Below are 144,179 nucleotides of genomic sequence, written 5' to 3'. Positions count from 1 at the left end.
TAATTACTTTAAATGTAAATGGCCTAAATGCTCCAATCAAAAGACATAGGATGGCAGAATGCATTAAAAAACAAGACCCATCTATATGCTGCCTACAGGAGACTCACCTCAGACCTAATGGCACATACAGACTGAAAGTGGAGGTGAATGCAAAAACATTCACCATGCAAATGGAAGCCAAAAAAAAAAAAAAGTGACAATATTTATATCAGACAAAACAGACTTTAAAACAAAGACTATAACAAGAGACAAAAAAAGGACATTACATAATGATAAAGGGATTCAATTCAATAAGAGGACATTGTAAATTATAAATACTGTACAATTTACAATTGTGAATATCTATGCACCCAACACTGGGACACCGAAATGCATAAAAAAAATATTAACAAACAAAAAGAGAGAAATTGACAGTAATACAATAATAGGAGAGGACTTTAAGATCCCACTTACATCAATGGATAGATCATCCAGACAGAAAATCAACAAGGAAATCAGATCTTTGAATGACACTTTGGACCAGACGGACATAACAGATATATACAGAACATTTCATCTGAAAACAACAGAATACACATTATTTTCAAGTGTACATGGAAAATCCTCCAGAAGAGATCACATATTAGGCCACAAGACAAGCCTCAATAAATTTAAGAAGACTGAAATCATATCATACATCTTTTCCAATCATAATGGTATAAAACCACAAATAAATCACAAGAAAAAAGTGGAAAAAAATACAAACACATGGAGACTAAGCAACATGACACTAAACAACCAAAGGGTCAATGAAGCAATCAAAGAAGAAATTAAAAAATACACACAAATGAAAATGGAAACACAATGGCCAAAATCTTTGGAACACAATAAAAGCAGTTCTGAGAGGGTGCCTGGGTGGCTCAGTTGGTTAGGCAACTGCCTTCGACTCGGGTCATGATCCTGGAGTCCCAGGATCGAGTCCCGCATCGGGCTCCCTGCTCAGCGGGGAGTCTGCTTCTCCCTCTGACCCTCCTCCCTCTCATGCTCTCTGTCTCTCATTCTCTCTCTCTCTCAAATAAATAAATAAAATCTTTAAAAAAAAAAAAGTGGTTCTGAGAAGGAAGTATATAGTGATACAGGCTTGCCTCAAAAAACAAGAAAAAGCTCAAATAAATAATCTAACCTTACACATAAATGAACTAGAAAAAGGACAAACAAGGTCCAAGATGAGTAGAAGAAAGGAAATAATAAAGATCAGAGCAGAAATAAATGACATTGAAGGGGTGCCTGAGTGGCTCAGTTGGTTAAGCATCCAGGTCTTGATCTCAGGGTTGTGAGTGCAAGCCCTGCACTGGGCTCCACACTGGGTGCAGAGCCTACTTAAAAAGAAAAAGAAACAAACAAACAAACAAATAAATGACACTGACACTAAAACAAAAATTAGGGGTGCCTGGGTGGCTCAGTCATTAAGTGTCTGCCTTTGGCTCAGGTAGTGATCTCAGGGTCCTGGGATCAAGCCCCGAATCTGACTTCCTACTCCGCGGGGAGCCTGCTTCTCCCTCTCTCACTCCCCCTACTGGTGTTCCCTCTCTCGCTGTGTCTCTCTCTGTCAAATAAATAAAATCTTTTAAAAAAATAAAATAAATAAAAATTAAAAATTAATGAAAACTTGGTTGAAAAGATAAACAAAACTGACAAACCCTTAACAAGACTTATCAAGAAAAAAAAGAGAAAAGACCCTAATAAATAAAATCAGAAATGAGAGAGGAAGTAACAACTGACATCACAGAAATACAAAGAATTATAAGAGAATAGTATGAAAAATTATATATCAAAAAATTGGACAACCTAGAAGAAATAGATAAATTCCTAGAAACATACAATCTTCTTTTTTTTTTTAAGATTTTATTTATTTATTTGACAGAGAGAGACACAGCGAGAGAGGGAACACAAGCGGGGGAGTGGGAGAGGGAGAAGCAGACTTCCCGTGGAGCAGGGAGCCCGATGCGGGGCTTGATTGCAGGACCCTGGGATCATGACCTGAGCCGAAGGCAGACGTTTAATGACTGAGCCACGCAGGTGCCCCGAAACATACAATCTTCTAAAAGTGAATCAGAAAGAAATAGAAAATCTGAAAGACTGATTGCAACTAACAAAACTGAATTGGTAATCAAAAAACTACCAAAAAATAAATGTATGGGACCAGATGGATTCACAGGTGAATTCTACCAAATATTTAAAGAAGAGTTAACACCTATTCTCTTTAAACTATTCCAAAAAATAGAAAAGGAAAGCTTCTAAGTACATTCTACAAGGCCAGCATAACCCTGATACCAAAACCAGACAAAGACACCACAAAAAAATATCAGCAAACCGCATATACAATATATTAGAAAGATCATTCACCACGATCAGGTGGGATTTATTCTGGGGATGCAAAAATGGTTCAATATTCACAAATTAATCAACATGATACATCACATCAACAAAACAAAGGATAAAAATCATATGATCATCTCAATAGATGCAGAAAAGGCATTTGACAAAATTCAACATCTATTCATGATAAAAACTTTCGACAAAGTAGAGTTGGAGGGAACATACCTCAACATAATAAAGGCTATATATGAAAAACCCACAGCTAACATCATACTCCATGGTAAAAACAAAACAAAACAAAACAAAAAACTGAGACCTTTCTCTTTAAGCTCAGAAGCAAGACAAGGATGTTCACTCTTGCGACCTTTATTCAACAGAGTACTGGAAGTCTTACCCACAGCAATCAGACAAGAAAAAGAAATAAGGGGCGCCTGGGTGGCTCAGTCGTTGAGCGTCTGCCTTCGGCTCGGGTCGTGATCCCGTGGTCCTGGGATCAAGCCCGGTGTTGGGCTCTCTGCTCAGTGGGAGGCCTGCTTCTCCCTCTCCCACTCCCCCTGCTTGTATTCCCTCTCTCACTGTGTCTCTCTCTGTCAAATAAATAAAATCTTTAAAAAAAAAAAAAAGAAAGAAGAGGCATCTGTAATTGTATTTTTTTTCTTTTCTTTTTTTTTTTTTTTTAGACACAGCGAGAGAGGAAACACAAGCAGGGGGAGTGGGAGAGGGAGAAGCAGGCTCCCCGCAGAGGAGGCATCTGTAATTGTAAAGAAGAAGTTAAACTGTCACTATTTGCAGATGATGTGATACTATACATAGAAAATCCTAGACTCCACCAAAAAAACTACTAGAACTAATAAATGATTTTGGTAAAGTTGTAGGATACAAAATCAATACTCAGAAATTGGTAGCATTTCTACAAACTAATAACAAAGTAGCAGAAAGAGAAATTAAGAAAACAATTCCAGGGATGCCTGGCTGGCTCAGTTGGAGGAGCATGCAGCTCTTGATCTTGGGTGTTTGAGCTCCACATAGTAGAGATTACTAAAAATAAATAAATAAATAAGCTTAAAAAAGAGAAAGAAAGAAAGGAAGGAAGGAAAAAAGAAAGAAAGAAAAACAAGTCCATCTACAATTGCACCGAAAAGAATAAAGTACCTAGGAATAAAAACCAAAGAGATGAAAGACCTGTACTCCAAAAACTATAATACATGATGAAAGAAATGGAAGATGACACAAACAGATAGAAAGATATTCCATACTCATGGATTGGAAGAATTTATATTGTTAAATGTGCATATTACCCAAAGCAATCTACCTATTCAATGCAATCCCTATCAAAATACCAACAGCATTTTTTAAAGAACTGGAACAAATAATACTAACATTTGTATGGAACCACAGAAGATCCCAAATAGCCAAAGCAATCTTAAGAAAGAAGAACTAAGCTGGAGGTATCACAATTCCAGATTTCAATATATACTACATAGGGCACCTGGGTGGCTCAGTCTGTTAAGCAACCAACTCTTCATTTTGGCTCAGGTTATGATCTCGGGGTTGTGGGATCAAGCTCCACATGGGGCTCCATGCTCAATGGGGAGTCTGCTTGAGATTCTCTCCCTTTCCTTCTGCCCCTTCCCCTGCTTGTGCTTTCTCTCTCTCTCTCTCTCTCTTCCTCTCTCTAAAATAAATAAATAGGGGCACCTGGGTGGCTCAGTCGGTTGAGTGTCTGACTCTTGATTTTGGCTCAGGTCATGATCTCAGGGTGGTGAGATCAAGCCCCACCTCAGGCTCCACACTCAGCTCGGAGTCTGCTTGAGATTCTCTCTCTGTCCCTCCCACTCTTGCTCTAAGTAAATATAAAAAAATAAGTAAATATTTTATTTTTTTAAAGATTTTATTTATTTGAGAGACGGAATGAGAGAGAGAGAGAGAGCACATGAGAGGGGGGAGGGTCAGAGGGAGAAGCAGGCTCCCTGCCAAGCAGGGAGCCCGATGCGGGACTTGATCCAGGGACTCCAGGATCATGACCCGAGCCGAAGGCAGTTGTTCAACCAACTGAGCCACCCAGGCGCCCCAAATAAGTAAATAGTTTAAAAAGATATACTACAAAGCTATAGTAATCAAAACAGTATGGTGCTGGCATAAAAATAGACATATAGATCAATGGAACAGAATAGAAAGCCCAGAAAGAAACCCATGCTTACATGGTCAATTAATCTATGACGAAGGAGTCAAGGATATACAATGGGGAAAAGACAGTCTCTTCAATAAATGGTGCTGGGAAAACTGGACAGCTACATGCAAAAGAATGAAACTGGACCAGTTTTTAACACTACCCATAAATAAACTCAAAATGGATTAATAACCTAAACATAAGACCTGAAATCATAAAAATCCTAGAACACAAACAGTAATTTCTCTGATATTGGCTATGGCAATATTTTTCTAGATATGTCTGCTAAGGCAAGGGAAATAAAAGCAAACATAAACTATTAAGACTATATCAAAATAAAAAGTGCTTGCCCAGTAAAGGAAACCATCAATAAAACAAAGACAACCTACTAAATGGGAGAAGATATTTTCTTTTTTTTTTTAATAGATTTTATTTATTTATTTGACACAGAGAGAGAGAGATAGTGAGAGAGAGAGCACAAGCAGGGGGAGCAGCAGGCAGAGGGAGAGGGAGATGCAGGCTCCCCACTGAGCAGGGAGCCCGATGCAGGGCTCAATCCCAGGACCTTGGGATCATGACCTGAGCCGAAGGCAGATGCTTCACTGACTGAGCCACCCAGGCGCCCCTGGGAGAAGATATTTTCAAATGATATTTGTGACAAGGGGTTAATATCCAAAATATATAAAGTACTTATACAATCCAACACCAAAAAAAAAAAAAAAAAAATCTGATTAAAAAGTGGGCAGAGGACCTGAACAGACATTTCTCCAAAGAAGACATACAGATGGCCAACAGACACATGAAAAGACGCTCAGTCTCATTAATCATCAGGTAAATGCAAATCAAAACCACAACGAGATACCACCTTAAACCTATTAGAATAGCTACAACAAAAAAGACAAGAAATAATAAGTGTTGGCAAAGATGTGGAGAAAAAGGAACCCTTGTGCACTGTTGGAGGGAATGTAAGTTGGTACAGCCACTGTGGAAAACAGCATGGAGGTTCCTCAAAAAAATAAAAATAGAAATACCATATAATCCAGTAATTCCACTGGTGGGTACTTACCCACCCCACAAAACAAAAATGCTAATTCAAAAAGATATATGTACCCCTATGTTTATTGCACCATTATTTACAATAGGCAACATATGAAAGTAACCTAAATGTCCAATAGATGAATGGATAAGGAAGATGTGGTGTGTGTGTGTGTGTGTATGGATATACACACATACCTTTATACATACATAATGGAATATTACATAGCCATTAAAAGGATGAGATCATGCCATTTGAGATGACATGGATGGAACTAGAGGATATTATGCTAGGTAAAATAAGTCAGACTGAGAAAGACAAATACTGTATGATTCTACTCATAAGTAGAATCTAAAAAAATGAATAAACAAAAAAAAAGCAGAATCAGACCAATAAATACAGAAAACAAACTGATGGTTGCTGGGCAGGGAAGTAAGGTTGGACAAAACAGGTGAAGGGGAGTGGGAGATACAGGCTTCCAGTTATGGAATGAATAAATCATGGGAATAAAAAGCATAGCATAAGAAATATAGTTGATATTGTAATTGAAATGTATCAGGACAGAGGGTAGCTACACTTGTGGTGAATATAGCATGATGTATAAACTTGTCAAATCGCTAAGCTGTACACCTCAAACTAATACAACATTGTGTGTCCACTATACTCAAATAAAAAATGAATAAATAAAGCTAGAATGTAAGACACAAAACAGGAGCTGTCCCCACTGTCTGGAGAGGTCAAGGAAGGCTTCTCCGAAGATGCATGCCTGACCCTTCTCCTGAAATCCTGCTTTAGTAAGAACATCTCCACCCACATCAGAAGCCCAAGGAATTGTCTACAAATCCCCCTTTTCCATCTCCCCACATGTGATTCACCCACAAGATTTATCACTATCCCTCTCTCCTTTACTTCCAGACTTTCAGCCTTAGTTCATAATCTCATCCCCCTTTTCCCTTTCTGATTGCTGGACCCTCACCTTAATCCATCTTCCACAATATCACCATAGTTATCTTTCCAAAATTTAGGTATGACCATGTCAAAATCTTTTGCTGGCTCCTTTTTTTTTTTTTTAACATTTTTATTTTTATTTATTTATTTTTAAAGATTTTATTTATTCATTTGACAGAGAGAGAGAGATAGCGAGAGCAGGAACAGAAGCAGGGGAGTGGGAGAGAGAGAAGCAGCCTTCCTGCTGAGCAGGGAACCCGATGCGGGGCTCGATCCTGGGACCCTGGGATCATGACCCGAGCTAAAGGCAGACGCTTAACGACTGAGCCACCCAGGTGCCCCTTAACATTTTTTAAAAAGATTTTATTTATTTATTTGAGAGAGAGAGAGGGAGAAAAAGCACAAGTGGGAGGGGGAGGGGCAGAGGGAGAGGGAGAAGCAGGCTCCCCGCTGAGCAGGGAGCCCGACCAGGGGCTCCATCCCAGGACCCTGAGATCACGACCTAAACCAAAGGCAGACACTTAACCGACTGAGCCACCCAGGCGCCCCCTTATATTTTTTTTTATAAAATAAAATCTGGCCTCCTTAGTGTGGCATGCAAGGCACACTACATAGTCTTTCTTCACCTGCCTTCCTGGCTTCACCTTCTGCATTCCCTTTTTCAACAGACAAGTTGGGCAATTTGCCATCACCCAGATGTGGCACAGAATTTCATGCCTCCATGCCTTTACACAGCTTGAATACCCTACCTCCCCATCCACTTCCCTTCTTTACTTGTTACAATTTATCACTTTAGGTCCAACTTAAATGTCACCATTTCCATGAAACTTTCAATCTCTGTGTCAGAATTAATTTGCTGCCTCTTCTGGGAGTTCAGAATGTTTTATTGAACCTCTATTGAGGAATTACCCCCCTGTTCCTATTGTATACTTCCTATGGGCCAGATATTTATAAAAGAATTAAATATGATAAGCTCATTTAATCCTCACAGCAGCCCTCTTATAAGTATCATCCCCATTTTACAGACAGGGAAGCTGAGGCACAGTGATCTCAAGGAACTCTTCTTGGATTCAAACCCAGTTAGTCTGAGTCTGGAGATGAGTTCATGATTTCTATACCAGTGCTGTCCAATGGAACTTGTGATAATGGATATGTTGTATAGCTCTGCTCTCCAATATGGTAGCCACTAAACACATGTGGCTATTAAGCACTTGTAATGTGGCCATTGTGACTAAAAAACTGGATTCTTAATTTCATTTCATTTTAATTAATTTCACTGAAATGTAAACAGCCAGATGTGACTCTTGGCTACCATATTGGACAACACAGTTTTGTACCATATTCGTCTCCAAATGAGGGCAGGGACTATAGCTTATTCATTATCAGATGCCCCCAGAATCCACTTTCAATGTGTGTTAGATTGAAATAGGCCTATTTCCTTTTGGGCCATAAAAATGTAGGGCAGCTTTTCTACCCCTACAACTGAGAGACAAGACTATTTTCCTGAGTTCCCATTTTGCAGCATATGCTGAACAATCCCTGTAATTACAAAATTTGGTTAACCACTCTAATTGAAAATGCTTCTCAAAAAACTGTTTTATTACTTTTGATATTATAAACTCCAAAGTAATCTCATGAAGCTTAGAGAAGAATCTGACCTCTGTGTTCAGAAATGCAATTCCACTTATTGACAATTCCTCGTTATATTTACAGGTCAACACCTAATAACATTTATGAGGTCAGCACATTGTGCCAAGGAATAGGAAATAAAAGTCAACTACAGTAAAGACAAGCAAATCCTCAAAGCTATTTGTGTTGTGTTGCTACAAAGCTCTTTTTTTCTTTTATCCCTAAAAATACATACATCCTATGGAGATTTATGCTTAGAAACTTTAGCAGGTATCTGTATCAAGAAGTTACCTTAATATAAATTTCTGAACACTATTCACAACTCAATGTGAAAATATCTAAGTGACAAAGGCAATATATGGTTTGTCTACACCGTGTTATTTAACGTATATATTTAAAAAGTTCATTTTTCTCCCCCATTTGGCACAGTGTGTAGAGAATAATAATAACCGCAGAAATAATTTTCCCATATGTTTAGCCACCAGCTGCTACAATTTAAAGAACACACAGGGTTGTTTGTGTGTTTTGAGTTTTGTTTTCTTTCCCAGGGAGAGAAGAGAGCCTGGCAACAAAATGGTATATTAAAAGTTGTAAAGAATTTTCAAATGATTCGAGGGATTACAGTCTTAAATCTATACAGTATAAGCCTGCAACAGGATACTAATTGATTTTGTTTGGATCAGGGGTTGCAAAGTGGTGGCCCTTGAATGTGTTTTGTTCCACTTACACAATGTTTTTTTAGAAATGTATATTTGAATGCTTTCAGATAGGACTTGCATGCTCAAATATTTCCTTGTTCCTATCATCCCTTCTTGTTTTACATCTGCTCTGTCCTCCTATCTACTGTACCTGCCTGGCCCCCTGTAGACATTGGAGTTTGCAACCCCTGGTTAGGCAGTATTCCACTACAGAAACTCAGAGCACTCAAATGCTTTCCAAAAAAGTCATATTCTTACCTAGTTATTATTCAAATGGCATCATAATTGAAGGACACTGTGCAGTGTGCTGTTTAGATGCAGTACAATATCAGTTTACCATTGTAGATGGATTAATCCTTTCAACAAAAAGGACAAATTCCCTTTCTCCATCTATGAACTTTCTATAAACCTGGAGGAATTAGTTCATCCAGGAAATATTTATGGAATACAGGGTTGTATTTATGGGATACAGAGTTGTAGACCTGTGTTCTTCAAAACACTGAATTCTAGCAGAACTAGAATTCTTGATGTATTGGCAGCTCTCACTATCTACTGCAGTTAAAATGATTATAATTACTGCATCTAAAAATGCTGTCATTCTCTTTCCTCCATATCTGTTTCCTCCAGAGTTTGCTGAGCATTCCAATGAAACAGGAAACTTGACCTGGGTTCACATCCTGCCTCTGCTCACTTATTCTATCTACCATCTTCAGTTTTTGTCCTTCTTTTCCCATTCTATTTCATAGCTTTGAGAACATTCTTGATCTTCATTCTACAGGAAGTGTTGAAAAAAATCAGATTTTACTTGCAAATACTGTATTTCTCCTTATTTGCCAAAGGGAAGATGATATTTAAAATTTTAATTCCAGAAAGCAACCATATATAAGATACTTAGAAGTTTTACTGAACAATGAACAATGCATCCAATATCAATTAGTTTTCCTCTAAGACCCAGTTATCGGGAAGAGATCTCGAAGGTAGAGTTCGTGTATTAGGGTTCTACAGAGAAACAGAACCAATAGGATGGATATACCTATATCTATATCTATCTATCTAACTATCTATCTATCTACCTACCTACCTACCTACCTACCTACCTATGAGGAAATTTATAATAGGAATTGGCTTATGTAGTTATAGAGGTCAAGAATTTGCCCTTCTTCTGCCTTTTTGTTCCATTTGGACCTTCAGTGGATTAGATGATGCTCACCTACATTGATGAATGCAGATCTTCTTTACTCAGTCTACTGATTCAATGCAGATCTCTTCCAGAAACACCCTCACAGACGCAATCCGAAATAATGTTTCATCAGCTACCTGAGCATCCCTTAGCTTAGTCAAGTTGACACATAAAATTAACCATCATAGTCTAATGCCTTGTGGAGGAGGAAGGACTGTCAGTGATCATGAAATTACTCAGGGATGAAAGTGAGACTAGAAATAGCTAGACCAGAGATTTACAACCCTCGCTATCCATCAGAATGACCATTTTCCAGAGGGGGTAGAACTTTACTTTTACATACTGGTGCCTGGGCCCACGCTCCAGAGAGTCTGGGGTGAGGTGGCAAGCATGGGTACTTTGTAAACTTCCCAGCTGATCAATGTGCAGCCAGCATGGAGAACCTCAGGTCCAGACCAGCACTCCTCCAAGTATTGTGTCAGTCAGCATTACAAACATAGGGAATGCCTGGAAAATGAAAATTTCTGACTGTACCCCACAAAAAGCAACAGAATGAGGATCTCTGGGGCCAGGGTTCAGGAATCTACATATTCCCAGCTCTCTTTGAAATATGTAGGCCCAATAAAGACTGTGAGCCACAGGCTAGACAGAAATATAGAACTATAAGGACCACTGGCTTTGGAGGCAGATATGGATATTAAGACCAACTTGGCCACTTTTTTTTTTTTTTTAAAGATTTTATTTATTTATTTGATAGAGAGAGACACAGCGAGAGAGGGAACACAAGCAGGGGGAGTGGGAGAGGGAGAAGCAGGCTTCCCGCGGAGCAGGGAGCCCGATGCGGGGCTCGATCCCGGGACCCCGGGATCATGACCTGAGCCGAAGGCAGACGCTTAACGACTGAGCCACCCAGGTGCCCCCCAACTTGGCCACTTAAAAGCTATCCCTGTAAGGGTCAGTTTCTTTTCTTTTTTTTTTCTTTTTCTTTTTCATAAGGGTCAGTTTCTTATCCTTTAGCATCAGTTTCTTTATCTCTAAATGGGATAATGGTAATGACCTCAGAAATAAATAATATGAAGTAATAAAAGTATAGCACCCAGACCCATGTCTGGGGCAGAATTGGTGGTCCATAAATTCCCTTCCCCATTTTGCTATTGTCTAGAAGAAGCCTCTTTTTTAAGTAACCTTTACCCTCAACATGGGGCTCAAATTCATGACCCCAAGATCACAAGTCACATGCTCTACCAACTGAGCCACCCAGGTGCCCCAGAAGCTTCTTTTTTTTCTTTTTCTTTTTTTTTTTTTTGTAATCTCATTTATTTTGCTATATCAGAAAATAAACAATTTGTTGTCATGTCCTACAATTATGATTGGATAACAGAGTGCTTCCACATACTAAAATATTATAAGAATTGATGGAACATATTTTTTAAAAAGATTTACTTATTTATTTTGGAGAGAGAGAGAGAGAGATCGCATGTGTGAGTCAGGGGAGGGTTAGATAGCAAATGACTTGTTGGGATAATAACACATAACATTCTAAGGCTGAACTACATAAAAATGCTTGTGTTCCTGCTCTCGCTATCTCTCTCTCTGTCAAATAAATAAATAAAATATTTTTTAAAAAAATGTCTGCCAGCTAGAATCCATCCCAGATATCTACCTGTCTTCCTTTCTTACTCTTGCTAACCTGACCTCCATCCCCTGTCCACTGAGCCTCCAGAAGCAGCCTCCCTACTGCCAGCACCTGTCAGGCCCCACCAAAATATACCAGAGTCTCCCTACGGATGCTCTCCAAGGTGCCAGAATGGAATTGGAGTCCACTTAGAAGGACAGAATTCTTTGCCAGTCTTTTGACAGTCGGCACCACAATGCTTCTGTACCTGTGGTCGGGGTCTCCTGAAGTACTTGGATGATTTTGTTAACCTTGGCATCTACACTGCTTTCACTGTAGGGAATTCAAAACCAGCCCAAATTGCCATCCCAACCTCTTTCACCCTTCTATCCTTTCTACCAGTCACCCTCCCTGAACAGGATATCTTCTTACCTCTCCCAGTTACCAAATATATGTACACAGATAAACAAATGCGGTGTTTGAATTGAGGGAGGAGAAAGCAGAGATTATTATCTCTAGCAGGGGTTGGCAAACTATGGCCCAACAGGCCAAATCAGGCCCACCACCTGTTTCTGTAAACAAAATTTTATTGGAACACAGCTATGCTTATTCCTCCACGTATTGTCTATGGTTGCTTTTTCACTACAACTGCAGAGTTGACTAGTTGAGATAGACCATAAAGCCTATTCACTAGTTGTCCCTTCACAGAAAATGTCTGCTGACCCTTGTGCTAGACTAACAACAAACCAAAGCCAAAAACATGCTGTTACAGCACTTAGCAGAATAGACAGTCCCTCTACAGGGGTTCTTGGCAGATTTTATTTGAGGGCTACATTTTTACTTCTTTGTAACAGCAAAAATAGCTACTTCCTTTAAAAATAATGATGAAAACAGTTGACTCTGAAAGTCTATTATGGATATTTAATATTAATTCACAAAAGACAAATGCTTAAGTCCTACCAGGCATCACCCTGTGCCTTCACATGATGCATACCTTTGAAGAAGGCTTGATGCTTTGGTAGGAATATCATATTACAAATGCAAAGTCATGTGTTCTATTACTATATTATTAAATTTTTATGTTTATGTTTATGCAATGTTGCATGGTGGGTTTTTTTTTTTTAAGATTTTATTTATTTATTTATTTATTTGAGAAAGTGAGGATGAGAGAGAGAGAGAGAGCACATGAGAGGGGGAAGGGTCAGAGGGAGAAGCAGGCTCCCTGCTGAGCAGGGAGCCCAATGCGGGACTCGATCCCGGGACTCCAGGATCATGACCTGAGCTGAAGGCAGTCGCTTAACCAACTGAGCCACCCAGGCGCCCCGCAAGGTGGGTTTTAATGAGATAGTATATTTACATAGTAGTACATGGTTTACAATGCTTCTTCCTACATTGTCCATTTCTGTGAAATACAACAATCCTCTAAGGTGGGAAGAGAGTATTAGCATTTTAACCATGAAGAAACGGAGTCCCATGGACTTAAGGGGTTTGTTTACAATGATGTAATGAGTGAGTGAAGATTTCTTGAAATGGACATATGGAAAATTACAGTTTAAAGTTTCAAAATTTTTTTCTCAGGAGTTAAACAGGTAAGCAGAAAATCAGTAGTGATGTAAAAGACTTGACAAACATTATCAACCAACTTGATAGCATGGTCATTTATAGAATATTCCATCCAACAACAAAAGAATACACATACTTTTAAATTATGTATAGAATATTCACCAAAACAGACCATATTCTGGGACACAAGTCTCAATACATTTCAGATGACTGATTATAAGGATGTTCTCTATGACAAAATTAAACTAGAAATCAATAAGAGAAAGACACTAGGAAAATTTCTCACATATTTAATTAGGTAACACAGTCCCAAATAAGTCATAGGTTGAAGAAAAATCACAATGGATATTAGAAAATAATTTTAGGGACGCCTGGGTGGCTCAGTCGGTTAAGCATCTGCCTTTGGTTCAGGTCATGATCCCAGGGTCCTGGGATTGAGCCCCGCATCGGGCTCCCTGTTCAGCGGGGAGTCTGCTTCTCCCTCTGCCTGCCGCTCCCCCTGCTTGTGCTCTCTCTCTCTCCCTGTCTAACAAATAAATAAAATCTTTAAAAATATATATATTTTAAATAGAATTTTGAAAGTGAAGACACAACATGTCAAAATTTGTAGGATAAAGCTAAATCAGTGAATTACAGCATTGAGTGAATACATTATAAAAGAAGAAAGATCTCAAATCAGTATTCTAAGCTTTCAATCAAGGAAACCTGGGGGGAAAAAAGCAAATAAAACCCAAAGTAAGCAAAAGGAAATAATAAATTTAAAAAGAGCAGAAATCAATTAAACAGAAAACAGAAAGACAATAAAGAAATTTAAATGAAACCATTTTTGAGAAAATAAAATTGAAAAAAATTTAGCCAGACTGATCAAAATAACAAGGGAATACAAATATTAACCATATCAGGAATGAAAAAGGGGATATCACCATAGATCCTATGGACATTAAAGGATATTACAGGAATATCATGACCAATGTTATGGCAATATATTTTAAAACTTGGGTAAAATGGAAAAATTCCTTGAAAGACCCAAACTACCAAAGCTCATTTAAGAAGAAATAGAATAACAATTTGTTTTTAAAAACCTTTCCCAAAAAGAAAGCTTCAGAGGAGGGAACTGTATGGGCTCAGGGCAGGCTGAGCATTTTGGCATAAAGATTATTTCAAGTTAAAAGTAATCAAAACCCAGAAGATGCAGGAAAAGCTCTCTGCCTCCCTGTCAACTGCCTACATTTACATTGGAAAGGAGAGCCTATGCCAGGAAGAGAGTTATTAACAGACCCCCTCCTTTACCTAAGGGACTTATCTGCATAATACGGCGACCTTTGTTTTTCAAAACATCTCTCACCTTCCTGCCAATTTCCTTCTCCCCTTTGTATCCTCAGACCCTACAACTATCCTTAGCTCATATAAGCCTCATGTTGCCTCATTTTCTTTGGAATTTCATGTCTGTGTGATTCCCCGCACATATATCTATTTCCAATTCTATTTTCTCTTGTTTTTATTTTTATTTACTTATTTGTTTATTTATTTTTAAAGATTTTATTTTTTGACTGAAAGAGAGACAACGAGAGAGGGAACACAAGCAGGGGGAATGGGAGAGGGAGAAGCAGGCCTCCCACTGAGCAGGGAGCCACCTGGGTGGCTCAGTCATTAAGCATCTGCCTTCGGCTCAGGTCATGATCCCCGGGTGCTGGGATCGAGCCCTGCATCAGGCTCCCTGCTTGGCGAGAGGCCTGCTTCTCCCTCCCCCACTCTCCCTGCTTGTGTTCCCTCTCTCAGGGTGTCTCTCTCGGTCAAATAAATAAATAAAAATCTTTAAATTAAAAAAAAAAACTGGACAATTGCCAAAAACAACCATTTCAAAGCTCTCAAAATCAACCAAAGGCAGAAAAAAATTTTGAGACATATTTATTAATGAAAAACTGGTAAACTTTGAGTAAAATAATGGGACTCTATGGCACTCTTGCCTGGAACGGATCACACACACCCCAGCCTACTTGATGTGGGAAACAAAGGCGGAAGAAAAATTATTAAATTTCCTTACTACCTACAGCCCATTGACAAGTCCTTGAAACAGGCAGAGTGACATTCTTCTAGGGACTCAACTGCCTCGATGTTAATACTTTGCTAAGGGCAAAAGGCAATCCTAACCTGACCTCCCACCCCCAGGATTCTATAAGTCTACTTTCATGTATAAAAATTCCTTTGGAAACTTCCTTTATCTCTAAACCCCCCAAGATACATGTTGGCAATCATCCCCCAAGTATATGGCCCACCGATATACATCTGAAGGGTTGCATGAGTAAGGTTTTATTAGACAGTAATAAAGGACCTTTTCCCAACAATAGCTAGACCCTCAAGGTCCTGCAAACCTTGCTTCCAAAATTCCTTAGAGACTTACGCTCTCCCTTACCCCCTCCCAACTTGAAAGTATATAATGGGCCACTCCTTCATGACCCCATTGCAGCTCTTTCTGCCCATGGGTCCTGTCCCCGTGCTTTAATAAAACCACCTTTTGCACCAAAGACGTCTCAAGAATTCTTTCTTGGCCACTGGCTTCGAACCCTAACGTCTTTCCTACATCATACTCACTCAGATTATTAAGCCAAATAGTAATACTTCGTAGTAGTGTCAGGTGGGGCTGGTTCCGTAAAACAAAACATTTACCGCTAGACGGTGCTGCCCTGATTTGAGGCACAAGGTGGAAAACCCATGACCAGTGGTATTGTCAGTAAAAATTCCAAGTTCAGTAGGAAACAAAAAAGGAAAGTCCACAGCTGTATTAGCCTAAGGCGTAATCCCACTGGGGGCGAGTGGCAGACCAGCTAGAAAGTGAGAAATTTAACAGGAGATCCTAAAAATTAAGATGCATAGGGGGGCTAGAAATTCTCTATATACATCCCTGGCTAATTGGGAGGCTGTGTGCAGGCATAGGCCAATGTGAGTGGGTCTAAGCTTTCCACACATTCCTAGATAACTGGGAGGCTGCTTGCACATGCAGAGAAGACCCAAGAGGACCCAGCAAAAAATTAAAGAAGATTGAAAACTGCCTAAATTTTGAAAGTACTTGCATGTGCACACACGCATCCATCAGCAGAAAGTAGAATCCTTACTGACATAAGTTGTTCTTGCACAATTTCTCTCTAATCACTGACTGAAAATGAAGCTACAGAGACAAAAGAGTGACCAATAGGAAGCCAGGTTAAAAACAAATGGGTGCCTGGGGTGTCAGTGGAGCATGTGACTCTCGATCTCCGGGTTGTGAGTTCAAGCCTCCCACTGAGCATAGAGCTTACTTTAAAAAAATCAAATCACATCACATCAGTCAATCAATCAAACTAAGACAAGTGTTAGTGGGGATGTGGAGAAAGGGGAACCCCCCTACACTGTTGGTGGGAATGCAAGCTGGTGCAGCCACTGTGGAAGACAGTATGGAGGTTCCTCAAAAAGTGAAAAATAGGGCGCCTGGGTGGCTCAGATGGTTAAGCGTCTGCCTTCGGCTCAGGTCATGATCTCAGGGTCCTGGGATCGAGTCCCACATCGGGCTTCCTGCTCCTTGGGAGCCTGCTTCTCCCTCTGCCTCTCTCTCTCTCTCTCTCTGTCTCTCATGAATAAATAAATAAAATCTTTAAAAAAAAAAAAGTGAAAAATAGAACTACCCTAGGATCCAGTAATCATGCTACTGGGTATTTACCAAAAAAATACAAAAACACCAATTCAAAGAGATACATGCACCCCTATGTTTATAGCAGCATTATTTACAATGGCCAAATTAGGGAAGCACCCCAAGTATCCATCAATAGATGAATGGATAAAAAGGTGGTATATACAATGGAATATTAATTAGCCACAAAAAGAATGAAATCTTGCCATTTGCAATGATATGGATGGAGCCAGAGAATATAATGCTAAGCGAAATACGTCAGTCAGAGAAAAACAAATTCCATATGATCATATGATTTCACTCATGTAGAATTTAAGAACCAAAACAAACGAGCAAAGGAAAAAGAGGGAAAGAGAAGCCATGAAACAGACTCTTACCTACAGAGAACAAACTGATGGTTACCAGAGAGGAGGTGCGGGTGGGGGGAATGGATGAAATAGGTGACAGGGATGAAGGAGCACACTTGTGGCGATGAGCACTGGGTGATGTATGGCATTGTTGAATCACTATACTGTACACCTGAAACTAATATAACACTATATGGTGTTTTTTTTAAAAGATTTTATTTATATATTTGACAGAGAGAGAGCGCACATAAGCAGGGGGAGCACCAGAGGGAGAGGGAGAAGCAGGCTCTCCCCTGAGCAGAGAGCCTGATGTGCGGCTCCATCCCAGGACCCTGAGATCATGACCTGAGCCCAAGGTAGATACTTAACCAACTGAGCCACCCAGGTGCCTCATATAACACTATATGTTAATGATACTGGAATTAAGATTTTTAAAATGTAAAGTAAAATAACAATAAAAATAAAACTTAGAAGTGAAAAAAACAAAACAACAGAGTCATTGCAGCCACAAACATGGGGAATGAAGGAGGGATGGAAAAGATTCCATAGATCAAAGCAAAGCAAGTTACTAAACAAAATAAAACCGAAAAAAGAAAAATCGGCAAAAACAGCGATCCTAAGAGGAAAAAATGCAGAACTCACAGTTTCAACAATATATTATCTAAAACATCTAGTTTTAATCCCAGGTTTCAACAACAAAATGAGACATACAAAGAAATAAGAAAGTATAATCCATACACAGAAAAACAAAAGGAGGGGCACCTGGGTGGCTCAGTCATTAAGCATCTGCCTTTGGCTCGGGTCATGGTCCCAGGGTCCTGGGATCAAGCCCTGCATCAGGCTCCCTGCTCGGCGGGAAGCCTGCTTCTCCCTCTCCCACTCCCCTGCTTGTGTTCCCTCTCTCGCTGTGTCTCTCTCTGTCAAACAAATAAATAAAATCTTAAAAAAAAAAAAAGAAATGATATTAAAAATAACCAAATGGAAACTCTGGAGTTGGAAAGTACAATAACGGGAATGATAAATTCGCTAGATGGCCTTAGCAGCAGACTTCAGATGGCAGAAGAAAGCATTAGTAAACTTAAAATAGATCCACAGAATTATCCAATCTGAACAATAGAGAGAGAAAAAATAGAAGAAAAAAATAACAGAGAAGCAAAGACTTGTAGGACAATATCAAGTGTACCAATGTACATGTAATGGGAGTACCAGAAGGAGAAGAGAGAAATAGAAAGAATATTTGAAGAAATAATTGTTGCAACCTTCCCAAATTTGATAATACATATTAATCTATAGACCCAAGAAGCTGAACAAATCCCAAATAGGATACACACAAAGAGATCTGTACTTAGACACACCATAGTCAAACTGTTAAAGGCCATAAAGAAGAAAAATCTTACAAGCAGGAAGAGAAAAACAACTCACTATAGACAGTAGAAAAAAATAATTAAAAGCTCACTTCTTACAAATAACAAAGAGTAGAAGGCAGTGAGATGATATATTTAAAGTACAAAAAGGAAAAGAAAACTGTCAACTAAGAATTCAAATTCAGCAAAATTAACCTTCAAAATGAGAGGGAGCTAAACACATTGATTTCACATTCCAGAAAAGGCAACACTATGGGGACAAAAATGAAAGCCAATGTTTGCCAGGATTAGAGGATTTGGGGAGAGTATTAACTGAAAAGGAAATTTTTAGAGGGATGTAAATACCCTGTATCTTGATTTTGATGGCTGTTCCATGACTGTACATAAAATTTAAAATTGGTGAATTTTATTGTTTGTAAATTATACCTCAATAAAACTTATTTAAAAAGAAAAATAATCTTCTACTCAGAAGCTTTCTCTGTGCCTTACAAAATGGAGTCCATAACCCCAGGTTTTGCTTTAATAACTTTTAGTTAATACTTCTGCTATTAGGGGCACCTGGGTGGCTCAGTTGGTTAAGCAACTGCCTTCGGCTCAGGTCATGATCCTGGAGTTCCGGGATTGAGTCCCACATCGGGCTCCCTGCTCAGCGGGGAGTCTGCTTCTCCCTCTGATCCTCCCCTTCTCATGCTCTCTGTCTCCCCTTCTCTCTCTCAGATAAATAAATAAAATCTTAAAAAAATACTTCTGTTATTATACTTGACACAGTATATCAAAATTATCTATTTAAAGCCAAAATCTCCTACTTGTTTTGTTTTTTTTTTTTAAGCTTTTATTTACTTGAAAGAGAGAGAGAGCACACACAGAAGAAGAGCGAGAAGGAGAAGCAGACTCCCCACTGAGCAGGGAGCCAGATGCGGGGCTTGATCCCAGGACCCTGATATCATGACCTGAGCCAAAGGCAGACAGTTACAACTGAGCCACCCAGGTGCCCCAATATCTCCTACTTGTTTCTAAGATCTTTTGGGGTTAAGAGCACATATTATCAATCTTAATATCCCCAATATGTAGCACAGAATCTGATGAATAGTAGGCATTCAAATATAAGAGTTCTAAGACTAGAGCCCAAGTCTGGGCTAATTCAAGACTCTTTTTAGTACGCAAAACTTGCTTCTACGAAGTGGAGTGTGTGGATGATTTGCCTGAAGAATATAATAGAAGCTGAATCAATAATGAATGTTTCTTTTTTAAGGATTTATGTATTTATTTGAGAGAGAGAGAGAGAGGGCACTTGCACACATGAGCAGGGAGAGGGGTAGAGGGAGAGAAGCAGACTCCCCGCTGAGCACAGAGCCCTGACTTAGGACTCCATCTCATGACCCTGAGATCACAACCTAAGCCGAAATCAAGAGTTGGATGCTTAACTGACTGAGCCACCCAAGCACCCCAATAAGGAATGTTTCTTACTGAGGAATAGAATTATTAACAATGTAAAAATAAATATATTTTATTATCTCAAAACAAAAGAAGATAGGGAGTTCCTGGTTCAATGTCTCAGATCAACAAAATCACCAAGGTTTCAGGATCATTTTTATTTTTCCACTTTATAATCTTTAGCATTTTGCCTTAGTTTGTAACCCCATGGTTTCAAGATGGATGTTGTAAATCCAAGCATCACATAACCACATTCAAGGCAGGGAAGAAGGAAGAAAGTGAACTGCTGAGGAGGTGTCCTTCTAAACTTGCTTTTCACAGGCAGTAAAATCTCTCCTGGATATCCTTCTGCAGTCTTACCCTTATGTCTCCTTGACCAAAAGTCACATAACCAGCTAGTTTGCAAGAGGGGATGGGAAAGGGAGTATCAAGGAAAATGGAATGACAGTGTACTTATTTAGACCACCAGTTTAGACCACTGGTTTAGATTCATCTCCGTGGGGGGTGGGGGTGTATACCACCACCTAAATAAAATCGTGTTCTTGGTGGCAAGGAGAAAGGGGAAGTGTTATTATGGATATAACTAACTTTGCCACAGAAAGTAATAGAAAAAAACACAGTCTTGCTATCTGAGGAGCTACTTCCATTATCACCAAAAATAGATTTATTCTCTACATGTCAATATTACTTTTGTATCTTTAAAAATAATCATATTATAAAAGCTCCAGAGCTTATGGGGACAAGGTCAAGACTTCAGAGTTCTAACATTAAAGTGAGAACAGCAATCGAAGGATCAATAATGACTGTCCTAGTATGGTCATTGTTGATACTCCTAAAAGGTGGCTGATGAGTATTGACCTCCCATGGGCCTTGGAAATCAAGGCTGCTGCAGAGTCAATTCCAAGTTGCTTCCTGAGAGGGGTGAAAGTGAGGACCAAGACAGGAAACTCAATATTGACTTCACCTAATCGTGTAAAACCACTTGACTCAATGTTGGTTGGACAAAATTGAATGCTAAATTTAAAACCTAAATCAAGCTCCTGTCTTCCTTGCAGCCAACATTTTAACAGTGCCCCTTGCCCTTCAACTAAAAAGGCCAAGGATCAACAGGATTTGATGAAAGTGACAAATACCCTTCCTTCATCTCAAGCTTAGTGGCAAAGTCTCTCCTTAGTTATTTGAGTTCAGTGAGTAAAGCAGCACTTTATGAAGACTACCTTTTAGGATGGAGGGCTCTGTTTTTTCTTAAAAGACACTGCAAAAAATAAAAATGACAGTGCTTTAAACCAGATGATGACTATTTATAGCCACCTATATGAAAAAGAAAGAGGGGATAAATGCGACCATTTCAAAATAAATTAACATTTCAAAAAAATGTTTCACTTAGTAGTCTCAAAATTGGACTGAAAACAGGATATATTAAAACTGAAATAGCACAGGATTTAAAATAACAGTAATTGTTAAAAAGACAACGTGTAGGGCTACAAAGAGAAATTTCTATGGAATTTTGGCTGGAGAACATAAACTCTAAATTTACAACTATGATTCAAGTATTGGGTTTCTAATATAATTTAACGACTTTTAAATTTGTAACTTCAGGGGCGCCTGGGTGCCTCAGTCGTTAAGCGTCTGCCTTCGGCTCAGGTCATGATCCCAGGGTTCTGGGATCGAGCCCCGCATCAGGGGGCTGCTCGGCGGGAAGCCTGCTTCTCCCTCTCCCACTCCCCCTGCTTGTGTTCCCTCTCTCGCTGTGTCTCTCTCCGTCAAATAAATAAATAAAATCTTAAAAAAAAAAAATTTGTAACTTCAAAATTTCTTGACTTCAAACAAGAAAGCATGGAATTTAAAAGGTGGAACTTGAACAAAATGGAATTGTGATTTGGATTTAAATCAGAGAAGAGGAAGTAGGGCCTTAAAGAATCAAGAGTGGGTTTCCATGTGGTTTATTAATCAGCCTCATTATTTGCTAGCTACACTAAATGTTCTGATGTTCCGGCTCCAGGAATTTAGACTATATATAAGTGTGCTTTGCTTTAATTTGTTCTTCAACCAAAGTTGGATTCAATTTGTCTTCAATAAAAGTATTATATTAGCATAAATATTAAAGTTGAAAATATTATAGCTTAAAAAACTAGGGCAATAGATTCCATTTTGGGGTTGAAGTCTATGCTCAATACTGACATATAAACACACACCATTTAACTTGCCCAGCATGTTTCATTTACTCAAAAGCTTTGGAAAATGTCCAGTGGTAGATCAGATTTGTAATCACGCTCAAAGACTATCGACACCATGAAACCTGGCAGCATTTCCTGCTCAGTGCCACTTCGTGCTTCCACATCCTGCCTTCCTCAGTTTCCTTTCCATAGGCCTTCAAGAACACCCTGTCTTCGACTTCATTATTCCAGTAATTCAGGCCACAAACCTCAGAGATGTCCTTGACCCACACCATATCTTTATCCCATCAGCAAATCCCATTAGCCCTATATTTAAAACATATCCAGAATCTATCCATCTCCTGAGAGCTCCACAGCTAGCCCAGTGATGCCAACCTCCCTCATCCCTCTCCTGGGTGACTGCAACAACCTCCCAACAGGTCTCCTGGCCCCCACCTTTGCCCTTTGCTCAGCCATTCATTTTCCTTCTGGGAATTCTCCCTCACAGTGAGGGTGAAACGGACGTAAGAGGCCACTGCCATTTCCATGCCAATTCCATTCTAGGAGATAATTTCCCATGCCAAGTGTGAGCAGCCACAGAGCAGTTTCCTAGCAATTGCATTTTTCTGAGGTGAGAATTAAATAACAAATCTCACTGAAAGGCAATTTAATAATCTGTCAAATTATTACATCTTTCATACAGTATTGCTTACAACTGGATGAAAAAGCAAAAGAGAGACAGGGAGCTCAGCTCATGACAGACCTGAAAGAAACTGACCTAAAGAAAATCGTTCAGAAACCTGGACTCCTGAATCAATGAGTATTTTTCCAAAGACCACGCATTTGTTTTTTGGTTTTTTTTTTTTTTAAGATTTTATTTATTTATTTATTTATTTGAGGGAGAGCACACGTGCATGCACCTGAGTTGGGGGGAGGGACGGAGGGAGAAGCAGGCTCCCCGCTGAGCAGGGAGACCGATGTGGGGCTCAATCCCAGGACCCTGAGATCATGATCTGAGCCGAAGGCAGACGCTCAACCAACTGAAGCACCCTGGCGCCCCAAAGACCATGTATTTGGATAATTCTTTAATACCCAATACTTTTGTATTATTGTGGGATTGTGGTAATAGCTGAAAAAGATTCAGGGAAATACGATGCTATACTGATAGTGAATAACAAATTGATGCAAAGAAAAGAATACTGTCCATTTATTTATGTATTTTTAAGATTTTATTTATTTGAGGGAGAGCACAAGTGCGCGCACATGAGTTGGGGGGAGGGACAGAGGGAGAAGCAGGTTTCCCGCAGAGCAAGGAGCCCAATGCAGGACTCAATCCCAGGACCCTGGGATCATGACCTGAGCCAAAGGCAGACGCTTAACCGACTGAGCCACCCAGGTGTCCTGAATACTGTCCATTTAGAATTGTGCGCTCTATTGTTAGTACTAATTGACCCAGTGGCCGGCATAAAAATTCTTTCACATAAGAGTCCATTTAAGTGAATGTGTACTTATATTTAAAACTCCTTATAAAAATGAAAGTATTATTGAGCAACTCAATGACCATGGCTAAATAATCAGTATATTATATAATCTCCTTTACACCTTAATCCTTAACTCTCATGAAAAGAAAGAGAACGATGTTGGTGGGGTGACAAAAAGGAAGCAAAAACAAAGAAAGAGAAGGGGAGGTTGGCAGCACTAAGTGTCAGCTGCAAAGTCAACATCACCCCTGAGTCACAGCAATTGAAAATGAGATTAGGATTGACGTCAGGTTTTAGTCTACGATAAACCCTCCAGCCATTTTCTTCTGAACTAACAAATTATTCTGCAACATTCCCCTTGCTACAGTCACCAGCCACATCCTGAAAAGAAGTAAATTCATTCTCAATCACCTGAGTACATTCTAGACATGAGAAATTAGGATGCTACAGAGAGGAATATAGAGCATGTTGCCCTTAGCTGCTAGCATCACATGAAGCGCCCTACAAATTTACAGTTCAGCCCTCCTGCATTCCTCAATAACCTCTTCAAATTTGCTTCGACGGAAGAGCCATTTTGTAGTTTTTATGAAGCTATTGCACAAACATAAGTCTTTAAGGAAGTTAGATGGTATGCTCACTACGGAGTGGGGGGTTTTGTCAAGCAACCTTTAAACCCTTACTTAGACACCCAAAGCATTCTTCCCATCTCAAAGGCAGCTCCATCTTTCTATTTACTCAAGCTCCAACCTCTGCTACATACAGAGGTATAGGATGTTAGACGTAAGTGCTCTTTAGAGTCTGGTCTCCAAACAGCAGTCACGTCCTGCCACTCTCAGCTCAAACTCTCAGGAGGCCACCATTTCAGAGTAACAGGCAGTCATCACAATGGCTCGTCTGGACTTATCACCACCCTGATCTCCTTTCTTGCTGCGCCCTCCCCTCCCACACACACCACTCAGTCACAGGGCCTCTTCCTCTCTGCTTGAGCCTCAGGCTGCTCCTGCCTGAGGCCTTCTCCCTGGTAGTTCTTGGCCTAGAATGTTCTCTCCCATTATCTGCATGGGCTAAATCCCTCACTTCCTTCAGGACTTGATGCAAATGAAACCTTCTCGGGAAGGCCAACCCTGAGCACCTAACTCCTCAATGAGCCCTCACCTGTCCCTCTCATCCTCTCAGCCTTCCGCCACTTGCAATCCCCTTACTCCAGTCTAGTTTTCCAGAGCACTTACGTCTAACATCCTATACGATGTACTTACTTCTTTATCACCGTAACCAGTTCCTGCCTGTCTCCTGCGCCAGAAGGCAAGCAATGTAGTCAGGGCAATTTTTTTCTCAGCCTCATTCACTGATATATTCCCATTACCTAGCACAGCACATGGACCACAGCAGGTGCGCAAAGAATTTATGTTGAATGAACGGAAGTAGTTCTCGGAGATAACATCTCTTACATTTGTAAAAGGCATTCCTCACGAGAGGAAACATCTCAACAGAAAAATCACTTTGTTTTTTTTTTTTTTTAAAGCATTCTGGTCATACACACACGCACAGAAATAGAGAAAAATACAATGAGGGCCGCAGACCCAACACCCAGCTTCAACAATTATCAACACATGACCATTCTTGTTTTCTATATACTTCCACCCATTTCCCCCAGCAGATTATTTTAAAGCTGGTCCCAGGAATCATATCTTTTATTTGTAAATACATTGGTATTACCTCTAAAATATAAGAACCATTATCACCTCCAACAAATGTAGACAAGCCCACCATCGCCACCAACCCCAGCCCCAGGAAACCACTGATCTAGCTGATGTCACACCAGGTTAGTTTCCCCTGTTTCACAATTTCATGTAAATAAAATCATACCGTATGTACTCTTTTGTGTCTAGCTTCTTTTGCTCAGCATCATGTTTTTGCAAGTCATCCACACTTCATACCATATCTTAAAGTAAAAAACTGGAACAGTAATTAGCAAGGTTTTTGAGGAAAGCAAGGTGAGGTGAATGTTAAATAACTTATACCCAGATGAATTCAAACACTGAATTTAGCAGTTTCCAAATCTCCGACCACAAGACTGGTTTAAATCCTCACTACTCAAAGGTTTAAATCCTCACTACCCTGGTCTGTCCCAGGGACCAGTGACATCAGGATCCCCTGGGAACTTGCTAGAAATGCAGAATCCTAGGTCCTGTCCCAGACTTACTGAATTGGCATCTGCATTTTAACAAAATGCCCAGGCGATTAGGGAGCCCCTCCCGGTTTGTGAAGCACCTGCTTAAATACTCTTAGGGGAGGGGCGCCTGGGTGGCTCAGTTGTTAAGCGTCGGCCTTCAGCTCGGGTCATGATCCCAGGGTTCTGGGATCGAGCCCCGCATCGGGCTCCCTGCTCCGCGGGGAGCCTGCTTCTCCCTCTCCCACTCTCCCTGCTTGTGTTCCCTCTCTCGCTGTGTCTCTCTGTCAAATAAATAAATAAAATCTTTAAAAAAAAAAAAAGGATCTTAAGAATTGCACACACAGAATTATCAAGACAGTGATAAGCGTGTTCACTGCCTCTTTCCTTAGAAAATCCTCTCTGGACCGCCTGGGTGGCTCAGCTGTTAAGCGTCTGCCTTCGGCTCAGGTCATGATCCTGGAGTCCCGGGATCGAGTCCCGCATCGGGCTCCCTGCTCGGCGGGAAGCCTGCTTCTCCCTCTGACCCTCCCCCCTCTCGTGTGCTCTCTGTCTCTCTCATTCTCTCTGTCTCAAATAAATAAATAAAATCTTAAAAAAAAAATACATATGCCTTTGAGGTTTGGGAAAGCTAATTGGATTATCTAAACTCCGATAGCCTATAGAGCTCAGGGAGGATGTCTGTGTAATTACACAGGGGAAATCATTCAGAACGCAATGGCTGGAAGTCCCAAATTGAGAAATCACATAGAAGAGCATCAGTTAAGGAATAGTTCCTCTCAAAGAGAGACTCCTTCAGCTCTTACGTATTCATGGAAAGCAGAAGGGTAGCTTGATGAGAGGGGATTACAAAATACTGGGAAAAGGGATTCAGGTGCAAATATAAATAGGAACTTTCAGAAGGGCTATCACATCTCAGGATGCTTAAACAACTCTATCAGAACCATAAACTGACCCAGCTGCAGGAAGGAAACAATGCATGTGAGGGAAGCTCTCCTTACTACATGGCTGAGAGGTTTCTAGAACTACAAAGCAAACAGGCCCTGGGTAGGCACTAATGGAAGACTAAGAGGCAGAAGACGTTCCCCATATTAACATGACGTACAACGAATCTGCGTATTACAACGGTCTAGCTTCCCATCCACTGGTCTCTGCAGGGTTACCACGAGCAGCAGGATACGCCCTGTTTGCTATCCTTAAACTGCTTACATTTGAAGTGCAGAAAAAAATTTTGTTGATTTTAATAAGTTCACGCTTGTTACGCTGGATGAACCCAAGTCCCTTTGTTCTTATTTCCTTCTCCCCCTTAACCGAGTGCTCCCTGTTCTCTAGTCACTACCTGGATCTGCCATTCATTCTTTCTTCCAGAAGTTTTCACTACTGCTCTAAATACTTGATCTTGGAACCTAGTGCAACATCCTGTGCTAATTTTCAGTCTATTCCAGTGGATCTCAACCAACCAGAGGCAATTTTGTCCCGCAGGGCACATTTGGCAATGCCCGGAGACATTTTTGGGGGTTACAACTGGGGGGGCACTGGCACGTAGAGGGCAGAAGCCAGGGCTGCCGCTCAACACCCTATAATGCACAGGACAGCCCCACAATAAAGAATCATCTGGCCCTAAATATCAGTCAGTGCCGCTGTTCGGAAACCATGCTCTACTATAATCTGTTACACGAGCAAGAGCAGGAAGCATTTTGTCCACATCAACCGTTCGGGAATCTTTCCAGTCCTTTGAGTTCATATTTCTGGGAGGAAGCTCTAAGACCTTCTCCCAGTGAACCTCCCTGAGCCCCCAGCGCCCACATCCAGCCTGGGTGCACCCATCAGGCAGGTGACTCCGCTTGCTTGGTCTGTCCCCAGGGCCCTCTCTCACATGCTCCATGTACACTGCTCCATATCCTGTAATTCACAGCCAAGAATACCCTCCTCTTTTCTAGTCTCCCACCTCCTCTCAAATATCCTTCACTTTCAGGCACACTTAAGAGCCTTGCCCCCCAAATGTGGTACCTGCACCAACAATATCATAATCGCCCGGGAGGAGCCTCTTCCAGATGCAGAATCTATGTCCCTACCCAGGCGTACTGAGTTGGAACCTACATTTTAACACCATGCCCAGATGAGTCTCACACACATCAAAGTCTGAGACATACTGCTCTAGTCTAGAGCAGTGATTCTAGAATTTGGCTGTGCACTGGAATCGTGGGGGAGAACTTTAAAAACACCGATGTGTGGGCTTCACCTCCACAGAGCCTGATGTAACTGGTCTGGGGCTCACCTCAGGCATCGGGATTTCTACAGCTTCCCATAAGATTCTAACGTGTGGCCAAGGCTGAGAACCACTCCTCTGGATTAGTAATTCTTGTTACGGTTGATACTGGCTTCTTTCATGTAGACATTCCACAACCTACAGAGGAGTCAGTATAATAGAGCAGTCAAGAGCCTGGCTTTGGGATGAAACTCCCTGGGTTTAAATTCCAACTGTCATTTACTGATTAGGTGATCCTGGACAAGTTATTTAATCTCTCTGTGCTTCGGCTTCTCCAGATGTAAATGGGAATAACTACTGCATATGATAAGGGCTTCCATCAATGAGGGTTCAACCTGAGAAGCAGAGCCAGTAGGACAACGTGTGTGTGTGTGTGTGTGTGTGTATTTTACAAGGAACTGGCTTATGTAGTTGTGAAGGCTGCTTATGAAGCCTGACGTCTTTAGTGCAGTCAGGAAGGCAGGGTCATAAGCACGCTGCAGGCCCACGGGCATAAGCATCAGCTTGTCCATAAGCATCTCTTTTTTTTAAGATTTTTTATTTATTCATTTGAGAGAGAGAGAGAGAGAGAAAGAGAGAGATCATGAGCAAGGGGGAGTGGGAGAGGAAGAAGCAGGCTCCCCGCTGAGCCGGGAGCCCGATGCTGGGCTCTATCCCAGGACCCTGGGATCATGACCCGAGCCAAAGGCAGACGCTTAACCAACTGAGCCCTCCAAGTGCCCCCCATAAACATCTCTTAACTCAGGGAAGCATAAGTTCTCTTTTAAAGACCTTCTAGTTGACTAGGTCAGGCCCACTCAGGATAACTGCCTTTTGATTAACTTAAAATCAACTGATTCTGTGTCTTAATCACACCTGGGAAATCTTTTCATGGCAGCATCTAGACTAGTGTCTGAATAACTGGGATAAGATGTATGTGCTACAAAATAGTCACTGTGTCCCTTTCTTCCTTTGAAACTCTTGAGAATATCCCTTGTTGCCCGCCCTAACCAGAAACAGAATTCCCTAGAAGGGAACCATTGGACTGTCATTGAACCTAGCCAAGTTGACACATCTAAAGCTATCACAGAGTTAAATCCCTTACCATATCTAACTCACTGAAGACACTACCTCATTCACAGTCAGCACTCAGTAAGTGATTATTGTCTTTATCACCACCACAAAAGTTTTTTTAGCCAAAGATTCTTATACCAAAGTGCTTGGGCACATAATGTGTTTTGACATGGCTAAATCTCAATTTCAACTTTACACTGGCTTCTATTATAGCCAAAATATGTTTTCATCCGTAACCAAAAATAGGTTATTTGGCACCAAAATGTCATAGATACTTGACAGGCAGTAAGAAATCTTAATAAAACCTTTAAGAACTCAGGAGAAAAAATATATATACAAAAAAGAAATGCAAGCCCAAGCACCTATACAGGAAGGAGAGACTAACAGAATGAACTTGAAACTTGGAAAAAGTAAATATACCTCTGGCCAGGATTCCTCAAGATGATCAAGGTCATGGAGAAGAAGGAAACACAGGGAAACTGTTACAGACCAAAGACTGTGGAGATGTGACTACTAAATGCAATGTAGTATTCTGGATGGGATCCTTGAACACAAAAAGGAATAGCAGAAAGACTGATGAAATATAAATAAAGTCCGAAGTTTAGTTAATAGTAATGTACCCATACAAGATGGAAGTCTAAGGTGTTAACGATGGGAGGAATTGGGTGAGGGCTGCATGCGAACTACCTGGGATAGCTTCGAAACCCTTTTGTAAATCTGAAATTATTCTAAAATAAAAAGGGTTATTTAATAAAATAACAAATATTCATTGATTCTGAAGCAAACTCCGGGGTTGAGACCCATCCCAAGCTTCATTTCTAAAAGAACATATTCTATTCCAAATTCTTATTATAAAATCATCCCTCCAGGAAACACCCGATACCTGAGGAATATGACAGCAAGCCAGGCCCAGGATCCTTGTTGCACTTTCCCGATCTCTGACCAAACGTTGCAGAGCCTGGGGAAATGCAAGGTCAGCCGTCTTTCATTCTTTGCCCTTTCTTTCACTGTGAAAAGTCCCCTCAGTTTCACCATCTCAGAACTTCATTATTGAACAGAGTAAATCCATTCTCTGCACAGCAGATTTTTATGTACTCATTATTACGCCTTTGGTTGTATCCTACTGCACGTGTGGCTCTTTGCTTATCCTGTCTTCCTTCCTGTACATGTGGGAGTAAGGAGCCGGTGGTAGTCAGAGCCTCATGGCCTTCACAGGCGAAGACTGGGAAACCACTCACACCCCCAAGGAGGACTGCAAAATGAATGCTCTGGCAGTTGAATTACAACGGTTAAAAAGAAAACCACAGGTCCCAAATGGTATGGCTTAGGTTAGACCCCGAGTCAGTAAACCAAGACTTAATACCTAACCTAACTATAGTTTTAACCCCCTGGGATCGTAACCTTTAACCAGTCAACACGGAATATCCTGATCAATACTAGGAAATTTACTGATAGACCCCATCCATTCCCCTTAGGAGGGAAAACTTACCTAAACAATGCATTCCTTGCTAATACATTTCTTTCTTGTTTTTTTAATGGCCTCTCTCTGCCTTTAGAAACCTTTCTTTTGGGGGCGCCTGGGTGGCTCAGTCGTTAAGCGTCTGCCTTCGGCTCAGGTCATGGTCCCAGGGTCCTGGGATCGAGCCCCGCATGGGGCTCCCTGCTCGGCGGGAAGCCTGCTTCTCCCTCTCCCACTCCCCCTGCTTGTGTGCCCTCTCTCACTGTGTGTCTCTCGGTCAAATAAATAAATAAAATCTTAAAAGAAAAAAAAAAAGAAATCTTTCTTTTGTTTGGCTCAGTGGAACACCCCTCTACTTGCTAAATGGGATGCTGACCAATTCATAAATCGTTCAAGAAAGCAATTCAATCTTCAAATTTACTTCTTTGAACTTTGTTTAACACGACAGAAGCAAGTGAGCGCACTGTTGCAAGACCATCATCAGAGCAGAAAGGCTGTACTGTTTCCCCTGGCAAAGACCCTGCGTCTACTGTGAGTATGAAAGCTGTCTCCGTAGGCTCTGAGGCAGGATTTTAACACCAAAGCCAGAATGGAATGGAAAGGAAGAAAGAAAGAGTGCGTGTGAGAGGGAGAACAGGAGTATGCAAGAGTGTGCAGGCACATGAAGGAAGGAGAGAGGGAGACAGCTATTCAGCTAGCTCCAGGAAAAAAAGGCAGTGTCATCTCTGACCAACTGAGCAGCATCTGAAAAATCTCCGTCTATCCCTGTCTATATGCATATATACACCTCCTATGTATACATACACACAAACACAATCACACACTCGACCCTCTAAACCTAAAGCCATCAAGTCCTCTGATAAAGCACAAAAAGAACTGCTAGACTATTATAGAATTTATATATTAATTCATTCATCAAATAATTAACAAGTACCTACCACGTGCCAGAAACTGTTCTGGGAGCTGGGGATATGACAAGACAGTGAACAAGACAGTGAACGAGACAGTTTCTACCCTCACAAAAATTTTAACATTACTCAATAACATTTATCAAATATGTATTAAATGCCAGTTACTGGGCTATGTAATCCTTTTACATTTATTTTCCCATTTACTCCTCACAGCGATCATATGAGGAGGTAAAATTATTGCTCCCAATTTCCAGATGAGAACCTTGAAGCTTATCAAGATCAACTAACTTATCCAAAGAAAGTGATAGCACATAGATTTTATTTTTTATTTTTTTCTTAAGATTTTATTTATTTATTTGAGAGAGAGAGAGTACACAAGCAGGGGGAGGGGCCGAGGGAGAGGGAGAAGCAGGCTCCCCGCCGAGCAGGGAGCCCGATGCGGGGCTCGATCCCAGGACCCTGGGATCATGACCTGAGCCGAAGGCAGATGCTTAACGGGCTGAGCCACCCAGGTGCCCCAGCACGTAGATTTTAATCAAGAGAGGGTAATCACAGTACCTAAGCTAGCTCATGCTGCACATTGAGTGTCAGATGGCAAGTGTTAACCTATCTAGTGGTGGCATAAAGTGCTGACAGGACCAAAGCAGACATAAATATTGCTCTGTTTACTCCAAGATGGAAAGATTCTGGAGCTTTCTTTCTTGGCCCTCTCTTCCCTCAGCTCCTGGGTCTAGGAAGAGGAGTGCCCTTGCTTGCACTTGCTCCTCGTTCCTCATTCCTTCCTCTCTCATTCCTGGAAAGGGAACAGCAAGAAGGAAATTGCCTTTCCATCCCACGCACAGCTGTTGGAAAGAAGCTCTGGCAGGCGCCATGCTCTCCCAGAAGCGGGAATCCAGGAGAAGCCATTCCCTGTTCCCTACTCCTTGCCTTGGCTCACCCACTTTGGGATGAGCTTTGTCCACATACCACCTGTTATGTGCCACTTAAGGTCTGGCCTGGGCTCCCGGTCAGAGCCCAACAGTGTTCTCTGTTCCAGGTGGAGACCTAGAAGCAGAGGGAAGACATACCTAAAAGGGAAAACACTGGACTGCACTCTCTGAGCAATAGCCCTTGGAGACACTTCAAGAGGCAGCTGCCCAACTGGCAAGGCCTATATCAGGCAGCTGTGTGCCCAGGAACAGGGAGTAGGGCACATACGGCCGAGCGGGCCTTGCCATCTGTCACAGGTCTGTGCCAGTCTCTGCATTTTAGGCAAGGTGGGCGTGGGAAGGCATCAGCAGAGAAGAGACCGCTCACCAGGCTGAGCCACATGCCACAGCTCCCCTCAATCTCTTCCTCTAAACATTTAGACTCCTTCACAGCTGCTATGTGGCAGTTGCCAGTGTATATGGTCCCGTAATTAAGGGCATGCAGTTTGGAGTCAGAAAACCCTAGGTTTGAATTCAGCCCCATCATGTACAAGTGTGGGTCTCGAAGCATCAGTCTGCTCTTTTGTAAAATGTAAATTGTAATAATTATAATAATTATTAATAATATAACAATGAAAGTTGTTGTAAGGATTAAATACAGTAATAATTTTAAAGAGCTAAGGGCAGTGCTTCAAAAAATACACAGTAGGTATTAAGAAAACAAAACCTTTTTAATGCTGAGACAAGTCTCTGATGGTAAAACATTCTTATTTCATAGGTGGTAGGTCTTCGGTCTCGGCTTTGGAAGTAAAAGGAGCAATGGAGCTTTTCAGCACACTTTGGTGGGTATTCAGAGCCCCTGGGGATCTTGGGAAAAGGCAGATTCTGGTTCAGCAGATTGGGGTGGAGCCTAAGAGTCTGCATTTCTGGCGAGCTCCCAGTATTGATGCTGCTGGTCCAGGGGCCACACTTGGTGTAACAGAGTTCTGGGAAAACAGCTGTGGGACCTTGGACAAGCCATCTCATTTCTCTAGGCTTCGGCTTTCTAAGATGCAAAATTTTTGAAGTTTATCTAAATCATTTCACGTTCCTACCACACTATCATGTTGTGATAGGTTATCCACAAAAATGGCTGCCAAGGGTTCCTCCCACCCTACCTGTCCTTCTGCAGTGTGACTTTACTGCTCCTCCCATTGAGAGGTGGAGGGCCTCCCCTTAAATCTCCCTTGTCCTGTGACCTGCCTGGACCAGGAGAATGTGGCAGAAGTAAAGCTCTGTGATTTCTAGGTCCAGGCCTGTGGAAGCCTGGCAGCTTCCACTCTTTGCCTGCTTAGAACCCAGCTGCCATGTAAAAACAAGCTTGAACCAGACTGCTGAATGAGAAAGGGGGGAGAGGGCTCACTAGCCCTCAGCTCTAGGCACTGCAGCTGAGGGGCCAGACATGTGAGCACAGCCATGTTGGACATTCCAGCCCCAGCTGACCTCCTAGTTTTCACAAGTGACCCCAGCTGAGAACTCATGCAGCAGATGAACCACCCTTGCTGATCCCAATCCACAGAAATTATGAAAAATAATAAGTCTGTTTTAAGCTATTAGGTTTTGGGTAGTTCATTACACAGCCAGTGATACATATACACATGTTCTGCTTGCATAGGAGATGATAGAAATTTTAAAAGCTGGGGCGCCTGGGTGGCTCAGTCAGTTGGGCGTCTGCCTTCGGCTCAGGTCATGATCCTGGAGTCCCGAGATCGAGCCCCGTGTCAGGCTCCCTGCTCAGCGGGGAGTCTGCTTCTCCCTCTGCCCCTCACCCTGCTTGTGTTCTCTCTCTCTCTCTCTCACTCTCTCTGTCTCTCTCTCTCAAATAAATAAATAAATAAAATCTTTAAAAAAAAAAAAAGAAATTTTAAAAACCAAAACATTTGGAAGAACTATATAAAAACATGCCTACCAACTGGAGGGCAGAATATATGCCAAGATCTGACTTATACATTTAGACTAGATCTTCTTCATAAAGACCTCTTTTCTGTATTCAATTCAATTTCATAAGTATTTATTCAGGGCTGCTGCGTAATGTGAGAAAAGTTGGAAACATAATTCTAAGAAATTTGTAATATATTTGGAAATACTAGTATTTTACAAAGAAAACAATTAGAAAATATGCCTCAATCAATAACAGTACACTAAGCATATATCTGAGAATCAGAATATTTTAACATCAAAAACAAAATTCTATGGACACCTAGAAAAAGTTCAGTTAGTGTATTCTAGAGTTATCAGAGAACAGTCCAGCAGAGGAAGTACAACTTGAATCGGATAAATGAGGAGTAAAAACAAGTATGTAATGATTGAGCAATGGTGTTCAAATCTGGTATAGAAAACTGAAAAAGTCAGCCCTACTGACAAATACATTCTAGAAAGTTCTCAAAGTCCTCTATACAGAGAATGACAATTTTTTTTTAAAGTAGGATCCACGCCCAGCATGGAGCCCAACGTGGGACTTGAACTCACGACCCTGAGATCAAGACCTGAGCTAAGATCAAGAGTTGGACACTTAACTGACTGAGCCACCCAGGTGCCCTGAGAATGACAATTTTAAATACACTCTTAAAATTTTATTTGCTATGGCACATGGCACACATAATTCCATTAAGCTAGTAAATTGTGAGGATACAAGAATATCACAGAATATATGCTCCAGAAATAGAAATAGAATTTCAGAGATGTCATGGAAGTAAACATTATGAAGGTGTAGTGTTAAAGCCAAAAGATGACTATGTAGAACTTTGAAGGCAAAAGGCGTACACAAACTAGCATTGGAAAATAAACATAAAGGATTTGATGCACGCGGTAATCATCTTTAGGCCTCTCACCCACATCTCAGTCATAATGTACTTTTTGGAAAATATGTTGGATTAAATGGTTGCTACTGGCCATGTGAAATATCAGAATTAAGATTTTCCAATAATATTCCAATAAAATGAGTTTCATATTTAAGATGCAAGAAAATCTAAAAATGTACTTATTTTTCTCATTCGTCATAAGCATTTTCTGTAGGGAAATTATGTACTTACAAATCATGTTTTAACTGTACCAGATAATAAATCAATCCACTTTGTTAAAACAGGAAATTAATCTTGTAGGCACCTTCTCAAAACTCCATTTATCTATGTTATCATTTTGCTACCTCTTTCCTCATGAAAGCGCAGGGAGAAAAAACACAATCCTGATATAATGGTAATGTGAAACCTCAGAATAGTACCCATTTTAGATGAAAGTTTCAACCAAAAATCATAGTCAACAACAACAAAAAAATCATAGTCAAGTGTTTGTATACTCACAAAGAGACAAAAGACTGGCTTAGTAATGGTATAATGTTACCCTCCTACTAGCATATAGCTCAGTGCCAGGTACACTGTTAGTAAATAGAGTCATTAAATGAATGGATGTCAATGTGTGCAAGCTTTCTCCGAGGAGGAGACATTTGAGCAGAGAGAGGAGTGATAAAAACATTCCAGATGAAGGGAACAATTTGCACAAAATCATGAGTCAGAAGGGAGGGTTGATATTAAGAAATGATTATCAGATAACAACAACAATAATAGTTAAAAACAGAGAAACAGAATAAGTAAAACAGAAAAAGTATAAACGACAGGGCGCCTGGGTGGCTCAGTTGGTTAAGCGACTGCCTTCGGCTCAGGTCGTGATCCTGGAGTCCTGGGATCGAGTCCCGCATCGGGCTCCCTGCTCAGCAGGGGGTCTGCTTCTCCCTCTGACCCTCCCCCCTCTCATGTGCTCTCTCTCTTTCTCTCTCTCAAATAAATTTAAAAAAAAAAATCTTAAAAAAAAAGAAAAGTATAAACAACAAAAAAATGAAAGATGTGATTAGTGGAGCTGGTTTGTATGTGAGTGTGTGTGCATATTCCCCCACTTTGGGCTTTTGAGTTTTGTATTGGAAAGGGGACATGGTATTCCCCCAGCAAATATATTCAAGACACAGAACTTCCAACCCATTAGGCCCAGGCCCCTGGGAGGATTGTGTTCAACCCCATCAGCAATTATCTGTAATGCAGGATAACTATCTTTACCTGAGAGTGGGCTTTGAAAGGGCAAAGCACAGTCCTTGTCAGAGGAGGGCCCTTCAAGTTCATGTTGAATGGCCTAGGGAAAGACCCGAGTTCTCTGTTTGCTTTTCAAAGCACTGAGTTTGTGCTTCCTAACCAGGAAAAAAAAAAAAGGCAGGGTGGGGGGCGGGTGATGTCTAAATCGATCTCCTCTCTGTAATTCCAACATGTTTCCCAGCTGTTTCTTTCTAGAAATCCACTGTACTGAAACAGAAGACTCCCTAATTATTGTCTTAAAAAACTTGAGAAAATAGAAGTGCATACTGGAGGAAAATTATGAATGGGGAGTACAAATTGGCGGGGTTTGAATCATTGATTACTACTGGACACACTTTCTTGATGTGTGAGAGAAAAGCTGAGAAACTAACAAATATGATTCCTTGAGGACATGTGCATCCTTGCAGAATAAGGTGCCCTCTAAGTGAGCATCTCACAAGGGCACTTTGGTTTTATAAGTATGCGGCCATAAATTCATCCCAGCCACTGAAAGTACAGATGGAATGATCAATTACATAAATGAACCTCAGTAAGGTGTTTTTTTTTTTTTTTTTAAAGTAGCTCCATGCCCAACATGGGGCTCGAACTCACAAACATGAGATTAAGCATCCCATGCTCTATCAACTGAGCCAGCCAGGCTCCCTCAATAAGATTTTGCTTTATTTGAGTATATATTCAACTCAAAGCATTGAAATAATCGTTTTTGTGCATAGTTAATTAAGTTTCCTGAATAGAGATAGTTTGTTGAGCAGCGCTTCTAAGCCTTTTCGGGTGAGGAGGGAGTCACATGCCTCTTTGAGGAACTGAAGGAAGTGATGGGCCCTTTAGCCCAGAAGAATAAGCCAACAGATAAGAATGTGCATCAAGTATGGAGGAATTCATGGGTCCCCTGGGTCTACTGTGGGAGCCCCCTGCCTTCGAGACACTGGAAGACAACAGAAATACCTCAGGTCTGCGTGGCACTGGAAGAAGAATTTTCATTTTGTAGGTGATGTGTACAGCCAGGCAGGCTGTGTTGACATACCGCTGTTTTGTTTTGTTTTTAATATTTAAAAAATCTCCTAATTGTGGTAAAATACACATGACAATAAAGTTTACCATCTTAACCATTTTTTAGTGTACAGTTCAGTTGTGTTAAGTGTATTCACACTGTTGTGCAACCAGTTTCCAGAACTCTTTTCATCTTGGGAAACTGAAGCTCTACCCATTAAACAACAAGTCCGTATTTCCCTCTCCCTGTCCCCCGTGGCAACTACCATTTTACTTTGTTTCTATGAATTTGACTACTCTAGGTGCCTGATATAAGTGGTATATAAGAGAATATTTGGGGGTTTTTGTCTGTCTTATTGCACTTTGCGTAATGTCTTGAAGGTTCTTAGCCTATGATGTAGTATTTGTCCGAATTTCCTTTCCTTTTAAAGGCTAAATAATATTCCTTTGTATGTATATACCACATTTTGCTAACCTATTCATATGTCAATAGACATGTGGGTTGTTTCCACCTCTTGGCTATACTGAATAATTTTGCCATAAACATGCATGAATGGATATTATCTCTTCGAGATCCTGCTTTCAATTCTTTTAGATATATACCCAGAAGTGGAATGACAGGACAGTTTTGACTCAGCCACTCTGATGGGCCCTTTTTATGCAAGGAACACCATGACTCAGCAATTTGGAGTCAGGTCCCTTGTCAAAAGGGTTCCTCCGAAATGTGAAATTGGTGTTTCATTACCAAGTCATGCACGTGACAGACTTCCTGATCCTTAAGCTATACTTATCCCCTCCTCAACTATGTGAATTTTACTTTCAACTTTATTCCTTTCAGTATTTTTTTTGAATTTTTACAAGTATGCATTAAATTTATAATAAAGGCAATAAAGATCTTTTAAAATCTGTTAAAACTAAGTATTTAAGGGTATCAACTATCTCTTAAGACATCAATTAAAAGGAAATTTATAATATATTAGTAAATGAATTCTATATAGAATGTACATATTCTAATATACATTAGATCTGTTAGAAATTTATTTGAAGACTTTCTGTCCAAAATGGAGCCAAGAATAAAGACACATATGTTTTTCCTCCTCTTTACCCTTAGTGTCCAACATAACACTGATGAATAAAACTGAGTATATTCAAGAAGACTTCAAATAACAGAGGTGTCTATCCCTGAATTATCAGATAGAAAAGAAAATAAGTTAAATTTTTAGTTGAGTAAGTATAATTCTTTGTTACATGTAAACAAGTAGAGCCATTGTCATTTTAAAAGTGAAATTAGGGGCGCCTGGGTGGCTCAGTCGTTAAGCGTCTGCCTTCGGCTCGGGTCATGATCCCGTGGTCCTGGGATCGAGCCCCGCATCGGGCTCCCTGCTCAGCGGGAAGCCTGCTTCTTCTCCCTCACCCCCCCTGCTTGTGTTCCTTCTCTCGCTGTGTCTCCCTCTGTCAAAAAATAAATAAAATCTTTAAAAAAAAAAAAAAAAGTGAGGGGCGCCTGGGTGGCTCAGTTGGTTGGGCGACTGCCTTCGGCTCAGGTCATGATCCTGGAGTCCCGGGATCGAGTCCCGCATCAGGTTCCCTGCTCAGCAGGGAGCCTGCTTCTGCCTCTGACCCTCCCCCCTCTCATGTGCTCTCTCTCTCTCTCATTCTCTCTGTCTCAAATAAATTAATTAAAAAAAAAAAATCTAAAAAAAAAAAGTGAAATTAAATAACATGAGATATAGACCATTCAAGATGTCATGGCAGCTCCAAACATGAGTGGTCACTCACCTTAGAATGACCCAAAGTCCTTTATGAGGTGAGGACAATGGTTAGCACATGATTCCCTGTCATGGGTAGTTTGCCTACCAGATGGTGCCTGAACCTTTTACCTTCCCACTTTTGACTCACATCTTGTCCCAGACCTACCACAAGGCGATGAGGATGGAGAAAGGACATCCATTTGTTTATTTCCTTGTTGTCAGAACAGCTAGAATTCTAATGTTTTGGTCGGGGGGTGGGCTCACATCAACAGGAACCTGAGTCGCAATAGCTCTAACAACACAGCTGGGTTAAAACTATTTCATGAAAAGAATCTCTTCAAAATATCAGGTGCCCATTTACGCTGCCCAAAGGCAAACCCAAGAACTTGGCCTATGACATTCCAATTATTGTCAGGTCATCAAAAATTGGCTTCAGAACATAACTCCTTTCGGAAGTGTCCTTGATGATTGCTTTGCAACTCTGCCCGTGCATGTGTACTGCAAGATTCATACCCTTAGCAACCTAGAATTTCTACTTATTTGCTTATGGTTGTTCTCAAGCACCACAAACACAAAGGGGAAAGGAGCTAGCTTTCTTTGTTAGACTCTTAAGTGTTTTCAGAACAGGGACCAGGTCTACTCTTTCTTTTCCATCCCCTTCCCACCTTAGAGCTTAGTATAATGCTCTGCATGTCAGAAACATTTGTTAATTTTAAGACAGTCTCTTCCGGAAAGATTAGAGAACCCTTTACCAGGATGTCAGAAAAAAGGAACCTGGGTGGATGAGCACCCTGAGGTTACAGCATAAGCTAGATGCATCTCTCCTTCTCTCACATAAGAACAAATCCTAATGACAACTCATTGAAAAAGATAGATTTTTTTTCCCAGCTTTACTGAGGTATAAAAAATAGATTATCCAACCAATTTCCAAGGCTCTGATTTCTTTGTACCAGTGACTACCAATTTGTATTTTCAACCCAGACTAGTCTTTATGGGGCCTGTCTACTAGGTATTATTACTTCAGAGTCCCTTTACACTTCCAAACTGTCCAAAGCTGAGCTCATTTAGCCCCTAAAATATCAGGTCCACAAGAGCTGGGACTTGCTTTTGTTCACTGCTGGATCCCCAGGACCTAAAATAGTGCCTATCATGCAGGTGGGTGCTCAGTAAAGATTTGTTGAATGAACTGATGAATGAATGAGTGAAAAGACCTTCCCAGGAGGCCGAGTTTTCCATTAACGTTACACATTGCAAGAGTGTTCTCCAGCACTTGACAGTTAAGATTGAACCCTATACTTCTTCCCTTTATCTCATCCCTCCAGTCTCCTCTTCTTCCATCAAATCGCCCTCTCAGCTGCCTCATCCCTATCCATCTCTAAATATGCTCAGAATCTACTATCAAAAAACCACATGTTCCTTCATTATACAAGGCTATCCAGAAATCTGTTCTGAATCTCAGTTCTCCAGCCGGACCTCACCCTTCATACTCTTGTAATCTTGAAAACCCTAGAGCTCCCAACTTGCATCCCACTCTGTCTCTTCTGTGCCTTTCTCAGGCAAGGTCTGGCTTGCCTGCAATGCCTAGCTATCTCTTTCTTCTCCTTTAATACCCACTGCAGGCATTACCTCCCCTATGGAGCCTTTCCCAGTACCCTCCTCCTCCCAGGCAAGCAGACAAAGTGGTCGTCCTCTGTGCTCTCGTAATACCTTAATCCAGGACTTCCCAAACTTTTTCACATTTTGGTACACACAGAAGAAGGTTAAGGGTAAAGGGGCAAGGCTGTGCGTGGCCATAAGCAACTGGCCTGGGTCTCAGGACACCACAGTCCTTGTGCAGCAACATCTGGGTACACTTGTAACCCAGTCATGGCATACCAGCATGACATGTCACACTAGTTGGTAGCTCTGCTCTCAGCATGTCACAATCACTGCATTCACCCCACTGTATTATAATTATTTGTGTTTGCCCTTCATTGCACCTGTGAACTCCTCAAGGGCAAGAACCCTATAATCTCATTTTTCATGTTTTAAATTATCACACAGTAAAGTTGACTTTTCGATGTACAGTTCTATAAATGTTATCACATGTAGAGATTCCTGTAACCATGACCACAATTAGGATATAGAATAGCTCCATCACATAAGGTACCATCACACCCGTCCCTAACCCCTCACCCCTGGCAACCAAGGATCTGTTCTCTGTCACTATAGTTTTGTCTTTTGGAGAATGTCATATAAATGGAATCACACAGTACATAACCTTTTGAAACTGGCTTCTTTCAGCATACTGCCTTTGACATTTACCCAAAATTGTGTGTATCAACAGTTTGTTCCTTTTTCTTGCTGAGTCGTATTTCATCATGAGGATTTAACACAGCTTGTTTATCCAGGCATCCCTTGAAGGATGTTTGGGTTGTTTCCAGTTTGGGGCAATTGTGAATACAGCTGTTATCAACTTTTGTGAAAGGTTTTTCTGTGAACATGAGTTTTCATTTCTCTAGGGTAAATAGCCAGGAGTGGGACTGTATGGGTTTTATAGCAAACATATATTTAGCTTTATGAGAAGCTACCAAATAGTCTCCAAAGTGGCCATACCATTTTGCTGGTCCACTGTCCTGGCAATCAGTGAGAGTTCCGGTTGTTCCACATCCTGTCTAGCACTTGGCATTGCCAGCATTTTTCCTTTTTGCCATTCTAGTAGGTGTGGTGCACCATCCCACTGTAGCCTTGACTTTTATCTTTGTACCCCAGTGCTTAGCACATTGGTAGGTTATCCATAAATATTCATTAAACTGAAACCAACTCATCCCATTTTTTACTTCTGTTTTTAACCTCACTAATGTTTTCATTATACTTTCTACCAAGCTTTGTGTTTAAAAACCAAAGAAACTGCAGGGAAGTATTACATTCCTTCCTACCTGCCTGTACTCACTCCTTCTACCAAGTTCTAAATGAATCATTCTTCCTACTGGAAGATTAGAATCTTCGTACCAGAAGATACAGCAACACAACCTCTAACTTTCTCTCAAACTTACACTGAACCTGAAGGCTTGCGATCCAGATCGTTTCTGAAAGGCTCTGCTATCACTCCTATCCTACTAGCGAACCGTAAGAATCATCACCAGTAGGTAGATAATTGGATGAGCCAGGCACTGTGAAAGGAGATGTTCCTGTAATAACTAACTTACCCCCCATCCCCACGAGGTCGGTGTGATCCTCGTTTTACAGACATGAGGACTGAGACTTAATGAAACTGACAAAGTTGCCCACAGCCATACAGCCAGTAAATGAAGCACCAGGGTGCACGCCCAGGTCAGACTAGTTCCAGAAACTACAGTCCTAACCATTCTGTGAGGCAGCTCTACTGGGCAAAGGAACCAGGTGCTCTTTAATCAACAACAAAACAACCTCAAGTCCCTTTAATTTTGAAGGTTATAAAACTTCAGGAAAGTGAACCATTCTCAGGGACCTCCCAGTCTAGAGAGCCTGCACTGCCTGACTGGAGGACAGACTAAGGATTTTAGATCTTATTCCTGTGAAAAGTCAGCAGCACGAGTGAGACTCAGTTGAGCGAACTGGACCAGCATCACTTGCTCTGTGAAGACTGTCCCTGCCCGCTGAATCTTGAACCACGATTACACAGTTCTATGTTCTATAACTGATAGCATCCTCCACTGTAGACGAGCTGAAGTTATAATAATGGTTTGCTTTTTGTGTTGAGTCATAAAAATAAAATCATATTTTATGTATAAAAAGAAAACAAATAATATACTAACTTGGATCATCTAATGACTAAGTACATCCAGGGATAACACAGAACTCCAGTCTTCAGAGACTTACCTAGCACTGATTCTAATAAAACAAGACACACTAGACTTTTCACCAGATACATGGCGTTAAAACTATGGCCAACAAACTATCAAACCGGAATTCAGTGGTTTGGCTGTAGCATTTTGATTTACGATATTTCTTATCTCTTTCATTACCTACTTTCTCCCCAACCTGTAAACAATATGCTTCAATGAGCTTGGAGCTGAATCCTTTTCTTTTCATGTTACTGATCAGGCAAGCAAGAGACACAAATCTCAGGATCCTAGGTCTTAAGCAGTCATTCTCCTTAATCCAAATATATTCAATCATTTCATCCTTCAGGTATGAAATCAGGAAGAAAATGTGTGCACTAAAAAGAAAAGTTATCCAATGAAATGACATCACAAGCAAACCGTAGTTTTGGGAGATCATAGTTGCTAGTTCCAAAATGTCACAGTTTTGTGTGTTTTAATCCCATAAAATGACAACATCAGTTTCTAAATTTTCCTTACAATGAACTACATAACAGAAAGGGGTTTCATTTGCACCCGTGCAAGCCGTCAAAACCATTTTAAAACAGTGTACCAAGTGATTACTACTATGGAAAATTATGGCAACTCTAAACACATTTGGCTCAAAGTGTCAAGTGATAAAAGTCAAGGGTAATGAATTTTACCCATTTGGAGAGCTTCTCTTAACCTGTGGCAGTTCCTTTATACGTGGGCCTCCACACAATGTTCTTATTGCAATGCTTAAACCCTCAATAATCACAGAATCTGCTGAAAGAATATCATTTAAACAAATCCCTAAGTGCCAGTGATTAATGAGAAAGCATTAAATAGCAGAATGACTGGAAACATTCCAATTAGCATTCCAAAGTGTATGCATTACTGACAAATTTCTCATACTTGAAACTTCAACAACCTTAAGAACGACTTACATATTTATATAAACCGTAAGTCACTCATCAGGGATCTGAAATTTCTGTAAAAAGTTTTTTTCCAAAGGAGAAAAAACTTATTTATCAAGACCACTGAAGATAAAGAAGCAATTAAATACAAACCAATTTGTATAGCCAACAGAGCATTTTCTGTTTAAAAATCAAAACTTTTCATCCTGACAGATATATTTGTCACTGAGAAGATACCGCTTTTAAAAAGAAAATAAGCACAGCACAATCCAATTTCCCTTGCAAAAAGCACCATCAAAAGTTTACTGTGAATGATAGCCTATTATAATACCATATATAAGGACGAGCAGCTAAAAATCAGTTTCTCTCTTCCCAAAAGTGCCTCTGGACAGTTAGTCTTAAGGAAATAAACAGCCAAAGTAGTATAATGGTTGTTATACTTTTCTTGGACAGGATAGTCCTGCCTCACCTCCGATATTCTTTTTTAAAAATTAGAATTACCGAGACAAAACTCAGAAGGCTCCCATCACTTGTCTATCAAAGGCATCATTTTTGTAGAATTCTGAGACATGGTCTTCAACCCATGTGCAAATAAATTTATCCTACCGAAAAACATAAGCTAATCTCAGAAAACAATGATAAGACCCCGGATATTTGTACTTGAGGACTAGTACTCACTGGCATATATGTTCTCCTTCATCCTCTACTGCCTGGCCGAAGCCCCAGGGAATGGAAAAAGTCTGCCAAGTTTCTCCTTCAAGATCATCGTCCATCGTAGGAAGGCAAAACAGCCCACCTTTTCCTAAGGAGGGAAGGAAAGAACTCCGTTCTTTATTCTTTTAAAAGAAGAATGATTGTATCATAGCAAACAACTGCTAGGCAAGAAGAGTGAGAGAGGAAGGAGAGGAGGAATCGATGCTGAGAGGCCAATCCTATTTCATCCCTCAGCTACTTGGAAACCAGATATGCTTAGACAATCACGTGCTTTGAGAGATTTGAGGATGCAAAAGAGGAGTCGCTCTGTCTTTTGTAAATTATTAACGGACTTTTTTTTCCTGACCAAGACCGAAGCAGCACAGGTTACCCATTTAAGAAAAAAGCAATCAGGGTTGGACTCGAGCATATAAATCGACACGTCAAGAAACAAGATTTCTTCTGATCGAAGTTCTGCCCCCGACCACTATGAATCAAGCCAACCCAGTGCAGTTAGAATCAAAACTGATAGTATACTGGGAATGAACTGGCACCTTCTGAAGGTCTGAGGTCACAACTGCAGTTTCCGCATTTGCCTCTGACGAAAATGAATATTTGCTCTTCCTCATCTGAGAACTCACTACGGGGTATTTTGCGCTGTGAGCTGGAATAAAGCCACCTGCACACAACTCAGACAGCTCTCTTAGATTTCAAAGGGCTGCTAACTGCTCTCATGGCTTTCTTGTGTTTCATCCAAATTTGATATGTAGCACGTCTACCTTAAAGCTATTCAAAAGTTGCCAATTTTAATGCTAGATCCTACCCAGCAATTTAAACCCAGTGGAAAAATGCCAATCCGGGAAGCTTTCAGAAAGTGTTGGTTTCTCACGGCCAAGACAGGGGACATCGGGGGCACACTGTGTTGAGCAGTTTGGAATGTCTCTTTTTCTCTAGACCTGGATTTCTCAACCTCCGCATTATTGACATTTTGGGCCAGATATTTCTTTGTTGTGGAGCTGCCCTGTACACTGGAGGTTGTTGAGCAGCATCCTTGGCCTCTAACCACTAGACGCCAGCAGCATCTCCCCAGCTGGGACAACCAAAATGTTTCCAGACCTTGCCAAGTACCCCCTAGGAGTTAGCATCACTCCCGGCTGAAACCACCGTGCTAGACTCATTGGTTGGGTGAAGTTGCTCAAAAGAGGAGGAATGTTATTTACATTTGAGATAGGCTCCTGCCAAAGACAGGTGGTAGGTAAAGTCAAGGCTGTGGGTGAACCATACAACTCATATGCAGGTGGCCAATTTGATTTGTCAAAATAGAGACGTAGCTGAGGTGGGGAATACCAACTCTCCATGGACATCTGCTAAACTGCTCACTACCTGTGATGATTAATTCTGTGTCACCTTGACTGGGCTATGGGGTGTCCAGATTTTTGGTTAAACATTATTTGGGGTGTACCTGTGAGGGTGCTTCCAAATGGATTAACATTTGAATCAGTAAACTGAATAAAGAAGACTGCCCCCCCCCCCCCCCCACAATGTGAATGGGCCTCATACAGTCCACTGGAGGTCTGAATAGAACAAAAGGTGGAGGATGGGAGAATTTGTTCTCTCTGCCTAGTCTTGAGCTGGGCCATGGGTCTTCTCAGGCACTCCGACTGGAACTGACACCATTGGCTCTCCTGGGTCTCCAGCTTACAGATGGCAGATCATGGGACTTCTCAAACTCCAGAATCATGCGAGCCAATTCCTTAGAATACCTCTCTAGGAACCCTTGTCCAAATATGTGCGTGTGTGTATTCTATTGGTTCTGTTTCTTGGAGAGTCCTAATACACTACTATAGTTTGCAAGTCTCCCAAACCTGCCATTTAAAATATGTTAATTTCTCCTTCGTTACAGATCCTTCATTTTACCTTGGTTTCTGTCATCCCATTGCAAGTAAGTTTTGCTCTGGCAAACTATTCTGAGCTGATCTTTGACAGCCAAACAAATCTAGGCAGAGATAACGAGGACATAGATTCCCTGTCTATTCGTGTAACCTTAACCAACCCCAGTTGAGATGCTTCCTTATGAGCCTCAGATTAGCACACACACACAAAAAGCCTTTTCAATTAAACACAATAACAGCAGTCTATTTAAATTCAACACTGAGAAAATTAGGCAGATGATTTCAAAAGCAAAAGTGCAGTTCGAGTCCACAGGTGATGGCGGACATCTTGTCATTAAGAAGAATGGTAGGTCTAAGGGAGCAGTCTTGCAGAAAGGAAGTTGTCTTGGGAGAAGAACAGCCTTCGGAGCCTCAGAGTTTGCTTTCTGAGTAGCAGTGGGTGTGACCCAAAGGAAGGCAAGGTCCTTACACGGTAAACTGTGTCAGTACGGCTGTCTGTCCACTCCAGGGCTTATTCTGGAAATTAGTGCGGAGGGTCAGTCTCTGAAGTGCTGAGGTTTGTGCTTTCAGGATCCTCTGAAAAAAAGGGTACTGAATAGGCAGGGGAAGAGAGGTGCATGCCCCATTTGCTTTGGGACAGGAAAGAGAAACAGTATTTAAATGAGCACACTGGTGTCCTGAAATGGGTAACCCATGTCCTCCTCTATGGACTGGATTGGAGGAGAAGGAAACGGTCTGCCTTGGGAAATGTCCAGGATGCTCAGTGTGGCCTGGATGGGGGGAAGGACCCTCCAGTTAAGCGCCGGGTCCTCGAAGCAGGAGCTTCAAGAAATAAATCTATTTCTAGCCTATTTCCCAGCTTTATTCCTTGGCTGTGTGCTGTGGATTTTTCTTTTCTTTTCTTAACTTGGCAACACTCATTTCTTAATAATGTCAAGAGCTACCAACTGGATTGCTGCAGCTTTACATCATTGCTGGATAGCAAGGATTTACTAAAAACCAACCAAATGGTCTGCACAGTGGCAAATATGAAAGACTTAGATCACGTGTTGCTACCCTCAAAAAGCTTAAATTCTAGGATTCTATGGAGAGATGGTAAATATCCAAGAGCTGCAGATTTGGAACATTTCATGTCATGTTCTCATTTGTTCTTACATCAAACTGGATTATTTTGCCTACTTCAAAATACTAAGGTATACTTTGAGTGATTTTATTTATTATTTTTTAAGATTTTATTTATTTATTTGACAGAGAGACAGAGAGAGAGAGCACAAGCGGGGAGAGGGGCAGAGGGAGAGGGAGAAGCAGGCCCCCCGCTGAGCAGGGAGCCTGATGTAGGGCTGGATCCCAGGACTCCGGGATCACGACCTGAGCCGAAGACAGACACTTAACCGACTGAGCCACCCAGGCGTCCCATTGAGTGATTTTAAATTACCTATGAACATAATCATCTTTTTTGACTAGCCAATAGAAAAATAAGACTACTATTTTATAGTTGAGAAGATAATTTTACAACGCTCTAAGGAAGCTGTTGAGAATTATTTCAAATTGTTCAGATAAAGTCCTTAATTCTGGGTCTGACATTCAAGGTCTGACATTTCAGTGCCATCATCTTCCACCTCCAAACATTTGTTTTTTCTCTGTCCTCCCATTAGAACGCCAATTGCCTTCTTCCTGACCAAAATCAATCTTTCCTCAAACACCTGATTCACAGCTTACTCTTATGATGCCTTCCTCTTTCTCTAAGAGAATTAATCTCGCCACTTCAGTACTTGGAAAGGACACAGTACCTCTATAAAGCAACTATCACATTCTGCCGTACATGACAGGTACTTGTGTATAATTTTGCGAAGCTCACTTATTGTGCTAGTAGGCTTCTTGTAGCTACTTCAGCATTTTCTACATAGATGATCATGTGATCTACAAATGAAATCAGTTTTGCTTCTTCCTCTTCTTATCCTTCTCTCCCCACTTCTCCCCCCTGCCTTAATGTACTGGTTAGAACCCCCAGTACAATACTGAATAGAAGGGAAATCCTTGCCCTCTTCCTGATCTTATGGGGAAATCATTCTTAAATAGTGGCAAGAGCTGATAAACTGAATTTTATAAAAAAAAAAATTTTTTAATCAAAAATTTTTAAAGTGTGGTGTTCAACAGGGTGGATGCAGAGAAAATATTTTTGTGTTTCTGCAGAGGTGGGGATTTCTGAATAAATTTTGCTGAAAACTTGGGATCCAGAGCGAAGAGCAAGCCTTGGGAAGGTAATTTAGAACAGTATAGATACTGAGAGAACTCCAGAGAGATTCACTTAACTCTGGAGGTTTGTGTTAACATTTCAAGGGAAAATGAGGCTCCAGGGCCTTGGGGAGCCAGCCATTCAGGCTTATCAAGTCATTAAAAAGATACATTCCAAAAGGTTAGAGTGAGAACCCAGGATCCTTTCACCCCATCCCCAAGAAGCAAAAGTTTTATTCCCTCTTTTTGAGAGAAGAGGCGGAGACAATTGCCTTTTTCTCCTGTATATAAGCAGAGAAAATCCATTCTTCTCCATCCCTCACCTATGCATCATCTGGTCCCTCACAGGAGTGATTTTTTCCCTCTGACTTTAATTGTGAGGCCCCAGGCGGTAAAGTCTGGGGCAAGGAGGCCAATGCAATGATTATTATGTAAATAACACTAATGATAGTCTGTCTCTGATTCAGAAACCTCATGAACACAATCAGGATAAAATTAATGAGATGAGTATTAAAAACCCAACGAAAAGACTCTATGCTTTGCTTCCTCTGTCTCTCTTGCTGCAGGAAGCTATAAAGAATAGGTCTTAATTTTCTGAAAATTGGTAAATGCCTTTGGGTCAAGAGCAGCTTCTGTGCTCATTTACCTGCTGGGTTTCTCCTTCATTTTTTTCCTTTTTTTTTCCCCCCTCTGATTAAATATACATAACATTAAATTTGCCATTCTAACCATTTTTAAACGTACAGTTCAGTGACATTAAGTACACTCACAGTGCCATGCAACCATCACCTCTATCCATTTCTAGAACTTTTTCATCATCCCCAAAAGAAACTCTGTACCCCTGAAGCAGTAATTCCCCATAACCCCTTCCCACAGTCCCTGGTAATCTCTATTCTACTTTCTGTCTCCATGAATTTGCCTACTCTAGGTACCTCCTCATATAAGTGAAACCACACAGTATTTGTTCTTTAGTGTTTGGCTTATTTTACTTAACATGATGCTTTCAAAGTTTATCCGTGTTGTTACATGTATGAGAATTTCATTCCTTTTTAATAGATGAGTAATATTCCATGGTAATGGATAGACCACGTTTTTATCCATTTACCTGCTGATGGACACTTGGGTTGTTTCCACCTTTTGCCTATGGTGACAAATGTTGCTATGAATATTGGCGTACAAGTATGTTTGAGTTCCTGCTTTCGATTCTTTTGAATATACACCTAGCAGTGAAATTACTGGATCATATGGTATTTCTATGTTTAACTTTTTGAGAAACTGCCAAACTGTTTTCCAGAACAGCTACACCATTTTTCATGCCCACAGCAATGCACAAGGGTTTCGATTCGCCGCATCCTCGCCAACGCGTGTTATTTTACATTTTCCTTCACTTTTGTGCTTTTGTCAGCTCTTTGGTAATTTTAAGCTTTATAAAAAATATTTTATCCAGAGAACTGGTCTGAATAACTGACCCTGCCACCCTCAGAAACAGGAGACCTCCCTTTACTTCTTCTGCAAACTTCTATGACAGTACCACACAGATTTGGTAATAAACCTCAAAGTAATATCATTGGCTCTATTAAATAACAAAAATTCAACAGAGTAAAACTTCAAGATTTAATTGGCTATGTTGAATGATTCATGAATTGGGCCGCATCCCATCCAGCAAGTAGAAAGGAACCCAAGGAGCTGTACAAAATGGAAGGCTTTTATAGACAGAAGGGAACAGGGATAAAGAAAGAGCAGATTACATCATCTCCCTTTGGGGGATAGAAGAGAGTCTATGTGGCAGATTACCTCATTGGTGCTAACTAGAAAATTCCAGACTGACCCATGAAGACTATATTCCCAGGGAAGTCTGAAACTGCGATTAGGTTAGGTATCAAGCCCTGGTTTGGTGAGGTGGGCCTGGTACAAGTGACTCCATTTGGGGCCTATGGTTCTCTTTTTAACAGCTCTATAGCATCAGAGAAACCTTTTACTTCTGATAGAAAAGTGAGAACAAATACATCTTTAACTTTGCATTAAGATATATATTATTTTGAATTCCTAGGTGCACTTTTGGTATTTCTCCATATACAGATTTCTGCCCTTCTCATGTGGTTGGCACACTGTTAACAAAGAATGAACATGTTAACTCTAAAGATACATCATCCACAGACTGGCCTGCTTTGTGTTTCATACAAAATTTTTTGTCTAGTAACAATAAAAGCTGACTTTAATGAAAACTGAAGACATGTTAGTGCTACTCTTCTGCTATCTATATGCTGTCATTTATTTTTGTATTTCCTTTTATTTTCTCTATAAAAGAGTTAGGAAATTTCACATAGCTTGCTGAGGATAAAACCAATCTTTTTCAACTTTGAACTTATAGTTAGAAATCATAAACATAGGGTGAGATTTTATCCTTCCTGTAGAAAGAAAAGGAAATGTCATTAAAAACATAAATTGATTACAATCTTCTGAAATTGAATGGGGAATTTTCTCATCCCAAATTCCCTCTGTCAATCTAAATGCTCCAGTAATACTGTTCAAGGTTCAGATAAGTTGGCTATTAAATAAATTAGCTTTGAACATAAAAGTGGCATTCAAAAACCTGGCTAGCCATGAAAGATGTAAGTTGAATTGTCCGTGCAATGAAAAATGAGGAAAGGATTAGAAAAGCTCATTACTTAGAATTTGCACAGCAATTCATATTTTCTATGCTTCTATAATCAGATGCAAGTCATTGCTCTAAAAGGCCCTGTGCAGTTTTTAGTGGGCACCATTTTCCATAAAACTCACAAAAGCAGAATTTCCTATTTCCACCGATCTTCCTTCCCTATCATTCATTCAATGTTTACTGAGTACCCAGAGTGAGCCAGGTACTGTGCTAGGCAGCAGGGCTAGAGAAATGAATAAGGTCTGGGCAAGTTCACTGACTTCGGCACCTCCTTCCCCACAATGTTTGAGACTGCTGGTTGCAGTTTTGTTGCAGTTTTTGTCTCCTTGCCCAAACTCTTTGATCATTCATCATCCACCACTTCATACCCATCTCCTATTTGATACTCAACATGTCTTTATCTCTAAAGCACTGCTATTCAGGTCTGCTTCACTCCCTCTATGTTCTACATCTTCTAAACCAGTCCCTGGGGAGTCTGCTTCTTCCTCTAACCCTTCCCCCTCTTGTGCTCTCTCTCTCTCTAATAAATAAATTAAAAAAAAAAAATTTCTAAACCAGTCCCAATCACCCTCCTTTCCTCAGCTCTGGAATTGGTTCGGTGCAATGCCCACTGCCCCCAATGAGAGCTGGGATTAAGGATGACAGGTAATATACAGGACACCCACTATATTTGAATTTCGGATAAACAATGATTTTTTTAGTGTAAGTATATTCCATGTAATAGTTGGGATGGGATATACTTATATTAAAGGGGTATGCTATGGAACTTGTTAATGGGTTGAGTAATATTGTGATTCGTATTATACCGTAGCCTCCTAATTTTAGAAGTACTGCGGCAAGTACTAAGCAATTATTTGACATTATCTGAAATTCAGATATAACTGGGAGTCCTGTATTTTTATTTGTTTACCTAGTCAGGGTAAACAAGATACATTCCTCAAGGAACTGACCACCATGAATTAATGCATGTGCTCCTAGGTGAATTACAGTAGGACTTGCTTAGGGACTAGTCTTAGGTTGGATTTGCCCCACCCCCACCCCCGCCCTAGAAGCAGGCCCTGAGGGAAAGATCTGAGTGCAAGTGGTTTATCTGGGAGGTGACATAAGAGAGGGAAGAGAAGGAAGTCAATGCGGTGTGCATTAACCAACAAGTTACTGCTGTGGATAAGCAAGAACCTGCTTCAGAGCTGTCTCCCCCAAGGAACAAGAACGCTGCAATATCTTTCTTCAGCTCACATTTGGCATTAATTGAGGACCACTGCTGAGGATCTGAATTCCCCTGCATTTCCAGCCAAGCATGTTTCGGCAGCCAGATGAAAGCCTCTGGCAGAGTGGTAGTGAAAGCCTGCAGAAATGAGGAGTGCCAAGGGGAGATGAACAGGCACTACCGTGACAGCATCTGCTACAGTGATATCTCTGGATCATGAGCCCTGTATAAACTGAGTTAATTTGGGAATCAAGTTTAAGTCCAAAAATCATGGGAAGTAAGAATTGGGAAAGACCTCAAAGATAATCGAGTCCAACTCCCTTATTTCACAGATCAGGGTGTTATGGCTCAGGGAATTACTTACCCAAAGGCAAAGAGTTACCTATTGACAGGTCTAAGATGCTATTTCTATTATTATGAGGTCACCATCAAACACTGATGGGTGATGTGCAAAGAATGTTCACATTTCATGGACGCTGGTGTGAGCATTCTACACCCAAGAGAGAAGTAGCTCTTTGAGTTTGGTTAGGAATGGGGTGTTGGGCAAACACCAGAGCTATCTGGTAATTATGTAGGCCCAGAAGGGACGTTCTCACTGTGAGCTGAAAATCCAGCCTCCTGCTTGGGTCTGGGAGACAGAGTAGGATGTAAGTTAGGAATCGCACCTCTTGCATGCAGAGGTTGCCCTGCACCAGTACCATGTCACTGACCTTTTTCTGTTCCCCATCCTCAGGTTATTGAGGTGCCCAGTGTTCCCCAGTTCACACGAAGATCCCATCTTAAAAAACTCACCTGGAGGAGGCCAGAGCAAGCTGGGCTCACCTCTCCACTCTATCACTCCAGTATTCCTCCAGAGGAGTCCCACACAAACCTTAGGAGTGGACGGAATCCTTGTTCTGATTCACTCCCAAAGTTTTGTGTGAAAATCAAGTGGGATCATGGTGTGAAATCTCTAAATTTCCATAGATTTGCGATCTATAAAAGATAACATGTAACTGAAATATTCCAGCTCCTGGTGTAGAACTGCCACATAGTAGATGCTCAATAGAGGTTTAATGAATAAGGGACAGAGTCCCTGAATTGTAATTCATTGCTTATCCTCACATAAAAATTCAATGTATTCCACTTCTTTTGGTTCAGTTTGTTAGAAACTCCTGACTACATGATTTGATTATGTTGTTCATCTGTGATCTCTGATATTGGGTGCAGGCAATAGAAACAGAAGGAGCTAAGGACGAAGATGGTAAGAAGAAACATCCAATGCAAATTCTGTGACCTGAACAAAATTTTTGCAGATCTAATGATCTTTGAAAGGTATCCATGAGGCTTTTATTTACTTAAGCGTTCGTAATTTAAATCCAAACAAGAAAACCAATCAAGATAAAGTAATTGATTCTAACTTAATAGACAATTTTTTCTTCCCAAACCAGAATTTTTCTTCTGCAACATGTAGCAACTAATAATTTTCTTATTTGGCCCATAAATGACCTCACAGTAAGTCAAAGAAATTCAGCTGAGATTTTAATGTTATATTTAACATTATTTTTCACTTTTTTTTTTTTAAGATTTTTATTTATTTATTTGACAGAGATAGCAAGGGAGGGAACACAAGCAGGGGGAGCGGGAGAGGGAGAAGCAGGCTCCCCGCTGAGCAGGGAGCCCAATGGGGGCTAGATCCCAGGACTAGATCCCAGGACCCTGGGATCATGACCTGAGCCGAAGGCAGACACTTAACGACTGAGCCACCCAGCCGCCCCTATTTTTCACTTCTTAACTCAATATACTAGACCCACACCTAAAGCATTATAAATAATAAGCAAACCCACCTTTCAGAATTTCTTTACAAACTCTTGATTTTCACTTTAGCAAAGCCCTTGGTAAAAGCAGTGGGAAGGAACTAAGAAATTAACTCAACCTGGAACGCTCCATACGTCTTTAAGACACATGCGGTAAAACACTTATGTCCATTTAATGAAAGCATAGCTTCTTGAAATCATGTTTTCTAAGAAGACAATGAGGGTAACCTTAAATCCATATCACTCTGAGTTTCCAAACATAGTCTCTTGGATTCCAGGAAATGCAGATGTGAGCTCTGAGAAGGACCTCAGACACCACTGAGTCCATTCAACTCATTTTATGAAGACAAAATCAATGCCCGGAGAAGTTAAGTGACATTCTCCAGCCCAGGGGTCAGCAAACTTTCCCAGTAAACATTTTAGGCTTTGTGGGCTATATGGTCTCATCTGCCACTGTCATGTGAAAGGCAATATTTCAACAAACGAGCATGTCTGTGTTCCAATAAAACTTTATTTATAAAAACTGGTGGGGGCCTGAACTGGGCCTATGAGCCATAGTTTGTCAGACCCTGATCCAGGTTGCACAACTGAATAATGTCAGAGCCAGGCCAGACCCAACTCCCAGGACTACCACTAGCATCCCTACCCAACCCCTGGTCATGAGCATTTCTTCCAGGGAGTTCTCACAGCATTTGGCTTACCCTACAAGTGGGTGGTTGTAGGTTACAAATACAGTGTCTCTGCCAACTGATACCATGAGGAGGAACTGGTTTCAGAGAAAAATGAGAAAACTAGGTCCAAAGGCACTGGCTCAAGTGAGGCAGAGGGACAGGAGAAATGTTAAGTCATTTGTTGAATTTCTCCAGAAATATTTACCAGCCCCCAAAACATCCTGGGGATATTGGGGTATAATGTAGAGATAAGATCTCATTCTAGAGGGGTTTGGAGTGTGGGGGTGGGATTAAACAGAGAGTGATAACTTTTGTGAAAATAAATAAAAGAGAATAATGGAATAGAGAGTAACTGGGGGCTGTGGAAAGAGGAGGGGGCTATATGAAATACAATAATCAGGAAGGTCCTCCTCAAGAAGGTATTTTTGAGCCAAATGCTGCATAATGACAAAATCTAGACTCATAGGGGTCAGGTGGGATAGTGAGAAGCTCTTGTTCCAATGGCCTGAGACAGGAACTTGTTTGGTGTGTTCAGTGTGGTCAGGCTAGAGCAGGTACAATGGTGTGACAGGACGTTAAAACAGAAGGCAGGGGTGGCTGCAACTAGAGAACGTGTCTAGAAAGCAGGGCCCATGCCCCCCCGGGCATGACCCAAAACAGTCCACTGGGGTGCAAGATGATAGTATCAGCACTTGAATTCCAATGTATTTTTTGTCTAAAATAGTAAGAAAGAAATTAAGCTTTGCCAGTAGGTCATATAAAGATTGTCAGGGGTACTCTCTCTCAGTCGGGATAGCTGAAGGTCATGAGCCAAGTATGTTACTGGAAATCTCCTGAGGGAAAAGAGTTATATTCAAAGGGTTTGTCAGGCACCCGGAATACTTCTGTTCTGTTGCAGTTGATACGTACCTGGCTAAGTGAATTTACACATTATACTCTCTACTTGTAACTAAATGAACCCTCACACAACACATGAATGGCTTAAAAAGCTCTGTGTAAAAGAATCAAGGACTAACACTAATGCAAATAATGCAAGCACAAGAGAAAAGCAAGAAAATAGAGTTTACGTTTCTCCTTCTCCTATTATAACCTCTTGAACAACGACAAGTCCTGAGTAAAAACAATAATGATGTAATTCAATACTTTCAAAAGCGTCTGACTGCCATATTTCATGTCATAATTCAGTATTTAGATGTGTATATATAGATGTGTAAATATATACAAATACAGAGATATGGGTATATAACTGAAAGAAGAGTTTCTCAAAACAATACTTAATAATAACATACTCTAACATTTTGTCTTCTATTTTATTAAAAAGTGGTATTAGTTACTATTAATATTATAACCCACCAATAGGTTTTGATATTAATATTATAATCTACCAATCAGTTATGATATGCAGTACTTGAAAAAAAATACTGATATAATCAGATCCAAGGAGAAATCAGGCACACAACACTGAAATTAAGAAGACTCCCTACATACGGTACTGTTAGTCATCAATCTCAGCACAAAAGCCTATTTCCATCTTAGAAATTGGTTAATGGTAGCACGAAGTCATCAAAATTCGCAAAATTTTTTTTTTTTTAAAGATTTTATTTATGTATTCATGAGAGACAGAGAGAAAGACAGAGGCAGAGGGAGAAGCAGGCTCCCCGTGGAGCAGGGAGCCCGATGCGGGACTCGATCCCAGGACCCTGGGATCATGACCTGAGCCGAAGGCAGACGCTTAACCGACTGAGCCACCCAGGCGTCCCTCGCAAAATATTTTAAAACTAAACATCCAGACTATGAAAACAAACCACTGCCATATTTTTCAGTAATATTATGAACCTCACGGTTTTATGAGGAAGCAGACAAGTGTCCATTGACTGATGAATTGATAAAGAAGATGTAGGGGGTGTGTGTGTGTGTATAATAGAGTATTATTCAGCCATAATAAAAGAATGAAGTCTTGCCATTTACATTGATATGACTAGTACTAGAGAGTATTATGCTAAGTGAAATAAGTCAGTCAGAGAAAGACAAATACCGTATGACTTCACTCATATGTGGAATTAAAGAAACAAAACAAAACGAGCAAAGAAAAAAGAGGGGGCAGAGAGAGAGAGGGAGAAAGAGAGAGAGAAACTAAGAAACAGACTCTTAACTACAGAGAACAAACTGATGGTTATCAGAGCGGAGGCGGTTGTGGGGATGGGTGAAACAGGTGATGGAGATTAAGGTGTGCACTCATCGTGATGAGCACAGGGTGATGTATGAAAGTGTTAGATCACTATATTGTACACCTGAAACTAATATAATGTTGTATGTTAAGTATACTGGAATTAAAATTTTTTAAGAAACCATGAGACAACATTCAGTCCATTACTTTGCAAAATTTTACTAAACCCGATGTATGTTTAAAAGTCTCAGGTCTCATTGAGGGGCGCCTGGGTGGCTAAGTTGGTTGAGTGTCTGACTCTTGGTTTCGGCTCAGGTCATGATCTCATGGGTCGCAGGATCAAGCCCCATGTTGGGCTCCATGCTCAGTGGGGAGTCTGCTTAAAGATTCTCTCTCTCCTTCTGCCCCTCCCCCTGCTTGTGCACACTCTCTCTCTCTCTCAAATAAACAAATAAATCTTTAAAAAAAATAAATAAAACTCTCATTGAAGATCTCTTAATATATTAATTCAGTAGTACAGTCATCCTCCCTTATCTGAGGGAAATGCATTCCAAGACCCCCAGTGGATGCCTGAAACGGCGGGTAGTAATGAAACACATCTATGCAATGTTTTGTCCTACACATACATACCTATGACAGAGTTTATAAATTAGGCACAGTAAGAGATGAACAACAATAACTAATAATAAAACAACAATTATAACAATATACTATAATACAGGCCATGTGAATGTGGTCTCTCTCCTCAAAATACCGTATCGTGCTGTCCTCACCTTTCTTGTGATGACGAGATGACACAATGCCTGCGTGATGAGATGACATGAGACTAATGATGTGGGGGGGCGCCTGGGTGGCTCAGTCGGTTGAGCGACTGCCTTCGGCTCAGGTCATGATCCTGGAGTCCCGGGATCGAGTCCCGCATCGGGCTCCCTGCTCGGCGGGGAGTCTGCTTCTCCCTCTGACCCTCCTCCCTCTCATGCTCTCTGTCTCTCATTCTCTCTCTCGCAAATAAATAAAATCTTAAAAAAAAAAAAAAATTAAAAAAAAAAAAAAAAAAAAAAAAGAGACTAATGATGTGGGCACTGTGGGGGAGCCCTGGGCTCCTACTGACCTTCTGATGATATGTCAGAAGAACGATCATCTACTTCTAGACCGCAGTTGACCAAGGAAAACTGAAGCCATGGAAAGCAAAACCATGGCTATGAGAGGACTGCTGTGTGTAATCTATAAACATATATACACATACACAGAAGCATTTTTTGCTGAGGTGATGTGTGAACAAGTAAGTCTGGAGACCACCATTACAGCTCACAGAATTTGTCTGCCCTGGACCTCCAGTAGCTGCCTGTGGATTTCTAAGACCCCAGAACTGAGAGCTGTGCTTTTTCACCCTGTTTCTCCTGCTATTGCCTGATCTCAATGTCCGCAGTCCTTTATTACCTGAACTACTTGCCTGGATACTACCGACTTGGTGAAGTCCTTCTCCTGAAAGCAAGTAGCTGATGGACAGAAGATATCATAAGACCAGGCCACATAGTAGTTATTCCTATGCCAAAGCCTTGTACGAATCAGAGCATTTTGATTCGGCTTACTCTACAATTTGGCTATCCTTTAGGAGAATCAAATGTGTGAAAGGAGCTGGTGTATTCCTATCACCACTCAGTTTACCACTTATGTCATCTGCCCTGGTTAAGAGAATTATCTTTGGAGAGAGATAACAAACCTGGACTAGTCATATTAGATACATGAACATCAGCCAATGTCTTAACCTCTCTATGCCTCCGTTTCCATAGTCATAAAATGCTGAAAATACTTACCTAATGAATCTTATGATAAGGATTCACTGGAAAACCTAGAGAGCACACGTTAGTATAATGTCCCACACAGAATGAGTACTCCCTAAGCTGTGGCTATTGTCGTAGTTGTCCCTCCTGTGGAGACCGAGTTCTGTGTAGCCCATCTTCGTATGTCCTACACAACTCACAGAGGTTGGTTTTTTTTTTTAAGATTTTATTTATTTATTTGACAAAGACAGAGCGAGAGAGGGAACACAAGCAGGGGAAGTGGGAGAGGGAGAAGCAGGCTTCCCGTGGAACAGGGAGCCCGATGTGGGGCTCGATCCCAGGACCGTGGGACCATGACCCGAGCCTAAGGCAGACGCTTAACGACTGAGCCACCCAGGCGCCCCGCACAGAGATGTGCTTTAAAAAAAATCACGTCACACATTTTCACATTCACGAATAAGAAAACATTACCATTCTAATTGTATTTGCAAGAAAACCAAACCAATCTTTGAATCAGATCTGTACTGCTGTCTTGGCCACTTTGCTTTCATAGTCACTAGATCAATTTTCAAAATGATGATGCTCACCTGTATTTTTCAAAAATGAAGATGAAATGGAAGGGCAGGGTTTGGAATCTTGCATTTTATTTTCCATTCTCTGGGTAAAGTTGGGTCATTAAGCCACTTATTTTTTTCTCTTGGTCTCTTTTCCGTCCACCTAGAAGATAAATGATATCTGGTTTTGACTACCTTCTTTGTAGAAAATGTGTTATACATTTTTAAAGAACAGTAAAATCCACTCAGTTTTACTCATTATGAGAATTCGTCTCCTAAAAATGTCACAAATAGCTGTTCTTCCGACTTTTCTATCTCTACCACCCTCAATTTAAATAATGATTAACTTTATGAAACTACTCGTAACAATGAATTATAAAGCCTCGTTCACATTTTTCTGTACAGGAACAAACATTCACTAGAGAAAAATCCATTTTACTACCCAGGGAAACACTCACATTTTACTATAAACAGAAATTAAGAATGCCAACAAAATCAAAGCATGGGATGGTCAATGGAAAATGTCCATTAAACTCTTCAATTTTGGAATGTGTCTTTGTTCTTAGGGGATCAGCAGATGAGTGGAAGTCTTCAGGAGTAAATGTGGCATCGATTCTCTACAATATTCCCAGAGCAACAGAAGAATGATAGGATGGTTTTGCATATAAAGACAATAGGCCTGGTTGCTTTTGCATTTGTTAAATAACCCCTCAGTCACTCAGGAAGAAACGCACGCTTTCCCTAAAGGATACCAAGAGCTCTCAATTGTCCAGTTGTGCATGCAAATCAAAACCGCGGGCCACTTTCCCCTTCCCTTCGACTTACCCTGTTCACAGTCTGGGCTGATTCCTGTGGGCTCGCGCGTCCCCTAGCTGGCTTCCTCTGTCCTCCACCCTCTGCTGTGTCTGACCACCCACTTAGTGCTACCAATCCAGTGCCCTTCAAGGGCCTTCAGTCCTTACCCAGGGTCCTCTCTTTTCCCTCCCTCATTCCTCCATTCCTGTTAACTTTCTGAGCAGTCTTTGTTTATTTATGGCACATACTCTCAGTAGAAGTTATTTTCACAGACTCATGCGATGTGTGCCACTTGCCAAGGCCGCAGGATGTGTGGGAATCCAGTTTTCCCTCCCTCTGCCTCTGCCTGGCAGCCTATTGTCTCCTCCTGTTAGCACCTGCAGCAAAGTCACAGCCCAAACTTGTGACAGCACCGGGAGATCCAAGGCAACCGACGGCAAGGTCCTAAACATAGAATTATTTCAATGCAAGACCAAGCAGAACCCAAAGCTGAGTAACAGGCGAACAAGGCGCAAGTCTTTATTAGTGCTAAATTGACTCAAAGTAATTTCTGGCTGTCATAAAAGTTCTTTCACAAATTACACAAAGAAGGGGCACTGTAAAATAAGACATTGTATGGTCATACAATAATTCCTGATAAAATGTATTGAAAGGTTACCGAGGGAAGAAAATAATGGAGAAAAGAATTTTTTTTTTTTTAAGATTTTATTTATTTATTTGACAGAGAGAGACACAGCGAGAGAGGGAACACAAGCAGGGGGAGTGGGAGAGGGAGAAGCAGGCTTCCCGCAGAGCAGGGAGCCCGACGCGGGGCTCGATCCCAGGACCCTGGGATCATGACCTGAGCCAAAGGCAGATGCTTAACGACTGAGCCACCCAGGCGCCCCGAGAAAAGAACTTCTAAGCTGTCTTTGTCAAACACTTAACACATCAGTTCTAAGTCAGAAGCACTGAACTAGAGGCAAAAATGAGTGTTATTATGTAATAATAATAGTTTACGATTGAACTATGGAACAATCTGTGTCACTATTTTTGTAATAAGTCAAAAATTTTAAGTGACTCCCCACTACCAACATCCAGGGGAACCTAGAGGGGGTCCTATAGACCTCTATAATCGCCACCAGTTCCACCAAAGTCTCTTCAAATATCCACGTGATCTAAAAAAAGCAGTGTGCCTGCCATACAAACACATCTTTGAGACAATCTCCCAAGTCATACACCTCCAACCAGGTTGCTACCCTAAGCACTTCAAGTTAGTCCTTGTGCTTCATCTAAGCAGAAGACAAGATTAAATATATGAGAATTTTGTTAATAGAAATGCCTACGCAAAGGGAAATATCAGATGGGGTGAGGCAAGGTTAAGAGCGATGACAGACCCCCGATTACTCGGTGGAAGCATCCTAGACCCCCTTAACATCTAAGGACGGTTCAGCAAACCTGTCTGGGAGTTCTTGAGCCAAGGTCAACCAACAAAGAGTTTGCCTCCTGAAACAGCATGCTGTAGTATCCCCCCTCGGTCACTGCTGGGGAGCAGCCCATGGGAGGCAAGAGCCACAGTGGATCCCAGAGGGCAGAGGCTGGGGCCCTGGGACAACTGCTCCCCTGGTATAGGAGGCCTATGAGGTGAATTCTCAGGGACAACACACCACTAACTACAGAGAAATTCAAAAGTTTATATCTGCAATAAATCTTGAGCTTGGCATCCAAATTTTCCCTGATCTCCACCTAACCCATGTGTAACCTTAGTTTCTGGCACTTCCTCTTTTGACACTTTTACATTAGTCTAAGTAACCCTTTGGTCCCCATAGGAGCCCCAAAGGGTGACCAAAATGCTTTCCCTCATACTATTCCCTCCTCACTTTCCTCAGCTCAAACCCTCTTTTCAAGCTCCTACCTACTCTGCTGTAAGGTCATTCTGAAACGCCAATCCAACATTAAGACCAAATTCAAAACTCTTGCCCACCCCCATCTGCTCAACCCCTACCCTTGTAGAAAGCTTCCTTCTTGCCTTAGAACATCCAGAGAATTCTATTAAGCAATTTCTACTTGCTTTAGTTCTTATAAGTTCTATCTCCATAGCCAACCCCAGGAAGGAATGCAAACATTTCAAGTGTGTATTACTGTACTATTTTGCGAACAGCGCGTTGAAAAAAACAAACGAACTAATGAAAGACAGATTCTGGCCCGGTGCATATCTATTGACCCAGGACTAAAAATAAAGCTGAAAGAACTTCTTTATTTCTTATTTTCTTATTTTCATGTTTGTGTTGTTTTAAAAAAAAAACATTTATAAGATAAACAGGAGAGGCGCCTGGGTGGCTCCGTCAGTTAAGCGTCTGCCTTCGGCTCAGGTCATGATCCCGGGGTCCTGGGATCGAGTCCTGCATCGGGCTCCCCGCTCGGCGGGGAGCCTGCTTCTTCCTCTCCCTCTGCCTGCAGCTTCTCCTGTTTGTGCTCTCTCTCTCTCTGTGTGTCAAATAAATGAATAAAATCTTAAAAAAAAAAAAAGATAAACAGGAACTATCAAACCCAAACTAATCTTGATTCTCAAATGCAATGCAAAAACCCCCATTGACCTGGGAAAGAACATCATCACTGCTGCAGTCATAGAGAATCCACTCAGTATAATTAGCTGACATAGGAAACTGACCCAATAAATGAATATTCTGCAAGAGATTTAAATACAAAATCCTATTAAATTAAACTAGGAGGCCATTAAACTGAGAGAAGGCTCTAATGCTGTGGAGGCCTACAAAAGCAAACCAAAATCTAAGCCTCTAAAGGCCTCAAAGTTACAAAATCAAAATGCTAAGGACAACCAATCACAAACAGCCAACTAGGCTTGGAGTGATAGCCAATCGATAATTTCCCTACTTTGCTTCCATGTTTTCTCTATGAAACTCTCTCCCCCAGTTCCTGTGAGGGGAGCGCTCCTAACCACTTCCAGTTTGGCACTGCCCAATTTAAATTGATTTTTGTTCAAATAAACTCCAAAAAATTTTAATATGGGATGCCTGGGTGGCGCAGTCAGTTAAGCGTCTGCCTTCGGTTTGGGTCATGATTCTAGAGTCCTGGGATCGAGCCCCGCATCAGGCTCCCTGCTCAGCAGTGTGCCTGCTTCTCCCTTTGCATGCCGCTCCCCCTGCTTGTGCTCTCTCTCTCTCTGACAAAATTAATAAAATCTTTATAAAAAATAAAATAAAATAAAAATAAAAAAATTTAGGGGCACCTGGGTGGCTCAGTCATTACGTGTCTGCCTTCGGCTCAGGTCATGATCCCAGGGTCCTGGGATCGAGCCCCACATCCGGCTCCCTGCTCAGCGGGAAGCCTGCTTCTCCCTCTTCCACTCCCCCTGCTTGTGTTCCCTCTCTCGCTATCTCTCTCTGTCAAATAAATAAATAAATAAAATCTTAAAAAAAAAATTAATATGCCTCAGTCTTTTAACAGTTCCAGAGCAATGAGAAACCAAACTTAGGTACCTGCTGAGCCCCTTGAGCTTGCTGCTTTTTTGCTGCCTGTGGAGATGGTAGGCAAATCCTACTTGCTTCCTGGATCCTAGTTCTGCAGCTTTTGCATTATGAGCTTTCGGACTTTATTTGAACATTTCTTATTCCAGACTGGTTCCAAAACTGTTGGAAATGGACTGGGTCTGACTTAAAAATTGGACTGGGTCTGGGGTCAGACTAGGTCTGACTTAAACTGAACCAGTGCCAATGTGAGGCCTCAGGTGAATAAACTTTTGTTTTAAGACTGAGCAAGTAGGTTAATCTTACCAAAGATAATCTTCAATTACAGTGGCTTCAGTGGGGAACTTTTAAACATTTTAGATAATCTTATCAATTTACTAGGTGCCCTAGAGAAAAAGGGGTCTCAGCCAGACACTGACTACAAAGGGTAGAGAGAAAGTTATTTTTCCTCCTCTACAGTCTCTGGTGGCCAGGATAAGACCTGCTGGGACACCCCTGCTCACTCTGGAGCATGCAGAAAGAAGGCATCCTGGGAAAACTGGCAGAGGCCAGCAAAGGGTAACAATTCTTACCAAAATCAGCTCTCCCAGACCTCTGTCTGTTCCCTGGAGAGAAGGAGGTAGATTTCACATTTTGCCTTCCTTTCCAAATTCGGATTGGCAAAAAAAAACAAAAAAACATTGGTTATCCATCCTTTCTCTCCTAAGGAGAGCGATAGCCTTCTTTTTCGTCTCATTTTGCATCCTGAGAACTTGGCTTGGCAACCGTCAGACTGGGGGCCCCAAAAAGATAGCTGAACAGAAATGTGTGTTGCGCCCTATCCATGGCTAGATAAGCCTGGGCAGAAATGTGGATTGCATTCCATTTGCGGCTAGGGTCCTACCAACTGTTAAAATTACCCAGTAATTCTGGCTCTCAGGGGAATTGTCCAAGTCTTCTTTCTATTGGTTATATTTGGGAGTGGCTCTGGATTTTGGGAAGACAGAATCTTTTGCACCTCTTTCAGAAGCCCTCTTGGCTCCATGGGGTTGTTCAATACTACCAGGAATATTTACTGTTTGCCCCAGCTGAAATCTGACAAGATACTCAAAAGGATTTTTTTTCTTTCAAGTAGTTCCAAGGCCATAAATTGGTCAAACTGGCAGCTGATACACAAAACCTGATAGGAACTTGTTTGTTTGTTTTTTTTAAGAGAGGGAGAGAGAGGACACATGTGTGACTGGGGGAGGTCAGGGCGGGGGAGAGAGAGAGAGAGAGAATCTTAAGCATTTTTAAGCAATCTTAAGGTGTGGATCCCAATACGGGGACTCCATCTCACGACCCTGAGGTCATGTCCTGAGCAGAAACCAAGAGTCAGACATTTAACTGACTGAGCCACCCAGGTACCCCAAAGATTTTTTTAAAGTAATCTCTACACCCAAAATGGGGCTTGAACTTACAACCCTGAGATTAAGAGTCCCATGCTCTACCAAATGAGTCATCTAGGCACCCCAAAATTTATCTGTATTTTTATTTTTTTTTTAAAGATTTTATTTATTATTTGACAGAGAGAATGAGAGAGAGAGAGCACATGAGAGGGGGGAAGGTCAGAGGGAGAAGCAGACTCCCTGCCGAGCAGGGAGCCCAATGCGGGACTCGATCCCGGGACTCCGGGATCATGACCTGAGCCGAAGGCAGTCGCTCAACCAACTGAGCCACCCAGGAGCCCTATCTGTATTTTTAATTGAAGCATAGTTGATACATAATATTATATTAGTTTCAGGTATACAGCATAATGATTTGACAATTACTAACATTATGAAATGCTCACCACAAGAAGTGTAGTTACCATCTGTCACTATACAAAAGTATTACAGTATTGTTGACTATATTCCCTATGACTTATTTATTTTATAACTGGAAGCTTCGTAATTTGGAAGCTCCTAATCCCATTCACCTATTCTGCCTGATTCCCTTCCCTGTCCCTTGCCAACCACCAGTTTGTTCTCTATATTCATGAATCTGTTTCTATTTTTGATTCACTATTATTTATTTATTTGTTTTGTTTTTTTAGATTCCACATATAAGGGATATCATATGGTATTTGTCTTTCTCTGACATTTCACGTAGCATAATACCTCCTAGGTCTATCCATGTTGTCACAAATGGCAAGATTTTATTCTTTTTTATGGCTGACTAATGTTCCATTGTATATATATACCACATCTTCTTTATCCATCTTTTTTTTTTTTAAGTTTTTTTTTTAAAGTAACCTCTACACCCAATGTGGGGCTGAAACTTACATCCTCGAGACCAAGAGTCACATGCTCTACTGACTAAGCCAGCCAGGTATTCCTATTCATCTTTTGATGGACACTTCGGTTGCTTCCATACCTTGGCTATTATAATTAATGCTGCAAAAAACATAGAGATGTATGTATCTCTTCAAATTAGTGTTTTAATTTTCTTTTGGTAAATACCCAGAAGTGGAATTACTGGACCATATCGTATTTCTATTTTCAGTTTTTTGTGGAAACTTCATATTGTTTTCCAGGCTGGCTGCACCAATTTACATTCCCAGCAACAGAGAAGAGGGTTCTCTATTCTCCACATCCTTGCCAACATTTGTTATTTCTTGCCTTTTCGATACTAGCCATTCTGACTGGTGTGAGGTGATATCTCATTGTGGTTTTGATTTGCATTTCCCTGATGACTAGTGAAGTTGAGCATCTTTGTATGTGTCTGTTGGTCTCATGCCTAAATTTTTGTTTAAGATTTATTTATTTATTTTAGAAAGAGAGAGAGCACTGTGGCGGGGAGGGGCAAAGGGAGAGGGAAAGAGAGAATCTTAAGCAGACTCCCCGCTAAGTGCAGAGCCCAGATCAGGGCTTGAGCTCATGACCCTACGATTATGACCTGAGCCAAAATCAAGAGTCAGACACTTAACCAACCAAGCCACCGAGGTGCCTCTAAAAATGAAAGCGATAAGATTTTTGTGTCTGTATGTCTATGTATGTATATTATAGATGTGTGATATTTTTCTACCTCCAGATAATATCATCAAAATTAATTTGTAAAGACCTCTATTTAATGAGCTTAAAGACAAAAAAGTATTTACATAAATCAGTATACTCTCAGAAATATAGGAACTAACCCGAATGGTTTTCAAGTTCACGTGATCTAGAATAATTTTCGGTAAATAAAAGCTAGTTTAAGTGTGTTGGTTTAATTAAAATAGGCATGTCTTTAGAGTTACCAGCATTAAATATAATACTTTTATTCTACCTAGGTTTACTAAAAGTGAAATAAGCTCGTGTTATCTCTGTTACAGAACATGTCAACAAGAATAATGCTAAGCTGCTTAATGCCTTATAAAATTTTCATAAGTAATTTAAACATAATTGTTAAGAACAAGTAAATTAAATATATGTAAGGAAGATAGAGGTTTATAAATGCACTTTCAACAATAATTATGCCTAATGGTATATCTATTTAAAGATAGTTTCCAAAATCCAAGGGGTGGGAGGATAGGCAAAATAGCTGAAGGGGATTAAAAGGTATAAATATCCAATTATAAAATAAGTCACAGGGATGAAAAGTACAGAATAGGAAATATAGCCAATAATATTGTAATAACTTCGTATGGCAACAGATGGTAACTATACTTGTGATCATTTCATAATGTTTTTAATTGTTGAATCACTGTTATACACCTGAAACTAATTTCTTTGAGAGACCGTGCATGCACGTGCAGACGCACACAAGTGGGGTGGAGGGGCAGAGGGAGAAGAAGCAGCAGGCTCTCCACTGAGCAGGGAGCCCGACGTGGGGCTCAATCCCAGGACCCCGAGATTATGACCTGAGCCAAAGGCAGATGCTTAACTGACTGAGCCACCCAGGGACCCCTGAAACTAATATTATATGCCAACTATAATTAAAAATAAAAATGAAAAAGATAATGTGAACAACACATCTATACAGTATATTAAGAAAACCTAAAAAATAAAATGAAGAACTCAAGCCATTTTTACACTATGAATTGTGGCACTGAATCCTGTTATGTGTTTTATGTATATATTTTCATTTGCCAAAAATCATCTGTTCTATTATTTACATGATGAAAAAGAAATATTTTTAAGATATGAACCAAATATAAAATTATATATATATTAATAATATGTGTATTCTTGGCAATTGTATATGTATGTTTGTATATATATGTATTTGTGTGTGTCCATATAATAGTACATATTTCTTTCTCTTTATTTATTTTTTAAGTAATCTCTACACCCAACATGGGGCTCGAACTCATGACCCTGAGATCAAGACTTGGATGCTCTACCCACCGAGCCAGACAGGTACCCCTAATAGTACATATTTCATAGGGTCAATATGAAGATTAAATATAAAGTGCTTGGAACAGAAAAAACACTATATCGACTTTGTTAATATTATGATTATCAATGAGTTATACGTTTTGGGGGGTCAAAAAAGATAGTTTTCAAAATCTTTCTTTTAAAGATTTACTCATTTATTTATTTATTTGAGAGCGAGAGTGTGGGACACTTGGGTGGCTCAGTCGGTTAAGCATCTCCCTTCAGCTCAGGTCATGATCTCGGGGTCCTGGGATCGAGCCCCATGTAGGGCTCTCCGCTCGGTGGCAAGTCTGCCTCTCCCTCTCCCTCTGTGATCTCACTTTCACTCTCTCTGAAATAAATAAATCTTTCAAAAAAGAGACAGGGAGAGAGAGTGCGAGCGGGGCAGGGGGTGCAGGGGCAGAGGGAAAGGGAGAAGGAGGAAGTGGACTCTTCCCGCTGAGCAGAGAGCCTTAGGCAGGGCTCATCTGAGATCCTGACCTGAGTAAAATCAAGAGGACCCTTAACCAACTAAGCCACCCAGGTACCCTTCAAAATCTTTTTAGTAACTGGAAACCTGAAAGTTATCCTGAGATAAGTTAAATGATGGCTATTCACTGACTATCTCAATCATTCCGAATATGATAAAATACTAAAACCTTAATTACTGAAGACAGGTTTATCCACTTTTGGCTTTCTTTTACAGAGGAACTAAAGATATTTGGCTCTATTCGTAAACCTCTTTTGTGCCACACTGAAAATTTTACTATGAGGAAGCATATACTTCTAGAAATTGTGAAATGTATTTATAAATTTCCCAATCCACAGAACGCTAGTGTAACCGCCAGTCCACATTGCTTACTTCTTAGTTTTCACTAGGAACAAAGGATTCTAAGGGTTAAGAATTCTAATCAACATATCTAATTAAAACTACCTAGGAGGGGCGCCTGGCTGTCTCAGTCAGAGAAGCATGTGACTCTTGATCTCGGGGGTCGTGAGTTCAAGCCCCACACGGGGTGTAGAGATTCCCTGAATAAATAAAACTTCAAAAAAACCTACTTAGAAATAATAAGGGTAAAAGGAAACTACTGTATACTCCTGAAACCAGTATTACACTATATGTTAACTAACTACAATGTAAATAAAAAATTGATACAAAAAACAAAAAAAGAAAGAAAGGAAACTACTGTGTATCTATAACCTGAACTGGATCCTGAATTCTCCTAGTTGCCTCAAACGTCTGGCTACAACTCTCCAGGCCAACGTTTCCAATCTTCTCCCACCCTTCTGACTTGGAGGCACTAAGAACAAAGGCTGCCCTTGAATGTCCCTGGAAGAAACCAAACCCGGTCCTTCTCACGGCCAACACCACAGCCCAACTTCAGGGACTTGAGCTTGGGGCCACTTCTCCCAATTAAAAGGGGCTCCTCCAGACTCTTGGAACTGCGCACCAGCTGGAGATGTAAAATTCAAGTTGACTGGGGAGGTTCCTCCTCAGAAGCAGATGGCATCTTGAGGTGGACGGCTCCCCCAAGATCACAGATCAAGATCTTCATCTCCAGTCCGAACCTTTATTCCTTGGCCTTGCCGCTACTTGCCTCTTCTCTCTGGTAACGCACAGGAAAATAACGCTCCTCCACTCGGGCAACCGTTGCTGAATCGACTGCTAAGGCCAGAGCCACGCAGCAAAGTCTCTAGACGCTCTTGCTAAGAACGTCTGGTTCCAGATCATAGAGCTGCTTCAGATTGCTTATGGGCTGAACAGGGAGGAGCCTGTGCCGTCGCAGACACCTCCGGCAGTACCTGGACCAACCCGTCTGGTCTCGCAGCAAATGCAATACATTAACCAACCAGCCCCTGGGCTACAACAGGTTGATGTCCCTTCTTTGATGTATTTGATACCAATTGCTTTGGCTCATGGGGGCCCTGGCTGAGGAGTATACTTCAGTCTCTTGGTATTATCCTTATACTAAGTCATCGTTTTAGTCCTCTGGTATGCTATTTTCTCTTAAAGGTCTTAAGTGCACGTTCACAGCCCTCAGCAGCACCTCAGATGGTCTCACTGGAGAGACTTGGGGAAACAGAAACAAGATGAACGGCAAAAACATTTCTTCCACGGATCTGACGTCATAACCTGTGAGCTTCACAATGAGACAAGAGCAACTTAACTCTGATGGTGACTGAGTGCGGCACAAATACCAAGGCGCCTGGCTGGCTCAGTCAGTGGAGCACGCAGCTCCTGATCTTGTGGGTTCAAGCCCCACGTTGCACATAGAGTTTACTTAAAAAAAAAAATAAAGGTAGGGCGCCTGGGTGGCTCAGTTGGTTGGGCGACTGCCTTCGGCTCAGGTCATGATCCTGGAGTCCCGCGATCGAGTCCCGCATCCGGCTCCCTGCTCGGCAGGGAGTCTGCTTCTCCCTCTGACCCTCCTCCCTCTCATTCTCTCTGTCTCAAATAAATAAATAAAATCTTTAAAAAAAAAAAAAAAGTAAAGAAGAAAAGAATGCCACTAATACCCAGATGTGTTCTGTCTGTCATGTATGAGAGGATGACCAAAGGGGGAACTGTTAAATTAATAAAGAGGTCATGAGACTGAGGAGCCTGTAGGGCAGCCTATATAAGCAAACCCAAATCTAAGCCTGTAAATGCCTCAAGGGTATGAAATCAAAACGCTATGGATCACCAATCCCAAATAACCCACTAGGCTTTGAGGTACAGCCATTCAATAATTTTCTTACTTTGCTTCCTCTTTTGCTCTATAGAAGTCTCTCCCCAAGCTCCTGTTGGTGAAAGGCTCCTAACCACTTAAGGTTTGGTACTGCCTAATTCCAATTGGTGTTTGTTCAAAGTCTTAAAATATGCTTCAGTTTCTCTTTTTTTTTTTTTTAAAGATTTTATTTATTTATTTGACAGAGAGAATGAGAGAGAGAGCACATGAGAGGGGGGAGGGTCAGAGGGAGAAGCAGACTCCCCGCCGAGCAGGGAGCCCGATGCGGGACTCGATCCAGGGACTCCAGGATCATGACCTGAGCTGAAGGCAGTCGCTTAACCAACTGAGCCACCCAGGCGCCCCTCAGTTTCTCTTTTAACAGCCTTAATAAAACCTCTTCAGCTATCTATGTCCTTTTTATCACTCTATCACTTACGTTAGATCTCAGTGTCGATCTTCTGTTGGAGCTTTTGGCTCTTGTTCACCTTTGTGCCAAATACATCCACAATTAATACAAAGAAATAAAATCAATAAATGCCTTGAAGTTGCTTAAGAGTCTCAAAGCAAAGATTTACCTGCTATTTTATTTTTTAAAAATTAAATCCTCTGAGAAAGTATGTCAGTTGAATTCAAGAGTCTTAGACTAAAAAGAAAATCTCCAAATTAACTACTCTTATGTAAATAGAGAACCTTGTACACTTTTCAATAAAACAAAAATCAGTAGCAAATGAAGATTGATCAATCAATCTTTATCTCCAAGGACAACCTGGAATTTGAGCTTTACAGAAAGCCCTTTAAAACTCAGCCCATGTTACCTGAAACAACAAACCATGTATTCCTAACTTGGTTTAGGGAAAATCCAACTGACTTATAAAATTTTTATCTCTTTCATGAGTTCATTTATAATCAGATTTCAAGAACCTCGAAAGATGCTTCCAAGGCAGAAACATTTTCTCCAAGACAATTCGTGTCTTCTAAATATCATTAAAGTATGATTGTCACAGAGCCCTTGGGGAGCTGACACACAGAGGGAAAAGAACACATCACTAATAGCTAGTCAAGTACCAACTGGCTCTAAGTTGCCAACTCCCTTTCCTGGAAAAACCAAGTATATCTGAGCAAAGAGAACATTGATGATTATCAGGAGACATCCTCTGGCATCAATATGCTGCTCGGCAAGGGATGAATCAGGATTCCAAATGCCACCTGAGTCACGGAGCGGTTCAAGCACAGAGTCCAGATACACCTTGGAAGAAGCTGAACTTCAGGCCAACATCCCATAGAAAATCCTCAATAAAAAGTTCTTCTTACCTCTCAGTCTCAAAAAGGTGATTAACCTGAGGAATAGTAACCACATATAATAAGTTTGCATAGAATAGCCAGCCAAGGACTATAGCAATGCATTCTTAGAAAACTGTAAATTGAGAAACTATTATTTCCAAAATCTATGCCTATTGTCATAGATTTCAAGTGCTCTGGCAAATGTGTTCTTAATTTTATATTGTCCCAAGAAGCATCCTTGCTGCATTTAATTGCTCATTTGACTCATTTGAGTCAACAACAATTCTTGGAAGTTTGCAACACACAAGGCAAAAGTTAAGCAGAGTTAAGAGAACTGACAGTCCAAATCCTCAAATATAAAGACCAGAAAAAGCACACCCAACGATAGGAATATATCCCCCAGGAAGGAGAAGGACACGGGCGGAGCGAAAATATCAGGAAAGAGCAAGGAGCCTTTCATGTGAAATGGCAGCAGAAGCTAGCCTAAACTCCAGGGGAAACCAGTTAATGTAACAAGGGACAGATGTAGGGTGGTAAATAACTCCAAAAGCAAAACTCTTAAAATACGTGGAGAAAACAATTTCAGTAATTCTTTTTTTTAAAGATTTTATTTATTTATTTGACAGAGAAAGACACAGCGAGAGAGGGAACACAAACGGGGAGTGGGAGAGGGAGAAGCAGACTCCCCGCCGAGCAGGGAGCCCGATGCGGGACTCGATCCAGGGACTCCAGGATCATGACCTGAGCAGAAGGCAGTCGCCTAACCAACTGAGCCACCCAGGCGCCCAATTTCAGTAATTCTTTACTGACCTTCAACCTCAACATTATTTCTAAAGTAGTGATAAATTGAATAACAAAGCAATCTTAACTATTTAGCTTCTAAAACACAAAAAGGCAAGAACTCAAAGTCTTAGAAAGAGGCCTTCTGTACTTTATGCAAAATGGAGGAATTCTGTTGTCCTAACGTGGACTTTATTTTTTTTAATTACCCTAGAAAATGTCCACCTCATCTTAAGATTCTATCTCGGGCACCTGGGTGGCTCAGTTGGTTAAGCGACTGCCTTCGGCTCAGGTCATGATCCTGGAGTCCCAGGATCAAGTCCCGCATCAGGCTCCCTGCTCAGCAGGGAGTCTGCTTCTCCCTCTGACCCTCCTCCCTCTCATGCTCCCTGTCTCTCATTCTCTCTCTCGCAAATAAATTAAAAAAAAAAAAAAAAAGATTCTATCTCAAAATGATCAATTCTAAGTTTGAAAGAACAAAAGCAAGTATATTTTGCAAAACTTTTATCACGTGAAAACCTGAAATTTTTTTTTTAAAGATTTTATTTATTTATTTGAGAGAGAGCATGAGAGAGCGCATGGGTGGGGGGAAGAGGCAGAGGGAGAAGCAGTCTCCCCACTGAGCAGGGAGCCCGATGCAGTGCTCAATCCCAGGCCCCTGGGATCATGACCTGAGCCAAAGGCAGACACTTAACTGACTGAGCCATCCAGGCACCCCTTGAAATTTCTTTTTAACACTGCATGACAAAGCCTTAAAACACTGCATAATGCTATGCTTTGCCTCTTTGTGCTTCCTACTTTTAGTTATTATCAACTTCATACTGCAGAGAATAAAAATTGATATCCTGGATAATTATGTCCTTGTCTGCAAGTATAGTTCTTCCCATGTACAGTAAATGAATAATTTTTTAATTAAATAAATGTCAAATAGCTCAGTTCAAGCGTGGGAATGGCCTTACTAAGCCTCTATTATGGACACAAATGTTGAAGTCAACATGGTAAGGAAAAAAATAGTATCTTCACACCTTGACTTGTTTATTAAAACCAGGGACAGGAAAAAATAAATTATTTTGACAGCTACATTTTTAAGGATTTCTGCAAGTATAATATTTGCTTTCTTAATAATTTGCATCATAAATATGCATCTCCTTGTTAAGTTTACCTTAGGAGAATAGGAAGAAGCCTCATTTACACAACGGTATCATAAACTGATTCAAAGTACATTTCACAGGATACTTTATAGTCAGCATCAACTTCTTCTGTAAGAGTTTTCATAGTAAGCATTCTTTTAAAGTACACATGAAACATTCTACAGGATAGACTATAGACTGGGGCACAAAAAAAGTCACGATAAATTTGAAAAGTCTAAAGTCATACAAACTGTGCTATCACCATAGACTCTGAGAAAGTGGAGTATGGTCCATTTTACTGATGAAGCCTGGTGCTTCCTTCTTTCCTGCTCATACATAATTAATTCCCAAGTAGAAGGTATGACTATGTGGCCCAGATGACACAAAAGGGCCAAACAGGAATATCCCAATCCCCACCTCACCCATCATCCATTTTTCAGACCAGTGGGCTGGTCTCTTATTGTCAGCTAATATGCAGTGAAGAAGGGAATCTTGCCACTGGACCAAAACAACTCTTTTCTTAGTCATACCAGATGAAAGGATCTCATTAGCTTCCTTGTGATAAAGAACTAGAAGTTGAGAGCAGAACCTTACTGTATATCTGTTAAATTGTTTTTTTTTTAATATACATTTATACCCGTTACTATAGGTAAACTATATATAATTTGCATTCCAAGGTGTGAGTTTGGCCATTTTCAAAAATTTCTATTGTCATCATACCTAAGCTAAAGCCAAGTACTTCCCCAAATCCTTTGTTAACAAAATCCATAAGAAGAGTTCAAGATTTAAACATTTATTTTTTTAGTTCTTTGTATCCAGAATACATAAAGAACTCATGTAACACAATAAAAACACAAGCCAATTTTAAAAACGAGTAAAAGCCATAAATAGTCATTTCACCAAGAAAGGCACACAAATAAATAATAGGCACATGAAAGGATGTACATCATTAGTGATTCGGAAAAACTAGAACACTTATATACTGCTGGTAAGGATATAAAATGGTACAGCCACTTTGTAAAACAGTTTGGCAGTTTCTTTAAAAATTAAATTTATCATACAAACCAGCATGTCTACTCCCAGGAATCTACCCAAGAGAAATGAAAGCATATGTCCACACAACACTTGTATGTGAATGTTCATAGCAGCATTCTTTGTAATAGTCAAAAAGTAAAAATAACCTAAATGTCCATCAACTGGTAACTCTATAAACACAATACGATACATCCATACAATAGAATGTTGCTCAGCAATAAAAACAAACTACTGATACAGGCTACAACATGGACGAAGCTCAAAAAATTATGCTAAGTAAAAGAAGCGAGATGCAAAAGACTACTATACGAGTCCATGTATATGAAATTTCAGAAAGGCAACTCTATTCTAGGGATAGAAAGCAGATCAGTGTTTGCCTGGGCCTGGTAGGGATGGGGGTGGGGGCACAGGGCTGGGAATTGTCTACGAATGGGCTCAAGGAAAATTTTGAGGGCAGTGGGAAAATCCTAAATCAAGATTGTGATAATGGTTATATAACTCCATAAATATACTAAAAATTAAAAAAGAAAAACCGGTGGGTTGATTTAATCCAAAATCTTTATTCTACAAATAAGAAAACTGCCTTTTAAGCCCATAAAAAATGTCTGAATATCCTTCTAGTACCTGTGCTTTGTATCTCGTATTTGAACTCTGATATTGCTTTCTAAGTGTCTTCATGTTGAGGGTCCTATTCCCATGAGATAAAGTAAATATAGGGCAGGAATTTGTGTTAAATTCTTGATGAGTTAATTTGGACTGAACTTACTTGGTTTAAATTTGTAGGAATAAGCGTGGTGAGACTGAGCCATTCTCCTGAATCAGATCGAACATAGTGGCTTTTCTACTCCTTAATTACTCAGCTTGCACTGTTCAAAATTCCCCAAACATACACAGGAATACTCATATCCAGGGACAAATAAAAAGTAGCCTCTAGGATAAAAACAAGAAACAAAAACAAACCACAAACTGTCGTGTCATTGTGGATTAATAGTCATTTCTCCTTTTCATCATTAGCAGTATGGAGAGTTCTACATGTAAAATGAGGGGACATGCCAGATGAGCTCTACGAGCCCTTCCAGTTCTAACATAAATCATGACCCCCTGTTATTCCTATTATTTATCATTTCTACCCATTATCACCTATTTCTGTAGTAGGTGAGCATAAATCTATTTTTGTCACACTATTCTTTTACCAAGAATAAATCCTTAGGAAAGTTAGTTTTTTTTTTTTTCAAATCCAGAATAGAAGAAACAAAATCTCAGCTTTTTAAAAACTGAATCCAGGAACATTTCAAAATAGCTTTCTCAAAATCCAACATCGACATAAAGGTTTGAGATTCCTAACGTAAAGCATTAACCGGTAGGACTTTTTTTTTTTTTTTAATGAGAAAGAAATGTATTGAAATACAACTCTTTTTTTTCCCCCCCAGTTTAGAAATGAACTCAAAGAGGGGCACGTGGGTGGCTCAGTCGGTTAAGCACCTGCCTTCAGATCAGGGCATGATCCCGGGATCCTGGGATGGAGCCCCCAGTCCTCCGGTTCCCTGCTCAGTGAGGAGCCTGCTTCTCCGTCTGCCTCTGCCCCTCCCCTACCACCGCCCCCCCACCCCCGCTCTCTCTCTCTAATAAATAAAATCTTTTTTAAAAAAATGAATTCAAAGATAAACTAAAATATAATTCATAGTCAGAAATATAATTTATCATCAGAAACATATATTCAGTCCAACATGGCCATGGGCAGGCAGGATGCTTAAACTCTGCCCAGAAAGGCTGTAAGAAAAGTGATTTATTATTTTAAGGATTAAATTTAGGAATTGTTAGGCTCATATCCTTTTATTTGATATTTCCTAGCACTAAGGAGTGAGTAGGACAATGGAAAAATGGAAAAGTGGCTGTCTCTGGGGAATGGAATGGGGCCTATTATTGAAAACTGGATGTGGATTTTGATTTTTCACTTTGCTTTTTTGAACTGTCAGACATTTTTGTCATGAACATATACTTCTTTTATATTTCAAAACCTAATAAAAATTATTCAAGAACAACACACAGCTTTTTCATTTTCTCATATGTATGTCCCTTGAAAGAAAGGAGGGCCATAGCAATAATGAACTTTAAAAAGCCTAATTTCGGGGCACCTGGGTGGCTCAGTTGTTAAGCGTCTGCCTTTGGCTCAGGTCATGATCCCAGGGTCCTGGGATCGAGCCCCGCATTGGGCTCCCTGCTCCGCGGGAAGCCTGCTTCTCTCTCTCTCTCACTCCCCCGCTTGTGTTCCCCCTCTCGCTGTGTCTCTCTCTTTCAAATAAATAAATAAAATCTTTAAAAAAAAAAAAAGCCTAATTTCAAATTCCATAGCACTCCAGGTATATATTTGTCTTAAGCTTTCACCAGAGCATAATGGTTGGGTTTCTCTGTCTCCTCCCTAAATAGTGAGCAACTCTCTCTCTCAAATAAATAAAATCTTTTGGGGGGGGGCACCTGGGTGGCTCAGTTGTTTAAGCGTCTGCCTAAATAGTGAGCAACTTTATAATTGGTTCTCAGTCTCATTGATTACTTTCTCTCTGATGCCTAACACATTGCTATTCGTTGTTCAATAAATGTTCATTAAGCAAAACTAAACCACTGAAGTTTTGCCCTCTTACTCCCATCTTTGTGATCTTTAATGAGTCAGCTTCCTACCTTCAAAATAGGAATGATAGAACTACCTCACAGGGATGTTAATTAAATGACACAATATATAGAAGCACTTAGCACAGTGCCTGGTATGTGGTAGTCTCCACTCCCCTCACCTCTTCTTTTAAGATAAGTTTCTTCTCAGTGGGAAAGAGTAGTAACTTTCCCAAGATAAAAAAAAAAATCAGCAGCCCTTTTTCTGACTTTTAAATGCCACTTTAAAGGCCGCAAAGATGGGCCAGCTAAAATATTAGCCTTGGTATGTGTTTCAGGAATCCTAAGACCACCCATAAGTTCAGTGATTTGCTAGAAGGACTCACAGGATTCAGAAGCAGTTGCTCTCAGGGGTATAGTTGATTTCCCTTGATATCACCAAGGGGGAAGGACCCGGCAGGAGGAATCTAGAAGAATCCATGCCCATATTTCCTGCTCTCTCCCTAGCAGCAGAAAGGAATGTGTTCCTCTAGCAAGGACATGCAGCAACACGTGCGTGGTGTTCTGCCCCGCGAAGTCTTCCTGAATGCTCAGAGTTTAGGGTTTTCTTGGGGGTTTGTCACATCGGCGTAATGACCTGCCACATCTGCCAAACTGCCAGATCCCCAGAAGTAAGCAGGTGCTTAGTGCCCCAGATGGGCAAAACAACCTATCACTCAGAGAAGGTTTCAAAGGCAGAGTTCCCAGGCGCCAGCCAAGGACCCACCTTGTAAAAAGGCCTCTTAAAGATAGCAGCCTCAGGCTTCCTGCACCCATGGCAAGTGAGAAACTGGGAAAGGAGGACACAAGTTGCAGGAAAGAAGAGTAGTAAGAACTGGGGAAAGCAAAGAAAGGACAAAAGAGTGGAAAATAAAGAGAGAAAAGGAAGTCAAGGGAAGACAAAGGAAGAAGCCAGGAAAAGGAAGAGGGAGGGCAGGAAGAAGAGGAAATCATTGCTGGGCTGACCCAACCTGGCTTCTTCCTCGGGCCCCCTGACCCTCTAGCTCCAGGCTCAAGGCTGCTCCTCCCACGGCCCCACCTCACACTCCACTGCCTAGGATGCCACAGTGCTGCCCTGTACATGCCTACTTTCATCTCCTCTGTTTATATATGTGTATCTGTGCCCTTTGTCCTGCCGGTTTGGTGTAATCTGGCTGCTTTGATAAGGAGACAGAAGGATAAGGGAGGGAAAACCCGACAGTGATGAGATTAAATAGGAAAAGGCATTTGAGCTAAATGGAACAAGAGGACAATAACAGGCTCCCAGAGCTCCTCTGAACTTTGAAAGAAATACAGAGTCCTCTTGGCTTTAGAAGACAAGAAACAGTGGAAAACTATCATGGCAGAATGGACTCTTTTCAATGTACAGTTGACCCTTGAACAACGTGGGCATCAGGGGTGCCGACCTCCCCATGCAGTTGAAACTCTGTGGATAACTTCTGACTCTCCCCAAAACTTCACTACTAATAGCCTGCTGTTGACCCGAAGCCTTACCAATAATATATTGATGAACACGTAGTTTTGTACAGTATATACATTATAAACTGTATTCTTACAGTAAAGTGAGCTAAAAAAATGTTAAGAAAATCCTAAGGAAAATACATTTACAGTACTGTACTTTGAAATATCCACATACAAGTGGACCCATGCAGCTCAAACTAGTGTTGTTCAAGGGTCAACTGTACTTTTAAATTACAGTGGCCTCCTTGACTTCTGAGAGGTCATTGGTTACTTCTCCCACTTAAATATCTAGAGCAAGTTGTTTTGTGTTTTTTTTTTCAAAGTTAAAAGATACTAGGGTTTTATTTTTCTAACCCTCCTTTTTTTTGGACTTTCTGAGTTCATAAAAAAGAGAAGAAGATAAGCGAGCTATTTCTTGCCCTAGTGCTTTTGTAATTGAAAAATATAACAGATCCTTTTCTCCTTTTCTCACATTTTGTATTTTAAAAATTGCTGTCAGACTAAGGCTTTGCCAAGTTTCAACCCCAAGTGAAATCTTATCAAGAAAACTGAAAGATATATAAAAAGCAGATGGATTATAGGTATAATCATATAGCCTACACACGTTATGGTTTTTTAAACAAGTTCATCTCTCTTGTGTTAAGGTGTATAATGTTAATTATATTTATGTACTGAAATATATGTCCTTTTATGATTCCATTTTCATATTATCAGGAAGGTTTTAGTTTTGTAAAAAATATATATGTATTCATCTGGATAAAGGCAGATATCCTAGGTAAGAGAAGAAATTAGAAAAAACATGATACCTTTCCATCTTCAGTTACCTAGAAGTCTACTACATGGACAAAGGAGAAGATATTTTGACAACTCCTGAGGATGGAGGTTGAACAAATAGAAGACAACTTTCATTAGGCACATTAAACTCACTTAAGGAAAAACTTGATATCTGATATCAGTTAGTCCCTTCTAGAAACAGAATGGCTACTTCATTTGTAATTGTCAAGTGAGGGGCATTGTCACTGAGAGAGCTCAAGACTGGAATGCTGGTATTAGTGAGATTCTGAGAAATCAGTGGAGAGCCAATGGAAGGACTGGACAGAAGAGTGAACACAGAGATTCCCACAGAGGCCAAAGACAAAGATGGGCTACCAAGAATGAATTGGGAGACTGGGAACCTTATTGACATGGGGCAGATTCCAAAAGCCTTGTGAGATGAGTCAGGTGGCCAACCATAACTAAAGAGGTATGAAGTTGAAGTTTAGCACAAGCATAGAAGGGAATTCCAACTGGATAGAGAGAAAGGGGAATTGAGCCCCAAGAGAAAACTTAAGGGTCAGCAAAGAGAGATCAGGTTAGGCTAGCCTATGTGGAGGTAACAAATCAACCCTGGAATCTCAGTGGTTTAACACAACAAAGTTTATTTCTTGCTCAAAATACATGTTCCAAAGCAGGTAGGTAGGGAACTCGGTTTCACACAGTTATTCTGAGGTCTGAGCTCACAGAGGTCTGATGCTTTATAGCTGCTTTATCTGTATCACAGAGGCTCCAAGTTCTCTGAATATAAGAAACAGGAAAAGGCAGGAGCACGCAGACTCTTAAGTGACTCAGAACTACAGTGAGGCTCCTCTTCTCATATTCCCATTGGTCAGAGCTCAGTCACATGCCCCAACCCAACTATGAGGGAGGCTAGGAAATGTAGGGGAGGAAACGGCTATTCAGTGAGCTCACTTGCCAGAGGCTGCATCGCCCAGATAAAACCCTTTCCAGGCAGAGATGCTATAGACATTCTTTATCTCAGCATACTACCCTATAAGGACTTCCTTGCCCGGCCATTAAATAAGTTCTGAATTTCTGACACGGTGGGTTACCACTGTTCAAGCATTCAAACAGAAGCTGGGGAAGGGCCAAAGGCCAAAACATGTGGGCAAGGATGTGGAGCAACAGGAACTCTCTCATTCATTGCTGGTGGGACTGCAAAACGGTACAGCCACTTTGGAAGACCGTTTGGCAGTCTCTCACAGAATTATAAATACTCTTACCATATGATCCAGCAATTGCACTCCTTGGTATTTACCCAAATGAACTGAAAACTTATGTCCATACAAAAACCTGCACAGAGATGTTTATAGCAGCTTTATTTAAAATTGCCAAAGTTGGAAGCAACCAAGATGTCCTTCTGTAGGTGAATGGATAAACAAACAGTGGTACATCCGGACAATGGAATATTATTCAGCACTAAACAGAAATGAGCTATCAAGCCATAAACAGCCATGGAGGAACCTTTGACACATATTAGTAAGTGAAAGAAGTCAATCTGAAAAGGCCACATACCATATGATTCCAACTATATGACATTCTAGAAAAGGCAAAACTATAAAGACAGTAAAAAGATCATGGTTGACAGGGGCTGGGGGGGGAGGGATGAATAGGCAGAGTATAGAGGATTTTTAGGATGATGTAACTATTCCATACGACACTAGAGTGGTGGACATATGTCATTATATATTTGTCAAAACCTGTGGAGTGTGTGCAACACCACAAGTGAACCCTAATGTAAACTAGCGTTTGGGTGATAATGACGTGTCACTGTAGGTTCATAAACTAACAAATGCACCACTCTAGTGAGGCATATTGATAGTGGGTGAGGCTGTGCAAGTGTGCGGAGGGTATAGGGGAATTCTCTGTGCTTTCCCCTCAATTTTGCTGTGAACCTAAAAGCCTCTAAAAAAATAACGTTTATTCATTTTTAAAAGTAGGGATGTTCCTCTTCAATAAGGCAGTAGAAGGGATGTATTTATTTGGTACAAAGTGAATCAGATGACCTCTTAAAGTCCCTTCCAACCCTGAGGTTCCCTGATTTCTATGCTCTGTTTGGTGTTGAGAGACCACTGACTTCTTAGGACAAGAAGGGATTTGAAAGGTCATCCAATGGACGAATTCTTTTCTCTGCGGCAGGACTGCTGAAAGGTCATCTAGTCTATGCTGGAAGATCTTCAGAGAATGGAAATTTGGTGCCTCCTTGATTAACTCTTTCAACACCTCCTTGAATCACCTTGTCTGAGAGTCATCCTTACATTGAGCCAATCTGTGTCTCCATAATTCCCACCCTTTAGGTTTATCAGTGGGAATCAGAAAGATAGCAGTAAGTGTCCAGAGGCAAATCTAATATCTATTCAACAGAAATCCCACCAAAAAATTGAAGCCCTTGCCTTATAGGTAGGCTTTGCAGGAAAATGAGGCAGGGATCAGAGACAACCAGACAGCAAGCCAGACTCAGAGTGACCTTGAGGTCCTGAAGGACAGAGGCAGGGGCTCAGTTTAGGTGCTTGTGAGGTTATCGTAGGGCCATAGGCAAATTTGGGCAAAGAGCACAATCATTTGTTTTGGGGAGGGTCAGCATCCTACTGATGAATACTGAGTTTATTTCAACTAAACATTCTTATACCATACCTTGACCAAAAGGTTCTTTGAAATTGATTATAGACAGAAGGATCTATCTAAGAAGTTCACAAGCTTATTTAGGAAATAGAATTGTGCCAAATCAAGTGGATACTGCTCATTCCTTATTTTGCTTGGTATTCCTTAGAAATCCAACACTACCAAATACTCTTTCTTTGACACTTTCCTCTTCCTTGGCTTGACCTTCTTTGCCTTGGGCCTATTTTCTCTCAACCTCCTTCACTGGATTCTCTCTCCTTGCTTCTAATAGTGGTAGTTTTACCAAAGCCCAATCCCCCGCCTTCTTAATAAGACACCTTTACTGGGCCATCTATCCACTCCCACGGCTGTATCTACACTTTTATGTTGACGAATCCCAAATGTGATTCTCCCCAAGAGCCTCTCTCCTGCACTCCCAATTTACCTCTACCTAAACAGGGCACAGGGACTCCCCTGTTCATGCATTTCCAACTTGGCACCATATTCACCTAGTCTCCAAATCTGGGAAACCAGAAGTCATCCTGTACTCTTCCTTCTCCATGAACTTCCATAATCCAGGCATGAAGCCCCATCAACTCTATCTCCAGGCAGCTCTAAAATCTGCCTCTTCCTTCCATCCTCATCACAAACGACATGGTTCATAATCTCTCATTTGGACTGTTGTAACATCCAGCTTTAACTTTTACATATGCTTCATTCATTATACTATATTATAGTTTAAGGCTTTTTTTTTTAACGATTTTTAAAGTTTATTTAAGCAATCCCTACACCCAACATGGGGCTTGAACTCACGACCCTGAGATCAAGAGCTGCATGCTCTACTGACTGAGCCAGCCAGGCACCCGTGAACAACAAATTTCTTAACTTGAACTTACCCTGTTCCAGTCTAGCTCCCCACAAGCCACTAACTGGAACTATTACAGGTATTTGGTCATCTAGTAGTTGCCACAGTATCTCTACATAGTATGCTTTATGTCACAATTTCTTGGTTTATCAAAATGAAATTTCTATTAATTTTCTGCTACTCTAGATGAGGTTTAACCTATCTCTCTCACCCCCAAATTTCCAGTAGCCCTTCTTCCCAAAATTCTGAATTTACAACCCAAATATAAGGCAAGATTTTTCCTCAAAATTACCTCATCATTAATAAACTCCTAACAAAATAAAATAAAGTCCTCATTAAGATTTTCATATTACAGGCAGTAGGCAGTCTCCCAATGACTTAATTTTGGACAACAAAGTGCTATTTGAGGAAGACACATTAACCTGAAATGACCTCAATCAAACTCAGCTTGAATGCTTATAGAGGTCACTTGACAGGATGGGGGAAGGTAAATAAATTTACACATATTGAGTCACCATTTCTGGAGAAATGACTTCAAACTGCAGCTCTCAGTGCCACTGCATACAAGCCTTTTTTAAAAATCAGTTTATGGGCGCCTGAGTGGCTCAGTTGGTTAAGCGACTGCCTTCGGCTCAGGTCATGATCCTGGAGTCCCGGGATCAAGTTCCGCATCGGTCTCCCTGCTCAGCAGGGAGTCTGCTTCTCCCTCTGACCCTCCTCCCTCTCATGCTCTCTGTCTCTCATTCTCTCTGTCTCAAATAAATAAATAAAATCTTAAAAAAAAAAAATCAGTTTATTACAATACATTAAATACGTATGTTGTGGAGCTTACAGCAAAATAATGGGCATATGTGAATCATGGTAAAATTTCTAATGGCAGCACTGGGCTCAGAATAAAAAAGCGCTACAATCAAACAACTTCGTGGAAGTGAATATGGCACTGTCTTCAACTGGCTCTTGATGAAAGAGAAATGAATGTCAATGTGTATGTGCGGAGTTTGAAAAAAGTTATATTATGAAATGTGAGAGTGAAAAAGAGCAGTTTTGTATAACTATATTTTATATAACATGAGATTTAAAACATGTAGATATAATTAAAGTTCAAGTTAGGGGCAGCTGGGTGGCCCAGATGGTTAAGCATCTGCCTTTGGCTCAGGTCATGATTCCGGGGTCCTGGGATCGGGTCCTGCATCGGGCTCCCTGCTCAGCAGGGAGTCTGCTTCTCCCTCTCCTTCTGCCCCTCCCCCTTTCTTGTGCGCTCTCTCTCTCTCTCTGAAATAAATAAAATCTTTTTAAAAAGTAATTAAAGTTCAAGTTAAATATTATAGGTAGACATTTAGCTATTTCAACTCTCTCCCTAAATATTGTATATTCAAGTTGAAAAAAAGAGATGTTGTTTTCAACTCTCATTTGGGAAAGGGATGTTTTCACTCATATTCGGGGTCCACTTATACTTGGGCATATATTCCAATTATATCTCCAGATCAAGACCTCCACTGGTCAATACTGCTAGTAAGTAAATACACTTCTGTTTCTCTATTTCATGTTCCCTCCACCATAGGCACTGTCTCTTGGTTCTTCATTCTATAAAGGGAAGCAGTAATCCTCTCTCCTGTTTCTCTACTGCTCCTTCCCTGTCCCTACCAGCCTGATTCTGTAACAAAACTCATCAGTGCTTTGTCCAACAAGGGTCGCAAACTATCAGCCCCTGAGTGAACGATGACTGAATGTTTTTTGTTTAATTTAAATAGAAATTTCTAAGTTAAATTAGCTTCTCAGTATTTTAAACTGAGAAATTTCACCTGTAAGTGAAGTACTCTTTTCTTATTTCTTTTGTGCTTCATTCTTTTGCCTTCTCAGTTTCATGACCTTCACCCTAACATGTTCCATCATCCAGCTGCCTGGAGAGAGACCGGAATTCATTAAAGAAAAAATCTGAAGAGAAAACCCAAGGAAATATTAATCTCCAGGTCTTTAAAACCAGGCTTATAAAGCAGGACACTGATCCTCCAAAACTAGCTTATTGCTTGAGACAGGATTTTCTCAATTACTTTATGTCCCTCTTAAGTTGGCCAAGGAACAGGCTTTGAGGACCCAGCCTCACAGATTCTTACAGTAGCCTGACAGTAGCTAATCCATCTCTCCCAGCCGGACACATGCTATGGCAGTCCGAGGATGTTACACATAGGCTCACTCTACAGCCTGGTTTGACCTGTACGGTCCCAGTTTACACATGCTGTCCCTTCAGCCCCTCCAGGTAGTATCTCCTTTCAGCTCTCAAATGTGTTCCAGGTCACATGATATATTTTATGGGTCATCCTCGTTATGATAGAAGCTAAGGGGCAGCCCTCTGTGATGGTTAATTTTATGTATCAACTTACCAGGCCACACAGTGGTCACATATTTGGTCAAACACTATTCTCAGTATTTCTGTGAGGGTGTTTTTGAGTGAGATTAAAACTGAAATTGGTGCACTAAGTAAAGCAGACTGCCCTCCCTAACTTGGCTAGGCCTTGTCCAATCACTTGAAGGCTGAAATAGAACAAAAAGGGCTGACCCTTTCCCAAGTAATGAGAACTCCTCCTGCCTAATAGCTTTCAAACTGGTACACTGGCTTTTTCCCGCCTTGGGATTCTAACTGAAACGTTGGCTCTTCCTGGGTCTTGAGCCTGCTGGCCTTCAGACTGGAACTACACTACTGGCTCTCCTGATTCTCAGTCCTTTGGATTCAGACTTGAACTATACCATTGTCTCTCCTGGATCCCCAGCCTGCCAAGTCACCCTACAGATCTTGGGACTCATCAGCCTCCATAATTGCATGAGACAATTCCTTCTAGTAAACATCTTTATACACACACACACACACACACACACACACACACACACACCCTATTGGTTCTGTTTTCCTTAAGAACCCTACCTATTACACCCTCCTGTCTTCTGATCTGAGGAGCTCTGAGAAAGAGAAAGAAGCAGGAGAGCAAAGTAGAGAGTTGGGTCTCCTGATTTCTTTTCTTTAGCTTGTGCCTGGCAAAGGAGAGACATCATGGACAAATGCGGGTGAATACAGAAAATCTGGAACTCTGAGATGAAGCTCTCATACCATTCTGCAGTGCAATCATATACCTTGCCCGACAACCAAGTCATGCAGGGGGAGACCCTGAAATTCAGCTTGCTCAGGGTATCCTGGTTTCCCACTATGCAAAATAGCTGAGTTTTCCAGATGTAGAATTTGCTAAAGAGAATAACTACAGTGGGGGTAAGGTGGCATCGACTGAAGATTCTACAGACCACTTAAGTCAAGAGTGCTATGGTCTCAATGTTTGTGACCCACCCCCCAAAACATATGTTGAAATTCCAACCCCCAAAGGTGATGGTATTAGTAGGCAGGGCCCTTGGGGTGATTATGTCATGAGGGTGGAGCCTTTGTGAATGAGATTAGTGCTCTTATAAAAAGAGATCCCACAGGGCTCCCTAGCCTTTTCCACCATGTGAGGATACAATGATAAGTGTGTGATTCAGAAGAGGGCTCTCACCCTGATCTTGGACTTCCAGTTCCCAGAACTGTGAGAAATAAAGTTTTGTTGTTATAAGATACCCAATCTTTGGTATTTTGTTAGAGCAGCCCAAACAGACTAAGACAAGGCCAAATGAAAGTCAGGGTCAGACCTCAGAGGAATCTGCAGTGACAAGAGAGGAAGATCTAAGGCCAAAGCAGCCAGAGCAACACAAGACCCTCACAAAGCCAAGAATGGCCATATCACCGGTTCTCCCATCAAAGATGTGAGCTGCAAATGCCAGCCAAGCTAGCAGCACCCAAGGGAACAAGTAACAATGCTCCAAGAACCCAGAAGGTGATCCAAAGAACCTGACTCTTCCCTCCTGCCAGGAGGTTACAAAAACTACACCCTACCCCACACATGTCAATGCTCTTCTAGAGAGAAAAGCAGTAGGAAACTGGGTATTTTTATATTAGTTTGAACCGTATTAGTCACCCATTTTCAACCATTTGTTGAAATGGTTGAAATATCCGCAAAATATGACCATAACATTTATTTCAAACTATATAAAAAGTTTACAACTCAATAATAAAAAGACATAACCCATTTTTTAATGTAGGTAAAGGATTTGAATCGACATTTCTCCAAAGTAGATCTACAAATGGCCAGTAAGCATATAAAAAGATGTTCAACATTATTAGTCATTAAGGAAAAAAATCAAAACCCAACGAGATACCACTTCATACCCACTAGGTTGGCTATAATCAAAAAGACAATGACAAGAGTTGGCAAAGAGGTGGAGAAACCGGAACCCCTCACACGCTGCTTGTGGGAGTGGAAATTGGTACAGCCACTTTGAAAAACAGTTGGACAGTTCCTCAAAAAGTTAAACACAAAGTTCCTATTTGACCCAGCACTTTCACTCCTAGGCATATACCTAAGAGAAGTGAAAACATGTGTCTACATGAAGACTTGTACACGATTGTTCATAGCAGCATTATCTATAATAGCCAAAAAGTGGAGACAATTCAGATGTCTATCAACTCATAAACAGGATGTGGTCTATCCATACAATGGAATACTATTCAGACATAAAAGGAATGAAGTACTGATACATGTTACACAGGGATAAACCCTAAAAAACATTATACTAAGTTAAAAAGCCAGTCACAGGGGCACCTGGGTGGCTCAGTTGGTTAAGCGACTGCCTTCGGCTCAGGTCATGATCCTGGAGTCCCAGGATCGAGTCCCGCATCGGGCTCCCTGCTCGGCAGGGAGTCTGCTTTGTCCTCTGACCCTATCCCCTCTCATGTGTTCTCTCTCTCTCAAATAAATAAATAAAATCTTAAAAAAAAAAAAAAAAGAAAAAAGATTTAAAAAGCCAGTCACAAAGAGCCACGGATTGCATGATTCCATTTATATGACATGTCTAGAGTAGACAATCCATAGAGACAGAGAGTAGATTAGTGGTGGCCAGGGGATGGGGGGAGGGGAGTGACTACTAATGGGTATGGGTTTTGGGGGTTTTCTTGAGATGATGAATGTTCTGGAGTTAGACAGTGGCAACTGTACAACTTTGTGAATATACTAAAACTACTGAATCATAAACTTTCGAAGGTGAATTTTATGGCATTTGAATTATACCTTAATAATTTAGAACAGGGGAAAACATTTCCTAAAATTTCAGAGTGGAGTAACATTTAAACAAGTTTGACTTTTAGGTGTTGTTGATGTCTTCTTATGTTTTTCCTCTAGCCAGAGGAAGGGAGATTGGGAGAGGCCAAAATTACACACTAAATAATGAAATGAGCTCTTTTTCTTCGTATCTAGAATGTGGTATGAAAAGGATTTTCTGACCCTGTGATAAGCATAAAGATCCAGCTTTCTGGGGCGCCTGGCTGGCTCAGTCAGTGGAGTGCGTGACTCTTGATCTCAAGGTTGTGAGTTCGGGTCCCACAGTGGGTGTAGAGTTTACTTAAAAATAAAATCTTTTTTTTTTTTTTTTTTTTTTTTTTTAAGATCCAGCTTTCTGGTTCTCTTGAAATGTTTTTGTCTGGTAACAGGGGCTGGTCATCCTGTATGAAAATAACCCTCTCAGTCCACCAGCTGCAGCAGTAGCCCACTTGAGATGGGCCACACACTCTTCAGGTTGTCATGGCCCCTTCCTCAACTAGCATCACTCACTCCCATTGCCTCTCTAATTCTCAACATATTTGAATTTGTGATTCCTGGTAAAAGAGTCAATTTCAAATGTTAAACATCAATAAGCAGTGTTTATATTTGTTTCAGTTAGGAATATGTTTAGCTGCAAATAACAAACATCTAAATAATACTAGCTTTAACAAATAGGGTTTTTTTTCGTTTCACATATCAAGAAGTCTGGAAGTAGGTAGTTGCTCAAGTTGGATCAAGAGCCCAATGATAATAAGATCCTAATGTCCAGAGGCTACTGGCTGTCTACCAAATATCTATTTTCTCCTTTCTGTATTATTTGAACCCTGAGATTACTTGAAGGGGCAATGTGATGAACTAAAAATGAAATTTCCTGTTTCCCTTACAACTAGGAGTATTTGAGATAGTCCTGGTCAATGAGATGTAGGTAAAAGTCACTCAAAGGGACTTCTAGGAAGGCAATTTTAAGGGGTTAAGACAGTTGGCATATACCTTCTGTTCTCTTTGCTCTTCCCTTTCTCTATGGCTAAAATGAATATACGATGGCTAGAGCTCTGACAGCCATTTTGAGAACAGGAGGATTCAGATGTCAAAGCACAAAGGCAAAAGGAGTATGGGTCCCCGGGTATAACATGTAACTACTATAGCAGTCTTAGACTACCCACTGTGGACTAATAAAGCCATAATTTAAGCCACCCTTTTATGGGTTGTTGTTTTTTTTTTAAAGATTTTTTATTTATTTTTCTGAGAGAGAGAATGGGAGACAGAGAGCATGAGAGGGGGAGGATCAGAGGGAGAAGCAGACTCCCCGCTGAGCAGGGAGTCCGATGCGGGACTTGATCCCGGGACTCCAGGATCATGACCTGAGCCGAAGGCAGTTGCTTAACCAACTGAGCCACCCAGGCGCCCCCTTTTTATGGGTTTTTATTACTAGCAGCTGAATGCAATTTCTGATTCATATACAGCCAATGTACCTATAGCTCCTTTGGCCTTTTCTTTAAAGTATTAAAATCGATGCTGCCTTGCTCATTACAAAAATATGGAGGGGGGAAAGTGTCTGTCAGAGGCACGGCTTTCCTGTTCGGTTAAAGGCAGGGTAAGCACTGGGGCATTATTCAGAAACTAAATGGATATCTTAACCAGTTGTGGTTGAAATTAGGAATACACAAATTCTTCGAGTATGTACTACCACCCTTCTTATTAAGGAAGCTTTGCAAGTTGGAACAAATAAAGATGGTATCTATGCAAAATATCCCCCTGGAACTCAGAATATGCCACTGATGTTCTAGTTCAGGTTCTTTGAATTCCGTATTTCCAACTACCTGTGCTGTGGAATAACTCACTTTTCTTATCTACTTCTCTATATCCAAACTAAAGCAAAACTCTCGTTTGAACAGTTCATAGGTGCAAATGCACTAAAACCATGTGGACATGAGTATTCCATAAGATACAGGCTCATCCAATTCACAGTAACAAAGATATGGAAACCTAAATGTCCATAGGTGGACAAATGGATAAAGAAAATGTGGCATATCCATACAATGGAATATTATTCAGCTTTAAAAAAGAAGGAAATTCTGCCATTTGTTACAACATAAATGAACTTGAAGGACATTATGCTAAGTGAAATAAGCCAGTCAGAGAAGGGCAAATGCTATATGATTCGACTTAGATGAGGAACTTAGAGTAGTCAACCTCATAGAAGCAGAGAATAGAATAGTGGTTACCAGGGGCTGGGGGGGAGGGGGAAATGGGTGCTACTCAACAGATTAAAGTTTCAATTATGCAAGATGAGTAAGTTTTAGAGATCTGCTTACAACACTGTGCCTATAGTTAACAATACTGTATTGTGCACTTCAGAATTTGTTAAGAGGTTGGGGGCGCCTGGGTGGCTCAATCAGTGAAGCATCTGCCTTCAGCTCAGGTCATGATCCCAGGGTCCGGGGATCGAGCCCTGCATCAGGCTCCCTGCTCAGTGGGGAGCCTGCTTCTCCCTCTCCCTCTGACTGCCACTCCCCTCTCTTGTGCTCACTCTCTCTCAAATAGATAAATAAAATCTTTTTTTTTTTTTTTTTTTTTGTTTGAGAGCGAGAGAATGAGAGAGAGAAAGCACATGAGAGGGGGGAGGGTCAGAGGGAGAAGCAGACTCCCCGCCGAGCAGGGAGCCCGATGCGGGACTCGATCCCGGGACTCCGGGATCATGACCTGAGCCGAAGGCAGTCGCTCAACCGACTGAGCCACCCAGGCGCCCCGATAAATAAAATCTTTTTAAAAAAGAATTTGTTAAGAGGGTAGATCTCATGTTAAATGTTCTCCCTACAATAAAAGAAAAATTTTTTAAAGATTTTACTTATTTATTTGACAGAGAGAGCACAAGCAAGGGGAGGGGCAGAGGGAGAAGCAGGCTCCCCGCTGAGCAGGGAGACTGATGTGGGACTCGATCCCAGGACCCCAGGATCATGACCTGAGCTGAAGGCAGCCGCTTAACCGACTGAGCCACCCAGGCGCCCCAGAAATTTTTTTGATACACACTCATCCAGATAACTAGAAAAAAATATATTTATGTGTATATATGTGTACATATAATTTCCACCTAATGAAAACACCAAACTTTCACGTTCTTGTAGCAAACAACACACTCCAAGAATACATCATTTTGTAGGCCCAGCTTGAGCCATGCTGTCCTAAACGGTTAATGACCTCTCTCTTACTTCCTTCTCCGGAGCGTGCTTGTCATTTTGTAATACATTTCTTTGTTTTCTCATCTCTTTCCTACTTGTCTGGGAGCCTCTTAAGGTCAGCAACTGCTCTTCTCTATTTCCTTACAGATAAATCTAATGACTTAACACTGGATAAAATGTTCTATAAATACTGGTTGCTTTGAATGAAGCTCTAGATAAAACTCATCACACTTTGAAGGAGGCCCATCAGTATGACAAATTTGAAATTATCTTCACTTGCAATTTGCACAAACACAGAAAAGGAAAATCCATTAAAAAGGACTCAAAGTCTTTAAGAACTTGACTTTGATGGCCGGCAAAGAAGACCAAGGAAAGCATGCTGTTCCCCTTGACAGGTATTTCTTATTTATCCTTCCTATCAGAACTCATAGATTTTGTTTATCCTTCCTGTTCAATCAGCACCAAGAGGTGTAATGGTTGTGAAAGGTCCCTAATGTCTTTGGCACCCTCCTTCCAGCCTCCTATTTTAGGGCAGAACCGATGAGCTCATTTACAGAAAGGCTTGCCAGGCTCTGCATATGGTTTGTAATATAAATAGATCACATCTTAGGCATATCAGCAAGATAGAGGAGGCTTGCCCTCCCCAAAGTCTGCTGAAGTAGAAATTCTCACCTAAAAAAGTATGCAAGCCACCTCTACTTTCTACTTCTCAGGGAATTTAAGGATGTGTTGTGTGAAAATTTCAATCTTTGGCAAACTTAGATGAGTCTTGGACCATCCAAAAATAGAATATTCCAAAACTAAAGACTAAATGGTAATCCTGTTTAATTTCAGACTTTCACCTATCATTGGGCTTCATGACTACACATTTATTAAGATCAATTTAGGTTCACAATCTGGGGGTTATAACCTATTGCATTAGCCTAAACATACAGTGATTTGATTCCACATTATCACTTATAAATAAAACCTGATAATTTGATTTACTCATGATATGACTCTCTATTAAAAAAAAAATGAATCTACAAGGTAAAGTTGACAACAAAACCAAATGATCCAGAGCTATTCAATAGTCACAAACAGGGGGGCTTTGTAATTTATTTTAACATATAATTATTTGGGGTTTTTTTAAGATTTTATTTATTTATTTGAGAGAGCGTGAGTGAGAGAGAGCATGAGAGAGAGGGTCAGAGGGAGAAGCAGACTCCCCGCTGAGCAGGGAGCCCAATGTGGGTACTCGATCCTGGGACTCCAGGATCATGACCCAAGCCGAAGGCAGTCGCCCACTGAGCCACCCAGGCGCCCTAATTATTTGTTTTTAATGCTTTTTTATTTGAAATAGTTTTAAGACTCACAAGAAGTTGCAAAAATAATAGAGTTCTCTGTACCTCCACCCAGCTTCCCCAAATGAGAACATCTTACATAACTATTGTGCACTGTCAAAACCAGAAATTGACATTGATAGAATATTACCAACTCGGCTAATAATCTCATTTGGATTTCACTATTTTGCTATACTTTTTTGGGGGTGGGTGTTCAGGATCTAGTTCTATGGAATTTCATTACATGTCTAAACATGGAATGTTTATTACATGTTTACATAAATGTAATAAATGTGTAACCACCACTGCAAGCAGGATATACATTGTTATTCTTTTAAAACATTTATGGAGGCCCAACTAGGCACTAGGCACTGTTAGGCAGTTTTACATAATAACCTCATGAGGTAAACTTACTATCCTCATTTTGGAGTGAGAAGACAAATATAAAAAGGGGAAAGCATACATCGTCCCTTCTTCCGTCCTTTACTATCAGGCATGTGACTAAGAGGAACTCTTATCTAATGACATCAATTTCAACATGAGGGATTGATTTTCTTAATCTTTATATTGGGGCTTCATTAAGTCATAGCTCTTCAATTTTCAAATGTATAAAGAGAAAGTTCACACAAATTCAAGTTCACATCTCTTGATTTTTTTTTTTTTTTTTTTTTACTACTGTTAGACATGAAGCAAGTGAAGAGATCACAAAACAAAGAGGATCCATCCTGCAGCTCAGGATGGCAAATGCCCCAGGTCTTAAGTCCCTTTTGCTTTCCCTCAAAACCATAGCAACTCTATTTCTGTTCTTGCTTTTCTCCTGCACCCAGACAATAACATTTTTATCCTCTGAGGATTATTTCTAAAAATAAAATGGAAAAGAAGAAACATGGAACAGTCTCTATCTTTGGTTTGTAAATGTTACTTTTAACCTGCTATCTAGTTTAGTTCCCTACTAGAAAACACTCTGTCCAATGCACTGTCTTCAGGTGCCATGCAGTTAGAAAATGTATGACCTAATGCTTCATGTGCCCTTGTCCCCCTACCACTGGGGGTCCCATGAAGGAAATGCGGTGGAGCTCACTGGGGCTCAGCCCTGAGCTATGGGCCATTACTTCTTGTCTGACCTCCACCTCTGCCTTTCCTTTTACACCCAGTCCAACCTAAACAGTTGGGACCTCACAGTTGAGTTTTTCTCCTGCTTCACTGGCCACTCCTCTCAGTCCCTTTCCCCATTTCCTCGTCCTCTTTCTGACCTCCAAAGTTGCGGTCCCTGGGGACCATCCTCAGCCTTTTACCTAAGACAGCGATTCCCCCTCAACCAAGGGTGATTTTCACTCCAGGGGACATGTGGCAGTGTCTGGAGCCATTGGGGTTGTCACAACTGGGGATGGGGTGAGTAGAGGCCAGGGATGCTGCTAAACACCCTGTGATGTCCACTGTAGGATGCAATGGCCCCCCGACAAAGAATTATCCCTCCCCAGATGTTAATAGTGCCACGGTTATGAAATCTTGCCCTACAAGATCTTATTCAATGCTATGATACACCCAGATTCGGTCTACAAGCTGAGCACTTCTGAGTTGAATCTCTAGTCCGGCCCTCCCCTGCCGACTCCAGGTTCTTATATGCAACCGTCTTCATTTATGTCTATTAGGTGCCTCAAACTTAACTTGTCCACAACCAAACTCTTGCTGTACCCACAAACCTGCTTCTCCCCCAGCCTTCCCCATGTTAATGATGACATCTTCCAAGTAATCGTCTTAGATTTAAATTCCAATTTTATGGAAATCATTCCGTGCAGGCATACTATGAGTAGAATCAAAGAACAGCAGAGCTGTTAGGGATCTATCTAATTCAGGAGATGAGGTGAGCAAGACCCAGAAGTTCCTGAGATGTACCCAAGTCTATACATTAAGTTTGATGGTACAGCCAGAATGAGGATTATTGTTCCCTACAGCTTCTGTGTCCTAAAGGTTGTGAGAACTTTTCCTGTAGATGACTTGACTCTCTTAGGTAAAATATGCAGCTCAGTTGCTTTCACTTGTTTTCGTAAGTCACTGTGAGATAGACGGTTTCTTGGAGGGCACGGGTCAGCAAACTGCAGCCTGTGGGCCAAACCTGGACTGCCACCTGTTTTTGCATGGCCCATGAGCAGAATGATTTTACCATTTTTTAAATAGTTTGGGGGGAAAATTCCAAAGAACAAAAGTGAAAATACTACCTGGCCCTTTACAGAAAGAGTCCACTGACCTCAGTGTACTGATAAGAGCTCAGAGTTTAGAGTTTAGAAAAAATAACAGCTTTCAACTTTGTCTCGGCTGACAGTATGATCTTTGAATATGATTCAACATCTGTGAGCCTCAAGTTAAATGAGGACAATAATACTTTCCTTGAAGGATTGTTAGGAGTATTAGAAGTAATGCCTGTAAAGGTTTGGAATATAGCTGGAACTCTACAAATACAATAATAATAATACTTATTAATATTATTATTATTAACACAAACTTTACCGCTCAAAATTTCCCCTTTGATATGCTTTGAGAATTCCTATGTCAAATGCCTTTTTCTGAAATCCAAGCAAATACACAACTTTAAACGACTGTCCCAGTCCCTTTCATCCATTAGTTGGGTGATGACAGAACAAGTTCTCATCACATCATGTTTTGACAGCGAACTGGAGGAAGGCTAATATCTTAATAATTCAAATGTCATTGTACCCAGTCATGAATTCCCGGAGTAATTGGTTTCCTGGAAAATGGTCTCCTGAGTGATAAAGGTGACCCACTATCTGAAACAGGAAATTATCATGACCTGCCCAATCCTCTTTCCAACTTTGTCATCCCAAGAATGTCACAATATAAGTTAACAGAAAATGGGGGAACTGACACTGAGTAAACAGCATGTAGAAATAGTCTCTGAGCTACCACAACCCCATCTTCCACACTTCCTGCAGGCCCCTTGGAGTGGCCATAAAAGCAGAGAATGGCCTTGATTTGTGACTGGCATCCCCGCAGGCTTCCAGGGGTAAGAGATGGGAGCATGCATGCCTGACACTCACCTTGCCCGTAGCCTCCACTGGGGCCTTGACCTCAGCCCTGGCCACCTCCAGTCCTTCAGAAGATTCTGCCATCCCTGGTGACTTCGCGGCCTCAGGCTTGTCTCCTGGCTTACAGCTCATTCCTGGAGTGGAAAAGAGGTCAACTCTAGCTCTTTTTCTTTGTGTGACCCCATCCTTTTGCCCTCTTGTATCCTGCCATTTTCTCCTGCTCTCTAAGGTAGTTTCGGCTAGATAGAGTGTCACTTCCAGCCTCCTTAGACTTCCTCTTCCTGCTGAACTCCCCTTTCTATGGTACTTTCTGGGATGATCCACATCTCTCACGAGTGACAGGATGTCATCTTGCTAATTAACATATGGCCTAATTATGGCTGTGTTACACTTTAGAGACAGAATCAAAGCCTGAAGTGACCTAAGTAATCAGGAGGGGCAGAGACAAATGAAAGCAGCAGCAGCAAAGTGGGGGGAGCCACTGACTTGGCCACGTCCCGTGAGGCTGCAAACAACTGGCCATGACTCAGGTGCATGGGCACCTTGGGATCAGCTCCAAGCAGGCTGCCGCCGGGAAAAGGGAGCATCCTACGTAGAACAAGATGGGATTTTCTTTCTTCCTCCTCTCTTCCTCCTCTCCTCCATCATCCCTGATGCAGAGGTGGTACTCAACAAGACAGAATGTCTGAACCAGAAAAAGCCATGCCCACAAGGTTGAATTTTCGAATAGTGCTGCAGAAGAGACAGGACAGACGGGGCGGGAAGGACGTGACAGTGTAACCGTTGTGCTGAGGTTGACACCGCTAGTAAGTGGTCCCTGCTCTGCTAGTCAGTTTGCCCTGGAATTAGGACAAACAAGGACATGATGTGTGCATTGGTTGGGTTCCCCCAGAACTCCACTTTGGGTCAAGAATGTGAGTACAAGCCATCTATTTGGGATAGCTAGGAAACACTGGCAGGGAGTGAAAAACATGAGACAGGGGAGGGAAAGAAATCAATAGAAGGTATGTTAGCAAGCAAGTTAGCACTGTAGAGCTCAACCCTGCTGGGGAACTCAGGGAGACAGAGTACAACGGCACTTGGCCCAACTTCCCTGTAAGGGCAAAGAGTGAATATTTCAGGCTCTGGGAGCCACACAGCGTCTGTCGCAATGGCTCAATTCTGTCACTGTAGAGAAAAAGCAGCCATGGATAATACATAAACGAATGCACATGGCTGTGTTCCAATAAAACATTATTTACAAAACCAGGCAGCCAGCCCAAGAGCTGTAGTTTGTCAACCCCTTGCTGGAGAATAGTGTTTCTTAAACTCCCATGATGAACCAATTCTTAAAAAGTGCCCAATCCACTGCAAAACAAGACTTTTGTAAAAACAACAAAAATGAGTCACTAGAAAAATGAAATTTAAAAAAGACATACAAAAAATTCACTTTTTAATATTTTTTTAAGATTTTATTTATTTGACATAGAGCGAGAGAGCACAAGCAGGGGGAGCGGCAGGCAGAGGGAGAGGGAGAAGCAGGCTCCCCGCTGAGCAGGGAGCCTCATGCAGGGCTCGATCCCAGGACCCTGGGATCCTGATCTGAGCCCAAGGCAGATGCTCAACTGACTGAGCCACCTAGGCATCCCCACGTTTTGGGGTTTTTTTAATTATTAGAATCAAAAGACACGCTGTCTCTGTCCAATTACCAGAAGAGCTTCTAAATGCTTACTGTGAAGTTCTGCACCTAACATCACAGACAGCTTGGGCCCCTGACTTCAGCCATGGCCGTCACCACTATCCACAGCCCCACTGCCTTTCTTATCAGGTGAGGAGGCTGGAACAGTTATCCACTGACACCCGCCCAGCATTATCAAAAGCTGCTCCCCAGGATATGGACTCCCAGTCTTTCTAGCCTACCCAGCATACAGGCCAAGCACATCTCTGCAGTCTGAGAAGGTGGAGGAGCACGGGGCTCCTGAGAGGAAGCTGTAGGCATGTGTACAATGTATGGGAAGAGTGAGAACCAAGAGGTTGTAGACAGGGCACTGTCGGTGTTGCTCCACTGTGATGAGAGTAGAAAGGCTGCGGGTTTTGGAGGCAAAGAAATTGAGATGAAAGTCCTGGTTCTGCCACATAACCTCTGTCTCTCCATTTCCTTATTCTAAAAATGAGTATAGTATGGTAAGGGCTGGCTTGAGTTTTGGGGATTCTCTTCAAAAATTTTTTTTAGAGCAGTTTGAGGTTCACAGCAAAATTGAGAGGAAGGTACAAAGATTTCCCTTATATCCTCTGCCCCACATATGCATAGCCTCCCTCATTATTAACACCCCACCAGAGTGGGACATGTGTTACAAATGATGAACCTACACTGACACATCATCATCACCAAAGTCCATAGTTTACCTTAGGATTCACTCTTGGTATTGTACATTCTATTGTTTTTCACAAATGTATAATGATTTGTATCCATTAGAGTATCATGAAGAATATTTCCACTATCTTAAAAATCCTCTGTGCTCTGCCTACTCGTTCCCTACCCACTCCGCCCCACTGCTTGGCAAACACTGATCTTTCTACTGTCTCTATAGTTTTGCCTTTTCCAGAATGTCATATAGTTGGTCATACAGTATGTACCCTGTTCAGATTGGCTTCTTTCACTTAGTAGTATGCATTGAAGGTTCCTCCATGGCTTTTTATGGCTTGATAGCTCTTTTCTTTTCAGCACTGAATAATATTCTATTGTCTGGATGGACCACTGTTTATTCATTCACCCATTGAAAGACATCTTAGTTGCTTCCAAGTTTTAGCAACTATGAATAAAGCTGCTATAAACATGTGTGTGCAGGTTTTTGTGTGGACAGAAGTTGTCAACTCCACTGGGTAAATACCAAGGAATTCAATTGCTGAATCATAAGAGTATATTTAATTTTATAAGAAACTGCCAAACTGTCTTCCAAAGTAGCTATACCATTTTACATTCCTACCAGCAATGAATGAGAGAGTTCCTGTTGCTCCACATCCTTGCCAGCATTTGGTGTTGTCACTGTTCCAGATTTTGGCCAAATAGGTGTGTAGTGGGAACTCGTTGTTCTCTGAATTTGTATTTCCCTGATGACATATGATACAGGGCACCTTTTATATGTTTAGTTCACCATCTGTATACATTCTTCAGTGGTGTGTCTGTTAAAGTCTTTGGCCCATTTTTTAATCGGGTTGTTTGTTTTCTTACTATTGAGTTTTAAGAGTTCTTTGTATATTTTGGATAGCAGTCCTTTATCAGATATGCCTTTTGCAAATATTTTCTCATTCTGGGTTGAATCTTAAATGGCATGACAAGCCCTAGCATAAGTGGAACATTTGGGCATATTAACAAGAGCTCAGTAATAACTCCTTCCCCAGAAAATTCCAAAATTACATAAAAAGTTAAAGCTAAGGGACACCTGGGTGGCTCAGTGGGTCAAGCGTCTGCCTCCAGATCAGGTCATGATCCCAGGGTCCTGGGATTGAGTCCCACATCGGGCTCCTTGTTCAGCAGGGAGCCTGTTTGTCCCTCTGCCTGCCACTCCCCCTGCTTGTGCTCTCTCTCTCTGACAAATAAATAAAATCTTTAAAAAAAGATTTTATTTATTTGTTTGACAGAGAGAGACACAGCAAGAGAGGGAACACAAGCAGGGGGAGTTGGAGAGGGAGAAGCAGGCTTCCCGCCAAGCAGGGAGCCCGAAGCGGGGCTCGATCCCAGGACCCCGGGACCATGACCTGAGCTGAAGGCAGATGCTCAACCGAATGAGCCACACAGGCGCCCCACAAATAATATCTGAAAAAAGAGGTAAAAGGTACCCAATGGATCATCTCCAGGAATCTCTATTTTTCTCCCTTATCCTCCATTTTACATCATTCAATTCTACTCACTCACCCAGGTTAAGTGTGGTAAAGGTGGCAAGGATGAATCATAAAAGGAGATGGGGCTGCAGCAGGAGCCTGGGAGAATGAATGGGATTTTAATAAGACAGAAAGAGGGAGGAGGAAGTCAAAATAGTAAATGTTTATTAAGCACCTATTACATTCTAGGCTTCACAGGGTATACATGTAAGAATAATGAACTGTTCTTATTTTTAAAGAATTTATAGTTTGATGAGGGTAGATAAAAGAAGTCATAAGATGATTAATGATATTCATTGATTGCCTACTAAGTCACAGGGATCTTGCTAGATCCTTTGTATACATTAGCTATAATCCACTTGACAACCATGCAGGAAGACACTGTTAACTTCATTCTAAAGAAGAAACTGATGCTCAAAGAGGATGAGTGACTCATTCCAGGCCATACAGCTAGTGAGAAACAAAACTGAGATTCAAACCCAGGGCTGTCTGATTCTAACACTCACACTCTTCATATACCAAGCTGCTGAGGAAAAGCTTGTAAGACAAATCACACATAATTTCACTGTGAAAACTGCAACCTGGACTGGGAAAAGATTACACAAAGACTTAAAGTGGGAAACAATCGATAGGGTAGATATGAAAGAAATGGCCTAAATATAATTTAAGTTTGTGAAAAATGGAAATAGGAAAAGTGGGATCACAAGATTGAGGGCTTTGACTGCAAGTCTATGGGTTTTGAAGGAGTTTGCCAAGGCAATGGACACTAGAAACTCTCAATAGGATTTTTTTTTTAAGATTTATTTATTTATTTGTCAGAGAGAGTACAAGCAGGGGGAGCGGCAGGCAGAGGGAGAAGCAGGCTTCCCACTGAGCAGGGAGCCCGATGCAGGACTCCATCCCAGGATCCTGGGATCATGACCTTAGCTGAGGCAGACGCTTAACCGACTGAGCCACCCAGGAATCCCTCAATAAGATTTTTATAGGAGCTAGAAACAATAAATTAAGATTCATCTGAAAAAATCAATTGAAAATTAAATGAGGGGCGCCTGGGTGGCTCAGTCGGTGGTTGAGCATCTGACTCTTGATTCTGGCTCAGGTCGTGATCTCAGGGTTGCAAGATCGAGCCCTGCGGCGGGCTCCACTCTCAGCGGAGAGTCTCCTTGAGATTCTCTCCTTCTCCCTTTGCTCCCCCCATGCACTCGCAGTCTTTCTCTAAAATCAATCAATCAATCAATCTTTAAAAAATATTTCATGTGGACATAAGAGATTTTTTCCTTAAAATTAAAGAAAGAAAAACTGAAAGAAATTAAAAGTCCAAATGTAATTCTGATAGAATATCCTTAGAAAATAATGAAACATGAAAAAAGGAAATGCAGAAAGCAGTTCACACATCTGATGTTCAAACGAAGGTATGATTAAGTAATGACCGTACTTCAGCTCCACAGAATAATATATGGCCATTCAAATAATTATAAAAACTTTAGCAACACAGAAAAATATTTAGGCATGATATAACTATGAGAAATATGGTATATTACTTTTCTATTTCTGCTGTAACACATTACCACAAACTTAGCTGCTTAAAATAATGCACATTTATTATCTTACAATTTTGGAGCTCAGAAGTTCAACACAGGTCTTACTGAGCTAAAATCAAGCTGTCAGCTGGGCAGCATTCTTTTCTGGAGGCTGTACAAGAAAATCCATTTCCTTTTTACAACGTCTAGAGGGCGCCCACACTCCTTGGCCCTTGGCCCTACCCTCTGTCTTCAAAGTCCACCAAGGCCCATTGAGTCCTTCTCACATCACTCTGACTTACCTCCAGTCACATTTCCCTCAGAGTCTTCTGCTTCTCTCTTCCACTTTTAAGGACTCTTGTGATTACATTGGGCCCACCCAGATAATCCAGGGTAACCTCCATATTGAAGGTCAGCAATAAGCCAACTTCATTCCTTCCGCAGTGTTAATTTCCAAATTCTTATACAACCTAACAAATTACCAGACTCAAGGAATTAGGACACGAACATCTCTGAGAGTCCATTCTTCTGCCTATCACATATGGTTTCCAAGAGATAGAAAAATTTATATAAAAATGTAACTATATAATAGGGCAGTGGGACAGTGGGTAAATATTTGCTATTCTATTTTCCTAACCCTTTGCATTGTTATATTACTTCTATAAATCTTTTGCAGACAAAAGAGTGGTGACTGATGGGGGCAAAATATGAGAAAGTTCCGCTCAATTTCAGCCTATTCGATGCTCTGCTAGCACATTATGATCTATTTCACTGCCGCTGTCCTTGCTTTCTTTCTGAACATTTTTAGATTCCTCTCAGTCCAGGACCAATAGGTGCAGCCCTGACCCATCGAGCTGGTCAGCAATTCTTGCCAAATAACCTCCAACCATACCCAGCACACGCACTTGATCACCATTCATTTTTCTAGACCTTTAAATATATATCTGGAGCCTTCCTATAAAAGTGCTCAACAGGGGTGGTGCTTTGGCCTTCCACATATTTGCTAGAGGATGCTGAAGGAAAAGAGCTCGCCAATGTGGGAGTTGAGAGAAGTGAGCAGGAAACATGGAAGCAGGAAGGTAAGCAGATGTTCAGGCATTCACCTTCTTTATATTTTTCAGAACTAATATTCCAGAGTAGGGCCAAGTAGTATTTCAATTCAGGGAGTATTCAAAACCAGGCAAGTCACACGGAGGCAGGGGACAGCATAGAGCAGGTCACTGACTGGCAGGTACCAACCACAAAGTCAAGGCTCAGGGGGAGACAGCTCTAAAGGCTGCCATCACCTCCGACAAGACCGGAACAAGAAAAACAACTTCTCGGGGCTATCCAACCCTTGCTATTCAGTTTGTGGCCTGTGGGCCATGGTGCACTCATCACCTGGCACCATGTTAAAATGCGGATTCTGACAGAGAACGTCTGCTGTGGGCCTGAGAATCTGTGAGAGTCCACACTATTAACAAACGACCAGGTGATGCTGATGCTGCGGGCCCATGGACCACAATCTGAGCGGCAAGGGTCACCTGGGAACTTGCAAGAACTACAAATATCCATGTCCCATCTCTGACCTACAGAATCAGGAACACCCTGAGGCTTCTTGGTTTTTTGTTTTGGTGACCAGAAACTTTAATTCCCCAAAATGGGAATTCTTAATTATTTACCTACAGGGTTTATAAGTCCTTTTGTAAGGAAAAACAAACAAACAAACAAAACTGATATGTCTCTACAATATAATTTGAGCACTAAATATACATTATGCTTGATACCCAAGTACAAAACATAAAAGGCCTTCCTCAGCTGTGGCTGATCTTCATAAATGGCACAGCCATTAGTCTGAAGACTATGGCAGGTCTTTTATGTGTATATGTGGTTTCCATGAAGGGATCCTGGTAAAAGATACCTTGCTTAGAAAGAAATCCGAGCTTTAGCTACCCAGAGGATGCTTTTACTCTGAAAGGGCAGCTGCGGTCCTCCAAGCTTTCTGGCATGCTCGCTTAGAACAGCGGTGGGCTGCAGGTGCCGTCATCCAGCTGAGTGGCAGGAACATCACTGCACCAGCCTGCAGATGCAGAGAGGGAGGAGAAATACAGGGTGCCAGGCTTAGGAGGGAAACAGGTGAAATAGGGAAAATTACCCTAGTGCACACAACCTTCTCTCCTGAGGAGTGTGATCAACGCAAAGATCATATCTGAAGCTACAGGAATTTCTTGCTTGTTTATGTTCCTTTAATATTTGCTTACATCTCAATATTTACCACAAACATGGTCACAAAATTGGTATGTAGGTATCTGTCTCATCCCTTGGACTCTGAGAACCCACATCCTCCGAATCTTGTACGTGGGCACTCTCCATATGTATGCCAACCCATAAGACAGGTGTTAATAACATTAATTTACACAGGCAAACATGTTTTGGGTTAACTTTTCAAAAGATCTTAACAACTGGGTATATAAGTGCCCTCTCACTGAAATGATATTAATTTTTTTGTCTTTGCATATACTATTTTCTCTGCTGAAACAAACAGGGGGAAAAAACAGAAGTATTAAAAATTTACTAAGAGAAAAATATGCCTCTCTGGATTAGTTTAGCCAAGACGGAAAACCCTTCGTAACATTGCATGTTAATCTGTATTAATGTAAATCATAAATTATAAGTTGCATTTGAGCTAATTTGCATTATTCTGACCAAGTCAGAAAGCTAGGATTCAGTTATCTGAAGCAAAATCATGGTTTTGGTGTTTGGGAGTTTGAGAAGTCTATTTTTACATCCAACAGAGCTAACTGTTGAATATTAAATCTGTCCTAAACAATACCTCTGTAGAGAATTATTGATTTAAAATACAATAAAATCGGGGCACCTGGGTGGCTCAGTTGGTTAAGCGTCGGCTTTCGGCTCAGGTCATGATCCCGGGGTCCTAGGATGGAGCCCCTCGTTGGGCTCCCTGCTCAGTGAGGGGCCTGCTTCTCCCTCTCCCTTTGCTGCTCCCCCTGCTTGTGCTTTCTCTCACTCTCTCTCCTGCTATCAAATAAATAAATAAAATCTTTAAAAAAATTAAGTACAGTAAAATGTGTTGAAAATTCTATGGGGCGCCTGGCTGGCTCAGTCGGTGGAGCGTGCGCCTCTTGATCTCAGGGTTGTGGGTTCAGCCCCATGTTGTGTGTAGAGATTATTTAAAAAAATAAAATCTTTTAAAAAATCTATTAAAACGGGGCGCCTGGGTGGCTCAGTTGGTTAAGCGACTGCCTTCGGCTCAGGTCATGATCCTGGAGTCCCGGGATCGAGTCCCGCATCGGGCTCCCTGCTCGGCAGGGAGTCTGCTTCTCCCTCTGACCCTCCCCCCTCTCATGTGCTCTCTCTCATTCTCTCTCTCAAATAAATAAATAAAATCTTTAAAGAAAAAAACAAAATCTATTAAAACGCTTAACAACTTTAAACTACAAAACTTGTCCCTAAGGTACATCTAATATACATAAATCAGATAATTAACATTTCTTAGTAACAGAGTTAATAACATCATCAAGTGTTTGAATTTGAGGCACGGGAGTTAAAAACAAGGGGAAAGACTCCATCATCTTATGGGGCAATGACTGTGTAAGACTTTTAATCTGACTAAAAGTGATCAGATTATTTATATTTTGATAGATAGCCACAGGTGTCAACAGCTCAGTTAAGCTGGGAAACACCAACGTGGCCCTGAGAAAATGCATCAGGGGCCTGCGCTCGTACCCGCCTTGTTCTTCCCTACTCCTTCTCCCCCAGCTCAGGAAATGGTAACTCTTCTGTGGTTTAGGACAAAAACCATGCAGTGATAGCTGACGCTTCCCTTTCTCTCACATCCAAACCTTGAGAAAATTCGGTGAGGTCTGTCTTCAGAATATATCCAGAATGTTCTCCCCAGCTTCCTTGCTATCACTCGTGATTTCTAGCTTGGATTATTACAATATTTAATCCTAAAGTGTTCGTTTGTTCAAGTGTTCCTCCATCCACCCATCCAACAACTACTCATCAACAACCACTTAAACCAGACATTCGGTACTTAAGTACACAGAGATTGCCCTATTGGCTTCTACAAAAGGAATATCTCTTAGCCATCCTGAATCTTCCTACACGGTCTTGTTCTAGGACACAACTGCCACAGCACTAAACAGTCAATACCGAGAAAATGAATGACTAGGTAAGGAGTCATTTTTCAAGATGGGATTTCAGTACTTCACTTCTAAAGCAGACTAAACTGGAGCATGTAACAGATACGTCATTAACAGTATTCTACTCGATCACTCTCACTAAATGATTTTTGGCACAGAACTCAGAAGTAATAGAAAGAATTGAATGACATTACTATATTAACATTCTTTTTATTCCTCTCAATTTAAATGAACAAGATGTTTTGGCTTTACATCTCTAAAAACAAGAGAAAGAACTCTGTCACGTTCTAGCAATGAATAATATCCATCCATGGAAACCTAAGCTAAATGATAAAAAGCCCAATCTCATTAAGAAATACATTTAATAGGGGCGCCTAGGTGGCTCAGTCGTTAAGCGTCTGCCTTCGGCTCAGGTCATGATCCCAGGGTCCTGGGATCGAGTCCCGAGTCGGGCTCCCTGCTCAGCTGGAAGCCTGCTTCTCCCTCTCCCACTCCCCCTGCTTGTGTTCCCTCTCTCGCTGTGTCTCTCTCTGTCAAATAAATAAATAAAATCTTTAAAATAAATAAATTTTTTAAATGCATTTAATAAAATATTACTTTGATAATTATTCAAAATTGTGATATTTATGATCAGCTATGTACTAATAATAGTTGTACAGGTTTCCCTCACTATCTGAAAGTAGAGCATTCCTATGAAAACTTTTGTAAGCCAAAATGGCGTAAAGTGAAGAAGCAATTACCATTAATTTACGTTGAACATTTTTTGAGTGTTCCCAGACCCAAAAAACCCACCTCCCTTAGGCTTTTCTGATACCTTAGAACATATCTCGCCAATAGATGCACAAAATAGATGAAGATACACCACAGATGCTGACAGATAACAGTTCAAAAGCTATGGGCTGCTAGATGCTGATGCTGGGTGTAATTCCCGTGGAAGGGGCTTGGTGGCGCCACTCTCGCTCAGGGTGCACCGGGCTTGCTGCAAAAAGCTGAACGCTATTTTTGCTTTTCACCTTTTTTGTAAAAGCGAAAATTCTCTACGGGTGTTTTCAGTTAGCAAAACTAGTACTAATGTAAGTCTTTCGAAAAGCAAAGTGACATAATGTAAACTTTCAAAAAGCAGACGATACCTGTAATGATTTTTAAAAAAATGTTTCTCTGGATTGACTTAACATTTAGAACCTTATGATCACAAGATACTCAATAAATTTAAATATACACACATTTTTGCTGCAGGAAAGAATGATAACCAATAAGACTTTCATTCTTGGGGCGCCTGGGTGGCTCAACCGGTTGAGCATCTGCCTTTCCGCTCAGGTCATGATCCCAGGGTCCTGGGATGGAGCCCCACGTTACCGGGCTCCCTGCTCAGAGCAGAGCCTGCTTCTCCCTCTCCCTCTGCCCTTCTCCCTGCTTGTGCTCTCTCTGTCAAATAAATAAAATTAAAAAAGAAAAAAAAAAAGACTTTCATTCCTAAAGCCACACTAAGTGAGAGTAGAATTCTGTAGGTCAGGGTTGGTTAATTCCTTGTTGTTGGGAGTTGCCTTGTGCACTGTAGGATGTTTTGCAATATCCCTGGCCTATTCCGTCTAGATGCCAGTGCCCCCTACTCCCTAGTTAGGACACCAAAAATGTCTCCAGAAATTGCCAAATGCCCTCTGGGAACCCCTTGTCCCTAAACCAGAACCACAAAGAATAGCAATACAATGTAAAGTTTTGACTATCGAAGAGCTAGTTCCCTTTTTAAAAATGGATGATGGGTGTCAAAATAATTTAATTCTATTGCATACATTTACACAAGAGTGTAAAATGACATTTTATAATGCACTGGAATTACTTGCCATTATTTAAACTTATGGGAAGAATTTTAAATGTTAGCTTAAAATCCATTAGCCAAAAGCATTCTGTATTTTATAAGATAGGTGGGTAATGTACATTAACATTCACTTACTGAGCTTTTCTGAAACCCTAATACAGTCCTTTAAAACACTCTTGAGTTTATCTCCTATAGCTCTAAGCCTTTTTCTTCCCTTGAGGAATGTATTAAGTTCTTGAAGACTATCTTTCTTCATAAAAATGTAGAAAACTGAACTGAAAAAAAAATAAGGGCTTTTAAACAAATGTAAAATACTTAGGTACAAAGCCAATATTTTTCAAGATTCAATTTGTATAGACTAGTAACCTTTTCTACTTCCACTCTCCAAATGATGCCTATACAATTCCAAGGATTTGGAGACTGACAACAGTTTAAGAATTCTAAAGATCTTTTCCATACATTTCTTCCTTAATCCTGTTACTACCCACCTAAATAGTGTCTCACTAAGCCCTAATTCTCTCAGCCCAGTTTACTGACAAGAATGCCAATGGAATCATTCATTCTAACCAAAAAATGAAAATGTATGTAGTGCTTTTATTATTTCAAAGCACTATGTGTTTAATTCCACATAAGTTATCTAGTATTAATTGAACTTATCTACAGGACAGGTAGAAAAGATGTTAGAGGTAAGAAAATCCCAATTTAGTAATAACTTGCCTAGTTTGCAATTCAGCAGCATTTAGCAGAGCTGACATTTCCAGACCAATTACACCAAACTCTTTTCTTAGGAAATCCTCATTTGAGATTCTAATCACAACTTCACAACATCTGGAGTTTTGAGGCGCTTGAAGGCAAGTTAAATCAAATTATTGCCAAAGGTGGCAGAACGTCCTCAGTTGTAGCAGCCACGATTCTTAAGTAGTCACTCTGTACAAGGCTTTGAAGACAAATCTTCCAATCTGTATTCAATGTAATATCATTTAAAAATCACTTTAACAGTAAATCTATTATCCAAATGTCCTAAGGTTTTTTTCAAAGTTTGAATTGTTACATCACAAAGGACAAAACAGTAACCTCAACAGGGCTTCTCAAAAGGATGATTCTGTCTTTTACAACCAAATAACTGTTGAGAATCATACAGATAAACTGATTTTGATAATCCAGTATAGATCTTTCTTATTCAGCCCCAGCAGAGCTGATCTATACCGGGTAGTTACTAGGCTCTTCTAAAAACCATTGTTCAATCCCTAAAATTAACTCAGTTAAGACCCAGATAATGAATACCGTTAGCAGGAACCACTTGTTCCTCAAAATAACAACTACTCCTCATTGTAACTATTGTAGCGCTAAAACTAACAAAATGCCTTGTAATTATATATTCGCAGCTATTGCTAAAGAGTCCAGGTCCCCTAAAACTTATACCAACACAGGGCGCTGTAGTTCAAGATTTCCGAAGTTTGTTTTTTGCTTTTTGTTTTTTCTCAGGGTGGAGTAAATCTTAGACAACGTGCCCACGTGTAGCGCCAGGCGGCCACCGGTCCCCAGGGCTACCGCCACAGAACCGCTTCCTGGCCCGCGGGGTCGGCTGGAGCCCGGAATGGGGAGGAGCGGGGGCAGCTGCTGCTCCGCAAGGACCGCGCCGGGACCGCGCCGGGACATTCACTTCGCCGAATACAAGGAGACCGCTGCAGCGGGGCCGGAAAAACCGGCGATGAGCCAAGCAAACCTGCACTTCTTTTTCCTCCTGCCCAGGGAGGGAAACTTAAGATGTCTCCACAGATACGTCAGACGCCACACAGCACGCCTTTCCCACGCTCTGCGCAGGCTCGCCCTAGACCTAGAGACTCCGCCCCGCTCCGCCCCGTGCGCAGGACGGGATGACGTATCCGGCGCAAGACGGACGTTCCCCGCCCATGCTGCGCGCGCCGGCAGGAGGGGAGGAGCTGCAAAAGGCTTCCGCCATTCACTTTCCTTTTTTCCCCTTCAAAGGACCCTTTCCACAACGGCGAGAGACAGGCCCTAGTAAAACTTGACAATCGTAAAAGATGAACTATTACTAAATGTCACTTCGCCACCAGAGCTCGCGAGTATCTCCCTCCTGCGGAAGCTCGCGCTCCGCTCCCACATAGCCGCCCCCGAGACCGCCCCGCCAGCCCGCGCAGGCGCTTTCCGGGCAGCGCCCAGCGCGCGCCCCGCCCCACCTCGTCAGCTCCGCCAGCCACGCCCCCTGGCCGCCCTCCGTCTTCCTGGGAAACCTGCGCGTGGGAAGTGGGGCGAGCGGCTTCAGGGAACGCCGGCACCTTCTCTTTCCCGGCTTCCTACACTGTTGCTACTTTTCGGAGTGAGGTCTGCTACCTTCTCTTCTTCCGTGCGTCCCTCCTTTCCTCCGTAAGGCGCCTGCTCGCTCAGCAGGCGGTCCCCGCCACTCTCGTGCCCGGCTAATCTACTCTTTTTCTAAACCCTCCGGGTGATTCTGATGCATGCTCGAGTGAGAACTACTGGTCTAAGGAATTTAAGGCTTCTCTGCAAATCCAACCCCTTTCTCCCCCACACGCCATCTAGCAGGGGATCTTAGGACGGACGCCACTGGCCACATGACCAAAGGGTGAACACGGAGCAGGGGAGGACAATTGAACCTCCCCTTCTCTCGCTCAGCGTCAGTTGCTGTTGGAGCAAGAGTTTCAAGCAGCAGTTCCCCTCTACAGCACCCCAACATACTACTCTGTCACTAAAATATTAGAGCAGTTTCAAGGTAGCTCTGAAAAGCCTCTCTCCTTCCTCTCATTTTCATATGAATCTGGAGTGAAGTGTGCCATTGCCCACTTTATGCAGAGCACAGGTTGTGTGTGTGACATTACGTCACATGGGTGATGTGATCATTTTTGGGTGTTCGAAGTGAAGGGATTGGGAGCCATTGATCCATAAACAGTGATCCTCCAGCAGGACTTAAGCTCTAGGGCAGCTGCTCACACTTCAATGTGCATGAATCCCCAGGAGACCTCGTAAAAGTACAGATTATGCTTCAGTAAGTCTGGGGTGGGGCAGGAGAGTCTGCCCTGTAACTAAACTCCCAGAGGATACTGATTCAGTTGGTCCATGGATCACGTTTGAGAAGCAAGGTATTACAGTACACTCACTTCCCAGTTTTCCTGGCTTCCAGAAAGATACCTGGGTGGGTATATAGGGTGGCCAACAGTTCCAGTTTGTCTGGGATTGAGGGGGTTGCCAGGATGCAGCACTTTCCTTGCCCAAACCAGGAAGAGTTGGTCATCCGACCCAGGTGCCTGGGTCAGGACTGACATTAGAACAACGCAATTGTTGGCAAATATACTATACTCCCAACTAATCTCTAACTGATCACAGCTCTTTTCGCCAACAGAGCCTAGACTTGGGCTCCTTATGATCATTCTTAACACTGAGTTCCAGCAACCACTACCAATCAATTGACATTGGCAAACAAAATCTATTTCCAACTATTAAAAAGAAAACCACAGGCCCAAAATGGAGCCACTTAGGCCCAGACACCAAATCAGGGCTTAATATCTAACCTCATTGCAGTTTCAACCTCCCCCAGAAATGTAGTCAGGAACTGGTCAGTCAGGAATTTTCCCATCAGCACCAACGAGGCAATCTGTCACTTGGCCTGCTTCATCCCCCAAAGGAAGAGGAGATCATCTGCATGGAAAGATCTCCTGGTCTTCCTCCTAAGGAGAAGTGACCTTGCCTGGAACAATCCTTCCCATAGAAACCTTCCATTTTGTACACCTCCTCAGAGCTCCCCTCTACTTGCTAGATGGGATGCTGCCCAATTCACAAATCCCTTAATAAAGCCAACCAGATCTTCAAATTGACTCCACTGAATTTTTGTTCTTTAACACAACTGAAGTTGGAACTAGATGTAAAAGAACAGGCTGCATTGCTTATTACTCTCTCCACAGAAATGATAAACACCCTGATGATGGTGATAACTCAGCAAAAATTGGTGTGTATGAAGGGGGGATCATTTTTTACATTTGTGTAGCAGTAATTTTCGGTGGGAATAACCCATTCAGATCACAACGATTAGTTATAAAAGCAGCTTAGAATAGTGGAAAATTCATATTTAGGAAAACATAGGTTAGGGTCTGGACAAGTGACATAATTGCCATGAACCTGTCCCATCTGAAGGCCTGATGGGGAAGGACCCACTTCCAAGTTCACTCAAGTGGTTGTTGACAAGATTCACTTCCTTGTTGGCAAAATTCACTTTTTCAAGGGCTGTTGGACTGAGAGCCTCAGGTCGTCACTGGCAGCTCCTTGCCATGTTGGCCTCATTCAGTTTGCTTCATTAAGAGACAGCCCATGAGGTGAGGCAGAGAGTGTGTAAATACTTTGTAAACAATACCAGAAGTGACAGCCAGTCACTTTTGCTGTATTCTGTTGGTTAGAAGCATATCACTAGGTCCAGCCCACACTCAAAGGGCAGAGCTTACACAAAGGCATGACTACCAGGAGCTGGAGATCACTGAAGACCTCTTAGAGACCACCTACTGCAGGTATCTCTTAACGGAAATTACCATTTCCCTTCCTGCTTCTAGAAATGAAAGCACAACTTTCCCTCTGTCACACCATTCAAAGAATAAAAAGAAAAGATGAGGGGCGCCTGGGTGGCTCAGTCGTTAAGCATCTGCCTTCGGCTCAGGTCATGATCCCAGGGTCCTGGGATCGAGCCCCGCATCAGGCTCTCTGCTCCACGGGAAGCCTGCTTCTCCGTCTCCCACTCTCCCTGCTTGTGTTCCTGCTCTCGCTGTGTCTCTCTCTGTCAAATAAATAAATAAAATCTTAAAAAAAAAATGATGTGTACTTTATTTGTCATAGTGCAGTCTCAAGACAATAAAGTCGTTGGGGGAAAAAAAGGGAGGTTGTCAGGGGGACAACCGTGGAAAAATCATAGTATGTAGTTTCGGAAAAATTTTGTAAGTTGGCCTTTTGTCCATGTTCATGCACAATCCATGAAACCTGGTGTTGGAAGATCTCCTCCTCTTAGTTGTTCCCTAGTCCTCCTGACTTCCCAACTTTGCTAAAACAACTCCTCTGAATGTGTTCCAAGATTAACCCTCTCCAGTTCCAACCATTCTATTTATTGAATAACTTTATTTTATTATTTTTTTAAGATTTTATTTATTTATCTCACAGAGAGAGACACAGCGAGAGAGGGAACACAAGCAGGGGGAGTGGGACAGGGAGAAGCAGGCTTCCCGCAGAGCAGGGAGCCCGATGCGGGGCTCGATCCCAGGACCCTGGGACCATGACCTGAGCCAAAGGCAGACGCTTAACAACTGAGCCACCCAGGCGCCCCTTATCGAATAACTTTAAATAACTCATGAATAATGCCACATATATGTCAAGAGCCAGCTATGTAGCTTGAGAATTCCTTCCCCCCATGAGTGTAAAATATTTTCATATTATGAATTGTGTCAACCACAATCATTGGCATTGAAAATAGAAGCAGAGCTGGAAAGGATCTTAGCAATTATCTCTTTTCTAGTTCTCAAACTTGACTGCATATTTGGAATCACCAGGGGGGACTTTTTAAAATCCTGATATCCTGGGGCGCCTGGGTGGCTCAGTCAGTTAAGCATCCAACTCTTGATTTCTGCTCAGGTCATGATCTCAGGATCATGAGATCAAGCCCCACATGGGGCTCCCTGCTGGGTGAGGAGCCTACTTAAGATTCTCTCTTTCCCTCTCCCTCTGCCCCTCCCCCCTTCTTGTTCTCTCACTCTCTCTCAAAAAGAAAAGAAAAATCCTGATGTCCAGAGCACACCCCAAAATGGCTGCATTAAAATCTCTGGGGGTAGGACTCAAAAAAATTAGTGTTTTTAAATCTCTGCAGTCCTATAACCAAGATTTAGAACCATTGCTCTATTTTAGAAAATAGATGTTCTCGAGGTAGAGTGACTTCCTTAAGATGACATAGCTAAATAGTAGCAGAACCACCAGCACTGTGCTTTCTTTAGAGCTGGTACTAAAGGACTGAATTCTATGCTGGGTATGATCCAAAGCAGTGGTCCCAATCTTGGCTGCCTAATAGAGGCACATGGAAGCCTGTTAAAATATAAATTCCTGCCCCCAACCCCAACAGAGATTCTGATTTAAATTTTTATGAAGCTTGCCAGGGGATTCTAATGTGTAGCTAGGGTTGAGAACTACTACTGTAAAATTTTAGCATATAGCATATGCTATCTTTCTTAACCACAGACCACAAAGTAGGAGGATGTGTCTCCTTCATGTCTAAGGGGCTTTATGAGAATGAAGTCATACCAGTAACTTCTTAATGTCCAGAAGGAAAATGTAGAATAGACACAATATATTAAAACTACCCTAAAATTACAGGAATTCCTCTCTGAAGAATGAGATTACCAACAACATGCTTCATTGTTTAAAGCTTTAATACCAGAAGAAAATACAACATTGATCATGTGAAAATTAATCCAAGGCATAGCATAAGGGAATTTGTGAAACAAATATTATTTTAAATATGAGATGTTCGAAAGTAATGGTAAAAGACAGATATGTTCCTAGGAACCTTGAGTGATTCAGTGTGATGAGGACTTATTAAAGAGTGAGGTTGTGGAGACGCCCAGACTGGGGTTCAACCAAGGAAAGGGTATTAGGTATCTATTGCCACATAACAAATTACCCTAAAAATTAGCAGTTTAAGACAACAAACATTTATTACCTTCCAGTTTCTGTGGGTAAGGAACTTGGTAGCAACTTAGGGGACTGGTTCTTATTCAGGGACTCTCATGAGATTGAGGTCATGATGTTAGCCAGGCTCCAGGCATCTGAAGGTTTGACTGAGGCTGAAGGATCTGTTTCCAAAAAGGCTTATACAGTGGACAAGTTGATGCTGGCGACTGGTCGGATGCCTTAGTTCCTTGCTAGATGAACTTCTTCAAAGGGCTTCTTGTATGCCCTTACAACATGACAGCTGCCTTTCTCCAGAGTGAGTGATCCAAGAGTGGGCAAGGAGGGAGCCTCATGCCATTTATTTATTTGTTTGTTTATTATTTTAATTCCAGAGTAGTTAACATACAGTGTTGTATTAGTTTCAAGTGTACAATATAGCAATTCAACAATTCCATGTATTTCTCAGTGCTCATCATAAGTGTACTCTTTTTTTTTTTTTTTTTTAAGTAAGCTCTACGGCCACTGTGGGTCTTAAACTCACAACCCCAAGATCAAGAGTCACATGCTCAGGGCACCTGGCTGTCTCAGTCGGTAGAGCGTGTGACTCTTGATCTCAGGATCGTGAGTTCATGCCCCACGTTGGAGGGTAGAGTTTACTTAAAAAAAAAAAAAAAAAAATACATGCTCGGGCGCCTGGGTGGCTCAGTTGGTTAAGCGACTGCCTTCGGCTCAGGTCATGATCCCAGAGTCCCGGGATCGAGTCCCGCATCGGGTTCCCTGCTCGGCAGGGAGTCTGCTTCTCCCTCTGACCCTCCTCCCTCTCATGCTCTCTGTCTCTCATTCTCTCTCTCTCAAATAAATAAATAAAATCTTTAAAAAAAAAAAAAATACATGCTCTACCAACTGAGCCAGCTAGGTGTCCTGATAAGTGTATTCTTAATTCCTTCACCTATTTCACCCATCACCCCAACCACCTCCCCTCTGATAATCATCAGTTTGTTCTCTATAGGTAAGAGTGTCTTTTTTGGTTTCTCTTTTTTTCCTTTGTTCATTTGTTTTGTTTCTTAAATCTCACATATGAGTGAAATCATAAGGTATTTGTCCTTCTCTGACTGGTTTATTTCACTTAGCATAATACCCTCTAGATCCATCCATGTCATTGCAAATGACAAGATTTCATTCTCCTTTATGGCTGAATAATATTCCATTGTATATATATATACCACCTCTTCTTCATCCATTCATCTATCAATGGATACTTGGGCTGCTTCCATAATTTGGCTATTGTAAATAATGTTGCTATAAACATAGGGCTGCATATATTCCTTCAAATTAGCTTTTGTATTCTTTGGGTAAATACCCAGTAGTGTGATTACTGGATCATAGGGTGGTTCTATTTTTAACTTTTTGAGAAACCTCCATACTGTCTTCCACAGTGGCTGCACCAGTTTGCATTCCCACCAGTAATGCACGAAGGTTCCTTCTCCACATCCTCGCCAATACTTGTTTCTTGACCTTTTAATTTTAGCCATTCTGACAGGTGTGAGGTAATATCTCATTGTGGTTTTGATTTGCATTTCCCTGATGATGAGTGATATTGAGCATCTTTTAGCTACATGCCTTTAATGATGTAGTCTCAGAAGTCATGTATTATTACTTCCACCTGTATTTATTAGAAGGAAGACAGTCAAGGCCACACTCAAGGGGAGAAGAATTAGACTCCACTTATTGAAGAATGTGTCAAAGAGTTCGTGGACATATTTTAAATCATCACATAAGGCAAGGGAGAAAAGACAAAGACCTGAGAGTAGGCTTGTTGGTAGACCTAAGGCAAACTTCATTTCCTGTAAGAAGGTGATGATAAGCAACACAGACCCTTCATCCTTTGACAACTGCCAAGAGGTCCAGGAATAGGCCTTTGGAACCGGCTAGAACAGCCTCTGGCAGGAAACAACTTCTAGAATCCTACTTCCTCAGTTGCTACAGTTGTTTGTCCTTGCAACTGACTCTGTTGTGTGAGGGGCCTTTTTTGTGAGGCTTCTTGTTCACATACATATGTTAAGAACCAAATCATAATCCTCCTGTCGCTCCTGAAAGTAGTAAGGTTAATTACTAAATGTCAATAAATGTTTTTTGCTTTTTCTGATATCAGCTTTTCCACGCACAAAAATAATATGTGAACATAGCTTTGATATTAAAAACAATCAGTTTATGAAAGTTTCTGACTAAAAGACTAGTTCTCAGCTTTTTTTACATTCAACTTACTAATCATATTACTGTATTTATTAATTTACCAAATTTTAATAATCACTCTTGGGGGATCTTTAATGTTTCTTTCTTCCCATTGCCAATATACTTGATTAGACTCTCTTTAGTATGTGAAACAGCACTTAAAATTTTAATGTATTCTACTTTTTTTACATGTTTCAATTGCATAACAAACCTTCCCAAGTACTTAAGTAATATTTACAAATCTAATAGATTAAATTTGTAAATATGTTGATAAACTTAAGTTTTCCTGAATTTTCTAATATTACTTATAAATTTCATAAGATTTCAAGCTACAATCATAAATTTAATAACTAAAAAACACACTTTGAATATGTATCACAGAACTGATAGGTTATTTTATAGGCCAAATTCTCCTAAATGTAATAAACACTCAAAATACTGAATACATATAGGTTATTCTTTTTTTTTAAAGATTTTTATTTATTTATTTGAGAAAGAGAGAGAGAGAACACAAAGGGAGAGTGAGAAGGAAAAGCCAACTCCCCGCTGAGCAGAGAGACCGATGTAAGGCTCAATCCCAGGACCTTGGGATCATGCCCTGAGCTGAGGCAGATCCTTAATCGACTGAGCCACCCAGGGGCCCCTGTATAGACTATTCCTAAACACAAAAATGTTAATGCTACAGTTTTGATTCTCTTAAGTTTTTTTCTAAACTCTAACTTTTCCTTGGATTAAAAGATGTTTACCCACTAAGGAACTGTGACTGTTTCCTTAAGCACTCAGCACCTTGATGTTTTCATTCAAGTACTTATGACATCCCCCAAGAATGTTGGGTTACCTCCCCAGGTGATGTTTGGGCTTGTCTTCTAGTTCCCAGTGAAAAGGCCCATGCCTCAGCCCACGATGCTTGTACACAACCCTCAAGGGACACAATGAGCTCTCTTTATAGCTGATACATTAATGCTCTCCGTACTGGGTGGTCTCACAGTTCAGCTCCTTGTAATCTGATTCTTGAGTCTGCCAGTGAAAACCCAGAACCCCTTCCCCAAATCTAAATGATTAGGTTTTGAATATATTTGGCTCCTGAAGACGCTGGATACTCTCTCCTCCAGCTCTAAACACCTGAGTGAACCCTGTAGTCTTTTCATATCCTTGCTAACACTAAAAAACAACATTCAACTGACTAACTTTGAAGATCTAATTGGCTTTGTTAAGTGATTCATGAATCAGGCAGCATCCCATCTAGCAAGTAGAAGGGAGCTCTGAGGAGTTGAACAAAATGGAAGGTTTTTATAGGAAGGAAGATGAGGCAAGGAAGTTATTATTATTATTAAGATTTTATTTATTTATTTGACAGAGAGAGAGACAGCTAGAGAGGGGACACAAGCAGGGGGAGTGGGAGAGGGAGAAGCAGGCTTCCCGCCGAGCAGGGAGCCCAATGCAGGGCTCGATCCCAAGACCCTGGGATCATGACCTGAGCCGAAGGCAGAGGCTTCATGACTGAGCCACCCAGGCGCCCCGAGGCAAGGAAGTTATTAACCAAAAAAAAAAAAAAAAAAAAAGGATTGTTCCAGGCAAGGTCACCTTCCCTTAGGGGAAGAACAAGGGGTCTTATCATCTTATCATGCAGATGACCTCCTCTTCCTTTGGGAGATGAAAAGGGCCATGTGACAGATGACCTCCTTGGTGCTGCAATGAGGTCAGATATTAAGCCCTGATTCGGTGTCTGGGCTTAAGGGACTCCATTTGGGGGCTGTGGTTTTCTTTTTAACACTACTAGTAAAGTCATAGTACTATAGGTTACTAAAATAACATGCTACTGCAGAAGGGATTGTGGGGGCAAAAATGGAAGCAGGAGGGAGAGTTAGGAAAGTTTTTCAGTGGCCCAGGCAAGACAGGACAGTGGCTGGGACCAGAGTGATACTGGTGGAAATGGACGTATGTGGACAGATCAGGATTATGTTCTAGAGGTAACACTGGCAGGACTTAGTGATGAATTGTAACTGTTGGGAAGAAAGAAAGGAATCAGGGAGAACATCTAGATATTTGCCTGAGCAACCAGGTGGTTGGTGCTACACCAAGCTAAAGAAGACTTGAGTGGAAAGTTTCAAGAGAAACTTCAATGATTTCCTTTTAGACACGTTAAGGTTGAAATGCTATTGATGTGGGAAACAAAGGCCAAAGAAAAATTTCCTTACTACCTACAGCCCATTGACAAGTCCTTGAAACAGGCAGAGTGACATTCCTCTAGGGACTCAACTACCTCGATGTTAATACTTTGCTAAGGGCAAAAGGCAATCTTAGGCTGACCCTGAGGGTCCTGTAGGTCTTCTTTAAGACATAAAAATTCCTTTGGAGGGGTTCCTGGGTGGCTCAGTCAGTGAAGCGTCTGCTTTCGGCTCAGATCATGATCCCAGGGTCCTGGGTTTGAGCCCCATGTCTGGCTCTCTGCTCAGCGGCAAGTCTGCTTCTCCCTCTCCCTCTGCCTGCCACTCCCCCTGCTTGTGCTCTCTCTCTCTGTCAAATAAATAAATAAAATCTTAAAAAAAAAAAGAACTATTTAAAAAAAATTCCTTCGGAAACTTCCTTTATCTCTACCCCCAAGACACATGTTGGCCATCATCCCCCAAGCATATGACCTACGGATATGCATCTAAAGGGTCTCGTGACTGAGTTTTTACTAAACAGTAACAAATGACATTTTCCTAACAATAGCTAGTCTCCCTCCACTCCCCGCCCTTGTTTCCAAAATACCTTGGAGGCTTGTGCTCTCCCTAACTCCCACACAATTTGAAAGTATATAATCAGTCACCTGTCACAACCCCGGTGCAGCTCCTTCTGCCCACGGGTCCGTCCCCGGGCTTTAATAAAACCACCTTTTTGCACCAAAGAAGTCTCAAGAATTCTTTCTTGGTCATCTCTTCCGGATCCCTCTACTTCACACCACATCACTATGATACTGTAATTTATAATAAGATATTTATCTTTGGTCTTGTTCCCGTTTCAGGAAGAGCTCCTAAAACCCCGGGAATTTCCTAAGTGAGGAGCACGATTAAGGTGTCCTTCGTTATGTTAATGAAGTGAATTTCAGACTGTACCTAAAGATGGGGGCTGGTTGCTAGTAGAGCCGACCTTGTAAAGGATTGGAACTTTGTGTCCCACCCGCTGACCTCTGGGGAGGGGAGAGGGGAATGGCCAGTGATTTAATCAATCATGCCTATATAATAAAGCCTCTATAAAACCCCCCTCAAAAACGGGTGGGGTTTGGAGAGCTTCCCTGTTGGTGAACCTGTGGAGATGTGGAGAGAGGGCATGGAAGCTGGATGTCCTTTCCTCTACCTGGCCCTGTGCATCTCTTCCATCTGGCTGTTCTTGAGTTAGTTCTTTCTTTTCAGGATAAACTGGTAATCTAGTAAGTAAAATGTTTTCTTGAGTTCTGGGAGCTGCTCTAGCAAATGAATGGAACTTGAAGTGGGGGTCATTGGAGCGTCTATAGCAGGTATATCAGAAGTACAGATGAATGACAACAGGGACTCATGACTGTCTGGTCGGAAGTGGAGTGGGGGGCAGTTTCGTAGGACGAGGCCTTAACCTGTGGAGTGACACTACCTACTTGGAGACAGTATCAGAATTAGTTGAATTGAACGACACCGAGCTGGTGTTGGGGAATTGCTTAGAGATGTGGGGAAACCCCCTCCACACACACACTGGGATTGGGTCCTAGAATCGTCAGGTGCCCTTTAGATAATCAGGGCTGGAAAAAAGTCTGGGCTGGAATTACAAATTTGCAAGTCATCAGCATATAGAGGGTAGCCTGAAACCGAGTGGATAAAGTCCCCTAGAAAGTGAGAGTTAAGAGCCCAGGAGGGAGCCATGCCGGCCTCCAGCTATCCCATGGGGGCAGTATTATCTCGAGAAAGAATTTTTGTGAGCCAAGCATTGGTGGTTTCACAGACAAGATGGAGTTTGTGGAGACGCAGGTGGGGGGAGGTGGGGGGAGAAGTGGGTGGGGAGTGAGCTCCAGAACCGAGACAGAACGCAGGGGTGTTTTTTTCATCAGACAGTCCAACACTTCGCCTTTATTTCCAGAAGAAAAGATAAGACTTGGGTTATCTACCACTAGGTATATTTGCTGCCTGGATCTAAGAGAAAGACCCATACTCGCCCTTTATCGTTTCTATAGAAACTAAGCCACAACTTTATGACTATTGTAGACGTTATCTTCAAGTAAGCAGGAATAGGTCTTTTCATTATCAAAGCTTTGAATACATGCAATTCTTTATGCCAAGATTTGTGACAAATGGCATTGCCTTTAAAAAATTGGACTTTTTAAATAAAATATGTTGGTTCCAAATAAGCTAATAGTCAAATATCTGCTCACTCTTATTGTGATGGTTAAATTTTATGTGCCAACTTGTCTAAGCTACTGTTGGTTGGCTGACCAAACACTAGTTTAGTGAAGATATTTTGTAGATGTGATTAACATCTACAATCAGTTGTCTTTAAGTAAAGGAGATTACTCTCCATAATGTGTGTGGGTCTTAGCCAATCAGTTGAAGGCATTAAGACCAAACACTGAGCTTTCCTGGAGCAGGAATTCTGCCTTAAGACTATAACAGAGCAGTCTTGCCTGAGTTTCTAGCCTGCTAGCCTGCCCTACGCATTTAGGACTTAGGACTACAACATCAACTTCTGAGTTTCCAGCCTGCCCTACAGATTTCAGATTTGCCAAATCCTACGATTACATGGGCCAACTTCTTTTTTTTTAATTTTTTTAAAAGATTTTATTTATTTGAGAGAGAGAGAATGAGAGACAGAGAGCACGAGAGGGAAGAGGGTCAGAGGGAGAAGCAGACTCCCTGCCGAGCAGGGAGCCCGACGCGGGACTCGATCCCGGGACTCCAGGATCATGACCTGAGCCGAAGGCAGTCGCTTAACCAACTGAGCCACCCAGGCACCCAACATGGGCCAACTTTTTAAAATAAAAATTTTAAATGTACGTATGTATGTACATACACATACAGATAAACATACACACATATACATACACATAGACCTTACTGGTTCTGTTTTTCTAGAGAACCCTGATCAATAGAGTTACTTATTCACATATTTCACGTAGGCAAAAATTAAGAAGAAAATTATATTTAAGAAACAAGAAGTATCCTTGGTGCTCCTCTAAGTCCGTGTACTGCCCCCTGGTACATCACAGGTGCTTCATAAATCTTTGACAAATGGATGAAGGAGGAATAGAGGAAGGAATTTCCATCTGCAAACTGAACTTTCTGGAGTTTCTGCTTGGCAATAGGGAGGCAAGTCCTCTAGAGCCACTGGCCTTGCTGCTGGTAAAGATCATTCTCTGCACCTCTTGGAGGGTTCACCATGTGCCATTCAGAAAAGAAAACGGCTGATGAGTTCTGCATAGAAGCTGAGGGAAGAGATTTCCAAAACCGGAACTATTTCCAGAGACAATATGCCATTGGTAAGAAATTATTTCCAACTGCGAAATGCATCTGTGTAAAAGAAACGCATGTAAAAACCTGCATACTCTTTTGTTAGTAAAACTGAATTCAGCTAGATAGATAATCTTTCCCGTATTACAAAGCGAGTTTTACATTAATTAGCAAGCTCTCCCAACAGAATGAAAGGCAGCTGATTTTCTAAATCACTTGCTTACTAATACGTGATTGCAATTTAATAGACCACTATGAATAGCTTATTTTTAGGACATATGTTTTGCATGCCATTATTTTCACAAAGAACTGTTTTGTCATATAAATTGTTTTTCATGTCATTGACAGATTTGTATATAAGTAGTAAATAAGAAATACCTTCGTAGAATCATAGGCCTAAATATAAAAGCAAAAACCATAAAAGTTTTTGAGAAGTCAGAGGAAAATATCTTCTTGACCTTGTAGTAAGCAAAGATTTCTTTAAACAGGACCCAAAAAGCATTAACCAGAAAGTGGTAAATTGCACTTCATCAAAATTAAATGCTTCTGGCTTCTGCTCACCAAAAGACACTTTAAGAAAATGAAAAGGCAAGGGGGCTGTGAGTGGCTCAGTTGGTTAAGCGTCCAACTCTTGATCTCAGTTCAGGTCTTACTCTCAGGATCCTTAGTTCAAGCCCCACGTTGGGCTCCACGCTGGGCATAGAGCCTACTAAGAAAAAAAAAAATGAAAAGGCAAACCACAAACTATGATTGGATTTGTCATATACCATGAATGACAAAGTACATGGATCTACAGGATAAAAAGAGCTACTACAAATCAATAACAAAATGACAGAAAACCTCATATTTTAAATGGGACTTGAAAAGACACTTCACAAAAGAAGATACAGATGGCCTTAAATAAGCACATGAAAAGATACTCAGCATCATCGGTCATCAGGAAATGCTAATTAAAAGCACAATGAGGGGTGCCTGGATGGCTCAGTCAGTTAAGCCGGTTAAGGGTTAAGCCGGTTAAGGGTTAAGCCGTTGCCTTTGGCTAAGGTCATGATGGAAGCCTCAGGAGGATGGAGCCCCACATCAGGCTCCCTACTCAGCGGGGAGTCTGCTTCTCCTTCTGCCCCTCCCCCCATCTCATGCTCTGTCTCTCCCTCTCTCTCTCAAATCTTTAAAAAAAATTTAAAAGCACAATAAGCTACTACTCTAAATCAATAACATGGTTTAAATGAAAAGATTAGCATTAATAATAGTGATAACTAGGATATGGAGCAACAGGAATTCTCATACATCGCTAATGCGGGTGTAAAAGGGGGTGTGATATATTTGGAAAACCGTTTTGACACTTAGAAATTTTCCATACTCTTACTCCTAGATATTCCACTCCTGGGTAGACATTCAGCTGAAATGAAAACATACGTTTACACAAAGACTTATATGGGACTTTATTCACAGTAGCCCAAAACTGGAAACTAACTTCCATCAACAAGTGAGTAGACAAATTGTGGTATATTCACACAATGTTACGTTACCCGGCAATAAAGAAGGAACAAACTAATGATACATGCGACAACGTGAATGAATCTCAAAATCAGTATGTTGAGTGAACAAAGCAGATGTGAACGAGTACGTATTGTATCGTTCTCTTGATAGCAAGTTCTAGGACAGACAAAACTTCTGTAGTGAAGAAATCAAATGGTGGGCAGCAGGGGCTGGAGGTGTAAGAGTTGGAGGTAGATCTCACTGGAAAGGGACATGAAGGAACTTTCTGGGGAGACAGAAACGTTCCAAATCTTGATTGAGGATATGGGTACATGGGTGTATTCTTTGGTCAAAACTCGACAGAACTGTGCACTTAAGATCTTTGCATTTTAAAAAAAAGACCTTTGCATTTTACTGCCTGTACATTATGCCTCAGTAGAAATTTCTTCTTTATGGGTAACATACATTGTTGCTTCCATGTTTTCCCTACTCATAAGAAAATTTCCAGAATCTTACAGTTAAGATTATAGAATATAAGATTTTTTTTTAAAAGATTTTATTCATTTACTTGAGAGAGAGAGCAAGCGAGAGAGAGCCCAAGTGACGTGGGGAGTGGCAGGCAGAGGGAGAGCAGGGCCAAGCAGGGAGCCCAAAGCAGGGCTTGATCCCAGAACCCCGAGCCAAAGGCAGATGCTTCACTGACTGAGCCACGCAGGCGCCCCTAGAATGTAAGATTTCTGTGGGCTGTACCAGCATGGAGAGTAGCAGGCACGAGGTCACAAGAGCAAACAGCATTCTTTGCAGTTCACCTCTACTCAAGGTGAGTCTCACCAGCCCCACACGTCATGACATCTTGTGCCTGAGTTCTATCGTGACAACTGTGCAGCTCTCAATAATCTGCTGTGGGGCTCTGGGACCAGGTGGCCGTGGTCCCCTCTCAAAATGTTGTTGGCTCTGTGGCCCCCAAGCCTCTCCAGTAACCTCTCTACATCCCCCCTCCCCGGGCAATCCCAACACACCACCGGCAGTGCATGGGTGCCCTCCATTACTTAAGAAAAGACTCCTACTAGGATGCCTGGGTGGCTCAGTCGTGAAGCGTCCGCCTTCGGCTCAGGTCATGATCCCAGGGTCCTGGGATCGAGCCCCGCATCGGGCTCCCTGCTCCATGGGAAGCCTGCTTCTCCTTCTCCCACTCCCCCTGCTTGTGTTCCCTCTCGCTCTCTGTCAAATAATAAATAAAATCTTAAAAAAAAAAAAAAAAAAAGACTCCTACTTTCAGTCCCCTCTCCCTAGAACTGTGGCATTTATCATTTATGTCCATGAACTGGGATGGGCGGACAATTCAAGAGCATGCAAGAAGCTCTTCTTACAATGGTTTCTCTATCCTTACTGGGCTCTGAACTGTGACGTCTTCACCTATGCCCGATCCACTTTGAACTCTTTGGCCCTGCTGTCAGAGGGAAACTTCAAGGAGTTTGAACCTCAGCTGCTTCTGCCTTGGCTGGGACCTTAAATAAACCATCTGGCTCTCAGCATCCCGTGTTCTACCCCTGCAGATTCCAAACTCTGACCCAGGCAGGGGGCCATCAACCTGTTATCCCCCACCACTCTGGGTGGAAGTTGAGAAATGATGTGTACCAAGTAGGAATATGCTAATACTTGGGAACAGTGTAAAGTACTCGGAGTTTAGCAGGTTTATATTATCTCAAATTTATAAATCACTTTTTCATATTTTGTAAAAGCAGTTGAGAAAATTCCCACCTTACATAACACTTTGGGAAGGCAGGCTCATACTGGATTTTTGATACACTGATCTTTTTTTCCTCAATTTGGTGTTTTGAGGTATATTTCTGAATGGAAATCGTCTTTAAACTGCTGTAATTCTACTTACTCAAGCTTATGGGATAAAAATGCATTTTCATAAATACCAGACCAAATCAGGAAGATGACAAATTTTTCTCTTATCTGAGAAAAGTATTTTCTTCCAGATACATTTATTGACCCTGAACCCACTTACTGTCTAAAAATAAAGAGGCCCGATTTTGGTCTTCTACCCATCTGAGTGCAGAAACTAACTTTAGTTTGTAGCCAAACCCCAAGTAGCACATCTTCATTGACTGAAATCAAAAGAATGGTTTCTGCAAAATTAAGTATGCATCACACCTGAAAACACTGATGTCAAAGAGCAACTAAGACACTCTAAAGCAAGTCTTTTGTCCCAGGCTGAAATGCAACGGAGCGAAGTTCAATTTAGAAGGCTGGAACTATAATGTATTATTTTTCACCCTAGCCACTGCGCCGCTGAAATGGAAGATGTGGCTAATCGGTTACAGCAGCTGAGGTGGGACACTGTGTAGCGTGTAATCTCTGAAGCTTAAAAGAAAATCCGTTTACAAAAATTCAGAGATACATCAAAATGACAGGGGGAATAAAAGTGCCTTCATTTTCAATTAACACCAGCCACACCAGCCAGAGTTTTAGAAAGCTGTAACATCCTTACTCCCCTTTTCTCTCCCTCTTCTGACATCTTCCAAGTTGATCATAAACATGCCGTGGTCACAGAATTGATGGGATATTTACAAAACAGATGTTTTCAAGGGATGCTAATAATATATTTAAGCCCAAGATCTACCTTTCCAAAGGGACATAAATTACAAGTGACAGAATACAAGGTACACAAGAATGCATTAACCTATGTAGCACAGAGCTGACAAAATCATGGGAGATATCATCTAGTTGGTTGAATACCCACTGTATGATAGAAAGGTCCCAAATTTCTCCTGAAGAATTAGTATTCTTCCACTCTGTCAAATTATGGACTATCTGTATAGAAGATGACTCAAAAAGAGGAGCATAATACATCACCATGTTCAGAACCAACAGGGGAAGAAACGAGAATATTCGGGACACTATCGTCTTATGAATGACCAAATGAAAGCAGGATCATATATGTGTGTGTACAGGTGTGGGTGTCTGTGTGTCTGCATACACACCCATCCTCATAACGACAAAGTGATTCTTCTTGACTTCATTACGAATGAAATATGCTTGCGTCTTCCAGTGTGGAGCGCTTTGGTCTCATTTCTTTCTTTGCTTCTCTGCCTGGACATACGCTTCTCAGACCAAATACAGATTTTTGTCCTCCGACTTCACGCGGTGCATAATAGTAAGGCTATCTGCACTGCTCTGGGTAGCCTAGCCTCAGCTTTGCGACCACCGCTCCCTCAGCCAGTGAGTTCTCGGGCAGGGCTGACTCTGCACTGCTAGGGACATTTGGCAATGTCTGGAGATATTCTGGATTGACAACCGGGGGATGGATGCTATTAGCATTTAGTTGTTAGGGGCTGTAGATGCTGCTTAATCTCCTCCGATGCCTAGTCCCCCCCGCCCCCGCAACAAAGAATGACCCCGTCCAAAATGTCAATAGTGCTGAGATTGAGAAACCCTGCTCTAGAGTTGGTGTAACCAGTGGGTATAACTAGGTCTACTGTGTGATGGGCTCACTGTGAAGCAGTTTTATTTTGGGATTTCAGATGCAGAGGGTTGAATTAACCAAATTCCCCAGTTTATGGCACATTTTAATCATTGAACTCTACAAGGCCTTCTTTTATTTATTTTCTATATCCACTCCCCCTTCTAATGTATTTGATGTGTATCCTTTTATTTGTATATGACCTTATATAGCATTTAGGAGTGTGTTTGTGTACATGTATTTTATGTTACACCTACGGCCTTGGGATCTGGACTCAGAACATTCTCTTTCTGACTTTGGGTTTCTCACAGCACTGTTTTTAAGATCTACCCATGTTGCTGTGTGCAAATCCAGTGTGTTCCTTCTGTTAACACATATTCCAGAATATACTTTCATCACAGTTTACTAATAACCGCCCCCCCCCACCACCAGTGGTGGCATTTCCAATGCTCCACTACTGTAAGTATCATAATAAATATCCTTGAAAATGTTCCTCATGTATCTATGTGAGCATTTCCCAAAGACATAGATCCAGGAGAGATTACTCAGTGCTATTTCAGATATTATCACAGTTGATCTTCCAAGAGATGATGTGAGACAGGCATCATTGTTTTCCATGGTACGGATGGGGAAACCAAAGCTTCAAGGGATTATATAATTTGCCCAAGGTTACCCAGCAGAGCTAGCATTCAAATGTCTATATTTTCTGAAGTTCACACCTTACTTTCTCCTTAGAAACTTCTAGATGCAAAAGAGAATGAAGCCCAGAACTGGCACTGACAGAAGGGAGACATGGAGGGATTTGTGTAAGTCTGCACTCACATTCTAGAGTCTTCTGCCTTTCCCCAGATGAAGTATCTTCCTCTCCAGCCTTTGATTATTCCCCAGGATTTTCAGTAGCAAATCTCAGAAGGGCAAGTGGACTGATCACAGGGAGGATAATGAAGACTGATGGTCTGAGGCTCAAACCCAAAGGAGACTTCACAGAGAAACTCCAAATTTTTCCTGGCGTGTGATTGTCTTCACCATTCATCCTTCCATTCATTATCTTTTTTCTTTTCTTTTTTTGGGGGGGGATGGGCAGAGGGAGAGAGAAAAATCTTCTTCTTCTTTTTTTTTTTTTAGAGAGACAGAGCAGGGGGGATGGGCAGAGGGACAGGGAGAGCGAGAGAATCCCAAGCAGGCCCGTTGCCCAGCACAGAGCCCGACTTGGGGCTTGATCTCATGACTCTGAGATCATGCCCTGAGCCAAAATCAAGAGTTGGATGCTTAACCAACTAAGCCACCCAGGAGCCCCTCTTTCATTTTCAATATTAATTGATCAGCTACTATGTGCCAAGCAAAACCTATCATTTGGGGGATGGTGTTCTTATCTGTGACTCTCACATTACAACCAGAGAGTGCCCTCGCTTGGACTGCTGTCTGAGCCATCACATACATGGTCCTCAGGGAAATGCCAGACGGCATGAAACACAGAGGGGAGGGTTGGCAGCAGGGCTGGGACCGGCTTCTGTCCATGAGACCCCACTGCACAGGAGCTTGTCAGAGACCTCCCCGCACCTCAGATGGTCAGACCTTGGTCCATAGGGCCCCCTGGCAGCACTCCACACACACCAAGGACAGCAGGGTGGCTAGGGTTCCTCCACTCGACAGCATAACTGCCTGATCCCAAAATAATACCTCAAGGGAATATGGAACTAAAGCTTAAAAAGTCATTGGAAGATGGAGGGAAGGTTGCTAACCATCATTATTTTCACATATCTTCCAGCTGAATCATGTTTAGAGGTTTTAAAATTGGATGTGACTGTGACTCTTTGGACCCAGGTAGGCATAGGTGGAGAAGAAGGCTAGTGGAAACAGCTCCAGCCTGGGGTCCAGATGCGCAGGCCTGGGTCCAAGTGTTACTGATTCTCTGAGCAACTGTGAGCAGCCTAGCTTCTCTGTGTCTCACCAACCTCCCCTGGGAAAGAGGTGAGGGTTAAGATTATGCTCTTGTGCGCCTTAAGGGTCAGTGAGAGTCCCACAAGGGTCCCTTGGGATGAGAGGGTAGGTAATGGGAGCTCCAGCACCTGCCCGCTTTGTCCAGTTTTATACATTGACTTTGCATATAAGAATTCCTCTTTTCACAACAAAGAGGTGCAACACTAAAGAAAGATCTTGAAAATGATTGCTCATGATGACTTTAAAAAACTCTGCTCAGTGCTAGACATTCTCTGCTGCTGTGACTCATTTCACTTCCCTTGCCTCTAAAGCTCTGCCTTCCCGTAACTTTTCCTTCTCCTATAAAACAAAAAAGTTGAAGGAGGAATCATGTTAGAGTAGACAGGACCAACTTCTCCACTAGGCACAATAAGTCCAGGTCCCACAATATGTTTAGAGGCCCATGAAAATTATTTTAATTTTAATTTCTTTTAAAGTCAGAAGAGGGAGCGCCTGGGTGGCTCAGTTGGTTGAGCGACTGCCTTCGGCTCAGGTCATGATCCTGGAGTCCTGGGATCAAGTCCCGCATCAGGCTCCCTGCTCAGTGGGGAGTCAGCTTCTCCCTCTGACCCTACCCCTCTCGTGCAGTCTCAACCTCTCTCTCTCTCTCAAATAAATAAATAAAATCTTTAAAACAATAAAGTCAGAAGAGGGGCACCTGGCTGGCTCTGTCAGTAGAGCATGCGACTCTTGATCTCAGGGTTGTTGAGTTCGAGCCCCACGTTGGGCATGGAGCCCACTTAAAAAAAATGGGGGTCACTGGGTGGCTCAGTCATTTAAGCATCCGACTCTTGATTTCAGCTCAGGTCATGATCTCAGGGTGGTGAGATCGAGCCCCATGCTGGGTGTGGAGCCTGCTTAAGATCCTGTCTCCCTTTCCCTCTGCCCAGCTCCCCTCAAAAAAATTTTTTTTTTAAAAACCAAAAATTAAAATTAAAAAAAAATCGGAAGAAAAAATATAGTAATGTATATATAATAATTAATCCAGCCTGGATTATATTTGTCTTTGTGTCAAAATAGTGGTAAAATATAATTTTTAATATATTTGTGTGTGTGTGGAGGATGGGATCATCATCATCAGCCCTGGTACTAGGAAATACACAGTTGTTGGGAGACAGGCAGATCTGGTTCAGATTCCTGCTTTTTTCTTATTAACTGCATGTTATTCATGTCTGTGTCTCAGTCTCTTAGTCAGCTAAATGGGACTACAGATCCCTCCAGGAGTTGCGGGAAGTGAGCATGTGAATGAAGCTGTGGCCCAGCTCATGCTAAACGATGGCGGCTCTCCTCCCCCACCCTCTCCACACAAGCTCCCAGCCAGATGGCATCAGCAGACATTCAGGGGACACTTTGTCCAGATTTGCAACTTGACCTTGCCTCTAAGTTTCTAAAAATCTCCTCCCGGCTTTGTTCTCTCTGTGCGAGGGATTAAACAGAAATCATACCATGGTCTTATAATTACCTGGGGCTTCTCTGTGGAAAAATCCCAATTTTGATTGAAATAAACTGAGGTAAATGAAGAAGCCACAGCCTGGACCTCACCCTTTCTAATTTTTATCCCCAAGAATGGAGAAGTAGCCAGACCTGACAACAGAAATAGAAAATAACAGAATGTATGGCTTGATTGACATAAAAGCTCTGTCCCTGGAAAGGTGCAAATCAATCCAGTTTTCATAGATTGAATCATGGTTACCTTTCAAAAACACAAAAACTTTTACACTTACAGATGATTATTGGCTGTTTGAATTAAAAAATAAGAATATAGCACTAGCAAAACCATTCCAAGTTAAGAGCATACTAAAAATAAAGCAGAATTGATAGGATGCTTTAAAGCTCTGGAGATAGTATGAAGAACTGTGTCAGAAAGTGAACTAAATTCCTTTTAGAAACTGTGCAGTTTTGTGTGTGTGTGTGGAGAGAGAGAGAGAAATAAATAGACACACACACGTGCACACACAAATTAGGGTACAGGAGTGACCCAGGAGCCCACCCCCATTTGGGTCACTTGGACTAAAACATGGTTGGGATCATGGTTTATGTAAAAAGGATGCTTCTACCCCTTCTCCCAGTGAAAGGGTCCTCAGCTGAACTCAGTTTCCCAGAGGCCCATTGAAGTTCCCATGGACTCCAAAAGCCTTGGGTCCTCAGTAGCTAGCACTTCCAGACAAGTCCTGCAAAGATCTGGCAATCAAATCTAGACTTCCCAGTGCCAACCTTTGGATTACGCCACCCTTGACATGGTCGCTCTCACGCTCTCCTGTAAGAATGAAAACTCACAAGGGTCAGGGTAATTCTTTTTTTTTTTTTTTTTTTAATTCTTATGTTAATCCCCATACATTACATCATTAGTTTTAGATGTAGTGTTCCATGATTCATTGTTTGTGCATAACACCCAGTGCTCCATACAGAACGTGCCCTCCTCAATACCCATCACCAGGCTAACCCATCCTCCCACCCCCCTCCCCTCTAGAACCCTCAGTTTGTTTTTCAGAGTCCATCGTCTCTCATGGTTCGTCTACCCCTCCGATTTCCCCCCCTTCATTCTTCCCCTCCCGCTACCTTCTTCTTTTTTTTTTTCTTAACATATATTGCATTATTTGTTTCAGAGGTACAGATCTGAGATTCAATAGTCTTGCACAATTCACAGCACTTACCAGAGCACATACCCTCCCCAGTGTCTATCACCCAGTCACCCTATCCCTTCCACCCCACCCCCCACTCCAGCAACCCTCAGTTTGTTTCCTGCGATTAAGAATTCCTCATATCAGTGAGGTCATATGATACATGTCTTTCTCTGTTTGACTTATTTCGCTCAGCATAATACCCTCCAGTTCCATCCACGTCGTTGCAAATGGCAAGATCTCATTCCTTTTGATGGCTGCATAATATTCCATTGTATATATATATATACCACATCTTCTTTAGCCATTCATCTGTCGATGGACATCTTGGCTCTTTCCACAGTTTGGCTATTGTGGACACTGCTGCTATAAACATCGGGGTGCACGTACCCTTTCGGATCCCTACTTTTGTATCTTTGGGGTAAATACCCAGTAGGGGGCAGGGTAATTCTACTAGAACATGGACCTCTGATGCATATATACAGCAAAAAGCCCTGACTTGAACACTCCTTTCAGTGGAATATTAGGAGGATGGGGTGTCCATGCCTCTCATCTCTTGCCAACCCCGGTTTTATGTCTACCCTTTCCCTATAGGGCCTACTTCTTACTTCATACTATGTAACATATAATTTATCCCAAATCTTGATGGATGACCCATAGGCAGCCAAAGAAGTCACCTGTATGACAGATGAACATGTCTGGGTGGCAGGGCTGTGGGCAACAGCTATTTTCTTGCTCCTATTCTGACTGCTAATTTTCTACCTTATCCTTAGAGTGGAGTCACGGAGGAACCACCCAAATGGTAGCCCCTCAAAAGAAACAAATCTACTTGGTGATTTGGTCTGGAATTAACCACCGCTTCCTTGAAGACGTAACCTATGCGATGCTGACTTTAAGGGAAATCCAATCTCACTTCTCAATTTATCACCTTAAATGTGGCCAAAAGAGAAGCTAGTCCATGTGTCTTTGCTCTAGGGGATGACAGTCTCTGTTACAAAGAGTCTTTCTCAGATAATGTCTCGTTGCACCTTTACAAGGTAGATTTCCCTCCAGGACTTTCAGGGAAAGCTATTCTTGTGACAAATAATAAATCAAGCTAAATAAAATATGGCCTAAAAACGGATTTACACTTCCATTTATGAGAATGGATGGTGGCAGTAGATGAATCAAAGTCAGCTCATTTAATTCATTGTCGTAACAAAGATGGTTATCTAGCTTCCCAGCGTACAAGAAATAAAAGAAGCAAAATAGGAGATGGATGCAGAGACAAGGTTCAGAGATATAGACTGTTAGGCTGGCGGGGGTGAGCAGACAGAAAGAAATGCCTGCTGGGCCCAGAGAGGGTAAAAAAAAAAAAAAAAAAGAGGTATTAAGAGATATTTTAAAAGTAGATATAACATTTTCAGAATATTGTGAGGTACTATTGGACCAGACAAATTTAAAAAAGCTGAGTTTTTTCACTTTATGAAGAGCACCGCACACATAGTAGGCACATTACAGATGTTTGTTGTATGAATATTGAACGTATAAATAACACAGATCTCTGACAGGAATGCAGTGACCAGATTTGGTGACCAGATTTTGCTGTTGCCAGGAGAAATTATATTTTCTTTTTGGCAAGTAATTTAGAAAAACATATCAGGCCTTAAAAATGCCCATGATTTGGGGTTTAGCAATTATGGTCTTAGGAATCTGATCTAAAAAAAGTCTTTTTTTTTTTTTTTAAGATTTTATTTATTTGAGAGAGAAACAGATAGTGACAGAGACAGCGAGAGTGAGCAGAAGCGGGGAGGAGAGGGAGAAGCAGGCTCCTGCCGAGCAGGGAGACTGCGTGGGGCTCGATCCCAGGACCCTGAGATCATGACCTGAGCCGAAGGCAGACGCTTAACCAACTAAGCCACCCAGGCGCCCCTAAAAAAATAGTCTTAAAGTCACAAAAAGCCTTAGTGTAAAAATATTTCCAATTGATAGGCTATTAGCAGTAACATTGTAAAAAATCAAATTTCCAACAAAGAAGGATGGTTGAATAGACTCAGTGGAATATTGCACAACCAGTAACATGATGTTCAGGACATCTAGTAAAAATATAAGAAAATGCTCTAAATTCTTTACATTTATCAATCTATCTATACACATACATATACATATGCATGTGCATGTATATATGTGTACAAACGCATATATATGGCATAATTATAATTTGGAGTGGGAAGAATAACTGTTCTTTCCTATACCAACTGTACCACAGAGTAATCAAACAGTTGTTGAAAGAAATTCTCTTTATAGAAGTATTCCAGCTAAGGGGCACCTGGGAGGCTCAGTCGGTTAAGTGTCTGCCTTCCGCTCAGGTCATGATTCCAGGGTCCTGGGATCGAGTCCCACATCAGGCTCCTTGCTCAGCAGGGAGCTTGCTTCTCCCTCTCCCTCTCCCTCTCCCTCTGCCTCTCCCCCTGCTTGTGTTCCCTCTCTCGCTGTGTCTCTGTCTGTCAGATAAATAAATAAAATCTTAAAAAAAAAGAAGTATGCCATATAAGAAATGAAGATTGGATGAAAGAATTAGAATAAAACTGAATGAGCCATCTTTGTTGAGTAACAAATTATCCCAGAACATGGAGGCTTAAAACAACACAGTTTCCGCAACTCAAGAATTCAGGAGAGGCTGAGCTAGGGGTTCTGGCTCAGGACTTTCCAGGGGGTAGAATCAAGATGCCAGCTGGGGCCACAGCCATCTGAAGACCTGACTTCCAAGCTCACTCATGGGGCTGCTGGCAGAAGGCCTCAGTTCCTTTCCACACAGTCCACATGACATGGCGGCTGGCTTTGCTCAAAGTAAGTGACCCAAGGAAAAGGGGCATACCATTACTTCGCTCATGTTCTGTTGGTCATTCAGACCAACCTGATACAGTGCAGAGGGACATCACACAGGGGCAGGGATGCAAGGAGGCAGGGAATGCTGGGGGCTGTTCTAGAGGCTGGCTACCACAGACATCATTTTCCAACTGCCACTGAATGAACGGATCTATACTATAACCATCAGTGGCTGCTGCTGTCACAAGTGGGACAATCAGACCTGAAGTGCCACTCAATGTAAGTAACAATAGCAGCTATGAAGTAGTCTTGCCAAAAAATTTGAACTTGAATCTGATTAAGCCTCTGGTTGTCTCTACAAGTGTAAAGGAACTAGAGGGGACAAAGAACATGTTAAACAATACCATGCAAATGCAATTAGCAAAATCCAGCCTGTGAGCAATTTTACAAGACAAAGAACTAATTTCTTAAAAAAATAAATTGTAAGGGTGCTTGGGTGGCTCAGTTGGTTAAGGGACTGCCTTCGGCTCAGGTCATGATCCTGGAGTCCCTGGATCGAGTCCCGCATCGGGCTCCCTGCTCGGCAGGGAGTCTGCTTCTCCCTCTGACCCTCCCCCCTCTCATGTGCTCTCTCTTTCATACTCTCTCTCTCTCAAATAAATAAATAAATAAATAAAATCTTTAAAAAAAAAGGAAAAAAATAAATTGCAAGAGGATAAAAAGAAAAAGGAGGAAGAAAACCTACAGATTAAAGACTAAAGGACAGATCAACAATTACAATGCTTAAATATTATTTCTATTCTGATCTGAACAAATAAATTGTGAAAAAGAAGACTAAGTATATAAATATAAAGGAAAAACTTTAAAGTAGACAAATACAAAATACAACATTCTGAAATAATGCATTTTCAGGGGGAAGAGAATCATATACACCCAATATCTTAGGAAAACATTATAGTAAAAACACTCATTTATCCATGCAGTTAACAAATGCTTATTGAGTACCTAACATGACCAAGGCATGCATTAATTACCCTGGACCAAAATAAAAAAGGGTATATTATGCTTAATATCCAGTGTTCAAAAATGCAGAAAATGAAAATTGGTATAAGAACACTGAGCCTAATAATCCGAAATTTGACTTGGGCAGAAGACATCAAATACATTCTCATATATTCCTTTCACTGATTAATTTTATATCAGATTTTTAAAAATTAAAAAAAAATTTTTTAAGTAAGCTCTATGCCCAACATGGGGCTTGAAACATGACCCCAAGATCAAGAGTCACATGCTCTACTGATTGAGCCAGCCAGGTGCCCCTAATTTTATACCATATGTTTTATTTTTTGATATATATATTTTAAGATTTTATTCATTTATCTGACAGAGAGACAGCGAGAGAGGGAACACAAGCAGGGGGAGCGGGAGAGGGAGAAGCAGGCCTCCCGCAGAGCAGGGAGCCCGATGCGGGGCTCGATCCCAGGACCCTGAGATCATGACCTGAGCCGAAGGCAGATGCTTAACGACTGAGCCACCCAGGCGCCCCTATACCAGATGTTTTAAAACACTTCACCGTTTTACAATAATGGTTAACAGGTCTGCCTTAACCATTAGAGCTTTTAGTGGCAAAGTAGTTCTATCTCCCTTCTTTTGGTGTGATTAGATAATCTTGTTCCCATAGCACTTTTTTTCATGGCAGTTTTTAGACCAAGATATGATTCACACATCATTGAATCCATCCATTTAAAGTGTACAACTCAGCAGTTCTGTGAGCGACCGTGGCTAAAATTTCAGTGATTGCGTAAATTCTTCTTATATACATATATAAATATGTACATACATAAAATAAATATCTGTTGACCAATTGGAATATTTCAGTTTGGCTCTCAAGTTATACCTAATTCATTATTTTGTACAAGTCTGGTTTTCTGCCATATGGTTGACATTTAAGTGCCAGACATCACTCCATTTCTTGAATTATTTAGACGTAATAGCTCTTATTACCTATTACCTGTTTATACTTTATTTTGTCCAACATTTAAAAAAAATTTATTTTAAAGATTTATTTATTCATTTAGGTAATCTCTACACCGAACACGGGGCTTGAACCCAAGACCCTGAAATCAAAAGTCGCATGCTCCACCAACTGAGACAGCCAGGCGCCCTGCCCAACATTTTTAAATGCTTCTATTTGTAAAGGTACTTTTACATATGATATCTGAATTTACTTCATAATAATTTGAGAGCTGTATAAGGAGTGGGGAAAAGTATGGATAAAACAAGATTGGCTATGAATCAATAATGGTTGAAGCTGATGAAGCATACCTGGGGGCTCAACATTCTACTGGGTCAACATTTGTATATGTTCAACATTTCCCATAATAAAAAGTTTAAAAATAAACATATTGTATACATTCCTTTCATAAACTTAAGCCAAATTTTTTTAAAATGCCATATTTATAGATTTCATTTTGGTTGAAAAAAATCATTACACCCTCCTTTCCTGTTATAAAACATGAAATACATTTCTTTGGACAAATTTTCTCTTTGTTTTTTGTTCAAGAGGTACCATAAAAAATATATGTATTTGTCTGTTTTACATTTTGGTTTTGGAGTCCATGTGGAAGGATCTCCCTATTGTGTCGATGCGAAGGAAAATTACAGAAGCATGTAGCAATGCCTAAGTTAAACCACTTAATTTAACACACCTTAGAGCAGACTCCATGTTGACAAATTGGCCACAGAAGAGCCAACTATGAAAAATGGTGCTGCAGTCCGAGGGGCCCAGGGATATATTGTTGGTCAACCTGGCCATCTTGCAGCCCATTAGGAGCAATGGGCCCGGGGTGCATGTGATGGTTTTCAACCTGACTGGAGGCAAGTCTCCAGCAAAAGCACATGATTGATTGCCACTGACTACTAGGTATTACCTGTGTAATGCTGTCTTAAAAAATTCCATATTTAAAAAAAAAAAATTCCATATTTTAAGGTAACTAAAATATGCTCAGATGCTCTTTGGTTGACTTGACCGAAATACACAACTCAGTCATCAACATGAAAACATAATTTGTATCACATTGCTCTCTGCATATCCTGCTAGCAAGCTAATTTTGTAGTGCATCACAGAAAAAGACACTAGATTTGGTTCACTTAGAAAATCTGGGAAACAGGAAAATATCCTTGGGAAAAGAATATCCTTTTTTTAAAAAAAGATTTTACTTATTTATGAGAGAGAGAGAAATTGAGGGGGGAGGGGCAGAGGGACAGGGAGACAGAATCACAAGCAGACTCCCCACTGAGTGTGGAGCCCGATGAGGGGGCTTCATCTTATGACCCTGAGATCATGACCTGAGCCAAAACCAAGAGTCAGGCACTTAACCGACTGTGCCACCCAGGTGCCCCAAAGAATATCCTTCTTAAGCTTATTGCTTACAATGAGACATTGAAGATAAAATAATCAGTTTAGAAGGACTGAACACTCTACTGGAAGAATAATTTCTCAAAAATATATACCGTGAAGTGCCCAAGGAAAGCATACAGAAGTTTCTATGAAGGTAACTAGGCTGAAAAGTAAATGGCATGTTCTAAAGTGTTCTTTTTGCACCTGCCAAAGCCCGGATCTTTATGAGGTAGCAATTTACACAGTAATCCAGGAAATCAAAATGAAATAACTGTCATTTCTAAGTCTTCAAAAAACTCATTACTGGCACTTTGAAACTACTGTGTGCCTTTCAGAAAATAGAGTAAAAAGAGGATTCTGTTTCAGAGTAGATCCCTGACTGCTCTCTCAAGCCTTAAATCTCCAACATTAGCCAGCAGCCTCACAAACATATTTAATGTCTCAATTTCGGTATCTCTAAAAAAGACATTTTAACAGATGGTGGAAAAGGAAATAGGGCAAGAATCAAAGGAAGCTTAGAGAAACTAAGCTAATGCATGGAAACTTCGTACGTATTAAAAGAAATGCTGGTCAGCCGGCCGGTGGATGAAACAGAATAAAGTGTGGGCATCACTGTGGATTGATTTTCCTTAAGTAAGCATAAAAGAAAAATGGCTCCTCTCAGAGACCCAGGCTTCTGCTGGGTTCTAGAAGCTGGTCCCATCAAGCTGAAGGGGAGGAGCCAGCCCTCAGGCCCAGTGCTCAGGGTTGAAGGGAAAACAATCAGAAAATGAAAAGATCTTACAAAGGAGGTATGGACTGGAAAGGCCTGAAGAGGAAGGCAAAGCCCACGTTCAAACCAAGGTGTTCGGAATCGATTCTATTTATTTTTATTTCCTGTCTGAGGCAGTTCCTGGAGAGACTCATGGTAGGCCGAGGAGCTGAGAGGAGGAACTTTCCATGGCAGGAGTAGGAGTAGGACCTCAGGCAACAACTGCTATTCTAGTGATGTACACATTTTCAGGCTAAAGCACTTCACCCGTTGTCTGCGTCAGCCACCGAATGCCCAGTGCTATTTTAATCACACATGAGCTGCATGGACAAGGATACAGAGAGAAGCGAAACAAATCCCTTCACACTCACAAAACAGGCGAAAAAGAAGTCCAAGGGGCAGCAAGGGCTTTTGTGTTCTGGTGTCTCATGTGCAGGCAGAAAGTAAACTCTGCTCAGGGCGCCTGGCCAGCTCAGCCGGTGGAGCATGGGGCGGACTCTTGATCTCGGGGGTCATGAGTTCGGGCCCCATGTTAGGTGTAGAGATTACTAAAAACCAAAGAAACTTAAAAGAAAAGAAAAATGACGCTAACTAAGAACAAAACTGCCGTGTCGTATCTGAGAGTGGTAAAGGGCAATAATATTACTACGGTTTTGAAAAACATTTTACAATACTTGCTTTTTAATGAGTTGCATATTGCTTAGCTTCCCTATTTGAATTTCCAAAAGGAATACTTCTCCTTGGATTTAATGTAAGCCATATTGTAGCAAAGAAAAGAATGGTATATTTGATTTATATAACGCACATACATAAAAATGTATGAAAAGAAGTATCTTTGGTGCTGAGGGTGGAAATAATTTTCCCTGGGATCTCTTGTACTTTTAAATATTTTATTTATTTATTTATTTATTTATTTATTTATTTATTTATTTATTTGAGAGAGAGAGCACATGAGAGGGGGGAGGGTCGGGAGGGTCAGAGGGAGAAGCAGACTCCCCGCCAAGCAGGGAGCCCGATGCGGGACTCGATCCAGGGACTCCAGGATCATGACCTGAGCCGAAGGCAGTCGCTTAACCAACTGAGCCACCCAGGCGCCTTATTTATTTATTTTTAAAGTAATCTCTACACCCAAGGTGGGGCTTGAACTCATGACCCCGAGATCAAGGGTCACACGCTCCACCAACTGAGCCCACCGGTCACCCCCTCTTGTATTTTTACATGGAATGCAGACTGATGAGAAACTCTCCGCAATTCCCACCCCCATATGGACATGTGTGGATATGAACAAAAACAAGAAACCATGACCTCATAAAGCACTAGTATGTCCTGGATAAAATAGGAGATGGTGAGGGTCTACTGCTGAGGGTCTACAGAAAAGGGCAGAAGTCAAAAAAAATCACTCCCTACAAAAATGGTCAAGAGGGTTTTGAAATCATGCCTTGCCTTTTGCTTCATTATAAAGAACCCAAGAACTCAAATATTCAGAGTCATGAGAACATAAAGCTAGTAAATGTATTTTGAAAATAGCAACTATCCCACTGTTTGCCTTTTGCTTACCAAACAGGATTTCACATTATCGAATATCCTCTCTCTGAGGATATTGAGGGGTTTTATAGAATCTAAAAGGCAATGGTAATCAAGTAAGGAAAAAGGATGTGGTGCCAGGCATCGCTCTCAAGTAATAAATGGGTCCACACACAGCGCTTAATGCTGTTAGCATGGGGTGATATTGATACCAAAATAGCAAGTACAAGCTCACTACACGTTGATCATTATATTAACTTTTGGTGGTTTCAGATAGTTTATGTGGGTATTATTAGAATCGGAAATCTCCTTCCTACATAATTACTTTTAAATTCCTTTAGAATGCAGGAAAAGCACTATTTCTCTAGGACCTGGGCAGCAAAGTACAGCCCACAGGACCAATCCTACCCACCAACCCAGCCCTGCCTATTTTTTAATATATTGTCTATGGCAGCTTTCACACCATAATGGCAGAGGTTGGGTTGCAGCAGACTGCATGGTGCACAAAGCCTACATTATTTATTATCTGGCCCTTTACCAATCAGTGCACTAGACATTTAATTATTTATCCTCACTGTCCCTATGGCACAGTAAATAGCAGATAGGTACATTTTCAATATCTAGTGTGTTGTTTTCCTGAATGTAATTGATGGGATTTACATTAGGTTTTGGTAGGTTCTCCTCAAATATGGCTGCCAAAGAGTCTTCCCCTCACTGTGTTGTATCCTTCTCTCTCCATCAAGACACGGAGTTTGTTTTCTCCCCCCTTGAATATGGGGTAGCCCTGTGACTTGCTTCAATAGCCCAGTATGACAAAAATGCCAGGAGGCTTTTGCTTTGCTCTCCATGCCCTAAGTCACCATGTTGAAAGTCTGTCTCCTCTGCTAGAGAGAGGGGCCCTGCCAGTCCCCGGACAGCAGGTGCTCCAGCCAAGGTGCCAGTCGTGAGTGCAGCCATCTTGGATGTTCCCACCCCAGATGAGCTCCCAGCTGAATGCAGCCACAGGAGGGCTGCAGCCTCATGGAGCACAATTGCCTGGCTCAGCCTAGGCAACCAACAAGGCAGTAAGAAGGAATGGGCTTAAACTACCAAGCTTTGTCATTATGCAGCAATAAATGAACTCAACTTAAGGTTTTGATGTCCCATTTAGTATTTCAAAACTTTCTTTAAGATATTTAAACACAGTTCTAAAACAAGCCAACCCCATCACCTTCTTTCGTAACTTAACAGCAAGAAACACATTCTGTTCAGATGACAGTGTGAGCAGGCTGGATGAGAAACGCTTCTACTCAACTATAGGTAAGACACGGAGAATTGTTTAAGAAAGAGCAAAATCACCTGGCAACAGCATAAGACACAAAATACAATCATACTCTAAACCCTGGAAAGACCTTTTTAAATCTACCAACTCAGTGCCAGGGGTTTCAGAATCTCATCTTTGAAGAAAGCATTTCCCCCCCTTCTGCTTGTCTTATTAAACAGAACACAGGTCAGGAGAAAGAAAGACTTCATGGAAACAGAAAACATAGTTGTTGAATTCCCGTCTGCCGATGAGAGGTGATTGTGACTGGCTGGTGGTAAAAAGATTCAAGTTGATCACGACTCCCAGAGAAAAAGGGAAGCCGGTTAAGGAGGGGAAGGAGTGAGAGAAGAAATGGATACGGATACGGACATGAAAATAAAAGTCCCCTTGGTGTCACAGAAACCTGGAGCAGGGGATTAGATTCCCCATGAGGGTGGAAAAGGGGCTCAGGCAAATTGAATTTAAATCTCAGAGGGCAGACTGGTTTCCACTAACCCTTGAAACACGTGTGCTTTGACGTGTCGGTGCCTTTTAGTTTTTAACTCGGTGTTATTTAGGAGCTCGAACATGTTAGTATCCTGGTTTTAAAAGAAATGCAGGTGGGTTGGTTGAATAATACCTTAACATTTTTAGAAAATGATTTTTTAAGACTAAGTAATTAGAAAAAAATAAAACACAAAAGTAAATATATTAGAAAACAAAAATATATCATTATTTATAAATCCAAGAGCAAAGTTCTTAAAAAGGCATAGCAGTGATGACCTTTAACAAGTATAATCAATAAAAAAGAAAATGCCTCCTAAAGACATTCTGAGTGTTAAAATGGACCTTAACAGCCACTGAAAAGTAATTCTGAAAATGTACAAACTAGGCAGACACAGTTGTCATATATTTGAAAATCCAGACCAGGTGTGATCAAGTGGCAAACTTGATCTGTAAGGGAGCTGATAATATATAGTTTTTAGGCTTTGTGGGCCATACAGGCTCTGTTGTGACCACTCAATTTCTACTGGCCTGTGGGAACCACTGAATTCAAGAATTAAATGTAAAAATCAGGAAGAGACAATGATGAGTTCATTAATAATTGTGGGAGAGAGCTTTCTGGAAGTATTTTCACACATAACCAGTGAGAGTGTACATCACAATAACTCGTCTGGGAAGCAATTTGCAAATGTATCAAGAACTTGAAACATGTTTATACATGTCGATACCTGTGCAGGAGGGAGCGCTTGCTGCCAGGCTGCTGCTGGGACCAGGGCTTTAGAGAAGGGCCTTCTGAGGCAGGGGCGCCTCCCAGGAGGCTGCTTCTGGAAAGACAGAGAACAGGCTGCCATAGCGTCCGGGACAGAAAAGCAAGCCAGTCGGGATGAAGTCCGGTCTCCCCTGTTCTCTAGCGCCCTCCCCTGGCAGAAACGGGAAGCCAGCCGGCACAGGAGATGAGGTTTGCCAAGTCCGAGTCCCATTTTCAGAAAAAGAGAGCCCAGCAGAGAGCGGTGGCCTTGGGGCTGCCAGGTAATCAATGAAAAACTGGCAACACCTGAAACCTCTTTATAAAATTTCCCTCAGGTGCACAAAATACGCTGGCTATTTCCAAAACCAGAGCCTTGATTCCAAAAATCTTCAAGAACAGAACTAAAAAACCAGCATCAGATGTTCCCTTTATTATTTTATTATTATTTCTAAGTCAGCTCTATGGCTTACGTGGGGCTTGAACTCACAAACCCGAGATCAAGAGTCGCATGCTCTACGGACTGAGCCAGCTGGGCATTCCCAGATGTTCTTTTCATTTTTTTAAACTTATTTTTATTTTTTCTAGATGTTCTTTTTAGAGTGATTTCTGGGGTGTGTGTGTGGGGGGGCGTGTGTGCACGCGCGCGCGCGCCTGCGTGGCTCAGTCGGTTGGGCATCTGCCTTCGGCTCAGGTAATGATCCCCGAACCCTGGGATCGAGTCCCTCATCGTCAGGCTCCCTGCTCAGTTGGGAGCCTGCTTCTCCTCCCCTCTCCTCCCTGCTCACTATCTCTGTCTGTCTCTCTTTCTCTCAAATAAATAAATAAAAATCTTTAGAGTGATTTCTGGGAGCATGCAGGAGTTTACTTCATTATTATTATCTTGTTACTCATTTTAATCATGATTTTGTGATCGGCCTGGTTTGGAAGTTTGAGGACAAAGATGTAGTTTTTCAATAGTTTTATTTCTCCTCATTTTTCTTTTCTTTAAGATTTTCTTTCTTTCTTTCTTTTTATTTATTTATTTATTAGAGAGTGAGAGAGCACAAGCAGGGGGAGTGGCAGAGGGAGAGGGAGAGGGAGAAGCAGGTTCCTTGCTGAGCAGGGAGCCCAATGCGGGGCTCTCCTCATTTTTCTTTTTTTTTTAAGATTTTATTTATTTATTTGACAGAGAGAGACACAGCGAGAGAGGGAACACAAGCAGGGGGAGTGGGAGAGGGAGAAGCAGGCTTCCCGCGGAGCAGGGAGCCCGATGCAGGGCTCGATCCCAGGACCCTGAGACCACGACCCGAGCCGAAGGCAGACGCTTAACGACTGAGCCACCCAGGCGCCCTCTCCTCATTTTTCTATACAAAACGCACGATAGAGTATTACTTCTGCTAACCAGCAATTCTTATCGGCAGTTATAAAAATTTTAAACTAAGAGCAGCTGCGTAACAGAGCACCTATAATGTAACCTGACATAAATCGAAAAACCTCAGGCAGCTCTCAGATATGGTTACACACTGAAAGCAATAGGGTGATGTTGACATCATCCTCTTATGATCAGCTGGTGTGGACTGAACCCAAAGGACAAAGGGCACACACAATTTGTTGAGAACATTTATTATGAGGACAGGCTTCTTG

At 41.4% G+C, this 144,179-nt stretch overlaps 2 long non-coding RNA genes across 2 annotated transcripts; both read right to left on the bottom strand.

The window, feature by feature from the left end:
* Positions 1–44,674: 44,674 nt before the first annotated feature.
* On the bottom strand, positions 44,675–104,565 carry LOC118026708. Its single transcript, XR_004683661.1, has 5 exons — positions 104,527–104,565; positions 103,570–103,728; positions 96,301–96,422; positions 59,684–59,813; positions 44,675–44,794 (listed from the first exon to the last, which is right to left on the bottom strand). It is a non-coding gene; the product is annotated as an uncharacterized LOC118026708 (long non-coding RNA).
* A 3,412-nt stretch (positions 104,566–107,977) lies between these two features.
* Positions 107,978–109,480, bottom strand: LOC118026709. The gene is made up of 2 exons (XR_004683662.1): positions 109,357–109,480; positions 107,978–108,589 (listed from the first exon to the last, which is right to left on the bottom strand). It is a non-coding gene; the product is annotated as an uncharacterized LOC118026709 (long non-coding RNA).
* Between the last annotated feature and the right edge of the window lie 34,699 nt (positions 109,481–144,179).

The sequence above is a fragment of the Mirounga leonina genome, unplaced genomic scaffold, assembly GCF_011800145.1.
Source record: "Mirounga leonina isolate KUSES-001 unplaced genomic scaffold, KU_Mleo_1.0 Mir_268, whole genome shotgun sequence".
NCBI classification, from domain to species: Eukaryota; Metazoa; Chordata; class Mammalia; order Carnivora; family Phocidae; genus Mirounga; species Mirounga leonina.
This window is presented reverse-complemented; position numbering and strand designations above follow the sequence as displayed.